At 36.0% G+C, this 107,500-nt stretch overlaps 1 protein-coding gene across 1 annotated transcript; it reads left to right on the forward strand.

Moving 5' to 3' along the window:
- Nucleotides 1-42,363: 42,363 nt before the first annotated feature.
- On the forward strand, nt 42,364-86,139 carry LOC122806333 (insulin-like growth factor I). Its single transcript, XM_044076657.1, has 4 exons — nt 42,364-42,478; nt 47,250-47,397; nt 70,161-70,336; nt 84,839-86,139. Exons 1-4 carry the CDS (start codon nt 42,407-42,409, stop codon nt 85,049-85,051), a joined length of 609 nt encoding a protein of 202 aa, XP_043932592.1. The 5' UTR covers nt 42,364-42,406; the 3' UTR covers nt 85,052-86,139.
- Nucleotides 86,140-107,500: the final 21,361 nt, after the last annotated feature.

A 107,500-nucleotide genomic window follows, 5' to 3' on the forward strand; every position in this document is an offset into this window, starting at 1 on the left:
TAGGCAACTGTGACAGTAAAGAAGGATTTAGCTCACTGAAAATAAAATATATCCTCTGAACTTGCAGGTGAAAATTGGCAGGTATAGAGAGAGAGAGAGAAGAGGATGGAAACAGATAAAGATTGATATAGGACCCGTTACTTATAAAAGACATACAGATAGGACCCGTTACTTATAGAAGACATACAGATAGGACCCGTTACTTATAAAAGACATACAGTCAAGAAATGTGGACTGAAATCCATTCCCTTTTAATGAGGGGATTTGGAAAGAAATGATGTAGCTGGCATACTGCTCTCACTTTGTACTATAGTTTTTTGGGAGGCAGGCTCAACGTGCAACATAATTATCTGTGGGATGCCCTTGTATTCATTCTCCTGAAAAAAAAGAAAGAAAGTAAGTGAGTTAACTGAAAAACAAATGTACAATCAGAATATATGCTTTAGATTTATATATATTTTACTTTGTTCTTGATTCATGCTTTAAAATGTAGTTTGTGTCAGTTTACTTCACCAGTTGCCACCCCTCTTCAAAATACATAAATATATATGAAGCAAAGTGCGCTGGCATAATACCGTGGCTATACTTCAGTTAAGCATTCATTATACTTTCTTGTTTATTTGTATTTTTCATTTCACTATTATTTTATTTAACATTTTATTTGCTAATGCAACTTATTTTTCAGTATCCTGCTCATGTATTCTACATTTTTGTTTAATAGGTCTTAGAAAACCTATACAGACAAATGTGGAATGGCTCAAATAAAAAAAAAACTGCATGATAGTAAATCATCTCAAAAAGCAATTTGAAAATGTGAAAAGTGGCAGAAAATCCATGGAATACTTTAGGATGTCAGTTTTTATTTCCCTCTGTGGTTGAGAGACATAAAAATGCTGAATCTTACCCTCAACCTTTGCATGGTTTCATTGGCTTACTTTCTGTTTATCACAAAACTCTTAGGTAGCCAAGCACATCTTTGTTATCTATATGAGTTTGATTGTAATGCCATATACAGGTCTCCACTGACTGAAAGATGCACTGATGGAATGGCTGAATTGTTGAATGATTTAATAATTGTAAAGTGATGTATATGAATGTATTATGATGTACCACAGTTGTCTGAGTCATACAAGTATGTCATCTCTGTTGTTCGGCATAGGAATGGTTTCCCCAAATGATGTAATGTCTACATAGTCTGGCATTCTTGGTTCCATGTATGGAACAGTCAAGACTCAGCATATGAAGGATATGCTGAATGTGGAGGGATATCTGTGCATGCTGGACCTTTAAATTAAGGTAAAAATACTGGGCATATAGGAGAAAGTTAAGAGCTAGGTGTAAAGGCAGAGCTGTCTCTATGCCTGCATTCAGTGGTGATGTACTCCTCATCAGCATGTCTCTGATTCTTTTACAGTGGATACATGCACTGTAATGGAAAATCTGAAACTACAAGCTGAGAAATCTATGGAATTCCTAGTTGTTGTTGTGGAAAATGTGCTATCCGAGGTATCTAGTGAAGCTGCAGTGCATGTACCAAACAGGAAGTCCATGGTGCAAGTGATCAGTCATCACTTCAGTTCCATGGGACGTATATCATCTTTGGCAGATGTAAATAGAGCAGACTGGAAACCTAAGAGCAGTACTTTTGTTCACCACATTTCTAGGGATGCTGTAAGTAATTCTGTTTTTTTATTAACAACAGAGCAGAATCTCATTGATTTATGTTCCATGCACATTTGGTTGTCATTTATGTGGTTGTCATCAACTATATTCATCTCATGAATGGAAGTTTGATGTGTGCTGTAAAGTAAGTTCTACCTCTCGTATTTGTGTTAATGATGGCCAAATCATTTAAAGTTCATAATATGACGTGTAATATTTTTTCTGTGAGTGCTGTGTGGCATGGCCATGGGTTGTACACTGTCCATTCAGTTTACACTTGGAGATTTTGAACCTGCTGCTATCAGAAGCATGTGCTATAATGTCCCAGATGTTGAAGTGAAATGTTTCTTCCACTTCTTCCAAAACGTTTGGTGAAAGATTCAAACAATGGGCCTGTTTACTCTGTATGATTCCTGCTTGGCATTTCAGTCATTATGCAAACAATTAGTGTCCTTATGTTTTTTGCCTGCAGATGAAACATGTTATACTTATGAACATATTAAGGTAAGGGTCTCACTTGTAGCTACACCTTTACTGCTCGACTTTGAAGAATACATTTACGGATGCTGGAGGAAAGTGTCCACAAGGTTGACATATGCAAGCAGCGTTATGGAGTGTTACCATCTTGAATGATTACAACCATCCACGTATGCAAAATGCTGTAGAAGGTCAGCATCCACGTTTTTGTTGTGTGATGGGAAGGCGCACTAGTGATTTGAAGAATGTTATGTGTGCCTTAGTTTAAGAACACAATGGCAAGGAGGATCCATGGGTAAGTACTCTGTCACGCATTGCTAGTAATCCTAGAAGGTTTGCTAATTATAAAAAGGAGTGTGTATTATGTTCCATTCTACAATATAAAGAATCCTACGTATTGCAGTCTGTTTGACTTGCTATTTAATTTGCTTTAGATTTGTAAGGAAGAAACAATCTTCTTTTCAGGTACCTTTTTGTTTTTCACTGCAGATTTGTCAGGGTGACATACTGCATGCACTTTATTTGGTTGTACCACTGGATTACACTATGAGTTTACATTTGGGCATTCCAATAAACATCTTGGTTTTGTTTTGCACAATAACTAGGAGGAGTTATCAACAGGGGCATTTTCCAATAAGCTGTACCTTGTAGCATGTGATTCTTTCATCTTTTATCTATGTGTGAAATATAACGTTCACTGTTTAATATTATTTATATTCTTTTATACATACACGCATACTTACACCCTTACTTTTCTGCTCATGTGGGTATAATCACCCCTTAACCATGTTCATCACCCCTTAACCATGTTCATCACCCCTTAACCATGCTCATCACCCCTTAACCATGTTCATCACCCCTTAACCATGTTCATCACCCACCATGTTCATCACCCCTTAACCATGTTCATCACCCCTTAACCATGCTCATCACCCCTTAACCATGTTCATCACCCCTTAACCATGTTCATCACCCCTTAACCATGCTCATCACCCATTAACCATGTTCATCACCCCTTAACCATGCTCATCACCGCTTAACCATGTTCATCACCCCTTAACCATGTTCATCACCCCTTAACCATGCTCATCACCCCTTAACCATGCTCATCACCCCTTAACCATGCTCATCACCCCATGCACCATTGCACAGCATTGCACACCATTATCTCTCCATTGCATTTTGTTCCCTCGTTCACTTTTGTCCCACTAGTTATTCCAACCAGATATATAAACGTACCACAGGTAATAAGGAATTTCTGGTGCCACCCCAACCCTCCCCCGTTCAAACTTTCTTTGCAGAAAGACTCAAATCCATGTTTTAATAGTGCATTTTTTGCAGTTAAAGAAGTGGTCAAATGCAGATGCCGTGATACATATGACCAATGATTAGGATTTTCTTCCTTGGCCTTTGCGTATTTTGCATTAGAATTTCATGTAAGTGTACTGTAGTATAAACAAGTGTGCAAAGCATTTTGGGACAGAAAAAACAAGATGTCCAAATCTTACTTTACTTTACTTTACTCAGACTGCATGTTTAATTGTGATTGTTTAGATACGATTAATGAGCATTTTACACAGATATGGTATGAACACAGATTTATCATTTGAACTAGATTGCTTTTTTTTTTACAGGCATTCTATTTTAATGGCATGCCATAATTCATTTATGGTGATTTTAGCCAATTCAGACTGTATGGTGCTCTTCTCATAGTATGTAGAGTGATTTGATATACTGTGCTTCATGCCATATCACTGGGACAACTGGTTTGCAAGTGCACTGACTACAACTTTGTTTTTAATTTATGTTTTTCAGTAGGAAGTGATGTTGTTTGGCAGTTAACCAGTTGTGTTTTATTTTTGATATTTTGATATTCGATCATTACTGCTTGATGAAATGTGCGTCAACCAAAGGTATGATTGATAAACTGTCATACACACATATATATGTGTGTAAATATATATACATATATATATATATATATATATATATATATATATATGTATGTATATATATATATATATATATATATATATATATATATATAGAGAGAGAGAGAGAGAGAGAATGTGTGTGTGTGCATACATATATGTATATATATATATATATATATATATATATATATATATATATATATATATGTATGTGTGTATATATGCATATAGTGAGAGAGAGCCACACATACGCATACACACACACACACACACACACACACACACACACACACACACATATATATATATATATATATATATGTATATATATATATATATATATATATATATATATATATATATATATATATATGGCTCTACTTCATATGGTCGACATTTCAGAATGTTGTAGACCATATGGCCGAGACCATATGACCAACATTCGAAATGTCGACCACTGAAAAAAAAAAAAAAAAAAAAAATCTTACCTTCACTGTTCCACTGCCCCCCCCCACACCCCAGAACTTAAATATACCAACTCCAAGATTGCATTACAGTGAAGAAGATGGAAATCTTTCCATTCCGCACTGTATGGAGATGCCAGTGCCACACAGTCGACATTTCAAATGTTGATCATATGATCTCGGCCATATGGTCTTTGACATTCTGAAATGTCGACCATGTGAAGGGGACCCATATATATATATATATATATATATATATATATATATATATATATATATATATATATATATATATAATGACTACAGGCATGTAGGCATGTAACCCTACATATATGTGTGTGTGTGTGTGTGTGCAAAATATAAATATATATATATATATATATATATATATATATATATATATATATATATATATTGGTGTCAAAATGCTCCTAAGTTCAAACAGCCGTTAAGAACTGAAGGCATCCTGCATTTATTATCAGCTACCAATGCAACACTTTCATTTATAAGATATTGCTGTTATCTTCCACTGTAAAATCAGGTTTAAAGTTGGGTATATAAAAAAAAAAGTTTCTTGAACCTTTGTAAATTGCAATAGCAAGTTATTTGTCACAAAGCGCATACAAGTACTTGTAAATACATCTATGCCAAACTTGGGTGGAAGGGAGTGACATGATTCGAAAACCTGCATTCATTTAAGAAGTTAAAGATAATAGCACTGGTTCTGAAATAAATGGATTTTTGTAGGCTGCATTTGTTTTTTTTTTTGGTCTTCAACTTTGGGTTAAGAAAGTGCATGTCTGGGGACTGCCCAGGGTATCAAATGGCCTAGCTATGGCTCTGAATGGCAGCTTCTTTTACAGTCTTTTCTACACAAAAACCTTGTATACCAACTCTATCATCACTGAAACAAAGAAATGCAAAATCTCCAAAATGTAAGCTATAAATGCCAGTATATATGCTGAAACTGCACCAGCAATAATTTCCAATGAAAAACGGCCATTAGAGAGTTATTGACAAGCATACCTCTCAACTGTCCCTGATTTTCAGGGAAGTCCCTGATTTTCACTCAAATTTTAACTCTGTCCCTCTTAATCCCTCCTAAAACTAGTGACTTTTGGAGGAAAGGTGATGATTTCCACTTAATGAATAATGACAATAATTAAGAGTTATAAACTTCTTTTACTTCAGAAAATGTGTATTAATTCATATGCTCTGATTCTGTCAATGTTTCAAGTTAATAGAACTAATATTTTAAAAGTGTCCCTGATTGTCCCTGATTTTTTCTTGACTTGTCCCTGATTCTGTTGAAATTTGTTCCCAATTGGTTGAGAGGTCTGTTGACAAGTTCGAATGTCTTCCAGTTTGCACTCAGCAAGCATTAGAAAATGCTGTTAAAGAATGACTGTGGGTGGAGCCTAGATGGCCAACTGAGAGCAGTGAATTATGAAAGCTGCATAAACTAGTATAATAATATAGGAACATTTTATTATTTTCAAGTTTAAAACATCAGAAATCTATATGTAAACTACTAAACTACATAAATATAAATTTTGGAGGGGGTATACAAAAATTTTCCCCATCAAGTAACTTGGCGATATATTGAGATACTAAATATAAACAACTCAAGGAATTCTCATCCAGATGCTGCTTTGAAAAAAGAACTGCAATTTATGATATCTACCTTACAGGAACTATCTTTGAAGATGGATGGCTTTAAAAATGACTTAGAAAACATCAAATTAAATTCTCAAAAACAGACTGCTACTCTTAAGGAACTATTACAGCAAAACCATACAAAAATAACAAATATAAAGACTTCTCTAAACAACATTGAAGGGAAACTCAAAGAGGAAGAATTCCAAAAAGAATTTCTGCTTAAACAAAATACATGGCTGCTTAACAAAATAGATGAGTTAGAAAACAGGGAAATGAGAAACAATATAAGGATCTTTGGTCTGCCTGAAAACACTGAAGGTTAAGACTTTATTTCATTCTTAACAACCTGAATTCCTAAATTTTTAGAACTGAAAGAGGGACTTTCATTTGGAATTGAAAGGGTACATAGAGCACTGAGGAAACCTGCTTCTAACTCAACAAATATTCCACTTAGATCCATAGTTATAATTTTTTTTTCATTTCTGGACAAGAAACTAATATTAAAATCTGCTTAGAGAAAATCACCCTTAAAATACAATCAAAGCCTAATAAGGTTTGACAATGATTATTCTTCCTGAATACTAGAACAAAGGAAGAAAGTCTGGCCAATAATACAACTGTTGAAACAAAACAACGTTAAAGCACAGCTGGCCTTTCCAGACAAGATAAAAATACTTTTTGCCAATGAGATGAGAACCTTTAATGACTTAGAAGAAGCTATTATACTCATCAAAAACAGCAACATAGTGTCTGTCCCAGAAGAAATGGAATGGCTGGCCCCTACTCTTAAAAGAATAAAAGAAACAAATCCTTGGACTGATGCTAGAAAGAAGAAATAAAAAACTGATTCCAGGATAGCTGTCCCAAAAAATACCTCTTACAACTACATCTCTCAAAGTGTCAACTTATATGGTACATCACTTGTCATCTGTTTTTATTAAAAAAGGAAGGTTTCTTAAAAAACTGAGAAACAGTAATGATTTATTCAGAATGTTCAGAGTCCAATAATTCTTCATAAACAAAGGTAGGTCAAGATGGGTTACTATTTACATTATATATAAGCCAAACAAAGCCACATATAATACAAACATAGAAGTTTATATTCCCCTACTTGAACTCAATGAATACTTATCTTGTTCATTTTTCATTGTTTTTACTTATAATAATTTAAGTAATTAATTAACTAATTCAACAAGGTACCATTCGTCAGAGTTCAGACTCAAATGTAACAAATTAACATCATATATAATAGCAGTAACAGTAGAGTGTTTTGAAAAAAAAATGCTGTCATGGAGACTAATGCCTTCTTCGGTTAAAGTATGATTTAGAAATGTCATGTATATCCTGGTTAAATAATAGTAGCAAGCTCTTAGTACAAATGTCATCATTATTATGTCTAAATATAGTTAATGTCAATTATGGCAGGTATCACAGCTATGAGTGCTGTTTGGTCAATCCTGATATGGTGTGAGAGGATGCAGCTGTGTCTGGCAGCTAGTACAAATGTCATTATTATTCTGTCTAAACATAGTTAATATTAATTATGGCAGGTATCATAGCTTTGAGTGCTGTTTAATTAAGCCTGACATGGTGTTTGTGGATGCAGCTGTGTCTGGCAGCTGTTGTATGTTGCCATTTTCATCTCCGGGAAGCTATGGGTTGCAGCTTATGATTGAGGTTTACTGAGGCTTGTGTATTAGGAAGAGAAATTTGGTGTTTTAGCCTGGATCCAGGAGAAGAGGATGGATAAAAATGTGATTTGGGATATTTTGGCAGAGAATTGTTTGTTTATACATCTGCTGCGTGAGAGGTGGGAAGGGTGGAAGAATGTGTTATCTCTTGTTGTGGAGGTTTGTTGGGAGTTTTTTTTTTATCTTTTTGCTCTCTATTCTTTTCCAGGCTGCTGCATCATTGAAAGGGAGGGAATTTAGGCTTGAAGTTACAGTGAAGTAAAGCTTTGCTTCAGGTGCATCACGAGCCTCTCTTATGCAGTACACAGACACACTAACAGAAACAGATGCTCCCAGGTTGCTATGCTAATAGAGACAGAGTGATGATAATGCTTAATGGCTCTGAGGAGCCTCCAAGATGATTCTTGGCAATGACGTTTTTGGTTAAAAAAAAAAAAACATATATATATATATATATATATATATATATATATATATATATATATATATATATATATAAAAGGGCTGTTTTAAACCACATGTACACATATTGATGGCCTCCCAACACTTCTCTTAGCTCATTAAGTTGATTCTTGATAAAATAATAAATAAATAATAAGCACAATTTTATATTTAAAATGTATTTTGGTCCAAACACATTAAGGACTTATGTAAGAGTGGAAGTATGAGTTATTGTGAAAGATTAAGACTACTTGGTCTTGTGCAGTACCCTTTGCAGTGGTCTGGAAGGTGAGCTTGCTTGGATGTGTTGGGCATATGGGGATAGCTGATTCTAGGGGTGTTTGGGGTTGTTGGGAAGTACTAGAGAGTCATCAGATTTCCATCATGGAAATATCTGTGGGAATGTAAGGTGTGTTGAGTGGTTCACTGGCAGAGTGGCCATTGCATGGAATAGGCTGGGAAAATGGAACAGGACAAATATTGGTTTGGATATTTTAAGAACAGCCTGGAAACATACCACATGAACTAGTGAATGGTATTCTGGCAAAACTGTATGGGCATTGTTGCCCGTGCTTCATGTACTGATATGTGTGTATGTAAGGATGGAAATATACTTATAACAACTAAGAAACTAGAAGGGTCTCATAATTTAAAGTAAATGGACTGTATAAACATGCTTGGAAGGAGCTAATAATAAGAATAAGCATTACAGCTTGTGGTCTGTCAAATAACTAAGCAACAGACAAAAAAAAAAAACATACACAATAGTTATGTAATATATGATTTTAGTAAATCTAGACATAAAATATATAATTGTCATATAAGATGAAGCAGTCTGCTGAATTTAGATATTAAAGACAGGATTTAATAACACAGGCTTGTGTATATAAAACTACGGTCTTAACTTGCTATAAATGACATACACTACATTGAACATCAAGGGGAAGCATGATGATTTTCTTATATAAGTAAATATGCATAACAAGTCATGTAATTCCTTTAACTTGAATTATGGTTTTGTAACCCATCTTGACCATACATAATATTTAAGCTGTTACCAAGGTAACTAATATTTTATACATGACATCAAACTAACAAAGTTATTCAAGAGAAACAATAGAAGCCTGAACTTGGAATGCCACAGAATGTAACAATCATATTCTGAACAAATAATATTAAATTGACAATAATCACTCAATTTAACCTTTGCTGATTATACAAAATAGAATGTTGCCATTTAAATCTAAAAACTTTCAGTATATGCCATAAAATGGCAATTTATGAATATGGAAAGGGAACTTGCAATCATTAATCACAAAAAGTGAATTTGTTGTTTTTAACATATAATTTCACTCATTTTATAATAAGAAATGACAGATATGAAAATCCTTATGTGTAGGAAATGGGGGGAAAAGGGATGCACTGATAATTAAAATGCACTAAATTTCATCAATGTTCACATAAAACAAACTTGATGCTTTAAGTAAACAACAAACAAAGTGATTACTTAAATGCTGGCAAACAATGAAATATAACTTCTGATATATCCAGTAAAATACATTGCATTATAAATATTAGGTATAAATATTATTACCATCTATTTATATTAAGTAATACATTTTGAAAGAATTCATCAATAAAGGTGAATATGTTAAATACCTGTGTGCTATAATCTTTTACTGAGGTTTTACATATATGATACATACTACTTTACTATGATTGAATTGCTTGCCATATATCTTTCATGTAAATAATTGCTTATACTATAAGTAGACATTTATATTGTATTAGAATTCTATCTACAATAGTACTATATCTGTTCAAAATAATATAAATATTGCTTATTCCTATTACAAATATTCTCCATATGATAATTCAATTTATGGAGTTCAGATGTTCTGGATTGTCAAGGTATGAGTGATAATCTGATGGACTTAGGTTTATTCATCAGATATGGAATGAGTTTCATTCCATGGCTAGTGTGAATCTTAGTTTTATTAACATTTATTAATTTCAATTTGTTATTTCACAAAAACATTTAAGTATACCTTACCAAAACATTACTTTATTGGTAAACACTCAAAGTATAACATTGATAATTTCCTTTAAAAGCTCAAATATATATTTTATAGTTATCAGAAGAAAATGTTTAGTAGTCACAATAAAACAAAAATACATAGTCTATATAACTTAAGATTGATTTAACTTTATTATCTTTAAATACTGATAGCTTAAACAATCCTAGCAAGAGATCAAATCTGCTGAAATATTTAAAACTGAACAAAGCACAAATTGTCTTCCTTCAAGAAACTCACTTCAAAACAAATGACAATTACAAATGGAATCCAAAGGAATACATGATATTGACACAATCCACTTATAAGACAAAGACAAAAGGGGTAACAATTTTATGGAAAACAAATGTGATTAACCCAGAAATCATTTATAAGTATGACGATAAAGAAGTCCTTATGGCATTAGTAATAGTTAAATATAATAACAGAATATGGACCCTAGCTAATCTATACTGATTCCCAGGCATTGGAACAGAAACTGTTAAAAATCACTTGGATTTCATTTCCAATAATTATAAAGGCAACTTAATATTAGGAGGAGATTTTAACTGTATAATTGATATTTCTGAAACTACAAATAAAAGACAGCTCCGTAAATCTGCTGTATCAAAAGCTTTAAACAAGTGGGTGGAATAATTTCATCTTGTAGATACTTTCAAATTTAAAGAAGATAAATCTTTGTTGTTTTCCCATCAAGATCACAGATTTGGTACCCATACCAGAACAGATAAAATATTTGCTGCCCATGACTTACACTCTAAAATCATGAATTTCTCAATCACTCCCTGCCTCTTTTCAGACCACAATTCATTGATACTAAAACTTCAAAATGGGTACAAACCATTAATCTTTAACCCCAGAATTCCAGCATATATAACTAAAATTAAAGAGCTCCAACCCTGGTTATTATGTAAACTACAGTTCTTCTTAGATATTAATTACACCACAGAGATAAATAAAATAATGATATTGGACTCATTAAAAGCTTACATATATGGTAAAATCCTAACTTGGTATAAAAAAAATCAGAGAATGGGATTCTGAATTATTAGATCTACAATCCAAACTTTTGTCAGTAAAAGCTGAAAAAAATCAAAATCATTTGGAGATGAAAAAGAAAGTAGAAGTATTAAACAATAAATACAATGAAATTCTAGCACATAAAACTAGTTTAGCTTTAGAAAAACTAAATATTAATACATTGGCCACTTCTGCAAAATATCTACATAATTTATCCACAAGAATCAAAATACAATCAAAAGCTAGCAATGTAAAAAGTATAAAATGTCTCGGATATAGATGACATTCTTAATGCCTATAGAAATCACTATATGGAACATTTCCAAAAAGAAAATATACACATCAATCAATTAAATCTAGATGAAAAATTTCCTAATATAAAAAATACAAGAAAAATTAAAACTAGATCTGCAAGCACCCATATCTTACAAAGAAATTACAGATACAATAAAAGAGGGTAAAATAATAAAGCTCCAGGTATAGATGGCATAATTATGGAACTATATAAACTTTTTCCTTCAAAGATACTCTCTCTCTTCCATAAAACTCTGTTAGAAATTCAGTCACAAGCTTTAATACACCCTCTTGGAGATATTCCTTAATCACGCCAATCCTAAAGGGAAACAAATCCCCAAACCTCTATACCTCATATAGACCTATATCATTATTAAATAATGACTATAAGATATTTATGACAATATTAACTAACAGAATGAAAATACCACTGTCCAAAACAATGAATAATGATCAAACTGGATTTATATATCATAGACACACACATGACACTATTAAAAGGATCATTTCTCTTATAGATTATGTTAATAAAGAAAATAAAAAAAAAACACTAACAATTGCCTTAGATATAGAGAAACCCTTTGATTCCATAAATTGGGACTATTTATTCAAAATCCTAATGCTATTTGAATTTCCTGCATCCTTTGTTCATCTCCTAAAGAATATATATATATATATATATATATATATATATATATATATATATATATATATATATATACATGCACACACATATATATATATATATATATATATATATATATATATATATATATATATATACAAATAATTTAGTGTATGTCAAGTTAGGTCCTTTTACCTCTGAATCTAGACATATAACAAAAGGCACTAAACAAGGATATTCCTTGTCACTGATTATATTTGCTCTAACTATTGAAATATTGGCAGATTCAGTTTGTAACAATATAAAAATCAATGGAATAGATGTTTATGAACAATACAATTCTAAAGTAATGCTATTTGCTGATCACATATTACTAACATTGTCTAATACAAAACAGACATTAGAAGAATTAGATATATTAATTGACAAATTTCACATGACTTCATGACTCCATTTCAATAAATCAAAATCAAAATTTTTATTTTTAAATAAAAAAGAACTGCAGACTAAGGGGGATCACATTTATTTATTTATTTTTTTATTTATTTTATTTTACATTTGTTGACCGGGCTAGTCTAACTGGATGTATGTCCATTTTCAGTAGAGGCCCGGGGAGAAAAGCACCAAGCATTAACAGTGACAAAGTTTGCAATATATAAAAATACACATAAAATCACAGTACAGAGGCAACATTGGTCAAAAGAAAAATTATACTAAACACAATAGTAAGTTTGAGCAAGACCCAATTAGGAGAGAAAACCCTTTTTATTTTATCCTCATACTATGAAGGAAAGTGTAGTGAATAGAATTAGAGGCATAGGTTAGAGGAGTAGAGAAAGGGGTGAGAGCAGGAAGGGGAAAGAGATATCAGTCTGGTTCACACATGGACAAAGCCAGTGAGTTTTAAGATGCTCTTTAAGATGTTTTTTTAAATAGAGAAGTAGAAGCAAGGCTTGATATTTCAGAAGGAAGCTGATTCCAGTTTTTACCTGCTATGTTCAAGAAAAGTGAGTCACCAGCTTTGTTCTTAGATTTAATAGAGGAAACTAGGAGCTTATTAGCAGAGCATAGTGTAGCCAGATTTTTGTATGGTGTAATCATATTAGTGAGGATAGGGGTGTTGTTGGGGTGGTATAGGATCTTTTGGGTGATAAGTAATTGTTGACAAAGTATATGGTTCTGTATTTCTAGCCATCCCAGTTGTTTGAGGTTGAGGCAGTGGTGAGTTTTAAAAGGGAGCAAGTGATGAATCTAGCTATGCTATTATAACAGGTAGAAAGTTTGGAGAGGTTGTTTTTTGATAGGTTAGTATATATAGCAGAGACATAGAAAAGGGTAGAAATAAGGTGGGTCTGGGCAATAGGTTTTCTGGCAGAAGGGGTAAGAAAGGGTTTAATTCTATAGAGGGTACCAAGTTTTTTATTAACAGATTTTATAGTGGAGTTAATGTGGTCATCATAGTTGAGGCGATTATCAATTGTTACACCTAGTAGGTGGGTTGTAGTATCTGTGGTTATGTTGTTAGCATTGTTAGAGGTTATTGAGAAGAATGGATGAGGTGATTTATGTGTTGGAGTAAAACTCAGTCATTTTGTTTTTTTTTTTGGGATTTAGGAGGAGGCAGTGTTGCATAAACCAATTTTCAAAATAATGGAAAACAGTTTGGGTGAGGGACTGGAGAGAGGTTATGTTCTTAGCTGTACAGATTAAAGTAGAGTCATCTGCATATTGAATGTAGGTGGCTTGTGGAATGTTTATGTGTAGATCATTAATAAATAAGGAAAAAAGAAGGGGACCTAAGACAGAGCCTTGAGGTACTCCAATATTTACTGGAAGTAATGTAGACAGATTGTTATCCCAAAGTACTGCTTGCTGTCTGTTTTCCAGATAAGACCTAAACCACTGTGATGCTTGTGGATCGAGTGAATTGGCTTTTAGTTTGTCTAGAAGTAAGTTATGGTTAACCATATCAAAGGCTTTTGACAGGTCAATAAATAGCGCAGAGGAAAAAGAGTTATTGTTACGATTTTTGTTTATAGAGTCAGTGAAGGATAGCAGTGCAGTCGTTGTGCTATGGAATGGCCTGAAGCCATGTTGGCAGTTTGCCAGTAGATTATTTTGTAGAGGGTGGTTAAGTAGTTGTTTGTGAATATGTTTTTACATTATCTTAGCTATTGGGGAGAGTAACGCAATAGGCTGAAAGTTAGAAAGCTCAATAGATGATCCACCTTTATTTAGAGGGATGATGTGACATACTTTCCATAGGATAGGTATTTTACCTTCTGAGATAGTTCTATTAATAAGGATAGAGATGGTATAGTCTATGGCTTTTGTAGCAATTTGTAGGTATTCAGCTGGGAGATGGTCAGCAGAAGGGGTGCAAGGTTTCAATTTTTGAAGGAGCTTAAAGATGAGAGATGTAGGTACATGTTGTATTTGAAAGGTAGGAGATGAAGTCTTAAGAGGTATTTAGTGGGGAAGCAGTAAAAAGAGGTAAACAATTGGCTAGGGTTAGAATGGCTTCTGTAAAGTAGTTATTAAAGGCATCAGGAATCTGGTTGGAGTTATTTTGGTTGAATCCTGCAGAAGCAGGAGTAGTAGAGTGGCCTGGCTGAAGACGTTTGTTTATCCCTGATCAAAATTTTTGTGGAGTTTGTTGACTGGTTTGTTGGAGGTGAAGGTAGAAGTCTTTTTTGTCTCTAAGAATATCTTTCTTGGTGGCATTTCTTAACTGTTTAAAGTGGAGGTGATCCGATGGACATTTGGTGGCTCTCCATTTAGCCCAGATTTTATTTCTGAGGAGCATCTTTTGCCTAGTTTGTTTTGTGAGCCATGGGGCAGATTTGGTTCTTATTCTAGAAGAGCGATAAGGTACATGGTAATCTAGGATTTGAAGAAATTTGGTGTTAAAGTAGGTCACTGCTTCATCAAGTTCAAGATAAGTCATTGATGACCAGTCACATGCTTGTAGTTCATTTAGGAAGCTGTCTGAATTTTTTAGAGCGGGAGGTTTTGAAATTATTAGTAGTTGGGATGTGGACTTTTTGTCTAATAATGTAAGTAAGCATATGATCACTGATATCATCAGGAAGGGTTCCTGATGTATAGGTTTCAGGGTGGCTATTAATAAGGATCCAGTCAAGCGTGGTTTTCTTACTGCTAGGTTTGTGGGTTCTAGTAGGAGTGGTTATTATTTGTGAGAATCCGAAGAGATTTATGTGATTATTCGGGTTGGGGGAACTGCAGGTGGACCAGTTGATGTTAAAGTTGCCCAGTACAATGGTCTCCTGGGGTAGTTGGGTAGAGAGGTAACTAAGTAAATTTTCAAGAGTATTGGTATTGTTACCAGGGGGGAGATAATTGCAAATTAGATAGATAGATTTGGAGTTGTTGATTTGGAGTTTGGCAGTCAGGGTTTCAGACTTTGTATCTAATGATGGGAGCACATTAAAGGGGAAATTTGGAGATTAGATTTATAGAGAATGGCTATACCTCCACCTTTTTTGGTTTTATGGACACATCTAAGGATATTATTGCCAGGAGGAGTAATTTCCTGATCCAGAGTAGATGGTTTTAGCCAAGTCTCTGTAAGGCAGAGAATATCAAATGAGTGCACTTCTAGGAGTGCATGCAGGTGGGAAATTTTATTGTTTATACTTCGAATGTTAAGGTGAGCTATCAGGAAGGAATTAGGTGGTTTAGTTAATGTAGAGGTCACAGGCAATGTTAAATTATCTAGGTAATTGGTATAGTCAGTATTGGGGCCAGGGTTTGGATGAATATCACCGTCTAGGAGGGGGTGTTGCTGGGGATATTGTAGAAATTTAACGATTTTGTAGAAATTATTAAAATTCTTTTTGGTAGTGAAGCAAGTAATATGGGTTGTTCTGTGATATTTTGGTAGTATATAGTTAGAGGTACATGTTATGTTACTGTGGCTAAGGGAGTAGATGAAAGAAGATGGTAAAGTTTGCTGGAAGTGATGGTTTTGTTCAGGAAGAGAAAGATTTTCTAAGAAGGTTAGTGAGTAAGGTATTGTAAGAGAGGCTATTGTGGTAGTTAAGATTAGTATGTTTGTGAAAATAGTTTTGTGTGTTGGGGCCATTGTAATAAGTAGAAATTAGGTAGGAGTAATTTGTGTGAGTAGGTGAAGCAGAAAAAAGGAGAGAGTGCTGAAAGAGATTGAGCAGGGTTAAATTATGCAAATAGGAAATTAGTGGAGGTTGTATAGGAGTTGATTTGGGAAGTAGTCAGTGCAGTAAATGGTGAGGAAAGGTGAGTGAGTAGCCCAAAGAGATTTAATTATTACTAATAAGGAATGATAGAGGTAGGGGAGTGGCTTAGTGATGAGCAGGATAGTGATAGGATGATAATAAGGGGGGGAGTGGTTAGTGAAGTATAAGTTTAGGACCACTGGGGGTGGTTGGGAATTGGGGGTAGGGTAGGCAAGCTGAGTGAGCCCGCAGGGCAAACGGAGCGGGAAGAGCCAAGAGAAGGAGGAGAACCTGTAAAAAACAATCAGTGGAATACTGACTATTAGAGGTAAGTTTAGGGGGAGGTAGATAAGGAGGTGATAGGTTAACTACTGGTCAGTGTAGGTATGGTAGTTAAGTGGAGTGTAGTGAATATGGAAGGTTAAAGTGGGTCTGCAATGAAATAAGTAGTGTAAAATGAGATCCTAAGTATGTCTAATGTGAGTCAATAGGAAAGATATAGAGGGGAAAAGGGTGCCATCATGTGGGCAAAAGCTATACAGCAGCAGTGGTACAAGGAAGGCAAGGAGTAGAACTGGTAGTAAAGGAGAGGAATAGTGAAGCCAAGAAGGGGGAAGGGGAGGAGGTAAAGAGAAAAGGTGTAAGGCTGCTGGCTGTCCTGCAGGGAAGGATAATAATTATATATACATTAGTTATAGTTATTTAGACAAAGTAACATTAGTATCTGGCAGATGACATACTTTCTTGCTTCCTTGAGGGGGTAAGTTCAGGAAGAGGTAAGCCTCTATTCCTTGATCGGAATACATAATAGGAAAACAAGAATCTACCTTAAAATATCTAGGAATTGAGTTATGCAAGGATAATAATGTATCGAAAACTACAATAATATCATCAATACAATTAAAATCTCTGTGGAAAAATGGAACAAAATAATATTAACATTTGAAGATAGACTGCAGTTAATAAAAATGATTTTACTGCCCAAGATCCTATATATAGCCTTGGCAATACAACTGTTACCAGAAAGGAATATACTTAATGAAATAAATTTGTGCCTCATAAATTTTTTATGGTTTCCCAAAAGAAACAGAATAGCTCTAATACATAACCATGGAAACAGGGAGGATTAAACTTGTCTGGTATAGAAACATATATAAAAGCATCAATATCTAAAACAATCTTAGACTGGATAAGTCCAAATTACTCTGCAAATTGTAATGAATTACTAATTGTAATATCAATAAATGAATTTGATTTACAAAACAAATTTCAAATAACAGATAAAAACAATTTGCTATGGTACATATGTATAAGTATGCAATATAACATAACTAAACCCACTAAAAGTCGTCTGATTAATTATTACATTGACTCATTTAGGAAAATTATTAATGCAAATATAGATTTAAAAATATGGTTTGATCTTTTAACATCATTTATAGGCACAAAGAACTTTCCACATAAAATATATAGAGAAATTATTAATTCCTGAGAACAGAAAGGATTTGTTTGTTGGCTCCAATGTATCAAAGAACTAAAAGTTTTAGATATGTAAGTAATAAAACTAACATACAAAATTCCACAACAGGACTGGCTAACTTTCCAGAGTATTCTGTCATATTTGCAAGATTTAAGTAGAATAATTAACAATTCTTCATTTAAAGAAATACCCACATTTACGAAATACATATATGAAATCATTTATAATGACGTTGACATGGGAAACAGTATTTCAAAATTTTACAGAATATTGCTAAACTATAAAACAACACCCAAAACCTTATACTGGAAATATATAACAGAAGGACACTCAATACAGTTAACTGAATATATTAAAACAACTATCTTATTATCAATAAAATATACATCCTTTACACAATACTGGAAAGTTTTTAATTGGAAATGCTTGCACAGAGCATTCTTAACCCCAGGTAGAATCAGTAAAATTAGTTCTTCCATAAAAGGAATATGTTGGAGATGTGTGCAAGTACACAATGCAGATTGGAACCACGTTTTCTTTGTGTTAAAATTAAGCCATTTTGGAATGTTATTAATAACTTTCTAAAAGCTTTATTTAATGAATCATTTTATTTAACTAAAGCTCTTGTTTTATTAAATGTGAAAGAAGGTCCTCATTTGAATAGGTCAAACATGTATCTAGTATGGACTATACTTTTTTTTTTCTCAAAAAAATGTTTATTAATTATATGAATAGCAAGACAATTAAAAGATTATACATAACAAGAAGGCATAAATGAACATATAACAATTCATCTAGTGATAACAACCTTCATGAGATTTTGATAAGTTATTTAGAAATAAAACATACACCATATGTACACTATATACAAGTTAGGCAACCTGAGAGAAAAAAAAAAATATTTAACATTAACTATTTAATATGTTTAGAACCTTTTCTAACACGACCTTTCTAATAGCTTTTTTTTTTTTGGACTTCCACCTAAGTATCTTTGAGCATCAATAAATTTAAAAGCCATTTTCTGGAAAGTAACCCATTTTAATTTAGAACGATCAATCCAATTTTGTATTGTATAAAGTTTTAGTAATGAGCAAATAAAAATGATAACATGAATATCAACTTTTGAAAGATGAATCAATGGAATATGTAGAATAGCAAATTCCCACGTCAACGTGGATTTTGATATCCCATTTTCTGCAGTCTGACTTTCAAAGATGTCCACAATCTGTGAGAAAATGACAATACCATAGAATATGAAGGAGGTCTGCTTGGGGATGAGAACAGCATGAACACGAAGGGGACTTATTTGGGTTAAATTTGTTTAATTTGATTGGGGTAAAGTAGGCATCATTATTAATCATTAATTGTGTGTATGCTAATTTTTAAAAGGGATAAATTCCTTAGTGTGTCTAATAGCCAGGACTTTCTGAGATTCTGACAATTGGGAATTATAATTCAACCAAACATTAGATAAAAGACAGTTGTGGTCCATCATTAAAGAATTAATTAATTTATATGAGTTTGAGAGCATTTTATCAGATGATGAAAGTATTTTGATAATCGTGTTAAGGTTTTTCAATTGTGAGTCTATGGGGACCAGAGATACAAATTTGTTTTAATTATTGCTCTTAGTTGTGTAAGAATTGGTGAGTAATTCCAGTTTACTTTCAATAACTTACGCCAGTCAGATAAAGGCAAGTCAAGATATTTCAAAACATCTCCTACTTTTAGATTTTTAATTAAAGGATAGTTTGTTAAGTTCAAAAGTTTATTGTCCAATAATATATTTGGGTTTAGATGAATTGGCTGAACATGGTGCGAGATCTTTTCTAGTTTACACATTTTGAGTAAGGTTTGGAAATCTCTAATCTTTTGTTTAAATACTGTAGATATATTTTTAATAAATAAACTATCCAGAGAGATAAAGGAATAGCTTCAGGATTTAAATTATTAGAAATGACATAATTATACCATAATTTTATCCATAAAGAGTGATTTGGATAAGAAGTGTTATTGAATTTAGAGATAGTAAGAAGTTTATTGGATGAGACAATCAAATAATAGAGATAAAGATTAGGTAAACCCAAACCTCCCTTGTCCTTCGAAAATGCCAATCTAGAATAGGAAATTCTAACAGATTTAGGGAACCATATGAATTTTGCCAAAGCTTTATTTACAGACTCAAAAAAATTTTGAAATTATCTGATCAGATGATGAGAATTGGTAAAGAAATTTAGGCAGAATATTCATTTTAATAATGGCCACCCTTGAAAGAAATGAAAGGTTTAGATGCTTCCATCTGTCCATATCAGACAATATAGAATTCCATAATTTATTAATATTATTTTGAAAGGAAGATTTATTATTGTGTTCTAAATTGATTCCTAAATATTTTATATTATAAGTAAACTGAAAATGATCGTCTGGAAACAAAAAAGATTTGTGTGCTAAATGATTTAAGGGAAAAATATGAGTTTTTGTAGAATTTAAAAGATAGTTGGAAACCAAAGAAAAATAATCAATAGAATTCATTATTTTTCTGTAATCAGATAATGGAGTTTGAAAGTAGATTACTAAATCATCCGCAAAAGCAGAGAAATGAATATTAGTATTAAGAATTCTAGGGATGTTGTGAAAAGTATTTTGAGTAATAAACAATAGCAAAGGTTCTAAGTAAATGTTGAAAAGAAAAGGGGACAATGGACAACCCTGTCTTGCTCCTTTAGTGATATTTATCGGAGCAGAAAATTGACCATTAATGTATAGTCTAGTAAACATATTCTTGTATAAAACTTTTAAAAAATTTATAAAGAATAAGGGGATATTAAAACATAACATAGTTTGAAATAGAAAGTTCCAACATACTCTGTCAAAGGCATTTGATGCATCTATAATCAAAGCATATATAGGGTTTGGATTTTTCTTAATGAGATGAAGTATAGTCTCTAAAGATAGAGTATTATCCCAAGCATGTCTCTGAGACATAAAACCTGATTGATCTGACGAGATAATTGAGGGTAAAATCCATTTCAATCTGTTAGCCAGAATAGATGACAGAATCTTAATATCCACGTTAATTAAAGAAATGGGTCTAAAATTTACTGGGTCAGATTTATCTTTATTATTTTTTAGAATTAGAATGGTTTTGGATGTGTTCCCATGAATATCTGAGATATCATTAACTCTTATATGATTGTAAACTTTAAATAGAAAGGGAAGAACTACCAATTTGAAAGTTTTGAAAAATTCTGGAGTAAAACCATCAGGTCCCGGAGATTTACCCAATTTAAGATTATCTGTTGAATCCGAGATTTCTTGTACCGATATAGGGGTAGAAAGTAGTTTTTGCTGATTATCATTAAGTTTAGGGAACTGCAAAGAGTCTAAAAAGAGTTTTGAGTGATTATCTTTAACAGAATTAGAAGAACCTGAATATAACTCAGTGTAAAGAGAGGTGAAAAGTTGAATAATCTCTTCATCAGTATTATATAATCTGTTATTATAAGATAAAGATGTAATATTTGGATTTCTGAAGTTAACTTTAATAATTCTCTAACAATTTAGATGGAACCTGGGCCCACTCTGAATATGAAGCAAGTAGCTTTTGTTCAGCTAAGGAGAGGTTATTTTGGTGAAGCAGAATTAAATCTTTCTGACAATCAAAAATTTGTTTTTCTAAAGTAGCATCATAGTTCAGACTAAGATGATTTTCCAACGAAGAAATTCTTGATTTTAAGAATTCCTCTTTCTTAAAGTATTGTTTTTGAAAAAGCAGCTTTACTAATAAATAAACCTCTTAATCTTGCTTTACATGCAGCCCATTGTATGTCATAAGGAATGTCTGATGATTCAAGACTATTCACCATTTCATTTAGGATTTCTGAATCTTGTTTGCAAATATCTTCATTTGACAATAAGTTATTATTTAAGGTCCACTTATTAAACATAGTTTTATTTTTGATATTGGGTTTTATGTTCAATTTTAGTGAGATTCTTGAGTGATCCGAAAAGAATCTGGTTTCTGTAGTAAAGTCCACAATATATTTTGAAATATAATCTGAAATTAGAAAGAAGTCTAATCTGGACCACGAATGATAGCACTTAGAATAATAAGTATATATATCATTCTTGTTTATATTTTTAACAGTGCGGAGGGGATCTATTAAATTATATTCTGTCATCAAATCATTTATAGCCAGAGTAGATTGAAGATTATAGGTGACAGTGGAGCGAACGATCAATTACAGGGTTTATAACTGCATTCCAGTCACCACCCACTATAATATGATGATCCTTATAGGATGCAAGAATATTGTAAATTTTTAAAATGAACAAATGCTGTGAATTACATGGGCCATATAGATTTAAAATTAATAAGGGTTTGTCCAAACCAGCAATAGAAGCGTAAATAAGCACCACCTCCCTCATCATCAAATTTCTCATCAATAATATTCCCAATGAATTTTTGTTTAATGATTATAGCTACACCTCTGGAGTTAGATGAGTCACCTGAAGCTATAATCTTTTGATCCATTTTTTAACTCTTTATTCCAATCAATATGTGAAATATGGGTCTCTTGAATAAAACAAATGTTAGCCTGTGATTTAAAGATCATATGAAATAATAGTGACTTTTTCGCTTTATCTTGAATGCCTCTAACATTCTAAGAATCTAAAATTATGTCAACAGGCATATTCTACAAGTATAATCATTATTGATGCTATAAAAGTGAACTCAAGGTGCAAATCCAACACAACATTAAAAAGAAGAAAAAATAAAAGAAAAACAGTCTTCAAGTATTCAAGCAAGTCATCAAATAACATTTGTTGAAAAAAAGAAAAAGTTTTTTAAGAACCATGAAATGTATAATAATAACCTTTATCCTAACCCTAGTGCCTACCCATCAATCCCCTGTGATAAAGGAAGAGCAGAAGAACATGAAAAACATTGTAATTATAGATAATAATAACCTCAAGTTAGAATACAAATTACTCAAAGGAAGCCTAACATAACATAAAGTCCGAGTAATACTACTAAAAATATATACAAAATTAACTAATTTCAAGACGTCCAACATGCTTAATCCCTACTTCTAATACTAATCTAAAGCTCCTATCCTTAAATTGAAATGTATAGTGATTAAATGTATTTCCTCAAGTATTTCAAGAGAAAGAGAAACAAGTAAATAATAAATAAATCACACTCTGCTTAACTAGAACACTCTATCATAAGAAGTAATACAATTAAAACTGAAAGATATGTAAGATAACATATATAAGTATAACAAAACCAACTGGTAACATTATAATATAAGTAAATAAGCATAGCATTACTGAACTAAAGATAATAGTCATGCACTATCTACTGAACCTTCTTTAGTACTTTAGTGATAATTTCATTAATCAACATGACCATTAGTATGATAAAAGCACTAATACCTGTAGAATGAGTATTTAGTTATAGTTCAAATAAAGCAAAAACAACTACCAAGCAACCATATCTCAAAATGAAAAACAATTCAGTCTGAGATGCATCTATTAACTAGATAATAATAGTACAGGAACTATTCAAAATGAAATATTATAAGCTGTAAGGTTTTAACACTAGTTAATATACATGAATAAAGTATAATTATATTATTAAATAGTAACTTAAACAGCATCATATATATTGGACTGAATGTACAACAATGTGCATACATATAATTTTAAATCTACTTTTTGAATATTTTACTAATGACTCTGTTAGGTTATGTAGCCATACTATTCTTCTAAGCTATAGATGTAACATAACAAAACAGCATGAAAAGACAAGGCTTTTAAAGTAAACATTTTGAACATCCAATTAAAACAGAAACAAGCAAGCTAAATGCAGTAAATCTAAGGGCTTAAATATATACAGGTAGATTCAGCTAATCATATTAAAGATAGTTATTTCAAACCTTTCAAATAAGTAAAGGCTTTCTTAAACATAAAATACTAATCATAAATATCACATCCAGCCTCTGCGAAGAGAGAGAGCAGAGAATAGAAAGAACATGAAACTTTCATATGAACAGGTATACTTTGTAACATTTGTCAAATTAAACACTTCAGTATAATATAAAATATTGTATGAAAAAATATTCTGAATAGGAAAATATGTTCATTTCTTTACACATCCTTTAGAATTTTAATATATAAAACTAACCTGTTCATTTGTTTCCAGAAACATTTTCACTCTGCTTTATGAAAGTAGCAGCTTGCTTTGAAGTCATGCAGACACACTGAAAGTCACTGAATATATTATGTGACATGAATCTGTTTAAATTTAAAAAGCAACCTTCATTTATGAAGAGAAAACACTTTAAATAATAGCCAGATCTATTAAAAAGTTAGTGCTATTGAATACTTGTTGAAAACAAGCAGACTTGTGTATTTAAAACTGTCCTTCTTTCCTCACAAATGATGACATCACCATCCATCTCAGAGAGACTGTAGTGTGCGCATGTTCATGCAGAGCATCAGCTGGAACTCTGAGGGGAAGATTTTCTTGCTATAATGTTGAGATGGAATGTTTTTCCCTCCAAAAATCATTTAGCTTACACAGAAGGCTGTAACTCCAAAGCTTGTAGTAAAATTAACATGTTATCTATTTACACAGCAAGCATATGTGAGAGAAAGAGAAAAAAGTAAATACAGGAATTTAAATGCTTCTATTAATCCACACAAATCTAACAAGCATATATCATGTCACTGCACACTGTCACACCAAATCCATCATGTGTAAATTACATGACAAGTACTTAAGGTAATATAATTATGTCACACCAGAATTACAAATCATGTAACACAAATACTGTCAGATTAAAGAAAAGAAAAGATCAAACCTTATTGTAGTTCTTTAACAGTAGAATATTAAGATACAGTGTCAGGAAGCTTTTAAATGTTTTAAGAAAAATGTCTTTTGCATCTTTAGGATCTGAACATACAAATCTTTTGTCATTAGCTGTGAAAGACAAGATATTAGGATATGCCATTCGAAATCTAATCCCTCTTTTTATCAAGTCAGCACAATAGGGGCTAGTTTTTGTCTATTTAATTTGATCTGTGCAGGAAGATCTTGGGAAAATGATAGTTTGTGAGACTTCCATATGAATTGTTTCTTTGTTTTAGCAGTTTCTAGGATCTGGAAAGTGTCTTGAAAGTTTAGTAACTTAGTATAAATTAACCTTGGTGTGGAAGAATCTTGCTTTGTACGCAATGCTCTGTGTGCTCTCTCTACAATTATAGATTTTGAAGAAGCTTCACAATTTAACAGTGTTTCAAAGATATTTTTAGTCACAGATAACACGTTTTTATTGTCATAAGATTCAGGTAAACCACGAATAATGATGTTATTTCTTCGACTCCTGGCTTCCAGATCCAATATTTTAGCTTGTAAATCTGAAACAGTTTTATCTCTAGATTTAAAGTCACTTTCCAATAAGTCTGTTTTAACCTCCAAAGCTAAGATTTTATTTTCAATAGTAACAATACTATCGTTTATTTGCTTTAAAGATTTACTAAAGTCTGCAAACTGTTCTGAAAAGTTTTGTATAGCACTTTGGATTGGTTTTAATGCTATTTTTAGTTCTTCTAAAAGGAAATTTGAGCCATTTAAATCTTTATTACTTACATTAAAAGTTTCTGTAGGTTGTCTGGATGATTTCAGTCTTTTGAACCTGAATCTTTTCAGGAGAGAGCATTGAAGTATATTTGGCCTTTGTAGGCTGAGTCTCCATGGAGTCAGATTTTGTAGCCATGCCCAGAAATGGAATGCAGTTAACAGGATACCAGGAACTAGGAACAGACTGGAGCAGTAGGAGTCCCAGCAGCAGAGAGACCAAGAATGTTCTGAGGTAAAATAAATCCCAGGATAATAATTCCAGAAGAAAAAATAATCCAAATGCGTAGAAAAAGATTTATAAAATCTTTTAGTATAAAAATTTGAGGAAAAAGGTTGATGTAAAGTTGTAAAAAAAAAAACCAAAAGTTAAATAGCTGTGAGGAGCTCAGAGAGTAAGGACTAGACTAGTCGGCGGCCATCTTGGAATCTGAGTATGGACTATACTTGCAATTTCAAGGAAGTGTATAACAAGAAGATGGAATACAAACATAATACCAACTTTGGAAGACTTCTACAGCCTACTGAAGACCACAGCATTATTGGAAATTAAAGTTAAAGAACTAAGAATTTATCCAAAGCCATTTATCAACAACCCTTGGGGAAAAGTCTTATCATTGATTGACACTATACAATAATTGATCAGACACTCTGATAATTGATTGGACATACTTATAATGTAACTGTATACCTTAAGATCTGTTATAATGTCAGGCTAATGTAAATAGTGTACATAGTTATTTAAGATGTTATGTATAAATACAATGGAATTAATTCAAATGTATTTGAAAAATAAAAAAAATTGAGAAAGAAAATGCTATTAAAGCATTAAATAGGCAAAGAAAAATAATGTGCACTGAAGGAAAATTATTTCAGAGACAGGGGGAGACAGCCACATGATAAGAGCATAGCTATCATCCCTAAAAGAGATGGAAAAAAGAACAAAGGGGGAAGATCTACAAAGGAGAAGATTAAATCAAAATGAGTGCACCAAGATAATGAATCAAAGGACAAGCAATGAAGTAAAACAGTCAAATGTCTACAAGGTTAGCTGAAGGCTACTACAAAACAACAGTACTCTAAAAACAATTTTATCATCTGAACTCATTGTTTTATGTTTAATTTCAATAACATTTGGACATGTTCGCCATGCCTTAGATTTATTTTGATTTTGCAGCATGTCTATGTGTAGAACAACTGTGCAATGGACATAAAAGTGAATGACAAACACTGAGACGGAATAGAATGCCAGAGGTTGCAGAGTATAAATTTAAGAAAATAAGCAAAACTAACAGAGGATTCTCTAAACATAATAGTGTTTTGTTACAAATTGTATTAGTAGTGCAGAAGAAAAGACCATGAAACAGGAAAAAAAGAAAACACATAATAAAGCTATTAATTTTCAAAAACTTCTTGAACTAGCTGTGTGTTTGCTAAACCAATTTTTAATTCAAGTAAAAAAGACTAAAAAATCAAAGTGCATTATTAATAGCAGATAAATGTCTGAATCAGCATAAGTATTTTGTGATTGCCTTTCATATGGTGTGCAACTACTCAAAATGATCTTAGGTTGTTCAACGTATAGCAAATAATGCTGCCATTCTAAAAACGTGAATGACAGAACAATGCACACACAAATACATTTGTATTTATATATACTTACATGCATATACCCATTATGTCCTGATTTAGAAAGATCTCTTCTCAGCTTAAGTGACATACTTCAGTGTAAGGCCAATATATAAACAGGCTTAGACTGAGAGCAAGTCATTCAGAATTGGGCCATTTATGTACACATTTCACACCAAATATCATGCTTAATCTTATGCCACATCTCGATATATTGCATACATCCATATTTTTATATTATTATTATTATGATTTTCCACACTGATATACCTCTCAACTGTACAGATTTTCACAGAATGTACAGACTTTTGCTTAACATTTTTGGTCCATTTTCCATAAAATTGTGGTTTTCTGGCAAATAAGTGGCAAATCATTAAAGACTGAAGTTAGAAAATGATGACAGATAATTGAGTTTCAGACTTCATACCCTTCAGAAAATTCATGCTAATGCAAAACTAGTTGTTCTATTGACTTCCTAAGTTTGTAAGAGCAATATTTAAAAAGTGTTCCTATTTTTGGGCCTTTGTCCCACTTTTATGTATGCCTTTGTCCAGATTGCTTGTTTTAATAGGTTGAGAAGTATGCACACTGTCTTTAGTGTCCCTGTAGTTATTTTGCAAAGTTGTCTGTGATTTTTTTGAGTGGCTAGGTTATTTTCATATTTCTGTCTTATTGGTTAGGTGTGTAATACTTTTGCTTGGATCTTCATCTGGAGTTTTGCAGGTAGAACATGAGGCTGAGATGGAGGGAGTTATGGTCAGTATATTGTTCTTACAATTACCTTACTATATACTGTATGTTCTAGGCAACTGGGTTTACGGTTAAGGTATGGTGATGAGATTGCTATGTAGGAGAAATTAATTATTTCTGGCATGAAGCAGCACACTACAGGGACCTTGGATGTATGCTATGGAGGGATTGTTCAGCTCATTTTTACTCTTTGTGTAGCAAGCTTGGTTATAGATTACTTTATGGGATCTAAAATGAAAGTTGATATTGGATTTGTGAGCTAAGCACAATTTGAAAAATATTTATGTCTTATATAGTATGTTCTGTTCAAGCACTGTGTGTGCTGATTTAGGAAAATATATACATATGAATGTTTTACTTAAATATACTGTAGATTTATACTATCAAACAGAACCTGCATTTCTGATTTCATAATTCTCTGACATGTTCTCTACTGCAGTATGAAGTGCAGGTGGGTAGTTCTTTGTTTTGGGTCTGGAATTTATACTAGGAATTTTGGTAATCAGTTCCTTCCAGTGTTTGTATATACATTTTTGAAACAGGAAGACAATTCGTTGTCTTTTAATATTTTTTTCAGATTTAAGAAATATTTGATTTTTCTGTTTGATATTTCCCTATATTATTTTATTTTTTTTTAATTTATTTTGTTGTCTAGGAAAAGTTAACTGAGTCCCAAAAGGCAATTATTTGAGTGGTGGCCCAGGGAAATAAACTCCACAGATAACATTCAGAAGGAACAGATAATAATTAATATTTCAAGCATTGGTTATAGTTGTTTTTGTTATTTAATATCAGTACAAAAAAGATAAATTTAATATATATGAAATTAATTAATACCAGTATGAGACAAGTACAGAAAAAATATAAATACAGCATATGAGTTTAAAGCTACATTATCTATATATTAGTCTAAGATAAGTTATAAATATAGTACTTAATGTAAAAGAAATACTAGATATTTATTTTGACAATACTGGAAGAGAAAGAGAAAATTATCATACAGTTTTTGTGAAGTACAAGTTTAGTAAGAAGAAGAAAAGGAAGTTAGAAAAGGATTACATAGGAGATAGTGTTTAGGAGAAGAAGGCAAACAAGTCAAGCAGCAGTGATACAGGTTTGGTACAGGAAGGACTGGAAGAGTTTGTGAGAAAAGCAGATAATTAGTCAAGAAATGGATTAAACAAGATGTAGTAAGAATAATTTGACTGGTATGATTATGTCATTGTAAATGAAATTTAGCAATTGGTTTAGTGGCAATTATGTTGGATCAGATGATAATTTAATTCCTGAATAAAGAGTTTAGTATTTGGATAAGTTTTAATCACTAGAGGTACAGAGTCCCATATTTTTGCTACAGAGGAGTGGTATACGGAGTGTTCTGAATAATTAACAGATTTAATTATGTGCAGAAGGCACTTATGCTGGGATCTTTGAGGCCTAGGTGGTTTGTAATATTACACAAATTATTGCAGTGTAGAGTATATTTGTGATTTATGTATTATATAATGAATAGTGTTAAGCTATGTAAGTGGTAGGTTATTTTTTATTATTGCAGACATCTATCTCTGTGCATATGTGTGTGTGTGTGTGTGTGTGTGTGTGTGTGTGTGTGTGTGTGTGTGTGTGTGTCTGTGTGTGTGTGTGTGTGTGTGTGTGTGTATATATATATATATATATATATATATACACACACACACACACACACACACACACACACACACACACACACACACACACACACACACACACACACACACACACACCAGACAGGTTTTCTTTGCTCATTTTATAAAACTGAATTTAAACATACACATATATAAAATAAGACAGATGCCATGGTGCAAGCACTAGAAGCATGCTTGCCACAGGCAGACAGGCAGACAAAAGTCAGCTGTACAGGCAATATTCCAGAAGGACAATTCAGAAGGATCAGAGGAGATTTCTTAATGATATACTGAATGTCTATACTGAGCATAGCAGGACAAAACTGGATGCATGAAAGGTAGCCATGACTTGGTAACAAGTGGAAAAATATTTGGACAGTTTCTAGTAAATTATCAATTTTATATACTACAGTACATAAATGGAATATATTCAAACATAGCATATGTATACATACAACTTCTCCCTGGTTAATAACATTCTATGCTGCAAATTCTTGTAAACATTCTACTTTTGCATATTTAATATAAATCATAAAAGTACATTTGAAAGTAGTTTGCATTTGTTGAAAATTATCCAATAAATCAGCCTGTGCTACTGTCAATTAATACATACATGCTGCCATAATAGATTTATGATACCGTCATTTAGAAATATTTATTTTAGTGGAGGCTAAAATCATGTACATAAAATGTTGCACTGTGGAGAAGAGGTTTAGTAAGTACTACCAGTTTTAATTAACTATTTTATCAAAACACTACCAAGGACATACTTAAGTATATTATGGAATAAAATGTGTAATTATTATTTTGAGTTCATATTGATACATGATACTATATCGAAAAATTGAAATAATTACAGCCTACAGTAAAATCACTAACACACACTTGCATACACACACATTATGTGTGTGTGTGTGTGTGTGTGTGTGTGTGTGTGTGTGTGTGTGTGTGTGTGTATAAACACATACATACACACACACAAGCAATCAGTTGAAACAATGTGCATATTTTTGTAGTAGACACTAATGCATTCTTTTATTTTATGCTACAATGATAATCTAAACACAGAGTGTATGTCTTATACTATACTTCTAAAGTTAAAGAAAGAAAATATGGTGATCATAACACTTTTAATTTTGTGTGTATATATTTCTGATCTAACCCATAAATATTATGAAGAAAACTACTTTCACCTATTAATGATTGGCCTTTTTTGACTAAATGCAAATTTGTCCTTCAGATAAAATAACAATATAAAATATTATTGTGGAATTTCCAGTCAAGAAAACATTTTTCTAGAGAGAAAATATTTGCAGTAATATTTTAAATACAATCTAAAAGGAAAGAAAAAAAAATACCTGTATAAAATAGTTTGGAAACGTGGTTATAACTAGCCATGACATGTAATTAAAAATTAAATGGTTAACCAAATAAAAAAAATGTATTTACTTGTTTATTCATTCAGAATCAGTATGTGTGTTGTATATCATACTCCTGTAATAATGTGATGGTGAAAAGGTATTTAAAATTTTAAATCATAATTTTATTATTATCATGATGGGATATAGTAGGATTCCTTTCACAATACATTAAAAAATTAGAAAACACTCGATCAAGTAATAAAAAATAAATTAATGTACAACAATATTTTTCCCTGAAATAATAATAAAATAAAGCAAATTAAATTTATAATTGGTGCTAGTGCTAAGCTACTGAATATCTGAAAGATAATGTGCACTTCATAAGTTAATAATACAGTCATAGATTTTAACTGTCCAGATTTCAACAGAATGGCCTGATTTTTGACTCACAGTTTTGTCCTTTTCTCCTAAAATTAGTGTTTTTCTAGCAAATCACTGAGGACTGACGCCACTAAATAAGACAAATATTTGAGTTTCAGACTTCATAGCTTTCAGAAAATGCATGTTATCACATGTTCTGTTATTCTAGCAACTTTGTGGGTTTATAAGAGCAATATTTAAAATTTGTCTGTGTTTTTCGACCATTGTCCCCCCATTATTATAGGCTTTGTTCAGAATTCTTATGATAAAAGGCTGAGAGGTATGGATACAGTATAATTGTTTTTGCTGTCAAACTTAATATGCAGTTTGGATTACAATGCTGAGATGCAAAACTGCATATTGTACATTTTAAGACTTAACTTGTTTTTAAGCAATTATGAACTTTCTATTTGCATTCTAAACTCAGATTTTGGGTAAAGAATTCTGGACAAAGTGTTAGAAAATATAAAATGGGAACCATACAGTCTGCAAGGAGAAAATAGTATTTCCTCATTTGCTTTTTATAATTTTAAAGAAAACATTTATGAAAATGTAACAGTCAGTTTTATTTTCATCATTTCTTACTGTGGTAAATCAGTACCTCCATTTTAAGTATGTAGTGCTTTAGTTTCTGAAGAACAAATACTCATATTCATTTAAGTGATATGTCTATAAGAATATAAATAAAACTCATAATGCATGTCTTGCTCTCTTTTTTGTTTGTATTACATTTTAAAGATGTCTTGCTTGGTGCCTAATGTCTTACTCTGATATGTTACTGAGCCTTGACAAATCGCCTACCACCTACAGTTGCACCTTTCTACGCAAACTCTACTAATTTGTTTGAAATGCCTAATATTTTTGGCTGACTGCATCATTTAGGTTGTTAAGAGTTACTTGTCTGAGAAGAGATAGAAAAAAGGAAAATGCAAGGTATAAATTTTAAACTAATAAATAAAGCATATTGAACATCTAAGCTGACATCTTCATTATTAACTTTAAGCCAGTTGCATGAAAAATTAAGCTTCACTATCAATACTTCAAACAGAAAGAAATCTCTGTGAATTATTTACCTTCATGACAGGAATGAATAACATTATAGAAACTTAGGAATGTATACATGCTTATGTGTTTTTAAAACAATAACAACTGTCCTCTGCAATGTACTAATAGGGGCTTCCTACATCATGTACTGACTACATTATAGTCTTAGAAAAGAAGAAGGAATCAAGTTTTACTTTTGTTTTCCACCTTCTCTTTCTTCTTTGAGCACCTGCAACCTCACAGCAGGTATATTTAGAAATTAGGGGATTCAGAACATGGTCCATATATGTAGTATAGGTGGGCTTTTCACTTACTAAAAAAATAGTGTGTTTTATAACCTTGGGAGCATGTAACTGTTTCAAAATAGTGACGTCCTGAATCTTTAGACCTTTTAGTTTAGATTTTGTGTCAACTAGCCAATACAAGAATAATCATATTAGTCCATTATATGTATCTCTAAAATTTGCAGGACAAAGATCTTTACAACCTATTGAATCCTGCTATCATGCAGCTGCTCTTATTTGTGCTACACATTTGTACACTACAGACTCCATTGCAACAACAAGTTTCCATCACACCCCTATCTTCTGTTCTTCTAGGACTAACCATGCAACACTCACTCAATGCTTGTTTAAACTGCTTCTGATGCAGGCTACACAAAATTACTTTTTTATCTGCTACATAATTGATCATCTGTTGCTAATGCTGCTTCCTTTCAAACTCCAGATCTCCCAATTAGACCGGTCTTCTTACCCCTGAATAAGAAATGCCAGATTGGGACAAAAGCTGCTACTTCATTTATCCATCCTTGAAAAAGAGGAAGAAAGTGAGGTTTCTGGTGCAGTGTTATCTACTCTTGTTACAGGAAATTTTTTTGCAGTGCCCTACTAGTTTTCTAAGGGGGACAACATGCAATATCAAGTGAGGAACATACATGCATCACATTTCTGCACATGGCATACAGGCAGGGCTGCACTACCACTCATATGCACATGTGTGTGCTTAGTGCTGTACCACTCCTTAGTTTCAACTAGTCAGGTGACACAACAGCTGCCCTGCAAGGTCGGTGAACTTGTCATCTGTTACTTAAGCTCCCCACAAATGCCTGGTCCTCCAGCACTCCTAGCCAATCCTTACTATTATTTTTTGGTAGATGCCCTGCCCTTACACCAGGGACTGGAAGACCATGCAGAATTATCACTGCTCCCGTCCTGACTTTTTGCATTATGTCTACATCCTTACAGTGATGATGTTTGCAGAAACTGTGCAAGGTATGCATACTGAGGACTTACAATGGCCTACAAAGAGATACAATTACTGTTTTTTAATACTGGTAATTATTTCTGTTATTTGTACCACTGCCTACCACTTTCAGTGCTGCTTTCTTATTTCCATTTAGGTCCTTTGATAGGAATAGATGTTTATCTTCTCAGAAAGATTATTGCTGTACTAAATTTATTTTAGACCATTTGTCTAATGCTATTCTGATATTTTGTAAACATTCTTTGTATGATTCAGTAGATTGTAAATGTTATCTGTTATTATAAAAAAGGTAAACCTTTCCTTCTGCTGTAAAAAAAAATATTGTAAGGCAGGTATTAGGACAACAAACACATATAAGAAAACATAAAGTGACATGACACCCTTAAAAGAACAAAGAATAGCTCACTGGGATTACAAAACGTGGGTTTGTAGGAATCAGCTTACATTTTGTGACATAATGAGAAATCACAGTTAAGTGACGTCATTTCAAGAGAAATGTGTAATTCCCAGACAAACATAATGATACCATACTTCATCTTAATCCAATAATATATTTAGTATCATTTTAAGTATTATATGATTTACATTCATAGTTTTATAATTTCTGTTGAACTGTGGTCAGTATGGAATAAGAAAACATATGTCTTTTTTGACCAACAAGTAGAAAATATTTTTGAACTTTATAAATTTATAGCAGAAAATGGGAATTATAATTATTTTTCAAATCCCTAACAAAATCACTGTGATGGAAAAACAGACACCACTAAGAGATGAAAAAATAATTTAATCTTATAATTGTTAAGCACTTTTGGCCTTACACAAAAGCCTTCATCAGAACAAAAAACAAAACTGAAAATCAAATATTTCAAATCCAACAAGTTTTTATTTTAAAATAATGAAATTATTTACTGAAAATGTTTAACTTCACTCCTGTTTGTAAAATATGGATCAGCCCCAGGAAAAATGTAAACTGCCCCTCTAGAATTAGTGCTGACTTGCTGACAATATCCAGGACCAAGGACACCTATCTATTAACTCATTCAAAGCTGCAGTCAGTTCCCTTCAGAGTATGTCACATCACAAGTCATTGGCTGATCTACACTGCAGTGAATTCCAAGTCAAACTAATTTAGCATCAGTGTCCAATCACAGCTCTCCATGACATGTGTACTACTATCGCCTGGCAGACAACGCCCTTTAAATTTTAGGCTTTCCTATTAGTTATCTACAAATTAATATAACAAAAAAAGGTAACAACAGCCAGGGGATAACTTCTTGGAAGAGTCAGAGAGTGAGGCAAAGAGACAGACAGAGAGTAAATGAAGGCCAGAATAATATGCGTCAAAGAAAACGGGGCGATGAGCGTGAGGTATGGACATTTTGGGGAGAGTGATAAGACAAAGCTATGTTTAAGACAACTCAAAATCCAATTTCCTATATGTGGGAAAGCACTTGAGAAGCCATTTTTACAAAGTGATACTGTCAGGTTGACAAAAAAGTGGAATTACAACACTTAAATGTTTTTAACAAGTAGATATGTGATAAGTAATAACAATAAAAACAGACAAAAATCATGAATGATTTTTATAACATGTTTGGGAGTGGTATGAGAAATGCAAATAATAGTCAGCAATCATACATATTAATGAAGTAAGAAAACTGAAGTATGTCAATTAATAGGAAGCATGATGTAACCCGCATGAGATGAGCGTCCAGAAAATAATGTGTGTTCACAACAGCTGCAACAAACACATTTGGAGAGACAACTGTTAACTTTCTGAAGTATTTATAATTCTTTTTTTAGTAGGAGTATTGATATGATGATATTAGGCATTATCATACAGCTGTCTTTATGTAAGCATTCATCTTAGTGTCTGTATGTATCAATATAGCTGTAAAATTTCAGTATCCAGTCAAAATCCATCACACAGGCACAACCACATATTTAAAAGATGAACCAGGAGCTTTGTGCTGATTAGACAAGTTGTTCAGAATTACACATCACACAAGCAGAGGCTAACGTCACCACTCTTTGTCAACATGACACATCCTGTCAGTAGTTTGCAACTTTAATCTTTAATGTGACAAAGTGAACTACAGAAAAACACTCAGGCTGATTGTTATGCACTCAACTGTTTTCATTAGCCTTTACTATACTCTGCTGAGCTAGATTGTGCTGGATTACACTATGCTGTACTGTTCGGTACATTACTATATGATCATCGGATATAGTACGCTGTACTGTTTATTGTACTATAAGGTTCTTACTGTAATGTCCTATAATATGTTTACCATACTAATTGTCCTGTGTTGTAGTACAAAGTAATATACTATATTGCACTGTGTTTTACTCCTTTATTGTAATGTGTCACACTGTGCTTTATGTTATCTTATAAAGTGTAGTGTCATGACATTAAAACATTAGCATAAATATGCTTATTGTTTAGCAGAAATTGAAGATTTATATTAATGATGTAATGCTGGCCTCAGATACGTATTTTCACAAAATAAAGTTCTGCATCCACTAGTGCCCCACCCCATTTTTCTACTATCTTATTATTCTCTGCTCTTGCTTATTTGAACATTTCATAGCCAATCAATAATACAAGCAAGGGGCAAACTGTACACATATTGTTCACTGTGGCTAGTTTCCCCAGATGTTATTCTTGAACAGTGTAGAAAATATTCATGAAATACAATAAAAAAAACTCCATCACAAATGAATGTTCAAACTTAAAATTACAACTATCTACATAATCACATCTCTGTTTGCATTTCTCATTTTACTGCTTCTAGACTAATAATATGAGAATATAAAACAGTCACGTATGCAAATCATTCATTTCATGTCCAGCAATATTGAATCCTGCAACATTTTTTAAGCACTCTGAGCTGACCCTGACATAAACATAAAAGAAGCAGGCAATGTGTGTCTCACTAATTTTTCAATCAAATCATCACAACAAATATTTTAATAAAAAAAAAGAAAAAAAAAAATACACAGCAACTCATTTTTAGGATACTTTAATAATATCTGTAATGCTAACTCTGCTCAGTGTTTATATCAAATATATCAGTTCAATCACGTTTGATAATGTGGGTTAATTCTTTGCTACCTAACTTGTATACCTTAATTTTAATCCTTCACTAAGTGTTACATAACTTATTTTTTAATTCTCTTTTGCTTTTATTTGTTTTATGTATCATGTTAAATATTTATGTTAACTTATTTTAACTAGTTTACTATTATAACTGGTGTTTTGTTAAAAGCACCTACTAAATGGTAAACCCTGACTCATAACTAGTTATGTATATCTAAAACCGATTTTCTTTTAATCAGGGGACATAGATTCTGAGCCAATGTGTAATAAGGTAGTTTGTTTCTCTGAAAGGCATATTTTTATAGAACTGATTTTGTTCCATTCTTTACAGGTTGAAGTATGCAGCACCAAAGATACATGAAACCCATGCCTTAAATAAGCAAAACATGACACAAGATCCATGGCCGTACCCAAACCTGTTAAAGTGCTGCTGAAAACAGATGACATTCCTTGCAAATCATTTAATCAATGCTTCAAAATGAAGAAAGAACAGAGAGACACTCAGCCATTCTCTGAATAAATTATTTTTAGAATGAAATGAATCCTAGATTTATTTTAGTCAGAAAATTCAAAGGAGGTGCTACACATCGAAATCAGTCACATTTCAAAATAAAGCAACCGAAAAAAATGATGTGATCTTCCAATGACAATATACAAGCAGAGCAGCCAAATAAAATTAGTAATTGTTGTGATAGTAGGAAGGAAAACTGTAACATAAATTTAATGAGAACTAGTCAATTATACAACAAGTTACACAGCTAAAATTAATGTTTTAGCATGGTTGAATGTACTGATGTTGGAGAGTTTGTTGCACAGTATATTTACCAACATTTGTCACTGCATATAGGACAGCTCACTTTTATGATCACCTGTTCTTCTACACTTTCTTTAAAACATCACAAAACAACTGTAATATAGTATCTCTTCTGATAATGTTTGAGTGCAGCTAGTATTTATTAGTTAACCTAAACAAAATGAAAAAAATGGGCTACTGTGGTTAAACATACAAAGACATTCATCTGCTTTGAAATATGATTTTCATGAACTGCGCCAAAAACTGTTTGGTATATCACCAAAATCATCAGAGAATATGAATTTAGCAGAAGTGAATCACCAGTGAGAGGGTAGATGCTTTCTTTGAACCACATCAATGAATCACTAACTTCAGGACTTTTTTTTTAATCTCATTAAGCAATACAACTTCTTACAACTTTAGAAATCATAGTCCTGAACACATAAATAGTTCTGAAAGTTACTTCAAAGCACTGTCTGACTTTTCACCAGAGCTAGCAAAATGGCTTTTCATTTTTAATTTACAAATGGCTAACAAACAGTGCAAAGTATGTCCATTTCTAAACACAATGAATTGAATTTGCTGCTGCATACTTTTTAAAATATTTCCATTTCCTATTCCAGTTTTTAACTACATGTAAAGAACTTGGAAATGTATTCAGCCACATCAGAGTATACTTTTTAATTATTTTTATATTACCTAATCATAATTATCTTGGGGTAATAGAAGAAAATATCACTGACTGTTTTAAATTATTATGTTTGCATTTGTTGTAAACTAATGAAACATTAATTAGGTGGGGTAATGGAACTCACTTTAAAGAAAAATAATAATGAATGTTAAAACAAATAAGATTTTTTTAAACCAGATTTCCGGGAAAGAATAATAAGAAATTTTAGAAAGAGTGACATTAATAAATTTGCAAACTATTGTTTAGAGGAAAGTAGTGATGAAATGTTGACTATCTGGCATATTATTCAAATGCATGCAAATTAGCCATCAAAGTTTACATCCTGAAGAAATACTTAAAAAATACACTGAAATTGGAATGGAGTCTTGATTTCCTTTTTATAGGGAAGACGTAGCTGTTCAGGAAGGAACATAAGTGAAATATATTACATTACCAGATGTGTGAAGGATTTAGGGGCTGTACAGTACAGTAGTTTACATATTAGTGGGACTTGACTGGGGTGGGACTATGAAAGGAATGCTGAGAAACCACTATGCATATGTCAATGGTTGAGCAACCCTTATATAAAGCAATAGACCTTTCATATTTCTAGATCTAAAGAGTTCATAGTGCAAAAGTTTTTTTGCAACTTCTGTGGAACCATTTATCCAGCTGTGTGGCAAATATGGGCGCTAATGCTAGGAAAAGCTTGATGCATTGTCACTAATGATGTCATATGTCGAGTATAAAGGGAAGGCTGCAAAACACACTGGTGGAAGGGAATGCTGCAAAATAAAGTGATGGATACCAAAGATCAGCAATCTGAAGGGCAGCATACCTGAGTAAAAAAATATATATATCACCTTTAACAACTGCATCTGTCGAATTAAGTATATTCAGATTCTACAGTTGTAGAAATGTTTTGTTCCAGGAGTCATGAGAGAGAGAGAGAGACTATATCTGTGAAGATGTTATTAACATTCTGCCCAAACAATAGAATGGATATTGGAAGGAAATTACCAGAATTGCGAATATGTTGAGTGGTGTAAGAAAAATTATCTCTGCAGTTATTTCTAATGCATCCTAGTTTCTTAAATAAAAAATCTATCTGATACAATTATGGAAAGAGATGAAACAAAGGTTTGTTGACCAAGTCTTTTATCAGCTTTGAGATATCTTAAAAAGAAATCCTAAAAAGACCTCCTGGAATAAATGAAAAGCTGCTGTTATTAGAATTGTCTTCTCAGGAACAATACAGAAACAACATCAAAATATTAGCATTCAAAAGCAAAACTCATCAGCTTTGCAATGCATATCAGAAAACAGAGGAAATTAACAAAATCCTATAAAGAAATGTAAAGAACTAGGGCTTCTGAGATCTTCATTTAATTTAAAAAGTCATCTCAAGAGTCTGAGAAAAAATAGAATATATTCATAGGCTAGCACTTTTATGTATATGTGGTTACATGGAAGAGTCCTTTATTTAGTTATAATTATATTCTGCTGCTGAGGTGAGACCTCAGTGTACAAAAATGCCTTTTTTCATATGAAGCAGGAATTTTATTACAGTTCTTTTATTTTGTGTTATGCAGTATGTATGCGGAGATAGTAGGGAATGAGTTTAGAAGAGATACACATACTAGTCCCCCGCAGTTTGTAAATCTAACCATTAGACTATGTTTATAGTTAAACTGATTTCCATACTGAAAATCATCAGGTGTCCTTTTGTCTTTTATACATTACAGTTCTGGGAATATGTTAGATGGAAAGTTGTGCCCAGGAACTAATGCTCTGTTATTCTACCAGAGATATTTTGGCTTATGAAACACTGAACAGAACAGTAGCTATCCGTCTTAAAATGCAAAATGTTGCAATACTGCACACTGGCACACAATACAAAATATAGCCCATTAAGCAGACCTCTCCTAGTTTACATAAAATTAATTCAAACTGAATTTTAATTGTCCAGCATCTATCAAATCTCAAGGACTCATGTTTTTACAAAGGCTAAAGCACTAAGCAGATAGCTACAGACAGATATAAAAAAGGCATAAAATTATATATTTTTGCATTTGGTTAATTCAAATGTTTTTGGAAAGTAAGAATAATTTCAAAGCCCAGAAACTTAGGTAAAATATCCTTACCAGAGGAAAAAGGGACTCTCAAATGTAGGCATCACAGAAGAGATTAAAAACATGAACTGGAACTTTTTTTAGTGTGTTTTTTTTTAATATACAGTACTAAAGATGGATGTGATTTTTCTATGTTCATTTATGTAGTTTTGAAGAAATTCACTCAATACTTTTTCTGAATCTCAAATGTTTGGAGGTGGTCAGAAACAATGACTATGAACAGTTGCATTCACCCATGTGGCTCCAAGTAAAGCTAAAAATGTCATCAGTGTATAATGTGAAAAATGTTGGGGTTTTAGTAAAACAAAAAGGCAGTACTCATGTGGTACCACCTCAGATTTGTTAGGGTAACAGTGCAAATATTACACTGTGATAGTTATTAAGTATGGGCAGTTACTGGAAAAAAAACAATGTGTAGATGAATAAAATATAACATTTTTCTTAGAGATTTTATTCAGGGAATTGATTTGTGATATAAAGGTGTAAAACAATTCTGTAATTATTATTAAGCTGAGTAGGAGTTAAAATACACTGGCGATCATTTTGTGTGTATAAAAATAATGTTGTAATTATTACGATGACTAGAAGAATTAAAACCCATTAGTATAAAAGAATACTTTACTGCAATGGGAAGTCATTAGTAAATAGGGATGACAATTTAAGACAGTGTCTCTGAAGGTGTTGCGTCAAATATTTAGTGGGAGGTAAGCAAGGTGCACACACCACTCTTTTTCACTTTCCTCGCTCATTATTTAATCACACAAGTGCCGTGAATGGGATGAAAACCAGACTACTTTTGGTCATTTGAGGATGTAATTTTCTCAACCACTAGAAGTCTCAACATTCACTTCCCCACAACCTGCCCACAAACAAACATGTGACAGTTTAGTTACTAAATGGGTACACTAGTATTTTTTCATGGCAATCACATTCTGTTTATAGATTGTCAGTGGTATGTAGTTTTGATTTAACTTGTACATAATTTGACAATGCTTTTTATAAGCAAGAATTATTATATATTTTTTTTTGTGTCTTTTGGCTTTTCCCGGTTAGGGGTCGCCACAGCAGAACTCCGGTCCACTAATGATTGGCAGTAGAGTTTTATGTGCTGGCTTGCCGGGCCTAACGCACAACCTTCAACGAAGGAACGCCCATTCACGCATGTTGCCACACAGAAGATGTTCTAACTGACAATTGAACTGGCAACGTCTAACTGTGAGGTGACAACGCTACCGCAGCACCACCACTGTGGGACATAAGTAAGAATTATATTACGAAAGGCAATTCTGACATAATACAACTAACTTTAGTGCATTGTTAGTGAATGTTAGAGCTTGTTAAAGGTTCTGAAAACCATTTCATGACCCTTCCTGCATCAGACTAATAAAATGTCAGACAAATGAGTTGTGGCAAGCTATAAAATGAGTTGCACTATTTTCCAAAATTAAGGATGTCTCACTGAATGTCAGTGATGATCATATTCTGACTTTTGAAATGCCCTGCTACCACAAAAAATAAGTATAACAATATTAATTGAGACATAATATATTTCATATTCTTTAAAATGCCATTTTAAAGTAAAACAAATGATTGCACAGAATGATTATAGCATAGGTTAAGATTTGTCTGTCCCTCATAGATCATAAATATTACACAGGTTTGATGCTAGTATGTTCAACTTTTGATTGGTTTTACAATACAGATTAGTTCATTTGTTTATTTATGTATTTCTCAAGGAAAGAAAAAAAATCTGCTTCCTGATAGTCCCATTGGGCGTGTGTTTTAAACAAGGTCCTTCCCCTTATGTTATAAGAATGGAGGAGGATTATTTTTTCTCAGCTTCATAGTTTCTTTGCCAGAAGCCTATTTGTACAGTGAGAAGAGGCAGGTTTTTCTAGGATGTGCCAGACAGAGCTACAGAAGAACCGTCCAACGTCTGCAACGTCTGCTGCCAGACAATGTGTGCTAAAGGTATCTCCCTTCATTCTGTTTATACAAAGTATTTTGAGAGGCTGGCTAAAAAGCCTTTGTCTTTTTTTCTTTTTAAATTAAGGTTGTCTCCAGTAGAAAAGAGAGCTTTATAATTCTGCTATGAGCTGTGGGCTTTGTGGGATACCACTTCCTTTGTTTATTCACAGCTACATTTTTGAGGTCTTTTTAGGATTTCTTTTTAAGATATCTCAAAGTTGGCAAATTACTTGGTCAGCAAAGATTTGTTTCATCTCTTTCCATAACTGTATCAGATGGATTTTATTCGAATCACAGATGCATTAGATAAATGCAGGGATAGTAATAGGAGTTTCCCAAGATACGTGCATGTTCTCATTTAAGCTGCTTCTTCTCTGTAATAAACTTACTGTAATGACATTGCAGACAGATCAATGACCGAATGTTAACACTATCTTTGCTGATGTTTGCATAATTCAGAAATATAACATAAAAATCTACTTATTTTCCTATTATCTCATACTGCTTAAAAGATACAAATCTTATAGTAGACTGTAAATGCATTTCTTCTTACATCTGCTAATGAATGTTAACTAATATTACTATGTTATAGTTAATCTGATACTGAGATGTGCTTATGCCTCATAATACCCATTACTATGTCAGAATACAAATATCGCTTTCAAAATTCTGTGTGTGTGTGTATGTGTGTGTGTGTGTGTGTGTGTGTGTGTGTGTGTGTGTGTGTATATATATATATATATATATATATATATATATATATATAGATATAGATATATATAGATAGATAGACAGATACATGCATACCCACACATACATATATATGCATACGTGTATCACTATTGGTTACCAAAGTGCTAAATTGTAACTAGTGAATTACTTATCTTATCAAAGTTACAAGTTTGATACCTAACACTGGATTCTGGTATCAGCTGGGGAATTTGATGAGCAAATACTTCGGGATCTCTCCTCCTAAGCTGGAATGGGAGGGGTCTCTAATGATGCACTTTTCACACAGCAGTAACCAAATGTCTTGGCAGTAGTTATGCTAAGTGAAAGGGAAGCATCATTAATGGATGTGGGTAATGTCCCTGCACATCATAATAACAAAGACTAGAAGAAGAAGAGGCAGTAGGAAGGATAAAACACAATGGAATGAGATATTATACACACCCACCAAAATGCCTATAGGTGCTGCATAGGCATCATGGGAATTTTGTCCTTGCATTTGATGGTTATACAAGAAGGTTGGGAGGCTCACTGGCACCATTATGAAAGGTAAGGACTAATATATTTTTGTGGTGAGCAAACAATCTGGTACATATAGCTGGGCAGAATTCAGACAGCAACAGGCATTCAAGAAGCAAAAATATTAATTAATTAATTTATTTATTTGACATTTGTTTACCGGAATGGTCCATCTTGGTCAGAAAGAACCCATTTTCAGCGAAGGCCAAGGGAGAAATGCTCCAGTTATAAACTCTAATGTACAAACATTATTAGCAGTGAAAGGCAGTAAGGTATAATCTTAAAAGTGTAATGACAGTCAAATAGCTTACAAGTACAATAATAGTGAAATAGAAATACAAATAATAGATACATTGTGATGATGTATGTGACTAAACATTTTTACATAATATAAGATAAACACTGAGTATTTACATGTTAGACTGTAACTTAAGCATACATAGGCTTAGGATATCCGCTATGTATATTTGTTAGGTGGGGTAGGGATAAGATGTTAAATTAGGTAGGATGCAGATAGAAAGAGGGGGTAAGGGAGATTAGCAGGAGAGAGGGGGTAGTATTAGGGCGGCAGGGGTAGAGTGGAGGAGAGATTACAGTAACGTAGGAATAGTACGAAAGAGGGAGGGAGAGAGCGAGAGAGGGAGTTAGTTAGGATGGGAGAAGAAGATTAGCCCAGTAATAAGCAACAGCTAGTGATAATCCATAGAAAGCTTTACAGTAGTGTTGTCTTAGGGTCATACTTCTCAACCTCTATATCAAGCAATTTGGAAACTCCAAACAATAATGGGGAGGACAGGAACACAGGCCCAAAATCAGGGACATAAATTACACATTGCTCTTACAAACTTAGGATGTTGCTGCAATAACAGGGGTTGTGCTAACATGCATTTTCTAAAGGATATGAAGTCTGAAACTCAAATTAATATCATTATTTAGTAACTTCACTCCTCAATGATTTGCCCACAAATTTTATAAAGAACAGACCAAAACTATGAGTCAAAAATATACAGATCCTGCAAAATTCTGGACAGTTAAGAGATATGCTTGTGATACCAGAACAGTTTGTTTGCACACATAAAGAGTTCCTAAACGTGAAATCCTCTACAGGCTGAACAAATACCACCTATCAGTGCTACACAAAACATTAATTTCTTTTAAATTGCACATATTTCATTCACATTATGGGTTTATTGTTCTCTAGGAAAAGTGTTAAATTATGCTTTTTTCTCTGATAAAACACATTGAAAAGAACCAGCTACATTCAAATACACTGTGTACAAAGTACATTGATGTAAGAGTCAGGTCAATCTATCATAGGTTTCCCAGCTATAGTATTAGAATTCGTCATGTGTGGGGCTGCAGTAACTTTACCGTGGTGTTATCTGGCTGCCCATTCATCTAGTTTGTTCAGTTAAACTTTCTGGCATTACAGTTGACCAGCATGATATATTGTTCAGCAAAGTTACTGTGGACACTGATGTGGTAGATGCATACAGTGGTGCAACATAAGATAAGCATTAGAATTATAGTTACTCATCAATAAATATTTACACTTTTATTTACTACGGTCATGAGGAAATTAATCACACTGACATCTGCTGGCAATTCTTATTTGGATGCCTATTTTTAATGGCACCCATTTATCTATGACTGTTTGGAGCAGACAAAGGGTAATACATACAGAAACATTTTTATGTTTTTATATATATATATATATATATATATATATATATGTATATGTGTGTGTATATATATATATATATATATATATATATATATATATATATATATATCTTGGTAGCGATTATTTATTTATTGATTGACGGATTTGTTTTTGTTGACCGGGAAAAGACTGACTGGGTAAAATACATTTTCAAGGGAGGCCCAAAAGGGTATCACTATTTCACAGACAACCAGCAGGTGGTGAGAAAGAGAAAGAGACAGAGGATTTTCAATAAATAAGAGACCTGTTTTCACAATATTAAAAAATTCTCTGTGGTATACCTTGCCTCTAAACTTTAGTGTTTTAAAGGACAATATCATTCCTGTTTAAATTACTGCAAATTATAATACCGCTTCTTCATAAAGCATATTTAGTTATTTATTACATTTGTTAGCAGGGTTGGAGGCTGGGCATGGACCTTTTTCAGGGGTGATCCTGTTTTACAGTGAGATTCTTTTTAACACGTAACAAATCAGAATTTAGAATACAACTAAACCATATTTCTAATTAATAGAATTAAACAATTAATGAAATGTACCCGAGAAGATTTAAAATATGTTTTGTGCTAGAATACTTTAGAGATTGCCAAAGGAAAGTGATGCAGGAGAATTTCAACAAATGTATAGCTTATGGAAGTATAAATCACATGTAAAAACATCAAGAATGACGAAAACAAAAGTAAGAAAAAGGACAGCAGGCATGATTTATTCATCTCTAGATGTGTGCCTAGGATCTGATATTTATGTCTTATTGTCTACAAGAATCTACACAGCACATGTTTACTTGAGTTTGTATGTATGTATGTATGATTGTGTGTTGGGTGTGTGTGTACACATGTGAGTGTGTGTGTGTGCCTACCTAGTTATCTGCCTATGTTTGTCTATTTGGGAGTGTCATGCAGGCGTGTTGCAGAAGGATTATAAACTTTGCATGAGGTTCCCACATGATCCTTCAACCACTTTGAAAAATAAGCATGTAGTCAATCCGAAAATAAATTCCATCAGTTTGCATACTGCTAAAGAAAGACAAAAAAAAAAAAGAGATGAGGCTGTTCTCAAAAAGAATTGACAAGTGCTAACTGCATCCAGCCATTCATTTTTTTTTTGACATTATGAATTCATTTAAATCTCTGCCTCTTCATTTTAACTTATTGCTGAAATTCTACAAATTTTGCTAGTTTGTTTTAGCTTACACCTTTCTCACTGCACCATCATGAATATTTAATCAGAAGGGGGCAGTCTGAATTTATACAATCCCGTCTGTGTCTGCCAGGGCAAAAGTCTACATATTTGTGGCTATCAGACTGTCAGTTCCAAAATATTTGCTTGCTTTAATCACACTTCCCTGCAGTACATGACTTGTAGCTCATTTTTACAAAATAAACAGAAAGAAAAAAAGGCCAGTGAAGTAACTTCAACTTAAAAAAAAAATAAGGTAAGCCTCTGAAAAGCAGACCAGCTGTGAGATGCAGTGTGAATTCATTTACTTTCACTGTAACTTCCAGCATTCATATACAGAACAATATAGTTCTATGCCATGAGTGCAAGAAACTCAGACACACCAAAAAGAATGGCAGGGTGACAGCAATAATTTTAAAATGTTTTAAGTATTCAGAGCACTTGACTCAGCCAATACCATCAAGTGCTGTCCAAAGATCTATGACTCATGCTTAAATTTAAGTTGTAACTTCAGTTTGCTGTTAATTAGAAACATACATTGTGAAAAAATGGGCACAAAGTGAAAGGCTTAATTCTAATATTTGTCTTTGTTTCCCCATCTTTGTTTTTCTTTGCTGGTATTTAGGTGCAGTCTGGAAACAGCATTGGGTTTTTGTATCCATTTCTCTGTTTCATCACACTTACGCTCAGATTTGTAGAGGCAGAGACTCTCTGTGGCTCAGAACTGGTGGACACGCTTCAGTTCGTTTGTGGAGATCGTGGTTTCTATTTTAGTAAGTCACAGTGTGCTATTATTATTATTCCTGTTTTCTTTTGAGGCAACTCTGCTTTAAGAGAGAGAGAGAATTTCTGCTGGAAACATCTATTAATTATGCTTTCTACAGGAACCCCATCCAGAAATAGATGGAATACAAACTCAGAGTTTTAATAATTTGCAGCCATCTTTCTGTTTTATTTATTAACAACATATTCTAGTTAAAGTGGAATTGCTCAGTAACTATTTCCTCTTGGAGGAAAGCATGGTCTTAATGCTGTGTTTTAAGCTATAATTACAGGCCTGGAATCCATAGGATCAATAATAATTAATTATAAGGTGTGTAGCAGACATAGTCTCACAGTTAATGACTGAAAATAAGTTTACTTGCTGTAAAAGGAACTATGTTTTACAATAAAGTTTTCATTTTTGTACTTGTGCTTAAAAACATTTTTCACTGAAGCAAACCTTTTAATCCACAAGTTTGTGTCTATCCTGTTTATTACCTCAACCTTTACTTCAGCGCTCTTGTTTGGAGTTTAAAATATCAAAGCAATCTCTTCAGCAACAAACTGCCATGGAGTTATTTATTAAAAACACAAATAAACAAGTACTGACAAATTGGAACTATATTTTTGTGCATCTCAACCACTGTAACATGTGTCAGTCACCGAATCTCTGTGTGTCTGTTTCTCCAGCCTTACTGCTCCAGACCTACAGTGTGGTTTGTGCTTTGAGGCCTCTGTGACTTTAACCTCAGTCACTGAATCACTATATGTCTGCTTTTCTTTCTAACCTTACTGCTCTAGACTCACCTAGAGTATAGTTTGAGCTTCACGGCCTCTGTAACTGACCTCAGTCATTGAATGTCTGCTTATTTCTCTAACCTTATTGCTCTAGACCTAGAGTGTGGTTTACTACTCAAATCAGATGTGGAAAAACTATCAGAATACCCCAACTACACCAGCCCTGCAGCTACTACCAAACAAGGACCAGGCAATGAATGAGCCAGCAAAGATATCAGACCCCAGATTCCTTCAGAGACATCCAAGAACTGCTCCCAGAAGTCCCCTGGAACGCATCCTTGTTGTGATTAAAGTATGGCTTTGGGTTTGCTTCTCCACATCTGTGGAATGAAATCCATCACCTCAAGCCTTCCATCAGTCCAGATTTATTTTGGAAACCATGATGTTTGTGACCAAGTCCAATACCCAGCCTCTGTGAAAGCAAGTTGGCTACATGGAGAAAATTTAATTAAATACTGGGGATATTTGATTTTATATACTTTAGGTCAAAAATTTAAACTACTGGAGATTTGTTAAGAGTCCTGCATAATTTTTTTTTTGAAGATAGCATACAAGTTTAGATCTCCTCTTCCACCTGACCATGTCTGTGTGACTTACAAGAGATGCAGTCTCCTGTTTTAATATTATACTCAAATGTGTTTAACTTGACTGTCTTTAGGCCTTTTTATCATCCCTGGGAATGGTCATGGCTCCTAAATCCAGTTTCCCTGCAGTGCATGTTGTGTGTGTCAAAGTAATGCAGCACTAGTAATAACATATGGTGGGGTCTTGTGATCTGGGTACAGTGTCTGTTGTTGCCCATTTACCCTGAAAATAGGTATGCACTGAATGACAGCCACAAAAGTATTGAGTGCAGAAGACCTTAATTACATTTTATGTTTCAATCCTTTGCTATATATATGTGTAGCCATACTGGTGCATGCATAATGGTTTACACTGTAATTTGTAAACCAGCTGATCAAACTTTGAACAAAACATCTTCCAGATTTGTATTATGTGACATTATACTTACCAATCCACTGCACCTTCCTTGTATTCTGATGAAAACAGATTTTCATAATGGCACCTTCCCCATTTTCTGCTTTAGAAGTTGCTTCCATTTATGACACAGGGTCATGATTTCTGTCAAAAATAGACAGCAATGTCCTATATCTACCCCGTTTTAGATAAATCACATGTACTTTCAACTGCCATTGAAGGATACACTTAAGGCCAAAAAACAATGGCCTAACAAGTCTAGACATTTTTCGTCTTTAAAAATATTGTTGAGCATAACTCAGAAAGCTGTTTTGTAAAAGCAGTCTAAATTATTTAAATATTTAATCAGGAAGAGGTGTCACATCAAAAGGCATATTCAGCTATGGTAAATCATGAATTAATATGTGTGACTACATTATACAAATAAAAAAACAAAATAAAAAAGAAGGGAAATAATTTATAAAATTATATAAACCATTTGCACCAATTGCTCAGTATTTAGCCCTCTTGCTTTTGATGTTAGAAGGCTGTGGGTTCTATCTCAACAGGCACTTGGATTGCCATACTATTACTGACAGATAGATGGTGCACTCCTGAAGTACCATCTTTAAGGTGAGATATCAAGCTGAATTTCCATCCACTTGCTCTGGTAGTAGTCCCAATGGGTGTTGAAAGTTTTCACTGCATATTAGTAGCATAATATGAGGCTCAAACAATCTGTAATGGGATTTAGTTCTTTTAAGTTGGCTCATTCATCATTTAAATATAATTAAATACATGTGTGCAGAGAGATAATGAAACTGAATAGCATATATAAAATCAAATACATTCACGTAACTAGAAATGTGCAGTGAAAACAAAACATCTAATAAAATGCAACCAGCAGAGCACTACAGTGCTAGATGCAGTACAGATACCTGCATCAAATTTAAACCACTGTCATCAAATATTAAAGGAAACTGTCTGATACCAAGCATTCAGCTGCTAGCATTACATGAATTTTATAAGATCTTACAAAGATGCTGGATCTTTATTTATATTTTTCTTTTGCCTCTACCTGTCTTATTGTGACATACTGTAAGTATTACGTGCTCCTAATTAACATCAAGTGATACATAATGAAAAAATCAGGAAAATTATTGTTGGTAATTTCAACCTGTCACCCCCTCTGTGCCCCAAAATCATTTCACCATGTCCATATGTCACCTACTAACCCTTACAGCTACTTAATTTTCTCTCCAGCAGTTTTTTTTTAATTTACTTTGCTTAAGTACAAATCAGAAACAAGCAATTGTGTATGTTTTCTGTTCCATGGAGATTTTCTTAAGCAGACCCTACCCTTCCTGCATGCTTTTTTTTTCTGGTTCCCCTAGAACCTTGTCTCCAATTCACACACTGCCAAGTCATACACCCCCAATAATGTTAGCAGTCCTAGCAGTATGTGCACCATAAATACCCATCCTCCCCAGAACCCAGTGTGCCCCAGGCATTACTGTTATAATACCAGGCTCAGCCAAAACTGAACACTTTTTTAAATGCATATATACAAAATTAGATCCAAAGGATTTTATCTTTAGTCTGGTTACTGTGTATCATTTGTCAAATGAAAAGGTGTACTACAGTAAACTCTCAGTTAACCGGCACACACGAGGATTGGTAGATGGCGGATAACTGTAGTTTCAGGTTGCTTGAGAGTTACTATTAAATAACAGGCCTGACTAATATTGTACCCTATACTATTTGTTTGGTTTGACTTGTTCTCAGTTTGGGGAAAGAGGGAATTTATTCCTATCTTCCTTTTTAAAAATCTAAAAATGTAAGGTATGCTTCTGTGGGGGGAAAACAGGAAGTGTGACACATGAAAATTGTACTGTATTTCTTCGATATTGTTTTGTCAGTTGCTTGAGTTCCAGTTAACTGAGAGTTTACTGTACATCAAAGTTAGTTTTCTCTCTAATTTGGTAAGTGATAACTGTTTATCAACTAACACATATAACTAGGTATCAAATGGGCTTTGTAAATTGTACTGCTTAGAGTAGAAAAGTAGTAGAGAAGGCTTGTCTTACATTGATTGTGATGTTGCTTTCACAGTGTATCAGCTGTAATTTAATAATGACTCCATCGTATTCCTAATGACTCTATGTAACTGCATATTATCATCACTTGAATGCACTTTATGCTTGGGTTGTAGCTGAAAAAGAGTCCTTGGACCAATCCACCACAGCTAGTCATCAAATTAATAAAAGAACAAAATAAGTAATAAAAACATATCCTTTGTGTTGTAAATTCTTATCTTTTGTACCCCTCTACAGCATTGTATCATAAGTACTGTTTCTGCAGCACTGTGCTGTATACTGTAATCTTTTTATATGCTTGTACAGTCTATGGCATAATAGCCTTTTCCAAAGTATATATATCAAGGCATCTTTTCACTTTATTATTTGTCCAAATTTCTGGGCACTAGTTCAGCTGATTTCATACTCGAGTATTTTCTGTGGTTTACTTTTGTACATCTTACCTTCTGCACTAGATGTGACTGAAAAGGGTTCCTTAATCCTCTTTATTTACAGGTTAAGAAATGACCCCGTAAATAAAATAAATAAATAAGATTATGTTAAATGGTTTCCTTTCTTTTGATTATCTGACATTGAACTCTATAACTTAGAGAATTTCAGTTTCTAGTCATGAATTGCTTTTTGGTGAAACGTTGAGGGTCATATCCATCCAGTCAAAAAGACAATCTCCAACAGCTTTTTTTTTTTTTTTTTTTTTTGCTATGCAGTTTGGCAAAATTCAGAGTTAATTATAGTCGTTCAGGTGGAGCAGAAAACAAAGCCCGCCACACAGACGAGTCTGGTGGGCTTGCTGTGATGTAGAAAAAAAATGTTGGTAATCATACTTTCTACTGAAGAGACATGACTATCTGTGCTTCACTGAAAAGACATTTTTGAACATAAAACCATACCTGTCTTATTGTACTAATAATTTACATGCACATATAATATAAATATACCGCAGGGTGAGTGGCTCAGCAGGCAGCATACCCGACTTTGGTGCTGTCTGATCATAATGCTGTGTGTTCTAGTCTCACCCCAGGTAATTACATCCATTTTTCCATTTGTGACACTTCATTGTAGATCAGAGGGAGCTTCACGTCTAATAAGCATATGCTGCACTTCAGATAATGTATTCAATGCAGGTCCCACCTGTCTGAGGTCAGGGCAGCACTGCTGAATGTAAAAGATCCATGGCTGCTTACTGAAAATGGTAAGTGGGAATTCCCTTGTGCCCTGACCAAATTTCCCCTACTTAAAAAGAATACCATTCCATCTCCAGACCCCCCCCCCTTTAAAAGATGCCAGAATGATACCACAATACAAGGACAAAATTATTGACTTCAACAATTGGCTAAGCTTCTGGTGCCATTCTAAAGGGATCCAGTATCTGTCTGCCTGGGATGACATGATCAACAAACCATGATGCTTTGACAGAGATGGCCTGCACGTGTCGCCCTTGGGATTCCGGATACTGGCTAAGGCTCCTGCCACCCCTATAGTGCCTTTTTTAGGCAAGGCTCAAATGACAAAGTCTCCACCGTAACAGGTACAAGCAATCAAAATCTAAGGGTAATGCTACTCAATGCTAGACATCTAAACCTCAAAATGCACTCACTCGAGGCACTCCTTAAATTGGAGAACATCGACATCTGTGCAGTGACAGAGACTTGGTTCAAGGATCCAGAGAGCACCCCTGCATTACCAGGCTATAATTCATACCACACCTTTCAACCACTTAACCTGAACCAAAACACTAAAGGCAGAGGTGTGTCCATATTCATTAAGGATATCCACACCTCCAGGCTAGTTGCTCAGCATAATGCATCCGAGATTATCCAAGTGCAACTAACTCTGGGCAAGACCACAATCCAAACTGCAGCTTGCTACAGATCCCCCTCCATGCCCCAGGATTCCCACTCCTCATTTCTTGATACACTAGAAAATATTAGGGTACAACCTAACACCCTAATAATGGGCAATTTCAACTATCCCAACATTAACTGGAAAAACTACTCATGTACCAACTCTTTTGCTCAACGTTTTCTGGAATTCATAAATTCCGACACCTTGGATCAACTTATCCACACCCCCATCAGAGGCAGCAATATCCTAGACCTGGTCATTACCAACATGTTCCACACAAGAGGTCAATTTCTTGTTGGTCAAATCCGACCACAAGCTAATCACCCTAGACATTCACATCCCACCCCCACCCGCCATTAGGGAAACCACCGTAGAAAATTTCTCCAAAGCCAACTTCATGCTTCTTAAGACAGAAGTGGCAAACTTCACGGCACCCATACAGATGGGCAATAGAGGTATGACTACTGAATCTTACACAAATGCACTTTATAGGCACTTACATGAGTGCATGGATCGTGCTATCCCTAACAGAACCAAGATGCTATCCTCCAAAAAAAGGAAGCCAATATGGTGGTCCCCTGCCATAAACAAACTCTGCAACAGAAGAAAGAAACTGCTGCAAAAAAGAGTAAAAATCCCATGATTGGAGGAACTCCCTGGTCAGCCTGAGTATGAAGCTGAGATCCCTCATAAAATCCTTCAAAGCTAGTTATGAAAACAAAACTGCCACTGTTTCTAAAGACAACCACAAAGCATTCTATAGCTATGTCATGAATCTCAATGGCAACACTCAGATCTGCTCTGAGTTACAGCACAATGGCACCAAATATACAGAACCAACTGATATTGCCAACATCCTGGCAGATAGGTTCAGTACTAACTTTAGTCCCCTCTCAACCCCTAAAGGGCCCATCTCTGTACCAGTAGAATGCAGAGTTCCTGTAATCATGGATCCACAGGTAAAAAACACACTCTCCATAGCCAAGAACACAGCATTCATGGGACCTGATAACATCCCAGGCTGCGTTCTACACAAACTACAGAATGAACTGGCACCCCACCTAAGTGCCACGTTCAATCATAGCTTCACCTCAGGCTTTGTGCCTACTGAATGGTGCACAGCGACGGTTATTCTACTCCATAAAGGGGGATCCACTATTGACCCCGGGAACTACCGCCCCATTAGCCTGATGTCCCTGGTCTGCAAGGCCATGGAACGTATCATCATGGAACTTATAAACAAAGACATTGGTAATCTCCAAACTCTGGACCCCACCCAATTTGGGTTTGTAAAAGGCAGGTCATGTCTCCTAAACCTGATAGACTTCTTTGAAGCAGTCACCAAAGCCATAGATGAGGGTAAGGTGGTTCACACAGCCTATCTAGATCTCACCAAGGCTTTCGACACAATCCCCCACTCTGGAATTATAGATAAACTCACTAAAATAGGCATAAATCCCTATGTCACAAGATGGGTTGCCAACTGGCTCAGTGACAGAACCCATACTGTGAAAGTAGCAGACTCCAAATCCGACTTCAGACCAGTGACAAGTGGAGCACTACAGTGTTCATTCCTGGGTCCTTTCCTGTTTGGTATCTACTTCTCTGAAGTACAGGCTAACCCAGAAGGTCTTTGGCTAACAAAGTTCACAGATGACTGCAAACTAGGAGCCATAATCAAAACTCTTAACAATGTGGACAGCCTACAAAAGGGCCTCACTGAGACAGATGCCTGGTGTCAAAGCCATTGCCTCAAGCTCAATGCCAAAAAGTACATTGTCACCCCATTTGGTAAACACTGTGTACCCATGAACTACCACATAGGTGGTAGTCTACTTAACACTGAAAGTGTGATAAGAGACCTTAGGACCTAGGTGGACAGTAGTCTTTCCTTTGATAATCACATCACCACAGTAGTCAGGAAATCCTTCTATGTGGCACACCTCATCACAAAAGGTTTCTCATCCAGGAAAAAAGAGATCATTGTTCCCCTCTACTCGTCAGTCATCAGACCCATTATAGAGTACAACACCCCTTTTGGTATGTACCTCACAAGACAGCTACAACAATGGGAAAGAAGACAGAAATACCTCACAAAGAGGATTACCAGCCTCAAACAGATGCCTTACGCAGACCGTCTAAAAAAACTCCAGCTTTACTCCATTGCATATCGCCTACTCAGAGGCAATTTCTGCCTAACATACAAAACTATGTCAAACCCAGAGCTGTTGGACATGCTCCACTTAAAGAAATTCCAATCCCTCCAAGCTACACGCTCTAGGGACCTAAACCTTGTCACCAAAATAAACAGAACATGCTGGAGGGACAGATTCCTATCCCAGAGAATTCCCATACTCTGGAACAAACTACGTATATATATCAAACAAAGCTCCTCATTAGCACTCTTCAAGAAAAATCTTGATGATTGGATGGGAAATAGGCAATTCACCCCAGGGATCACTTCTGTTGCTCTGCTTGACAGGGGCACAGGTAAATAATTTACTTGGGTGGCGAAAGCCAGGGTACCTTTTTGGCTAGGCCTATATAGGCCCTAGGGGTAATAGCCTAGTACCTATGAACCTATGAACTGGCCTAATGGATCTAACTTGGTCAAAAATGGGTAAGTAATAAGTACATAAAAATAAATAAAAATGCCGGAATAAGCAGTCTTCTGGTGTTCTTAATGTAGCTGATCATCACTGATAACACCTACAGCCTCCCCTTCTTTGCTGCACGCATACCATCCTGAATGTTTCTACACTGATTCACATTCTATCATTCATTCAGTAGTCTGTTTCTGAGGTCCACGACCCTTTCTGTGCAATATTATTTCCTCATGTCTAACCTGAAAGCCCTTATCTGAAAATGATGTCCATCCTACACTTGCATCCTTCCTTTTCAGCTTGTTCCTTTGCATATCCTGAAACAGTTTTGAGGACCTAAATCACACACTACTTTCTTCTTCTTTTCAATAAGGTTTACATTCCCTACTGATTAGATTGTCCTTGTATGTCCTCCTTTTCATTCCTATCACATTCTGTAGCATTATTTGGCATCATCTCTAACAGTTTTACTTCCCTTTTTTAAAATGGACACATATTCTAAACACAGCCTTAAAAGTGATGTATACAGCAGGAAAATTGCCAACCTACACTGACAGTCTGTTAGCCTGAATCATCTTGTTGTCCCTGGTTACTGCTTTAACAGTCTGCTTATACTATTTATTTCATATTTCAGTTACTAACCTAGTCTCTTTCTTTCTCATTTGTTTATAATTTACTTCCAGAAGCCTAAGCAGTGTACTTAGGTTGTTATTGTTGTCCATATGCAAAACATTGTATTTCTCATATCTGAATCTTGGCTACTGCATTTCAGTCAAAACCACCAGGTTTTAGGTCCATTTTATTATGGTTCACATATCATTCACATAACCTCTATCTTGTGAGTCACTTTGAAGAGGTTTCTCATGTTATCTATGGCCAGGGTTATGTCAAATTTCCTGAAGAGCTTATGTACCACAAGTGAGTCCTATGGGATAGCATTCCTGTGGGTCATTCCTCTGATGGTACTCACCACCACCTCATTGTTATCTTCCATGTTCTTCCTTTCATTCAGTGCTCTGTACTGATCAAACCACTTTACTGCACACCCTACAATCACTTTCGTTGAGTAGACTCCTTTACTGGAAAGAATTAAAGGTTTTACCCAAGTCCAAGTATACAACATGGACTTCATTCTACTTAACTACCTCCTGGGTCACCCAGTAATAAAACATATACATTTCACCAGGCAGAATGTTCTGGACATGAAATCATGCTAGTTGATGTTCTGAGATAATTGTCTCCCCTCCTCAAAAAAAAAATTCTATTGGTTCAAACAAGCATTATATAATTTCTAGCTTTGCTTTTTGTTCCTCTTGCTTTGTAAAGGGGTACAGTGCTGGTCCACTTCTAATTCCTAATTATCACCCTTTAGCCAAGAACTCAGCCAGTCAAAAAGAGGACCTGATTATATTCAGTTCTTTATGATACCCCTTGGGGGGTAAACATCTGGCTCATGATTTTCATCTTCCATTAGTGCTAAGAGCACATTTTGCAACCTCACTTGGTATATTACCACTTTCATCTATCAACCCCCATTATTATACTTCTTTTTTTCTTTCCAAAGACCATGTTCTTTGTCCATTATGTCACAGCACAAAATATTGGTTAGGATCATGGTGTGTTCCAGATTTCCTACCTCCTTGGCTTGGTTAGGATCATGGTGTGTTCCTGATTTCCTACCTCCTTGTCTTGGTTAGGATCATGGTGTGTTCCTGATTTCCTACCCCCTTGGCTTGGTTAGGATCACGGTGTGCTCCTGATTTCCTACCTCCTTGGCTTGGTTAGGATCACAGTGTGTTCCAGATTTCCTACCTCCTTGGCTCGGTTAGGATCACGGTGTGTTCCTGATTTCCTACCTCCTTGGCTTGGTTAGGATCACGGTGTGTTCCTGATTTCTTACCTCCTTGGCTTGGTTAGGATCATGGTGTGCTCCTGATTTCCTACCTCCTTGGCTTGGTTAGGATCACAGTGTGTTCCTGATTTCCTACCTCCTTGGCTTGGTTAGGATCACGGTGTGTTCCTGATTTCCTACCTCGATGGCTTGATTAGGATCACAGTGTGTTCCTGATTTCCTACCTCCTTGGCTTGGTTAGGTTCACAGTGTGTTCCTGATTTCCTACCTCCTTGGCTTGGTTAGGATCACGGTGTGGTCCTGATTTCCTACCTCCTTGGCTTGGTTAGGATCACGGTGTGTTCCTGATTTCCTACCTCCTTGGCTTGGTTAGGTTCACGGTGTGTTCCAGATTTCCTACCTCCTTGGCTTGGTTAGGATCACGGTGTGTTCCTGATTTCCTACCTCCTTGGCTTGGTTAGGATCAGGGTGTGTTCCTGATTTCCTACCTCCTTGGCTTGGTTAGGATCACGGTGTGTTCCTGATTTCTTACCTCCTTGGCTTGGTTAGGATCACAGTGTGTTCCTGATTTCCTACTGCCTTGGCTTGGTTAGGATCATGGTGTGTTCCTGATTTCCTACCTCCTTGGCTTGGTAAGGATCACGATGTGTTCCAGATTTCCTACCTCCTCGGCTTGGTTAGGATCACGGTGTGGTCCTGATTTCCTACCTCCTTGGCTTGGTTAGGATCACGGTGTGGTCCTGATTTCCTACCTCCTTGGCTTGGATAGGAGCATGGTGTGGTCCTGATTTCCTACCTCCTTGGCTTGGTTAGGATCACGGTGTGGTCCTGATTTCCTACCTCCTTGGCTTGGTTAGGATCACGATGTGGCCCTGATTTCTTACCTCCTTGGCTTGGCTAGGATCACGGTGTGGTCTTGATTTCCTACCTCCTTGGCTTGGCTAGGATCATGGTGTGTTATCATGGTGTGTTCCTGATTTCCTACCTCCATGGCTTGGTTAGGATCACGATGTGTTCCTGATTTCCTATCTCTTTGGTTTGGTTAGGATCATGGTGTGTTCCTGATTTCCTACCTCCTTGGCTTGGTTATGATCACTGTGTGTTCCTAATTTCCTACCTCCTTGGCTTGGTTAGGATCACGGTGTGTTCCTGATTGCCTACCTCCTTGGCTTGGTTAGGATCACGGTGTGTTCCTGATTGCCTACCTCCTTGGCTTGGTTAGGATCATGGTGTGTTATCATGGTGTGTTCCTGATTGCCTTACCTCCTTGGCTTGGTTAGGATCACAATGTGTTCCTGATTGCCTTACCTCCTTGGCTTGGTTAGGATTATGGTGTGTTCCTAATTGCCTACCTCCTTGGCTTGGTTAGGATCATGGTGTGCTCCTGATTTCCTACCTCCTTGGCTTGGTTAGGATCAGGGTGTGTTCCTGATTTCCTACCTCCTTGGCTTGGTTAGGATCAGGGTGTGTTCCTGATTTCCTACCTCCTTGGCTTGGTTAGGATTACGGTGTGTTCCTGATTTCCTACCTCCTTGGCTTGGTTAGGATCACGGTGTGTTCCTGATTTCCTACCTCCTTGGCTTGGTTAGGATCACGGTGTGTTCCTGATTTCCTACCTCCTTGGCTTGGTTAGGATCACGGTGTGTTCCTGATTTCCTACCGCCTTGGCTTGGTTAGGATCACGGTGTGTTCCTGATTTCCTACCTCCTTGGCTTGGTAAAGATCATGATGTGTTCCTGATTTCCTACCTCCTTGGCTTGGTTAGGATCATGGTGTGGTCCTGATTTCCTACCTCCTTGGCTTGGTTAGGATCACGGTTTGGTCCTGATTTCCTACCTCCTTGGCTTGGTTAGGACCACGGTGTGGTCCTGATTGCCTACCTCCTTGGTTTGGTTAGGATCATGGTGTGTTCCTGATTGCCTACCTCCTTGGCTTGGTTAGGATCATGGTGTGTTTCTGATTTCCTACCTCCTTGGCTTGTTAGGAGCATGGTCTGTTCCTGATTTCCTACCTCCTTGGCTTGGTTAGGATCACGGTGTGTTTCTGATTTCCTACCTCCTTGGCTTGGTTAGGATCATGGTGTGTTCCTGATTTCCTACCTCTTTGGCTTGGTTAGGATCACAGTGTGTTCCTGATTGCCTACCTCCTTGGCTTGGTTAGGATCATGGTGTGTTATCATGGTGTGTTCCTGATTGCCTTACCTCCTTGGCTTGGTTAGGATCACAGTGTGTTCCTGATTGCCTTACCTCCTTGGCTTGGTTAGGATCATGGTGTGTTCCTAATTGCCTACCTCCTTGGCTTGGTTAGGATCATGGTGTGTTCCTGATTTCCTACCTTCTTGGCTTGGTTAGGATCATGGTGTGTTTCTGATTTCCTACCTCCTTGGCTTGTTAGGAGTATGGTGTGTTCCTGATTTTCTACCTCCTTGGCTTGGTAGGATCACGGTGTGTTCCTGATTTCCTAACTCCTTGGCTTGGTTAGGATCACGGTGTGTTCCTGATTTCCTACCTCTTTGGCTTGGTTAGGATCATGGTGTGTTCCTGATTTCCTACTTCCTTGGCTTGGTTAGGATCACGGTGTGTTCCTGATTTCCTACCTCTTTGGCTTGGTTAGGATCACGGTGTGTTCCTGATTGCCTACCTCCTTGGCTTGGTTAGGATCACGGTGTGTTCCTGATTGCCTACCTCCTTGGCTTGGTTAGGATCATGGTGTGTTATCATGGTGTGTTCCTGATTGCCTTACCTCCTTGGCTTGGTTAGGATCACAGTGTGTTCCTGATTGCCTTACCTCCTTGGCTTGGTTAGGATCATGGTGTGTTCCTAATTGCCTACCTCCTTGACTTGGTTAGGATCATGGTGTGTTCCTGATTTCCTACCTCCTTGGCTTGGTTAGGATCACTGTGTGTTCCTGATTTCCTACCTCCTTGGCTTGGTTAGGATCACGGTGTGTTCCTGATTTCCTACCTCCTTGGCTTGGTTAGGATCATGGTGTGTTCCTGATTTCCTACCTCCTTGGCTTGGTTAGGATCACAGTGTGTTCCTGATTTCCTACCTCCTTGGCTTGGTTAGGATCACGGTGTGTTCCTGATTTCCTACCTCCTTGGCTTGGTTAGGATCATGATGTGTTCCTGATTTCCTACCTCCTTGGCTTGGTTAGGATCACGGTGTGTTCCTGATTTCCTACCTCCTTGGCTTGGTTAGGATCATGGTGTGTTCCTGATTTCCTACCTCCTTGGCTTGGTTAGGATCATGATGTGTTCCTGATTTCCTACCTCCTTGGCTTGGTTAGGATCACGGTGTGTTCCTGATTTCCTACCTCCTTGGCTTGGTTAGGATCACAGTGTGTTCCTGATTTCCTACCTCCTTGGCTTGGTTAGGATCACGGTGTGTTCCTGATTGCTTACCTCCTTGGCTTGGTTAGGATCATGGTGTGTTATCATGGTGTGTTCCTGATTGCCTTACCTCCTTGGCTTGGTTAGGATCACAGTGTGTTCCTGATTGCCTTACCTCCTTGGCTTGGTTAGGATCATGGTGTGTTCCTAATTGCCTACCTCCTTGGCTTGGTTAGGATCATGGTGTGTTCCTGATTTCCTACCTCCTTGGCTTGGTTAGGATCACAGTGTGTTCCTGATTTCCTACCTCTTTTGCTTGGTTAGGATCACGGTGTGTTCCTGATTTCCTACCTCCTTGGCTTGGTTAGGATCACGGTGTGTTCCTGATTTCCTACCTCTTTGGCTTGGTTAGGATCATGGTGTGTTCCTGATTTCCTACTTCCTTGGCTTGGTTAGGATCATGGTGTGTTCCTGATTTCCTACCTCCTTGGCTTGGTTAGGATCATGGTGTGTTCCTGATTGCCTACCTCCTTGGCTTGGTTAGGATCACGTTGTGTTCCTGATTGCTTACCTCCTTGGCTTGGTTAGGATCATGGTGTGTTATCATGGTGTGTTCCTGATTGCCTTACCTCCTTGGCTTGGTTAGGATCACAGTGTGTTCCTGATTGCCTTACCTCCTTGGCTTGGTTAGGATCATGGTGTGTTCCTAATTGCCTACCTCCTTGACTTGGTTAGGATCATGGTCTGTTCCTGATTTCCTACCTCCTTGGCTTGGTTAGGATCACGGTGTGTTCCTGATTTCCTCCCTCCTTGGCTTAGTTAGGATCACGGTGTGTTCCTGATTTCCTACCTCCTTGGCTTGGTTAGGATCACGGTGTGTTCCTGATTTCCTACCTCCTTGGCTTGGTTAGGATCATGGTGTATTCTTGATTGCCTTACCTCCTTGGCTCAATTGCTAGCTGATACATTTCTCTTCCTTCTCGCCTTCTTTGTTCCATATGCATTAAGAAGCTCTATTTCTACAGTTTATTCCCTTTGATGAGTTTGTTTATGTTTGTGATTTCCTTAGTTGTATTTCTCCTTGCCATCCCATATGCCATACCACCTCTTTTCCTATTTTTCTGGCAGGCTCTTTCAGTTATAAGTCTCTCTTACAGAACCCTTTGGCCACGTTAATCTTCTGCTTCTAGTGGGCCAACTTCTTCTCCCAAGTCCCTTCCTCATTCACTAGCAGATGCCCCTTTTAATGACTCTTACAGCATTCCGTCTCCTTGTATTCCAATGTTTTCTATTATATCTCGCCCCCATTCCTTTGCTTTGAACCAGAAACATAATACCATGGTCACTCTTTGACAGTAGTACTTGCAACTTATCTCACTTAATACTCTTTGCTACCCTTTGATTTGTAAAGAGCTGCTTTAAACATCCATTTAATTCTCTATTTGAACTATTTGTTATTTACTTTTACTCATTCCAGCCCAGTTTTCCATATATAGTCAACAGTGTATGTGCATTGTCTAATCTATTGCTAGGTGCCCACCACACACTTCTGCAACTACCTATATCCTCTATTATAGTCCCTGTGGATTGAAAGAGAAATAACCTTGAGCATACATCCTGCAAAACTTAAAGCTCTAAATCTTTGATAAACATAATACATTCCATTTAAAGGGATAAAGCCTGTGGCCCAAATTAACTGATGAGATTATGCCAACCATCCTAACTTCCAGTCTGCTATTCGACAGGGAAACCAGTCTTAATTATAAATCTAACCACATGATAATATAATTTTTAAATAACTAATCCACCATTAGTTGTTGCATCTCTGCTTTTACTTTATAGCCTGCCATTTGTTAATGAACCTCCCATGGCTCTTTCAACATCTTCTGAAATTTGTTTATAGCATATAGTCTGTATATGCTTCTTAAAGAAGGTTGTATGGCAATATTAATTATCTATATGTAGCATACTACAGAATTCTACAACTTATAGATGCTATACATATGATGCAATCCCTATGACCATTTCCTTTTCTCAGCCAATCTTTTCTTTCCCACCTTACCTCACATGCTTTCTGCATTCAGGTCTTCTTCATGCCATATAACATATTATTCTTTCTCTTGCAATGTAAATTTCAGACTTATTATTCATTTATTTGTATGCAAGTGAACTTTTTCCATATCTCACTGCCATTATAACAGTATAGAAATCACCAAGCATAGAAATCTTCAAGTTCTCAGACTTCCAGTTCCAAAACATGAAACACTGACATACACATTGTGGAACAAACAGAAAAAACATGGAACACTGCCATTCACAATGTGGAGCAAACAGACAAAACACAGAACACTACCTTTCACAATAGGGAACAAACAGAAAAAAATGGAACACTGCTATACATAATGTGAATCAAATAGAAAAAAGCATGGAATGCTGCCATTCACAATGTGGAACAAATAGAAAAAACATGGAACACTGCCATTCACAATGTGGAACAAACAGAAAAAGCACGGAACACTGCCTTTCACAATAGGAAACAAACAGAAAAAATAGAACACTGCCATTCACAACATGGGACAAATAGGAAAAAAAATAGAACACTGCCATTCACAACATGGGACAAATAGGAAAAAACATAGAACACTGCCATTCACAATGTGGAATAAACAGACAAAACCCATAACACTAACTTTCACAATGTCAAGCATACAAAGCATCTAATACTACCATTCGCAATGGGGAACAAACAGATAAAACATGAAACACTACCATTTCGCAATGTGGAACAAACAGACAACATGTGTAACACTTATGAATGACAAAAGCTGGGAACCTCACTGCATAGTTATTAATTTCTTCACCCTTAAAAAGAGTTCTTTTGATGAAGTAATATGATTCAATATTACTCAGTATAGGTTTTCACAGATTTGTTTAAACAAATTTTGATCAATGAATGGGTGTTAAAAACCTTCAATGTAGAACAATGCAAAACATAGAATTTTCAAGACTCAAAATAGCGAAAGTGCTAAACAGTGAGGTATACTTGAAAAATATGTGGCTAAGCTCATTTGCCCTTCTTCTTGTGGTTAGATAACAAGATCAGCTTTTAAGTTATGAGTCATTACTCCTGCTTCATTTGCCTCCACTTTTTAAGATGTTTCTTTCTATTTCTCATGCATGACCTTGTCTTCTACTGCAACCTAAGGACACTTAAACCTTGCTCCACATATGTTATACATTATAGCTTCCTACATTTGCAGCTAACATTTCCAAAATGCCTACAGTTTAGTCACCTTCTTTTTTTCTCACTGGACACAAATATCATTTAGATTCCCAAATTTCTTGCAAATGCTATGGTGCCCTACATAAAAAAGTTTTAACCCATTTCTGGCAGAAAAAAAAAATTACTGCAAAAAAATTTTCACTTACATAACAATATATTTGGCTATCATATGGTCTGTCGGGTCCCCTACACATCACCGAATCGCCACTTACCTGAAACACACATGTACGAGCCCTGTACATGAACAACAAAACACTGACCACTTGGAACACTGACTCGGAACTAATGGTAAGTAACTGCTTGGCCAGCATGTTGACCTTTTCCCCTTACTTCCACTGCAGTGCGACCTCGGAGTTGGAATAATTAGTTAGGGGGTATGTGTGGGGACGCACAGACATGGGGATGTGGGGGCAAAGCCCCCCACGTGGGTGTGTTGTCTTTTGTTCCAGTTTACTGTTCTTCTTTGTTGGCTAATGGCTTACTTACCGTTAATTTTGAGTCAGTGTTCCAAATGGTTGGTGTTTTGTTGCTGTCAGTGTTCTTGGTTCATTCATGTGGGTTTCGGGTAAGTGGTGATTCTGCGGTTTGTAAGGAATCCAGTCTGTCTGTTGACAAAATGGGTCTATATTAGAAAACCGAAAGAGCAAGTCAGTGAACGCTCACATGAGTGAAAATGCCGGGAATTGAAAGGGTGTTTGTGGGGTCAGGGTACAGTGAGGAGTGGGATATTTGCCCTTTCCTCACTGTAGTGTGACCTCGGAGTTGGAATATATAGGAGTTTGATTACTCACGTTTTCGCTCATGTGAGCGTTCACTGACTTGCTCTTTTGGTTATCTAACATAGATCTGACAAAACATGACACCTCTAATACTTTCAGATCTTTGCTTTTTTAAATGAATTAGTCATTAGAATTTCAATTGCATATCTTGTTAAACATATAGTAAATCATCATCTATCCAAAGAAACCACATATTTCTTTTTCTGGCATACCCCTCCCCCCAAAAAATGACAACATTGTGCTGTTTAAGTTACGATGTATAAATAAATACATACATACATACATACATGCATACATACACACATACATACATATATACATACGGGTCTACTTTCTATCACCGAACGTCCGATTCACCGACACACAAGTTACCGACCCCAAACAACCAAAAACACACAACACCAACAACTCAAAAAACCTAACACCACTACACCGACACAAAAAACGTCAACTACACATTGCACACAACAACATACCCACTAACCTTAACCTAAACCCTAACCCTAACGTCCGACACTACCGCACACTTACCCAACCCGCACCCTAACCCTAACTCACTTAACCCACCCCTAAACCTCAACACCGTCACTATCGCACACTTACCCTACCTGCACCCTAACCCTAACTCACTTAACCCACCCCTAAACCTCAACACCGTCACTATCGCACACTTACCCTACCTGCACCCTAACCCTAACTCACTTAACCCACCCTAAAACATTCAGCCCGTCACTATCGCACACTCACTCCACCCGCATTCTAACCCTGACACACTTAACCCTTCCCTACACTGCTCTACATCACTTCCACACACTTACCTTACCGGAACCCTTAGTCCGACACTATCGCACACTCACCTTTCCCACACCCTAACCTAAAATCCCTCACTATCGTACACTTACCTGTCCGCTCCCCAATCCTAAATCTTTCACTTTCGCACACTTACCGGATCGCGCTCACACGCTGCCGTTGTCGGTCTCTCAGCTGTCGGGATATCGCGTTTTCGGTAACCTACCTGTTCGGTCGTTCCATCTCAGTCTTCCGGGTGTCGGTGACATGGCGCTTCGGTTATTCGAAGTAGACCCATACATACATATATACATACACACATACATGCATACATGCATACATACATACATACATACATACACACATACATACATACATACACACATACATACATACATACATGCATACATACACACATACATACATATATACATACATATATACATACACACATACATGCATACATACATGCATACATACATACATACACACATACATACATACATACATACATACACACATACAATTACTGAGGCCTGAAGTTAAATATTTATACTGTAGTACTCTGAATTTTTCAGAGGAAGATTCTGGCAAGGCAGCCCTGTGACGTAGCCTTACCACACTTTTCCATGTGTCTGCCTCTTTATTAGTGTCTACAGGGTCTCACCACATACCTTTGGCTTTGTTCTTAGTGTCTTGGCTTTCATACTTCATGCCTTGACCTTTACTGGTACCAGCCTTTAGAGTTAATGAATAAACATTGTGTGTGCAGTCACTTCTCAGAGCACTCACAATATGCTTTTGTACCACTGTTTATCTTTTTAATGCCTCGAAAATTTCTCTTCACTAGCATTCTCTTTACCGATACATATAGAACAGAAGCAATACATTCAGCAGTGCAAATATCTGCTGTAGGCACACAAGCCAGCAAGTTGCCAGGAAAAAGTGAACTGTTTTATGAATATGCAGCATCCACACCCTCTGAAAATACAATACATTGTGACACAGTATGCTTTGGACTGCTATTAGCTACAGATTAGATTTTTAATAACTCTTCTGCAGTCATAGGACACTTTCTGACAATATAACAGCTAGTTTATTCACAATTTCTGCTTACAAATTCAAAATATTACCAGAGGTATGTTCCATCTTCCCTGACATTTAGGATGTCAAAACACCAAATGATCCTGCTACCTACAAATATTTTTTTTATAATACGGTATGGTAAAGGTTCGATACAGTGGCAAGACATGTTGACATTTGGGAGTAGATATGAGTGAAAATAGGCCCTTTTCATCTGAACTGTAGTTTGCATTATTACATGCTTAAGTCTAGCTTTAGTGACCAAGTTGTAACACTGCTGGGTTACTGTTTCTTATTGGCTATATCTGATTATTCATATGGGTTCTGGAGAGAGAGTATTAAATGTTTTCAGGTTGTTTCTAATTCAATCCAAAGTAAATAAGATAGACCTTTGAACGTATCATTGTGACAATATAGAGAAAGTTGAAAGAGCTATCTTTAAAGGGCACTATTTATTTTAACTTAAGTTTTTTTTTGTATATCATTGAACATTAATCACATTATTTGGAATTCCTGGGCAGTACTAGCTAATGGTCAGATGTGATTGGTATACTACCCTGGTAAACAAATGCCAAGAAATGTATAGTTATCCCCTTTGGGAAAAAACATGTACCCATGAATTACCACATAGGTGGCAGTACACTAAACACCGAAAGTGTGATGCGAGACTTGGGGACACCAGTGAACAGTGGTCTCACCTTCAATAACAACATTGCCACAACAGTCAGGAAATCCTTCTATGTGGCACACCTCATCACTAAGGGCTTTTCATCCAGAAAAAAAGGAGGTCATTGTCCCATTGTACTCATCCCTGATTAGACCCATTATAGAGTACAACGCCCCATTTGGTATGTACCTCACAAGACATCTGCAACAGCTGGAAAGGCCGCAGAAATACGTCACTAAAAGAATTACAGGCCTAAAGCAGATGCCCTATGCTGACCACAAAAAAACCCTCCAGCTATACTATGTTGCATATCGTCTACTCAGAGGCGATCTCTGCTTAACATACAAGGCCATGTCAAACCCTGAGCTGTTGGACATACTCCACTTAAAGAAATTCCAATCTCACAGAGCCATATGCTCCAGGGATCTAAACCTTGTCATCACATTGAACAAAACATGCTGGAGGGATAGGTTCCTGACCCAGAGACTCCCCATACTTTGGAATAGACTCCCCATACATGTCAAGCAGAGCGCCTCCTTGGCCCTCTTCGAAAGGAACCTTGACGATTGGATGGGAAATAGGAAATTCACCCCAGGGATCATGTCAGTTGCCCTGTTAGACAGGGGTCCAGGGAAGTAAATATTGCAGGAAGAAATATCCAGGGAATTGTTATGGCTAGGCTTGTATAGGCCCTAGGACTGATAGCCTAGCACCAACCTATGAACCTATGTCATCACTTTGAAGTGATTTAAACTACTGAAACAGGAAATACTGTAAATCTGATGAAGTTCCTATACACTAAGCTTGGTACGAAAGTGCTTATTTGTTTTTAACAATAAAATAGTTGTACAATCTGGTACTGCATTCGCTTTTCTTATTTTTTGAGTTTGGAACTGTTTACAATTTGTTGGTCACCAGGTTCTAGTTGCCTTCCTGGAAATGGCAGAAAAGTATTCAAGGTGAACCTTTTGCATCCTCTTTGGGCTTAAATTATTCACCAGAATTCTTAAAAATGAATTATCTATTAAATAATTGTCATGCATTTTAATGCAATATTATAAGCTTAAGATCTTATGTAGCTGATTTGTTGAATTATATTTTATTCCATTTAACTATTCATACAAGCAACATAAGCCTGACATCAATGTTCCGCTGTCTGTAATCTATGTCTACCTTAGGTGGTACATCTCATATGTTCATATCCGGAAACAGGTACACAGACTAATCGTCTTACTACTGTCTAGCTATGTTTTGTATGTTATTAAGGATTTTGCGTACTTATTTATTAATGGTTCGCTGAGTAAGTGAACTAGTCCCAACAACAGGCCATTTTCATCTATGACTTAAGCCAGCAGGCAAATGACAAAACATAAATAGTAAATACAGAGTTGCAATCACGTATACATATAGTTCAATATATAAATAATACAGACTATAGGGTACATAATGCAGTATACTAACATGGTAGAATATAGCGTACATACCAGCATAATGTACAGCATTTTATAATACGTAACCAGTATTTTCATAGCACCACAGCACAGAGATGCATTTTCAAAGTTGCAGGTCTAACAGGTTTTAAGTATCTTCATAGTACCACAGCACAGAGATGCATTTTCAAAGTTGCAGGTCTGACTGGTTTTAAGTATCTTCATAGCACCACAGCATAGGGATATATTTACAAAGTTGCACGTCTGTCAGGTTTTAAGCTGGTGTACAGTATGACTGCATAACCAGTGAAACTTTGCATTTTTTAGTGCTCATGTATACATGAAGGATTCTTTAAAGGTCTGTATGTTCTGGGTAGTTTAAGTCTCATTCTATGCTCAACTCGGAACACAGAGTTCTCAGTCACTGACTTGTTTATATGCCCATGAAGGATTGTCTGTATTTTTTTTTATTGCTCATGTTTCTGAAGATTTTTCTGAAATATTGCCACCTCAATGAGAATTGTTCATGTGTTTATAATGATTCTTGATATTCCTTTTAGTCATATCATACACTACAATGTAATGCTCACTGCTCCTGTTCAGGGTTCAGTAATGCATGTTTCTCAAGCAGTAGGGACAGTTCATTAAAAACACATTATTCAGGTGTGCTATCAAGCAACAGTTGTGTTATCACAGCTCCATTCAAACAACAAGCTTTTGTGCAGGATATACCTCCTCCAACAAGCCACATGTGGGGCCTATTCTCCCTAATACTATTATATTCAACCCCAGGATCACTGATATAAATATTCATTTGCAGTAAACCAATCACATGAAATGGTAATTTCTTTAAACTGACCAAGCAACACTGACTGACATAGCTGGCGATTAAAAAATTCACAGGCTCTTATGATACATGTAACTGTATTCATGAACACATCATCTACACTAAATTCTGATGTAAATGTACTGCTGCAGTTACTCACTGTGTTGTATTACGACATTAACTGTATTAATACATTTGCATTTGCTGTTTATTGTTGATTGCATTTACGTACATTAATTTGGGCCATTTTGGGTGGCTCCATTTCCCAAGTTAAAAACCTAAATAAGCACTGCAGCCAAGGCATGATGATTTTCATTAATAGGTAAGAAAACATTCGCAACAAAAATGGGAGAACACTAAAAATACAATTTAAATGAAAACATTACTTCATGTGAAGCTAAACCTCTTACCTTTCAGTTTTGATTCCCATATTAGGTAAGAGTTACAACTACAAATACAGAGGGAAGAGAAAATTTGTTCGGGGTGTTGTAGACCTGTGCTGTTTTCGAGGATGTGACGTACAGCTATTGGAATCCTATTGTGCCAGCCCTCAGCGGTCAAGAAGATGGGTCCTACAGTTAGAACCTACCAGCAAAAGCACCACCCAACAGGTACATCAATCTGTATATGAAGACATTATCAGCTTTCATAGACAATGTACTTCTTACTCTCTGATGCTATAATACATCATTACGAATCCCTACATACATAAGCAATGCCATGCAGTAGATAATGGCAACTATTTCTAGATGAGCTATATTCTGTAGATTAGAGCTTGACTTCCATGGTATTCACTTGCATATTGTGGGCTTTGTTACTTTCCCAAATCAAATCTTACAAGACATCTCAGAAACAACTTGAAAGTGACAACAGTCCCCAGAAATATTAATATTCACATCTACCTATCTTCAGATAATAAACCTCATTTTAAACATTTGCCATTTTTGTTTATGTAATTAACAGAGTCTTCAGAATATTGTCTTTAGTTTCCTTAATCTTAGTCTGCAGTTTTCCTCTCACGGTTATCATGTAAGCAAGCTTGGGGAAATGTTAAAACTAATACCAAATTTGTAGACTGGGGAATTTAATTCAAAGATATGTCCGTAATGCAACAATGCTGTCATAATAAGGATTGTGTGTGTGTGTGTGTGTGTGTGTGTGTGTGTGTGTGTGTGTGTGTGTGTGTGTGTGTGTGTGTGTGTAAAACAAGGTGTGAAAGGAGTGTATGGTACAGATATTACTGCATACCCAGGGGTACTAAGAGGCACAAGCTTGAAAGGCAAATGCCTTACTATCCCTTGGCACGCAGTACGCGGTAATATTGGTACCCTATATATATATTATAAATGGGAATCATTCTTTCGTAAGATTACATTTTAGATTTGGCAGTTTATGTATAACAATTATACATTTTGCAGTGTATTTTAATGTAAAATAGTTCCTGGATCTTCTGCCCATTCTAGTTAGTAGACAGCTGTTCTGGGTTATGTATATAAAATAAGGCATGAGTAAATAAATAAGTAAATAAGGTATTAGTCTTACTTTGTCTACTGTACAGGATACCTGCATACCATTGAGAGCCCCCCCCCCCTCAATACACACCTGTTTAGAAACCTTGCCTCTGTCTCTCTTTGCCATCTATAAGTTGGTCACTACAATAGTGTCAACTCTCTCTTAGTTAGCTATACTTTTTTGTTTTTCTGTTTGTGGTTTCCTTTTAACTGTTTCTATCCTACTGCAAATACCTGTGCAAACCTTGCTATAACATCTCTTCCTTCTCTATCTACACCTCCCACCTCTTCCACTTACTTGCTGACTCTCACTGTGTGCTCCTTACTGTTTCCCTCCTGGCCTGCTGATTGTTTCTTGTGGTGATTGCCATTTCCTGGCCATCCTGTTCCATTTGCCCTCGCTGCACGTGGCCTCACTTCCCACCCCTCCCACCCATCCCCCATATCATTTCCTTTACACCTAACCACCTAATCTCTTCCTCCCCTAACTCCACCCATTCCTGTCTGCTATAACATTCTAAACACCTTACCCTAACCTACTTATCACTTCATAGTTTAGCCTGCTGCAAATCTTCCTGCTTCCTACATATCTCCTACTCCCCTTACAGGTTGTTTCACTTAAATTTTACTTCAGCTGTCTAAGAGGTCCAACAACTTACTTTTCTTAGTCCCTTATCCACTCCTCACTCCTTCCCAATCGTACTTCCCCACCTTAGACCATGGCTTTTGCAACCTTCTCCATTTTCCTCTTGCCTCCATTACCTCTTCTCATTCTTACATCTACTACTACCCCATTACCCCCTGCCCATAGAGATCCCACTAATCCCCATACTAACTGCATGTCATCTCTGCAGTACTCTATTACAATCTCCTCCTCTATCTTACATCTTGTACTACTCCATTACCACCTGTCCATAGAGATCCCACTAATCCCCATACTAACTGCATGTCATCTATGCAGTACTCTATTACAATCTCCTCCTCTATCTTACATCTTGTACTACTCCATTACCACCTGTCCATAGAGATCCCACTAATCCCCATACTAACTGTTTCTCATCTCTGCAGTACTCTATTACCATACTAACTGTTTCTCATCTCTGCAGTACTCTATTACAACCTGCTCCTGTACCTTACATCTTGTACTACTCCATTACCACCTGTCCATAGAGACCCCACTAATCCCCATACTAACTGTTTCTCATCTCTGCAGTACTCTATTACAATCTCCTCCTCTGTCTTACATCTTGTACTACTCCATTACCACATGTCCATAGAGATCCTACTAATCCCTATACTATCTGTTTCTCATCTCTGCAGTACTCAATTACAATCTCCTCCTCTATCTTACATCTTGTACTACTCCATTACCACCTGTGCATATAGATCCCACTAATCCCCATACTAATTGTTTCTCATCTCTGGAGTACTCTATAACAATCCCCTCCTCTATCTTACATCTTGTACTACTCCATTACCACCTGTCCATAGAGATCCCACTAATCTCCATACTAACTGCTTCTCATCTCTGCAGTACTCGATTACAATCTCCCCCTCTATCTTACATCTTGTACTACTCCATTACCACCTGTGCATAGAGACCCCACTAATCCCCATACTAACTGCATGTCATCTCTGCAGTACTCGATTACAATCTCCCCCTCTATCTTACATCTTGTACTACTCCATTACCACCTGCCCACAGAGATCCCACTAATCCCCATACTAACTCTTTCTCAACTCTGCAGTACTCTATGACAATCTCCTCCTCTATCTTACATCTTGTACTACTCCATTACCACCTGCCCATAGAGAGCCCACTAATACCCATACTAACTGTTTCTCATCTCTGCAGTACTCTATTACAATCTCCTCCGCTATCTTTTCCATGGACATCCTTCTGCCTAAAATCAAACTTCCTCCCCCTCACTCTCTAGCATCTAAAACCAAGACTAAGTACTTGACTTACAACCCACTTAAATTCAGACTTTACCACCTGCATGTAGCCCTGCTTCTATCAGGAGACATGCATCCAAATTCTGGGCCCATCCATCACCCCACCATGCATAACTTTACCTCTCCTTACTTAATAAACTCATCCTCTCCAAACAAACATATTTTCTTTTTTTTCTATGAACACTTGTAGTATTCTAAACAAAGTTAGTGAAATCCATGCCTGGATAGCCTGCCACACCCATGATGTCATCACCCTAACTGAGACTTGGCTAAAACCCCAAACCTCTGATAAAGACATTCTCCCCCCTGGTTATAATACACTCCACATAGATTGCCAAAACAAAAAAGGGATGGTGTAGCCATCCTCTCCTCCAACCACCTCACCATTACAAGTATTACAAAACCTATCCCATCCTTTTCTCCTCCTGAACTACTTAAAGCTAACCTTAAAATCAATAACCACACTACTACCCAGCCATCTATATTCCTCCAAGAGACAACATTTCTCTGCTCTAAAATATTCTTTCATACTTTTCTCAACACAACCCCAATGAAACTTTCCTCTTTGGGGATGTCAACATTAACTGGTTAACTTTCAGTAATCCAAGCTCTAATACTCATATTAATTCATATGGCTTTAAGCAGCTAATCTCCCAACCTACTCATACAAACAACTCTCACACATCTACTACTCTTATTGACTGGGTACTTGTATCTAATACTTCTGAATATCATAACCCTGAAACCCTACCAAACACCTTGAGCAATCCCTCCCCTATAAAAGTGCTTAGGTTCACTCCCCACTTCTCAAAACCTCCTAGATTTATCACTTGTCACAAACTCTCTAACTTCCATCCAGAAACCTTTAATGTTCTCCTCTCTAAAGTCACCTGGAAATTCCTTACCGAACCCCCACTAGAAGAAGCAGTCCTAGCTTTCAACCCCACCTTCCTTAGCATCTTAGACTCACTTGCTCCCCCCTCGCAAAGTCCAAATTAAGTCCACCATATCTCCGAGGCTTTCAAAAGCCATTCATACCCTTATGATAACTAGAGACAAATTATGAAAAAAATGGTCACAAACTAAGCTCCCTGCAGACTTGCAAAAATATAAAGAACTCAGAAATCTGGCAAAAAAACACATAAACAAGCATAAAAAGGGCTTCTATAACAAACCTTCCATAGCCCTAAAATCTAATCCTAAAAAATTCTGGAACTCTATTAACCAAATATTACATCCCGGTAATCTTAGCTCCACCAATCCATGCGCAGACAACACATCTGAAGAAACTGCCACTATCTTCAATACCTATTTTATCGATTCAATATCTAAGCTACTGAACCCTAACCCAAACTCCTCTACTACTAACATCTCCAACTTTTCTGAACCAAATCCTAATACTATCCCCTCAAATACCTTCTCCCTCAAACCTGTACCTACTAGCTGCATCAAAACTCTACTCTCTAAATTAAAACCATGCTCAGCATCAGCTGACAATATTCCTTCCACTTTTCTTCTACTAGCAGCTGATTGTCTTGCTCACCCTGTATTATTCCTAATTAATCGCTCCATCTTTGAATCTAAAATCACTTCCTTCTGGAAACAATCTCACACTCTACCTATACACAAAGGAGGTAACTCCTCTGATATCTCCAACTTTAGACCTATCACTATCCTCTCCCCTCCCTCTAAAGTACTAGAAAAATGTATTCATAAACAAGTTATGCAGTATCTAATACAGGAAAATCTTCTTACACCCACTCAACATGGCTTCAGACCCAAACATAACACCACTACAGCTCTATTATCCTTCCTCAACACTTCTCTATATCCGTGGACTACCATAAACTTATTTCTTGCCTATTCTTGGATCTCTCAAAAGCTTTTGACACTATCTCACACACTCTTCGGCTGCACAAACTGCATAAACTCAACTTTTCCTCTGATACTGTTGCATGGTTCTCCATCTACCTCACTATAGATCCCAATCAGTGAGATGGTACTCTGCACTCTCCCCTCCTCTCCCTGTAAAATTGGGTGTACCTCACGGGTCTATCCTAAGGCCTTTGCTTTTTAATATCTTTACTAATCAGCTCTATACCTCCTGTCCTCAGTCATCTTTAGTGCAATACGCAGATGATTCTACAGGCATCACCACAGCCAACTCTCCCTCTAAGCTCTTCTCTGCTACTCAGGCATCTTTTAACTTAGTTGAAACATGGCTGTCCAACAACTAGCTCATCCTTAATCCTAAAAAAAACAAAGCTGTTACTCTTCCTACCTACAAAGTTCATAAATATTAAACCCTCCTTCTCCATACAGTCCCTTAATAACATTCCCATTCAGGTAGAATACAGCACTAAGCTCTTAGGTGTAACCATCGACAATCAGCTTAAATTTGACTTGCATGTTAATAACTGTATCAAAAAGACTCATTCAAAACTAGGGCTCCTTTACCGTAACAAGAAATTCCTTACCTCTGACAACAAGATTACTCTCTCTCTTACCTACATTCTACCCAGTCTAATGTACAATTCTCAAATTCTCAGAAATCTTAACTCAGCACTCCTGACCAAACTCAACTCTACCTACAACAAGGTAGCTATATTTGCTGCCCAACAAACCTACAAATCCCATCACTGTCTCTCTCTAAAACACCTAAACTGGCTTGAATTACCCCACCAGCTTCTTCTCTCTCAGCTCCAGATCATCCATTCTATCCTACACCAGCCTTCCTACTGCCCAGCACTATCCCCTCTCATCTCCCATTATTCTCCCTCCAGACCTCTCTGAAGCTCTAACCAAGACCTACTACAAATCTACAAACCCAAGTCTAAATTTGGACACAACGTGTACAGCTATCACCCCACTATTGCCTGGAATAGGCTCCCACTAGAAATCAGGACCCTTACACATCCTAAATTTAAGACAGCCACCAAAGAGCACTTTAAAAGTCACTGGTCCTGCCACTGCACTCTCCCTCCTTAACACCCCCCACTTCTCATACCTTAATCTACTTTCTGCCCTTAACTCACTCTTCTCACTAGCTCTCTCTGATCTTCCTTAACTACTTTTTCTACTGTCTTCTAAAATCTATTAAGTAAATTGCCTCAGAGAAGCATTCTATTGTAATTGTCTTGCCTTCATGCAACTACACCATGATAAAAATGGGTTTTTGTAACCACTTACCCCAAAACTATATTCATCTTAAGGACATATTTCTTTTTATACATCTTGAAATAAATTTGCTATACTCCTGATTATTGACATTGTATAACATTGTATTGCTATTTAATGCCTTGTAATAATCCTGTAACACTACTGTTTAATGCTAATTTATAATGAAAATTGTATAATATGTTGGAGCTTTTCTCCCCAGACCTCTGCTGAAAAAGGGCTTTTCAGCTCAGTCGGACAAGCCCGGTCAGCAAATGTAAAATAAAAATAAAATAAATGAGAGGATGAGTGTGGAACAGGTATTGCCACACTCCCAGAGGTGTTGTGAGACACATGCTTATGTATAATAATTATGTGTTTTATAGTATATTTTAATGTAAAATACTAATTATAATGTTATATAGGTATCAATGTTCCTAAGCAAGGTTATAACTTTAATTTTGTGGAATTCTGGTATGAAGCCCTTAGAGTATTCATTTAAATGAAAAATAAAAAACTTGCACAAGACAAAGAAAAGCGACAACTACTTTACTCTAAAATATTTAAACACAGTAGAATAAAACATTGCGTCTGTTTGTTTTTCTTGCACCAGTCTTGCTTCTAAATTTAGAACTTGGCTCTGAATTAATCCGTCGAAGTTACTTTTGTACTTGGAGCTAGTCATTTAAGGGACTGTTTTGTCAAACTGTTGTATTCTACTGCATAATCACGTTTATAAACAGATGATTACAATGAATGACACCATAGAGTCATAATTTCATAGATATATACTAGGTTAATGACCACCTTTTTAACCTTAGCCATAAATCCAAAATACACCCAGCAAGTTTGGTGCCTTATAGTTTACTTTTAGGGGCATGTGTAAACTACGTCATACATGGACAAACATTTACAGGTAGCCTCTATCCATTAAAAACATAGCTGTCAGGTCACAAGTGAATTTATGATTTCCTATCTGCTGGTCCAAGTAATGCTTCAATAGGTTCAGGAAAAAAACTGCTTTACATGGATGAGAAGTCTGTTCCAGAGAAGGGGTATTATCTGAGACACATACCTTGTTCATCTGACATGTCCTATTTGTGTTTTAAGTTAAAGTTTACATCCCTGGATCAGGTAGCTCTGATGCTATTTGTTTTGCAGATATTGTAAAGGTCCATCAGAGCATAATCCTGGGACTATGCCAGACATAGATCATGTCTCTACAGTATGTAGGAGATAGAGTATAGAGAAATGGTTTTCAGGTGATTCATGCAGGGCATGTTGTTAATGCCCTGTACTCTTTTTGTGATTAACCTTTGTGGATGTTCCAGTTGTTACATGTGCCTGGTCAGGTACATACTAAAGGAGACATTTCACTCAGTGCTGAGTCTGATGAGGGCTGCGTTCAGAGGAACAATGGCTTCCTTAGACATAAATGCCATGCCCTTGCTTATAAGTTGAGCAACATAGAATGATTTCCTTACTATCTTAGACAAATTTTGACCAAAAGCCAGTTTACTGTTTATGTATGTCTCCAAATCCCTGACTAGTGGATCTACTGTTAGGGGTGTATTAACAATGTGGCAGTTTCCTCAAGTAGCCAACTTCCCAAAGGGTACTATTACACATTTCTTGGCATTAAGTTTTAAACCATGTCTATGGCACCAGTTATGTGTCTGTATTAGCCCTTATTTGAGGATATTAGTGTCTTGGGGGATTCTATTACTGCTCCCAGTTTGCAATCATCTGAATATTTGGTCAGCCGCAGGCCTTTGATGTTAGCCTTGACTTCCAAGAAGTAGATGCCAAAAAGGAGAAGAGCAAGCACTGAGCCCTGTGGAACTCAACAAGTGAATGGACTTATTGTATAGGTGGACTCCCCTATCCTAACTTCCTGGGCCCTATTTGAGAGCCAGCTGGCAATCTAGAGTGTAACATGAGGGTTTATGCCTAATTTTGTGAGTTTGTTTACAATGCCCAAATGGGGTATTATATCAAATGCCTTAGGCAAGTAAAGTAGGCAGTATGCACCATTTTGCCATCATCCACTGGTTTGGTGACTTTCTTGAAGAACTCTACCAGAAGGAGTAGGCATGATCTTCCCTTGACAAAACTAAACTGGGTTGGATCCAATGTTTGGAGGTTTCCAATGTCAATAGCATAGGTTCATAGGTTCATAGGTTCATACTAGGCTATCTGCCCGAGGGCATTTACAAGCCTAGCCCATCGTTTTGTGGCTTAGGCCACCCCTTTAGTATGGGGAACTATACCCATTATTTTTCTGTGCCTCTGTCGAGCAGTGACACTGAGGTAATCCCTGGGGTATATCTGCGATCTCCCATCCATTGGTCAAGATTTCTCTTGAACAAGGCCAGCGAGGTGCTCTGCCTCACATGTACCGGGATTTTGTTCCACAGCATAGGGAGTCTTTGGGTGATGAATCTATCCCTCCAGCACGTCCTATTAATAGCCGTGTCAAGGTTTAAGTCTCCCGCCCTTGTGGCTCTGATGGATCTAGATTTTTTGAGGTGAAGCATATTCATCAAATCTGGGTTTGACATGGCCTTGTATGTTAGGCAAAGGTCACCTCTGAGCAAGCGTGGCGACTGAATAGAGCTGGAGTTCTTTCAGTCGGGCAGCATAGGACAGATTTTTGAGACCCTTTATCCTTTTGGTGAGGAACTTTTGTGGCCTCTCCAGCTGCTGCAAGTGTCGGGTCAGATACATTCCGAATGGGGCATTGTACTCAATCATTGGTCTGATGAGTGATGAGTAAAGGGAGACTATGACCTCCCTTGATCTAGATGAGAATCCCTTCATGATAAGGTGGGCAATGTAGAAGGTCTTCCTAACTACTTTAGCTACATGGGTGTTGAATGACAGACTACTATCAACCTGGGTCCCCAGGTCCCTGATAACTTCTTCTGTGCTCAGTGGATTGCCACCTATTTGGTAGCTAGGGTAACCTTGTTTTTCCCGAAGGGTATGACTATGCATTTTTGGCATTTAACTTTAGGCCGTGGCTCTGGCACCAGTTATCCGCTTCTGTGAGACCCTTCTGAAGGATATCTGTGTCAGATGTGTTTTCTACTATGGCCCAGTTTGCAGTCATCTGCAAACTTTGTCAGCCATAACCCTCCTGTGTTTGCTTGTACTTGGAAAAGTAGATGCCAAACAAGAGTGGGCCCAGGACTGAGCCCTGTGGGACACCACTTGTGACAGGCTTTGAGTCTGACATGGCGCCAGCAGCTCTGACCCTGTGGGTTCTGTCACTCAGCCAGTTTGCAACCCATCTTGTGATGTATGGGTTGACATTTAAGCTGATGAGTTTTTCAATGATACCCGAATGGGGTATTGTATCGAAGGCCTTAGCCAGATCGAGGTAGGCTGTATGGACTGCCTTTCCCTCATCAATGGCTTTGGTGACTGTTTCAAAAGTCAACCAAGTTTAAAAGGCATGATCTGCCTTTGACAAAGCCAAACTGGGTTGGATCCAAAGTCTGCAAATTCCTATGTCTTTATTTATGAGGTCCATTATGATCCTCTCCATGGCTTTGCAGATAAGGCTTGTCAAGCTAATGGGCGGTAATTTCCAGGGTCGGTGGAGGCACCGCCTTTGTGAAGTGGTACCACAGTTGCAGTGCGCCACTCCTGGAGTGCGTATCCAGAGGTAAGACTTTGATTAAACAGCTGTCCTAGCTGTGGGTTTAATTCCTCATTGAGTTCATGGAGCACACAGCCGGGGACACCATCAGGTCCCATGGATGCTGTGTTTTTGCTTTGGAGAGAGCAGTTCTCACTTGGGCTGGAGATGTTTGGGGGCTGCAATCGTTTGGTATAGATATCTCTCCTTTGGGGAGGGGAGAAGTTTGCACTGAACCTGTCAGCCAGTATGTTGGCAATGTCTGTAGGATCAGTAATCTTCACATCATTTTGAACTAGCTCTGAGCATATCTGGGAGTTTCCTCCCAGGTTTCTAACATAGCTAAAGAAGGCCTTATGATTGTCTTTTGAGTCTTTAGCTATTTTTCTCTCGAAATTTGCTTTGGATGATTTTATGAGAGCTCTTAGTTTTTACTTATAGTGATCAAGGGTGTCTTACCTTTTAAGGATTTTGCTCTATCTTGTAGTAGCTTCCTCCTTTTGTTGTAGAGTTTGTTTATGGCTGGGGTCCACCAGACTGGATGCTTGCCTTTGGTACAAAGAGTCTTTGTTTTGCTTGGGATTGCCTTATCCATGCAGTCCTGCAGGTGCTGGTAGAAGGCATTTGTAAGTGATTCAGCGGCTTGAGTACTGTTTTCCACGCTCGGGGCCTTAAAGGAGACCACACTAGTCTTTAGAAGTGTGAAGTCGGCTTTTGAGAAGTTCTTTACTGTGGTCTTTTTATTTCAGGTGGGGGTGGGATGAGGACCTCCAGCGAGATTAGTTTGTGGTCTGATCTCACCAGTGAGGGGTACACCTCCGGTGTTGAACATTGTGCTCCCATGTTCGTGATGATGAGATCAAGTATGTTATCTCCTCTTGTGGGGATGGTGACTAGTTGTTCCATGGCATTTGAGTTTATGAATTCCAGGAACTTTTGGGCTAGGGTGTTTGGGCTTGAGTAGTGTTCCCAGTCTATATTAGGGTAATTGAAGTCACCTAGTATGATGGTGTTTGGTGATACATTTATCCCCTCTAGTGTTTTCAGGAAGGCCATGTGAGGTTCCTGAGTTTGTGAGGGTGGCCTGTAACATGCTACAATTTGCAGAGCAGTCTTGCCTATGGTTAATTGCACCTGGATGGTCTCCGATGCATCGTGCGTTGCCACCAGTCTTGAGGTGTGGGTGTCCTTGATGAATATGGATACCCCCCCTCCTTTCTTGGTATTGTCCAGATTTTGGGGCCGGAACGCATGATATGAGGTAAAACCTGATAGCCGGGTGCTCTCAGGAGCCTTGAACCAGGTTTCTGTCACAGCACAGACATCGATGTTCTCCATACTGAGAAGGGCCTCGAGTGCGTGCATTTTGAGATTTAGACTTCTGGCATTTTCATGGCTTTACATATGAGACTAGTCAGACTAATGGGTCTGTAGTAGGCCCTTCCTTATGCAGAGGGATGACTGTTGTAATTTGCATGGCATAAAGCCTGACTGGAGGCTATGGTAAAATAGTGACTCCAGTGGTCCTGATGGGTCCTGATTCATTCTGTTTTAGGAGGCATCCTGGGATACTATCAGGGCCCATCAATGTGTTGCTCTTGGTCTTGAAGAGTGCATTTTGGACCTCTTATGTTCGATGGTATTTCTTGAGGAGTGATGGGGGTAAAAATTGGAGCTGAATTTGTTGGCCAGTAGATTTTCTGTATTTTCCAGTTCTATATAGGTGGCCTGATTTAGCTCTGTACATTGTTGTGGATGGCCTTTGATGTTACTGAAATAGCTAGAGAAAGCCTTGTGCTTGTCCATGGCCTGGAAAGCTATTTATACCTAAAAAACTGGCTTTGGTAGACCTGATCTGCCCTCTGATTTGTTTGTTTTGACTGATGAGAGTTTTTTTTTCCTGCTGGGCAGTATATTTCCTGACTTTTGCTATGACTTTTTTCCTTATGTTGTATAGCCTATTAGTGTTTAGATTCCACAAGGGGGACTTGTTTATTGAGTTTGCTCTGAGCTTTTTCTGATGGGCACAATTGTGTCTATGCATTTACTAAAATGATTGTGTAGAGTTCCTGTTAAAAATTCCACATAGCCAACTGTGCTCTCAGGGTTTGCAGGGGCTTGACATTTTGTTAGGTTGTCACTTAATAATAGGAAGTTTGCCTTAGAATAGTTTCTAAAGTTACAGAGTTAGCTGGGGTCAAGGGTTTTATTTTTATTTCAATGCAGATGGCTTTATAGCCCATGCATACCAGAGAGGACATTACACTGGGGGGATGCAGTATTCTCCCATTTAGTGAGATTCAGGTCCAGTATGTTTACTCCCCTAGCGGGTGTGTGCATTATCTGGTCCAGGGTGTTAGTGTTTGCAAAACCCATGAATCTCTGCACCTGAAGGTTTGGGGTCATGTATGATTCCCAGTTTATAGTGGCATAGTCAGAGTCACCCATGAATATGGTATTGGGTTGAGTTGAGAGTGTCTCCAGTAAGTTTAAGTATGATCATGGGTTTCCGGGGCCATAGAGGCAAACCTGTATCTAGAAAGGATATGCCATGGGACTTTGGACATGGACAGGCTCAAGCCCCTCATCCTTTTTGACCAGCCTTGAAATGACCTTGGTATTAATGTAGATTGAGACATCTCCACCTTTAGTCCCTGTCTGTGCAGTAGGTGGCCTAAATGCATGGAAAGCATTGTAGCCTTGCACGGCCATGGTGCTCTCCATGACTTTAAACCATGTTTCAGTAACTGGACAGATGTCTGCATTCTCCTGGGTGAGGAGAACTTGGAAGGAGTTGATTGTCTTGTTTAGGCTCCTGGCATTGAAAAGTAACACCTTTAGATTTCCTTGGAATGCTTTTGTTACGCTAGAAGGTTTGCCAGTTTGGCATTTCCTAAAAGAGGTCCTGTGGGAAGGATAATGTTTTAGCTAATATTTGAGAACCCAGAGGGGACAGGTACAGACTATCTTGCAAAACAACCTGGTCTGTTGACCATATCCAACCATGCTGACAAATATTGCACCTCCTTTGAATGACACTGGAAACTAAGCCAATCATTAGAGCCAATCATCTTCTGTTCATGCTGTGGTATCACCTTTGGTGAAGGTAGAATGCTGCTCAATGCTTGGCTCATACCAGCCTGGGGCACACAGTCTGAGAGCACCATGATGTCTTTCTCTTTATCTAGCATAGGGAGGAATGTCTCAGGCCATTTACAACCACATGAACTATGACACAGTCATACTGGTACCTGTAGTCCAATAACATGAGTGTGTGAGTGTGTTGGTGGTTCATGGCCCCTGATAGAAAACTGACTGACAGCTGACTATAATTTTCTCCTTATTCAGCCTGGTAAGTGGGTCATGTGTGTGTCTCACAATGGAGTCACCTATGATTATAATATTGGGTTGTATGGTGGCTTGTCTTTTGGGCTTTGAATTGACTGTAGTATGGCCGTATGCATTGCAGAGGGTTGTTTTGGTGGAGTGCTTTTGGGGCTACTGATGATATCTGTTTCAGGTCAAATGTCTAGAAGGTCTTTGTGGTTTAGGAAAAGTACTTTCACGAGCCTCAGCATATGTGGGTCTGAGTGTCTGATCCATACTGTGTGTGGTGGGTGTAGTGTGTGCATTTCTGGCAACCTCATTGGTGTTGTGTATGCTTGTATGTGAAAGTTTTGCCTCCAGGGACATTGTGCAAATACATCTGTCACATAACTCAATAACTTGTGTGAGAATAAACTGGTTGTCAATAAGCATAAGGCAATTACTGCACACACATCCACAAAGCTGGCTATGGAGGTAGCAGGAAAGTGTGCGTGTCCATGGTATCGGCCCTACTGGAGTAGTCAGTGAGTTGTTGCAGAACTGTAGTATCTAGAGAATCGATTCTTTACCATGTGGAGCACTGTTTCTGCCTGCGCAAACTCTCTTTTAATAGGTTAGGCTTAAAATAACTCACAAGGGCAGCTAGCCTAGTATTTACCTATGAACCTATACATAGGTATTTATATATATATATATATATATATATATATATATATATATATATATATATATATATATATATATATATGGGTCTACCTGAGATGGTTGACAAGCCATTTGATCGACTTTCATTTGGTCGACAATTCATTTGGTCGACAGGCAGATTTGCCCCCCTCCCTAATGTTGTGCAACCCTGGAGTTGATATATATAGTTAGCGGGGGGTGTGGGGGGCACATAAAACTGCTTGTCGACCAAATGAACTGTCGACCAAATGAAAGTCGATCATATGGCCTGTTGACCATGTGATAGGATTCCATATATATATATATATATATATATATATATATATATATATATATATATATGCGTGTGTGTGTGTGTGTGTGTGTGTGTGTGTGTGTGTGTGTGCGCGCACGCATGTATGTACACACATATATACATGCACATGTTTGGCTTAACTCTGCATCAGATGCTTTACAATGTTTCATAATTAGTGAAACTTTTTTTCTGTTGGGTTATTCAGTTTCTGGTATTTTCCACATTTTTAAAACTCTGCTACCTGTTCACTTTCCATAGAAAGAAGTATAAAAGAGTTCCTCAATCTAATAACTGCTTATGATGTGACATAGTCTCAAATTAGCTGTAAATTTACTTGGAAATGAATCCCAGCAAGGTTATTACTAAGCTGTTTTTAAATACATGCAAAAAATGTACAATCATCTAAAAAACATCAAGATTAAGAAATTGTTTATTTTACTGATTATGATGTGGGTGCTGTGTTGCATATCTTTTTTAGCTATAAACTGACAAAAATGCAGATGACAGTGGTATCATCTACTGCTTCTCTTTGTGTTTGCAGGAAGAGCATGTTAAGAAACAAGATGAAGCAAAGATCCTGTTTTCTCATTATGTTACGCATCTGTCCAGAAATAAGATTAGGAAAAATGCCAGCTCAGAAATACGATATGAACAAACAAAGTATCTTCAACAGCCTCAACGAAAAGAAAAAAAGAAAAAAACTTTCCTAAGTCTTGTCACTAAGAAAATATCTCACGCTCCTTGGAGGCACTGAAACTTGTGCTAATGCAGTGTACGTACTGTTGGAGCATTGGTACTTTGAATGTGAATTGGGCACTGTGATTATCGCCTATACATTGCAAAAGATTTGGTATGTGGACCAATGCCATGTAAATGATTGAGAGAGGCAAGCAGTGTGCCATTCCTTATTTCCTTCTGAGTTCAGAATTTTGAAACCACTGCCATGTCATTGTGAATGAAAATCCTTGAGTTACTGAAATGTGCATGTGTTTACACAATCAGGTTTAGTCAACAAAAGGTAGTTTCCTCACATATTTTGCACAGACATATTAGCACTTTCAGAACAAGGCAAATCATGTAGAAGCCAGGAGACCAAATCAAAATGGTAAATACATGAAAGCAGCACTGAGTAGTCAAAAAAAAGTTACATCACAAACAGCTGCCTAAGATCACTTCTCCAGAATGATGAATAACATGATTCCATCATCGCATGACCAAGAGGGATATTTGGTCACTAAAATAATGAAAAGTAATGATTGTGTTACATACTGTTTCATAATGCTTAAAAAATTACTCTAACTTTGCTTCAAAATAGTATTTCATTCTTACTCAGCAGTAACTTCAGTGATGTCATATTATGCTCATGAATGTTACTAGATCAGCTGGTAATATGACTTGCACATAGCTTCAACAATAGAGACAGCTGCTAGTATGATGCGACAGCACTTATGTTACACAAATACTAGTGTCCAGCAGCTTCACAAATCTCCAGAATGAGTGTAAAGTCTACAGTCTTAAAATACGGTGCTTAGCCATAAATTAGGCCAACATTATTCAGTGTCTTTGCCACAGGAACATACAAAAACTATTAATACGGACATAATTCTGAAATAAATATGGTACATTCTGGTAAGCTACAGTTCTGCAAAAGCTGTTTCTACACAACATATCCATAAAAAAAATGACATTCTTTAACAGAAACAATGGTTAAACAAGCAGCATTTTTTTGAGAAGCTGACCCCCCCACAATAGTGCTAAATATTACAACCAACTCCAAGATATCTGAATATCAGGAAAATGACTATCTTGATTGTCCTGCACTTTTGGATTTTTTTTTTTTTTGCAATGAACTGCCTTTTTAATAAATCAGTTGAGACAAATTAGTACTAGGGGAATCATAACACACTCAACTATGTAACAACTGTCTAAACAATGGAAAATCATGAAATGTCCATATTTTGTAGCTTAAATGGATATTTAGAAATAGGAGCATGCCTGGTATTATTATACATTATAATGTTCTTTCAGGGTTAAATGCAAACCATAACACTTGCTCAAAACACTAATGAACAGGTTTTATGAAATATGAGATGTGCCTGATTAAGATAGCAAACAAAGATCTACGCCGACTGATTCTGCTGTGTCTGCATGTGATACAGTTTCACTAGCCTCCTCACACATAGAATAAACATTGCAACAGTGTAGCAACAGTACTTTCAGGAGGTTAAATGCACTCAGTCAGAGACTTCTGCCTCACGAAGCACTTAATGTTGCTGTAATAGAATAGTGTATATCTCTTCATGCTTTGTTCTGTGAAGAGCAGATACAGTTAGTACATACCTAATGCTGAAACACACAGAGGTCCTTGGCAGGCAATATCCCATCCGATTTATTAATGTACAGTGTAGTTTTGTTTTACTACTTAGTGTTAATGCACCACCATTTGCAGCAATTAATCAAGTTTAACATTAATGTATGCATTTTTCAAATGTTTGAAATGTTGAAATCTAGACCTTTATTTGCATTTCCTTTGATCTGTTAGTGCAACTGTCATGAGAGGACACCACCTGGTCAGAACTTTGATACTGTGGGTCGCACTGTAGCTCAGTGAAATGCCCTTTGCCTTGTTACTTAAGGGCACTAAGTATATTCCAAACTTCCATCACTGTGTGTATTTAAAATGTTGTCCCCAAGTCTGCTTGGGTTTTTTCCTGGTTCTCTGGTATCTTCCAGCCTAGCAAAAATGTGCTGATGCCCTTAAATTGCTCCTATATTAAGATATGATATATATTCTTTCTGACCCAGGTCATGGCTGAAAATAGGTCTTTGGACAAAACCACCTACTCAGTTAACAAGTTAACAAATGATAACATTAAGAAAAAATGTAACTGATAAGACAGATACTGTGAAATACTTAGGCATTATATAGTTCATATAACACCATGACAAAATGTTATATTCCAGCAATGAATTCACATTAACATTAGAAATGTAAGCATGTCCTTTGTACCCTTACAGGTTTATAGAGATTGTGGTGACACTTGTGAGCCACAGGCATTCTGTAGTATCTGAAAGCCAGGAATGCTCAGATCACAACAATTGTCAGAAATGTGCAAGAACAGCCTGATTTGTTCAAAAATGGTCTTCTCATTTCAGCAGGAAATTGATCTCATTGGAACACAGGTCACAAATGGTAGTTTAATTTTAAATGAGCTTTTAATTAAAAAAAATGAAAATAAAATGGGAAACAAATTCATATCATTGTGCAGCATCCATCTGCCAAAGGGGCTGAATGAATAACTATTATTACTACTTAAACAGCAGGATGATGGGATGACCCACTCCTCCTGTTACAGCTGCACAGCACAAGTAAGGCACTATACTGACAAAGAAGTACCCTTTATATGTGTCAGGTCAAAGGTCAAAAAGAATAGCACTAAACTGAGCGAGAACTTAGCATATGCAATTATTAGGATTCAGCCTTATACATCACATTATATAATGCACAACTTTCAGTCTCCTGTTGAATGTATTATCAATGTTTCTGGGATATCCCAAAAAAGACCTCATGTTTTATGGAGCAAAACTTATGTTCCATAAAAGTCCTCATTATTTCTTCAATGTTGTGTCTTTCGGCTTTTCCCAGTTAGGGGTCCCACAGCGGAACTCCGGTCTGCTAATGATTGGCAGTAGATTTTTAGGTGCCGAGTTGCCAGCTCTGATGCACAACCTTCAATGATGGTATGCCCATTCACGCATGTCTCCACACAGAAGACGCTCTAGCTGAGAATCGAACAGGACAACGTCTTACTGGGAAGCGACAATGCTACCGCAGCACCACTATGATATAAAATTATTTTATACTTAACAGTCCTTTCTTCTTCTTCTTTCAGCTTTTCCCAGTTAGGGGTCACCACAGCAGATCACCTGTCTGCTCATAATTGGCAGTGGAGTTTTACGGTGTTGTGTTGCCAGCCTGGTGCCCAACCTTCTACTGAAGGCACACTCACACCTAGGGCCAATTTAGAGTATCCAATCCACCTACAGCATGTCTTTGGGAGGAAACTGGAGCACCCAGAGAAAACCCACGCAACCACGGGGAGGACATGCAGACTCTGCACTGAAGGCACCCCAGCTGAGGATCAAACTAGAGAACCTCTTGCTGTGAGGCGACAACACTAACCACTGCACCACCATGGCCGCCCTATACTTAACAGCCCTTTAAAACACTTAATTGTGAAAACATTTCTAAAAATTAAAAAAAAAATGAAAAACCTGAATCAGGATATACTACTCCAATATTGTTTCTGAATATACTTAAGACTACATTTTATTAAAGTATCAGATATTAATTTTACAGTTATAAGCATCTATTCAATATCTCTTTTAGGCCACATATGTCCAATATCTAAAAAAGGAATTGGAAAGAAAATTATTTATGTTGTTTTACATCTAACTTCACTATCACATAACCTTCCCTCAGCTGAAGTTATCAGTTCAGTTGTAACTTGCTTGTAGCTACATTTTCACCAACTAAGAGGAGATGGAAATTTATCAGAGTTGTATAAAGTAATTCTGAATATCTCAAAAATTCTAGGCATCTGTCTCAGAGAAGATATATTATGGTGAGTCAGTGATATATAGAGAAGTCTTTATAACCAGATTTAGTTACCTGGGGATATATATTGTGTTGAATGTTTATTACAGAAACTTATATAAGACAAAAACACAATCTATTTAAATGACACTTAGAAACTACATCTGAAAAGTTTGAAAATTCATGCAAAAACTCACAGAGAAATAAACAATAATCTTACATCTAGTTAGGCTCACTTGAAAGATAACTTGGTTAAATTTACTTATTACTGAAAGGCAACCAAATATGGTTAAATCTATTTGTCACTGAAAGACAAAGGGACATACCAAAATAACATATTATCATTGAATCATAGCTCTTGCAGGATAGTGTGGTGCCATCATAAGGTGTCTCACAATTCAAGTCAGAGCACATTATTTGTGCTCTGATGACATCATAATGCATTCAAAATGGCTGCACACAGTGATGTTATGGGTATTCACTTATTTCACGGTACATTACTTATAAACTTTGCTTTAAAGTTACAGCAGATTCATAGTACTATATCGTGTGACCCAAGTTGTGAATAAGAGACTTCAAAACAGCCCCATCTTGTTGGTGTGTCACACGTTTCATAACAATAGCTGCACAGTTATAGAATGCACTCTTTCAGGAAAGAGATGTGAGGCATGCATGATGTAATAGTAAACCACGTTCCTCATTTCTTTATTTTTTTTTTTACAAAATGCTAACTACATTCTGTTTTAGAATTTGTACATTAATTACTTTGGTCTAAGGCTCTGGGCAAATATGACATGATTGGTTCACATGTGAACAAATTATGAGGCTTAGCCTAAACTGTGACACAACCAAGTACAATACATTCAGACTAGAATAGGAACAAATAGCACATTTTACTGCTAAATATAAAATTCTTATTCAATGTCCCCATTGCACAGTTAAGTAGTATACAGCATGTAGATCTGCAGTGCATATTGTTTTATTCAAAAATGAATAAATCTGCATTTGCTGGCACTTTGCACATTTAAGACACACAACATTTACGAAGGGCTGGAAATAACATACTGTCTGTTATCACAAATGTGGAACTTTATAAGACAACACAAAAATTCAGTAATGATAAGCAATCATTTGCAGCACCAGAAGATTTCCAACCACAAAGAAGGTTGATTTGTGGAGCTTTACAAGACAACACAAAAATTCAGTAATGATAAGCAATCACTTGCAGCACCAGCAGATTTCCACCCACAATATAGGTTGTATCTAACAACCTTCCAAAAATAATTTTGTGGACATTCTGACAGCTGTGCTCACTGGATGTGATTGTGTCCTTTTAAACCTGTGTGTGTCTGCACCCTTTCTGGTCTATAGCATTCATACCATGGCAACAGTGAAGGATTAAGTACTTGAAAAATTATGGACGATCTGGCAAATGTGCATTTAAGTATTCAAATATCTCAGCATTTTTGCTTTAAGTGTCTGACTGTAAGATATGTAGCATGTTATTTTACACCAGTCTAATTATGTATTTAGAGATCTATCTATAGATATCTATACTGATATCTATATAGACAGATATTGTATTTGCACTAAAATTAATATTATGCAACCAATGCTACTGTATTTGTAGCTTTTCAGTTATTTAGCAAGGTATATAGGTGAAATTCTTGACAACCTATTTTGGCTTTTTAAGTTTGCAGGCAAATGTGCTTTATAAACAATTTGTGCCAATAATAAAGCTGAACCGATGCAGATGCTTAGGTGTGCTTTCAGGGTAACTTAGCATAAATCATACTGTCACTTTTCAAACTTTTAAGGTAACATAGATACACATGTAAGTATAAGGTAAATAAGTCCAGTATTTAGATTGAAGTGCTTGGTTTGAAGAAAGTCTATTTCATTTCAAGGTTTATGATTTAGCTTTTCATGATATAACATCTGGAATCCCCTTAAGTGCTATAACTGAGGGGAAGCCTTGTGAGCAAATCTTTATTAGAAGCTTCTCTTAGCAGCATATGTGGTGTCTGGGAACTTATAAATAATTAAAATATGCAAATCTGGCAAGTCTATAAAACCATTTAACATGAGCCCGGAAATTTTGATTTTTCAAAACCATTAATGCTTGCCATATAAAGTAAGAGAAGATCACCGTCTCCAGAGCATTATAGTGACATCCGGACTCTGACGTCTTGAAAAATATTTTGGTTAAAAAAATTAAATTCAACGACTTCCAGATTTAGGCTCATGGAATTTCAAATTCTGATAAACACACATTTAAGGGACCCCTGAGCAGGACAAACATAACATTAGCAAGGCATCTTATACAAGAAGACAGTTCAGGATTGTTTCATAATTAACACAATAAAACCGTATACAGAAAACATTAAACAGATGTGACAACTTGCACAGATTTATAAGTGTATTAAATGTGGATGAAAGGGTTTATATTTGTTTTAAAATATAGAAATACTACCATTGCTAGTTTTACTGGTGGAAGTAGGAAAGCATGGCAGGAATAATGTCTATGATATAAAAGCACAGAGCCAGTATTGTATTACTGTAATATATGCATCTAAACTAATAAATACCAGCAAGTAATTGAATAAACAGCTGGCTTTATTGGGCAGCATTGCAAACTTGCTGTAAACTGCAAACTTGGATGCTGTGATGGAAAGGGAGATTCTGATTAATGAGGAAAGGCACATTAATCTGAACCTAGTCTCCAGGTGCACCCTGCGACCACAAGAAATGTAAGTGACATTCTTAGACCAGGGAGTATTGCATGAAAGATTTATGGGGTTCAGTTATAGAATCCTGTGTTTCAGTTTGCAGAATTAATCAGTACAGTTCACTGCTTTTGTTAATAGGTAAATATTTTAGATACCAGTTAACTTACTTAAAAAAAAACACTTTAAAAAAATAGAAGGTGCCAGTTAAGCAGTAAGAAATGATAGCGGCATACTCAACCAGGATTATAGCCTTCCTATGTCAGCCAAGCAACAAAGTAGAGCCAAGTACTTTTACTACCAGCCAAAGGTTGAGAACCTATCACAATACTTTAAATTGCCTTCTCGTGAACCCTTTTCACTAAATGAATGCAATTAACCATTTTTGCTGAATTACTGAGAAAACAGTTAAAGTGCAAATATCACTTGTGCAATATCGAGTTAACATTTCTTTTCTCCATTTTATCATAATGGTTTAAAATATTTTATACTAAATTATTGTGTGCTGCACACTGCGCATTTATATATATGTTTATTTTCCACTGAATATTATATTCTAGTATTTTCCACCATGTTGGCTATCTTGTGTACTACCTAAAAGGTATCTATTATTATTGTTAATATACTAGAAATAAGCTGTTCCTCCTTTTATTTTAATTGGAAATTGTCTCCAAATATCAGACAAGACCATCCATTGATATTACCCAAAATGCACCATTGAGCATACATCCTTAACCACTATGGCTGTCACATGTCTGTTTGCTATTTTTGCACACTTCACAAAACTTCTTCCTTGTAGTAAGTGAATCTGTTGTGTTTTGTTTGATGGGCATGTCCACATTAGAGAGAATATTGAAAGCAAACATAGCTTACAGCAAAAGTGCTTTATCTCAAAAATGATCAACATCCCTCACTGTATACACCAATAGGTTTAACAGTCTAACTAATATTATTTTTTTTTTCTTTTTTTGCCTCTACTGTCTGTCGATCATTGCTCAGATGACAACTGGGATGATTCGAGATTTATGTTTTAGTTTAGTTAATTGTTAACTGAATAAGACTTCATAGATTAGAGTGGTTCTTTTTTCATGAGTTACCCAGAATAAATGGTCTGGTGAAGTGACTTGTAAGTGACTTACCAAAAGCCACAAAGAAAGCAAGTAGCATCTGACCACATTAATCCCAAGCATACAGAATATAGTTCAGAAGGGGCACACAGCCTTATCACACTTCTTTATACTGTCAGCAAGGTATAGACATTGTCTCTTTATGTGGTTTGACATTATGTATGATGTAAACACAAGCAACCTTTTATGGATTCTGAAACATTTTACACTGCTGAAAACACTCCACAATCCTAAGTGTAACCAGGCTGTATAATTAGTGAATCAAGATTTGCAAACACTCAGCACCAAAAAATACACTATCACTTGTTTTGATGTATACAGCTTCAGTAACACTTGCAGATCACGCAAAAGGAATCCTCCCTATAACAGAGAACCAAGTTAGAAACTATATCTAGGTGATAGATGGGTGAGGCTCGGTGCTTAACTTTACATAAACGTGTATAGCATTTAAGTTCAGTCTTGCATCTGGGAGTATATGTGGGGAGTATAAATACTGTTAGCCAGTTAAAAAGTTTGTTGTTTTACACATTAGTGGGCCATCACATCAGGTTAACTAACTACTCTGCCTAGTGTTAGGAAATAACCAAACACATATACATTACTGCCCCCCCCCCCCCCAACTCCTCAAGTCCACAATTAAAAGGAGTAATTCTCTATCATGGAGATAAACTCCTGGGGTGGGGTCAGGCAGTAACTTTGCTGATTCAGTAGTCCACAGTAGCTGTCACACAATTGCTAGAATCCAAAGAAGATTAATGTACTACTGCTAATGCAAAGAAATAATGCTGATCTGAAGAAACACTGACAGGCAAAGTACACACATATGCAGTCAGCAATATAGACTTACAGTTGATAGCTGGTCACAAATAATGACTTGTTCCAAGCCATGTTAGAAGTCTGACTTTCAGGAGTGAAACTGGTTCACTAGCTATTGAAATTCATATTACATTTTCACTGTTACCTAGATGTCCTTAGGGGCTGCATTTTTGTAAGACTTGCAAAAAATGTTCTGGTGTACAAAAGAGTAAGCCTTTTGTCACAGCCTGTGTACAGAATTATACAATGTATCAAAGGATACAGCAAACAAGTAAATGTCTTGGGAATAAGACACAGCTAGTAAGTTGCTTTTAGTTGTATGCATGCTGTTTCCAGTACTTTAACTTCTGAATATGCTCACTGTTTATTGGCAGTGATGCAAGTAGAACTTTAAAAGAAATAAGCCCGTCAGAGTATTTTCTGTAATCTTTACACTTGTGATAAGATTTTATAAATAAATGGTGGCATTATTCTACTATCTTCTTAAGAACTCAATAGTATAAAATGTGTTTTAAAACCTGACTACAATAACAGTTGCCAAACTAATACAGAAGATTAATTCTTCTTATTAACCAATATTATAATCAGAGATACTTGTCTGCTCTTATTCCAGAAAACAGTTGAACTTTACAAGGTTTTAAAACAAACAGACTTGATAAAAATTGAATAATGCTGAATTCTGGCACTCTGCACCAAAGGATATGCTGATAATTACATTTTAATGTAAATTATTTCCTGTGCAATTTTTATTTTGTATTTATCTAAATGTATTTATTATATTTTAATGACATACAGATCTAGACAAGAAGATTATGAAATAAAAGTAGGTAAAAGTGCAATTTCAAAACTTCAGGTCCTAAAATATGAAATCCATGATTTCACTTGCATTGAATCATTCACATAAATATATAACTGTTAAAGTCCCTGAATACATTTTTCAAGAGCACAAAGCAATACTGCTCCTGGGCATCAACAATGAATATAATGGCATCTGTTATTAAAATGTTACTTCTAGAATATAACAAGATTAACAGTGAGAAACACTTAATCCAAGAAATGTGAATTATGTAGCCATAGTTTTACACAATAGTTGTCAGAAATACATGCAATAAAAGCAACAGAACATAAAAATGAAGCTTAAGACCTTTCAGAATCACAGTGAGACTCAGTGTGTTATACAACCTCTTTCTTACATCTTAAACTAAAGCATTATCCATATTAATGAATACTATGCCATGTAAAATTGATCTATATTCTGTCTTGCAGTTAACAAATGACTTGGAACAATACTCTGAGCTACCCTGTTAAATATGTATGCACTATTTTATAATTTTATGCACTATGTATGAACATAAATGTAATAATGTTATTCTAAAATTAGTGCCTAATAAAATGTGAGTATTTTCTAAAATCGCAATATTCAGTTTCCTAATAAAATTATGAGAACACTCTTAGTTGTGAAGTTTGGTACGTTTTTCTTGCCTAGTGCTATATATAGTAAATCTATGGTCTCATTTAAAATGTTAGTTTTCACATTTAATGAAGATTATGTCTGTCACTTTATTGTTTATGTTACCCTGATAGCCTGATGTAGTGCATTATAACCTTTAATATAAACTACCTGTGAAGAAAATACTGGGTCAGTGTTGCTGATTCCATTTAAAATATTAGTTTCTCTGATTTGTGCAGCCATTTTATTTCATTTATATATAGTACTATATTATTTGCAAGATGACAGACATCTGCTTGGTGAATAGAAACATGGAACATGGCCTGCAGTTTTAAGAGAGCCCTATTTCTGAAAATATGCAGGATTCAATTGGCTATAAACAAGCAAATAAAACAGTGTAAGATCTACAATGAAAAATATGTGAAGAAAGGTCAAAGGATCATAGTATACATACACAGATGAGATGTAGAAAAGTAAGAGAAACATGACATAAACATTCAGTGCTTCAGAAGGGAAAAAAATAAGGAGACATACCCACAGATATCGTTAATGTTTCATAAGCCAGGTAAGGAAGCATATATTCGCAGAGAAAACTGTTGTACATATGAAGTAGACTTAATGAGGGTGCATTTGTCAGAAATTAATGACAACATTCAATAGTACATGACCAATCAAAAGCAACGGTGTAGAGCTGTGGATGCATAGCGAGAAGGAGGCTATTGGCTGTTTAGGAGTCGCAAATCAACCAGTAAGCAGACTGTCTGGTATACTGGAAAGGTTGCATTGCCTTCTCTACCAAAGCAGACCATGTTTCTAGCACTGCAGAAAAATGTAGTTCTGAAGTTTATCTATAATATCCTGGCAATATTTTTTTTGTCTTCTGAGATGTCACATTTAACACACAGTTGCAGGGGATTAGATCATGAAACTGACACCCAACTAGAAGCTGGCGGCACAGAGACAGGAAATGCTCTGCAGCTGTCTTTTCCCCTTAAGGTAGGGTAACTCATGGCTCCAATGCCAGTCTGAGTATTTGAAACAACCAAGTTCTTATCATGCCACAGAAACTGCTTTCAAACGGTTGGGAAAGAATGAGTCAAGAGCACAAAGGCAAAGGAAACAAAACCTATACATGTGGTGAGATGGTAAAAATGAAACTTGTACAAAGGCATTACAAAGTGTTAAGTATTTCTGGAGGAAACAGGCATTTAAGGAAATGAAAAGAATCTATGCTGTCATGTCTATATCATATGAAAATATTAATCTTTTACATTTACATGCATACCCACGGAAGAGGTGTATTAATGCATAACATCCATTTATTCCTCTGTCTACTGGTCTGTCTATTAAATTTGTCACTAAAATGTATGACTCATGAGAAGGGTATAGAATTAATTGCTTTATTTCAGTTGAGTAGGTAGGTTAACAGGATAGATTTTATGCAGAAGAGCAGGATGTAAGAGGAACAGTGCCAATACATTTTCAGCATAACAGCATAGTGCAGTTTGATATGTCGACTTTCTGATCATCACATTAGCTGAACTTGTTAAATCATTAGTGATTATCCAAGAGTCAACACTCTACACCTTTTACAGGTGTTCCAAGGCTAGAATGTGCCCCAAAGTGGAATGCTCCCAGGAGCTAGCAGCACCACTCTGAAAACTTACTTCATGCATGACAACCCACCATTTCTTTATAGAGAATGCTCTCGGATATTGGTGGTCTTCTCTTGAATGAAATTACAGTTAAACCAGAAAGTTAAAGAAAGCTCTGTGAAGCAGCAATTGATTTACAGTGAATTAGAATAGTAAAGATGGTGGACCACAGATGCAGTCTGAGAGATAAGTAGCAGATATTCACCAAGCTGGCGCATTAATGTCATTATGGCAGAAGAACTTAGTGGTACACTACAGACAGTTCTAATTTACATAATCAAATATGCATTCAGCATTTCTCCCTAACCATCACCTTGCACTGCATTCTTGTTACTGTATCGAAGCATTTTTATCATACTCCTCTTACTACGCTTTATACTGGTTCATACTCCTCTTACTACGCTATGCATTCATTCATACTCTTCTTACTATGCTATGCACTGGTTCATACTCCTCTTACTACGCTATACACTGGTTCATACTCCTCTTACTATGCTATGCACTGGTTTATACTCCTCTTACTATGCTATACACTGGTTCATACTCCTCTTACTACATTATGCACTGGTTCATACTCCTCTTACTACGCTATACACTGGTTCATACTCCTCTTACCACGCTATACACTGGTTCATACTCCTCTTACTATGCTTTACACTGGTTCATACTCCTCTTATAATGCTTTACACTGGTTCATACTCCTCTTACTATGCTATGCACTGGTTCATACTCCTGTTATTATGCTACGCACTGGTTCATACTCCTCTTACTACATTATGCACTGGTTCATACTCCTCTTACTATGTTATACACTGGTTCATACTCCTCTAACTACACTATACACTAGTTCATACTCCTCTTACTATGCTACGCACTGGTTCATACTCCTCTTACTATATTATGCACTGGTTCATACTCCTCTTACTATGTTATAACTGGTTCATACTCCTCTTACTACGCTATACACTGGTTATGATTCCTCCAGGTCTGACCTAATTTTCCCTTCTGATCCTACCAATGTATCAATTCACTTTTTTCTAACATTGTCTGATGCTCTACGATCACTTCCCCTCACCTTGTGACAAAGACGATTCCTAACAAATTACTGAATACTGAGAAGTAAAATACTGAAAAGAAATCCCTGAATGCATACTCTGGCTGAACTATAACATGACAAAACAGATTTAAATTTATACAAGTAGCAAACAGGTCAGATTCCTTTAAATTAAATTCAGATTGCTTAGCAACAAGCACAGACATAGATGATTAGTAACAATGGGCAGACAAATGAGTTATTTAATTCTTTCTCCTAGGGATACACTTACATTACAGGAATGCATATATAATGTGTGACATCATCATTACTTTAATAGAGTTGTTGAAACTACTGAAATAAATAATCAAGAAACTAAATTAATTAAAAACACTTTTGCATTGCAAGTGATGGATTGAAGAGGAGGCGTGTCAATGGCCATTGCTGGCTCCCCCATACTTGGGCAATTCACTACCCATGTGACACCGAGCAGGAGATCTGAGTGTTGTACCCATGGAGCATGAGGCTGGAGTACATGCACTACCAGGAGGTGCACAACACTTAGCAACCCAGGAGGGTGTGTGCATGTGTGCTTTTCTGTATGGCAGCTGGCACTCCTTCCCAAGATCAGGCAACATGTGGCATGCATGTGTGTATGTCTGTATGGGGGCTGGCACTCCTTCCCAAGATCAGGCAGCATGTGACGTGCATGTGTGCTTGTCTGTATGGGCAGCTGGCACTCCTTCCCAAGATCAGGCAGCATGTGGCGTACATGTGTACTTGTCTGCATGGAGGCTGGCACTCATTCCCAAGATCAGCCAGCATGCGATGTGCATGTGTGCTTGTCTGTATGGGGGCTGGCACTCCTTCTCAAGATCAGGCAATATGTGGCATGCATGTGTGCTTGTCTGTATGGAGACTGGCACTCCTTCCCAAGATCAGGCAGCATGTGGCATGCATGTGTGCTTGTCTGTATGGAGACTGGCACTCCTTTCCAAGATCAGGCAGCATGTGGCGTGCATGTGTACTTGTCTGCATGGAGGCTGGCGCTCATTCCCAAGATCAGGCAGCATGCGATGTGCATGTGTGCTTGTCTGTATGGGGGCTGGCACTCCTTCTCAAGATCAGGCAATATGTGGCGTGCATGTGTGCTTGTCTGTATGGAGGCTGGCACTCCTTCCCAAGATCAGGCAGCATGTGGCGTGCATGTGTGCTTGTCTGTATGGAGGGTGGCACTCCTTCCCAAGATCAGGCAGCATGTGGAACTGAAAGCAGCCACTGAGGGGGAAAGAGCATTAGACATAGGCTGCTCAACAGGGCCCACTAGCTATTCCACCACCTACCACTTGACTCTCACTGCTGAGGAAATGAGTAGCCAGACTGAACTTCTCATGCAGAAATAAACAGGTTGTAGGGCTCTCACTTAGCCCAGGAGTGGCTACCTTTCATCTCAATGGAACAGATTGGTCACCTGGTTACTGGTAATGACAATTGTGTTCAGGGTCCAGTGGAGACAGGAAGAAGGAAAGGAATGTACCCACAGAAACTACCAATGTGAACATCATCTTCAGTTTTCCAAGAGGTGAATCAGTTGTTGTGACATAAATCTTGCTACTTCAGTATTCCACAAAAACACACTGAGCAACAACAAAAGAAACTGGAATATTGAGATTTCTACCTGCTAAAACAAACAGGACAAAACAAAATGAAATGAAACATATAGCAGAAATCCTCTATAGTCTCAGATTTAGAATATTAAGGAAGCAGGAGTTTGAGGGGCACATCTACCAAAATAGATGTACAAGTGCCTTCCATTTCCAGCAAAAATGCACTTAGAAATATGTTTGTTAATTTTCTCTGATTGCATTTTTGGATTGTTGCAAGATACAAATACCATTATAAGTCAAAATGTAGGCGTTGTGTGCACTGAAATGAAGAAATTTGTCTTTTGTATAGTCATAACTCTCAACTGTACAGATTTTCACATGTCTAGATTTTTGCCTCATATTTTTGGTTAGTTTTTCATAAAACCGTGTTTTTTCTGGCAAATTAGTGGGAAATCATTAAAGATTGAAGTTAGAACATAATGACAGACATTTGAGTTGCAGACTTCATACCCTTCAGAAAATTCATGTTAATGTAAAACATGTTATGCTATCAACTTTCTAAGTTTGTAAGAGCAATGTTTAAAAAAAGTCCCTATTTTTGGGTCTTTGTCACACTTTTTTATGGCTTTGTCCAGATATCTTGCTCTAAGAGATTCAGTAAGATTCTCACTACTTGCATAAATTAATTTACCACAGTGAAATGATGAGACAATGGAATTCAGATACATAAGCTTCATTTTATAGTAAGCAGGAAGTGGAACCGAGTTCTTATTTTTGTTTGTTCTGTTCATCACCTTATTTTCCACTGTATTTCAAAACCAAATACCTGTACAAGGAATATACTTATGTACCACACTGGGAAAAGAATTACAGGAAGGTGACTACAGCAAACAGAATTCATGCAATTCATTATCAAGGAATAAAATCTAACATAAAATGTGTCCGGCATAAACAGAAAACAATGACATATGTACATGATGAATGTTTCTGTATTCAGGCCCACTGTGCTGTTTTACCTGGGATAATGTCCCACCATGGTTGTGGTAGAGCACAGGCTATAACAAAGGGATTCAAACTCCTAAAAGGGTCCATTATTTCAGTTCAAGGCATCCCTGTCATATTCTGTTGTAATTATGAATTAGGCTAGTATAGGTAGGTTAGTATAGGTTTTAATTTTAGCAGGGCTGCTCTGTTGTGCATAAGAGTTCAAAAGTTATTTCAACAGTCAGCATCTAGCACTGGTTTAAACGCAGGAGATGACTAAATACAGAAAAAAATGTACAGTTACATCTATGATGACTACAACAGTATAAATACCAAAGGTGTGTTGGGAGGAGGGGGCATGAAAACGGGCTGAGTGAAAATAGTTGTTATGATAATGACTACATAGCTGAAAGAAGGTGAGGAATGGCCCCAAAACAGTGAATAAAATGAGGAAAGTAAATTAATCCAATTAAATTATAAATTAATCCAACACAATTTCCCTAAGAAGTACATAGAGTGAACAGCAGCCTTCTAAAAATTCTTACTGGACAGGAAAAACAAAGCACCAAAACATTTGGGACCCATAACTAAGCTCTCACAAAATAGCAGCAGCTTTACCATTGGCTGAAATATAATGCAGTGTCAAAGATGACACCATATCTCTGTATGGTGTAGCACTGTTTTAAATAAGATGCAGACAGAAGCCATGCACTCTATACATGTTACACAACTAAATTTAAATTTAATCATAAAAGCAGAAACCATGGTTCTGGATTTTTGAACAGAGCAGTGACAGTTCAAATAAAACACAGTTCAATAAAAATGAGATATCTTCTTGTGGGTATTGGTCATTTCAGTACAGATACCTAGATCCCTAACTGATATTTCAAAATCCAAAATGAGGAAAGCCAATAAAATGTCAATAGGTTTTTCATCAACTAGTTCAGAAAAGTTCTGCACTGACGTTAGGAGGCATGCAATGACTTCTTTAAGAAAGACCACTATTATACTATTGTACAATTACAGGAATTATAATAAAACACAATAAATTAATTTGCAAGAACAAGCAGAGATGCCTGGCTATTTAAATGTAGTTATAGCAAATATATTTTTCAGTAATTAAACATATATAACAGGTACATAATTACCAGATTTATAAACATTAATATGGACATTTGTTTTTCAAAAATAACGAAGTATTATATTTGCTGGAAAATAAATTATTTTAAATTAAATGATTTTATATATTTTTCTGGTGGACCAGTTTGCCATTACAATGCGGTTTTTAATATACTGCTTAAAAGATTTTTGTGTCAGACTGTAATACATTTTTTTGCTTCAAAGTAAATAAAATATTCAAGAATAAAGGAATGAAAAGACAGCAGTAAAACACATTATAACATGCTTATTCATTCTATAAATGATAATATAAATATTTCCTAGCACAGACCAATAAAAAAAAAAAAAAACGCAGAAGCACAATTAAAGGATACATAATATATGGTCAAAATGTATACAATATTTCTGCACCTGTGTTTTAAAACCATGATTACATTTGTTGTTTACCTCATAATATAAAAATAGTATTGTATTTCAAACTTTTGCCTTTTTTTCTAAACTAAAAAGAAAGGGATATAATGAATACAATTCCAGTAAGCATGTTGATAAATATGTATAATGTAGTAAAGTAAATATCGGTCATTCCTTCATTAACAAAAGTCAAATGTGTATACTTAAAGCAGACTGCATGCCTACGTCATATTTTAACATTGAAACTGCTGCACAATTATTTAAATTACATATGTAAGATGAAAGTAAATAACATATAGTATATGTCGGGCTATACAATTTATATGTAGTCAAAATTAAAAGAGGAAGTGATGCCAATATTAAAAGCATATGAAAATAGTGCCACCACTACAGGAAATATACAAGAAGTAAAGAAATAGCACAAAATATAAATGGATTTATGTAATGTATATCTAGAATAATTAACAGAAGTAGTAGTAATAATGCTGCAATTATATCAGAATATCTCCACCATTGTGTCAAACAGACTGTGATTATTTTAATACTACATATTGTATTTAAATCTGTGACTGATTTCATAAAATTATATAAGCAACGAAAAGAAAAAATAGTAATTACTCAAGGGCTCCAAAACAAGAGAATGATGGCTATAGTAAAACAAACATGATTCTTTAAGTTATATTTATGAATTACAGGTTTATATGCAGCTGCTATGGCTCTTAGCTTGAGTTAGGTGATTCTTTGGATAAGGGACCTGTAAATGTGTACTGGTATAGCAAATGTAACAAAAAACTGCAGAAGGTCTACGTATCCTGTTATTAGTGATACAAAGACCCTCTAATTTAAGCAAATGCATTTTAATTAAAATGGGAAACAGTATGTTTAACTGCACAACAAACAAACTTCTGTAAAGGAAGCTTATTGTGATAATTGAATTTAGAGAATTAGTTTTCTGAAATATTTCAATTCAAAAAGATTTAGGTTATCAGGCTAACTAGGGCAGATATGCATGTTATATTTGTGCACATACTGACACATATTATGGGCAGTACAGGCAGGATTATATGACACACTCCCATACCAAAGGGTTGCAGTTTTAGTGTACATATATGGTAAACTGAAAGCAATACGATGTTTGTTTATAAACAGCATCAACCAACCCTGATGACACCTTTCTGACAAAAGGTTAATTTTAGAAAACAAGATTTTGTTTCATGAAAATATCTAGCTTCAAAAAATAACTATGTGCAACTATATAAATATCACACACACACAAACCAATGTTCTGGTTAATAATAATGTATTACTTACAGCTTTGTTTTGGACTCTAGAATAAGACAGTAAATTTGTTTAGTCTTGGGGGTAATATAGTAAATAGTCCACCTTTCATAAAAAGGCATTTTTTCTGATTTTGTTAAACGTAAGTCATTTATTACAAAGTATTACTCTCTTATTTCAAATTTACTATCACTTTAAAATATATTTGTCAATAATGATGTATTCAAAGCAGAGCACAATATGCTTGTGCTAATATATTTGGATTTGCAGCCCTAGAATTCTTCTTTTTCTTTATTTCTTATTCAGCTAGTACCAGCCCTGTTTTTTTAATCAGCATTACATGTTCTTTAGTTCAGTTTTCTTATATCCAGTTTTTTTTTCAAAAATCCCACAACTCTCATCTTAATTTTCTTAAAAAGATAAAAAATAAAGACCTGCAATTTGCCATCAGTAGCTAAATATATGTACAGTACATGTGAAAAGTAGGAATTGTCTAATCAAATTTAAAATACAACAAATGATGCTGATAACATGACTGCACCAGTAAGAAATTACACAGCAAATGTGGGATAATAATCCAGAATCAACTGAACATATCCATTTTTAACAGAAAAAGGTTTGAAGAAAAAATATTAATATCCCTGCATAATCCAGAAATATGCATTTGATTGTATTTAAAGTTAATATATTTAACTGAAAGCACAGAAAAAAAGAGCTGGCGTTGTCAATGCAATATGGACTCATACCCTCTAGCAGATTCTAAAACTTAACGTTAATCAAAATGGGAAAAATAAAAAAAAATGGCAGTATATTTAGTGTTTCATTTCAATGAACAGTAGTCACCATTACTATTTAAATTCCTGGATTTTGTTTCCTAGGACGTTTATATCCAGCATTTGCAATATTAATTATACTGCATAGTGAGGAAAAAATAAGAAACAATATATTTAAAGTATGACTTAAACATTGGAGTAGATAAAAAAGAATTCCATTAAATAACACATCAAGCTGCTTCATCAGACACACAAGAAATACAACGCCTTACTTTTAAACTAAAAACAACCAATAAAATCATTTGTTCGATTACATGGAGTAATAAGTCCAGTCCTTGTTTAAAACATATACAAAAGCAAGGTTGTTGCATTTCTTGTGTGTCTGATGAAGCAGCTGGATGTGCTGTGAAAGCACTTACCATTAAACAGAATTCTTTTTTATCTGCTGCATGTTGTGGTTTGGTTCATCCTCTTTTATTTTTGGTTTACTTTTGTTCAGTTGTTGGTTGAACCAATTATCTACACCACATTCTTGTTCTTTTGTATGACTTAAACATTCATAATGAACACAGTATTATCTGACAAAATATGTCTAAATTTAAATATCATTTAGTTTATCTGTCTGTTGGTACAGTCTGATTTCATTTATTTATAATCTCTGTGGAACACCAAACAGGGCAGGCCTGATTATAATATTTAAACCAGAGTTGGTCATTACTTAAAAAAAAAGAAACATAAAGTCTTAAAATAAAATAATTTGGGATAAAATAATTTGGTGAACACTTTTAAATCTTTGAACAGAGAGTATTTAATGGTGTATATGGCTAGGTATCATATGGTTCCTGTGCTCTCCTGCTTAGTATGTTCCTAAGTACAAGGTAGTCTAGAAAAAAAACAGTATTGAGGGATTAAGTGAAAACATATACATTCATTACTCTGTCAGTAGTGTAAATAGGATGAGTACAGAACATGCTTCCTCATCCCATACTGAAGAATTCATAGTATATAAATCTGATTGTATTTTAGGTCTGGCTCTCAGTAATAAAAATTACATGTCAAAACATGATTGAAAGAAATGCTATATTTTTATAAATGCGATGTGGCTGACACCTTGGTGCACAGGTTAAAGTGTGATAATACCAATGGAAACATTAAGATCCGAGTCTGAATACCATAACCTCAAAAAACAAACAGGGTAAATAAGCACTTCTCTGATTTGTCTCTTCCTGGATCATTGCTGAATAAAAGTGCTACTACCTTGTGGAGTTGATGCATTTGTCAAAAATGCTTCAAATATTTGGAGTGCTTAATGCTTATATTTGCTTGTATTTGTTACAAAGGCTTTATTTATTTTAATTTACCTTTGTTGACATGATAAGTGCCTTGGTCAAGTGTCCCTTTTTTAAGAATAACCCAAGCCTTGTAGGCAACAGAAAAGAAATAGTTTTATAACACTATTTTAATCAAGTAGGCTACGTGACATTATTTCAACTACAAGGTATAAACAAGCATAATGTAGTATTATTCAACATGGCGTTGTACAGAGTCAATAAGATTAAAACAAAATAGCTTATTTGTGATAAGAAATTGGTATTACATGTAGCTATACATATTCTTTAGGCATACGAGATTTATTGAAGCCCAATATGACTCTAAGTAAATGTGATCACATGGACTAATGTTGATGTGACACACCCTAGCCCCATGTAAAAATGGGGAATGGGATTGATCATGATTATTAAACCAACACGGATGATTAGGAAAGTTTGGCAAAGAAATGATGCTGTTAAATGGTGTTCACCTTGAGGAATTGAAGCAATGGCACTTATCTTCTTGCTGAAGGTTCTGTTTCAGATACTTTGTATAAGTGATAATGTCACTTAAGTTCCCTATTGTTTATGCAATGTGTTCCAAATGGTAGGGACAGTTCTGAAAAAGGCTTTTTTGCTGTTGCAAGTATATAGGAAGGTATGTATGCAGCTTAGGTTTTCATATTGTTTTTGAAGGGGATATCTGATGTCCCTGAACTTTATCTTTATTGTAACTTTATTGTAAAGGAAAGCAGTAATGATTATTAATAAGTGCAAAGGCAAGTGTGTTTAATAGAAAACATCCTCTAGTAGGCATGGATAGCCAGCTCAGTTACTGATGGTTATTCAAGTGATGCTCATTATAGGGGATTAAAGTGCTACATCTTATAATCCTACGTTCCCTCCTTTGTGTGATTCTGGTATTTTGTGGATTTGAAATAAAAAGAACATATTGTATTCTAGGAAGAAAGATATTGATAGCTATGGCTTTTCTGGCTTCAAAGGGTAATACATGGGATTATTTATAATCTGTTTTTAGTTGGAGTGGTCTCAACATGCAGGGGAAAGATGAATGTTTAGTCTAGGGCTATATTTATATATTTCTGTTGTTTTGCACTAGGGAGCTCACAGCTCAGTGGGTCAATAATTCTTAGTTGTGAGGTTTGGGTGATGCTTTTGGGTATGCCTAGGGGCATTACTGTTGATGTTTTGGTATTTAAACAGTCAATTTATAGTAGCCAGCTCTAGAAGTAAATATACTTAATTTGGTGTAGTTTGTTAACCTTTGAAGTTTCACCTGCTTTTATAAAACTATTACCATGAGAACAAAGACAACAGTTCAGGTCAGGTAAGTCAGACAAGTAAGTCATTAATAAACAGTGAAAATGGCCTAATACAGATCTCTTGGATACTCTTGTGGAAATGTTGAATGATCTATTACAGAGATAATCTAGAAACTATTATAAACTTCATTAGAGAATCTGCATTTTTAGGTACTGTATAACAATGGTATGATCAACATATTTAAATGCCCTTTTAGGTCTATGAAAACAGACCCCTAATTTACTGTTTTCTATGTGTACATTTATAGGTAGGTAGGTATGTATGTATGTTGTATATATAATTTCTAAGTGAGATGGCAACTTTCGTACTGCAGTTAATATGCTCTGAAACCAGGCTGAAATAGATAACAGAATACATCTACACAGAGGCATCATTAGCTTTTCAGATGTAAATTGTTTCCAGAAATATGAGTAATATTTTAAAATCCACTAATAAGTCATCTTATTTTTCCTTTTAGATCCTTTGAAACTGCCTATTACATTAATACCAAAAGAGAACTTCTTACCAGTATAGATAAAATAAAGAGCACAAACTTACCTGCTGCAGAAGTTACATTTATCATCATAATAGGAGATATAATAGTCGGTGCAAGCAAGTTAATCAGAAATTACTTCTCTATTTGTAAACATTACTGAAAATGCATTGTTAGCAAAATGAATGGAAGTCATCTACTGTGTCTGGCAGCTGGTGCAGAGGGTTAAGGGTGTGAGCTGTAGTTCCTGTGGAACAGGGTTTGATTCAGACAGCAAACATTTGCCTATTGTGTAACTTGAGCAAGTCACCTAACCAGACCGAGCTTGGGAACACTGAGAATTTGTGATAAGCTCCTGACTGGTCCCATAGACCTCCATATTAGTATTTACTTATGCGCCTAATAACTTTAACAACATCCTGCAGTTTGTTCATTCTTATCTGGTGATAACAATTTTCTAAAATATACATTTTAGTAAGCACACACTAAATCATGGGTGCT

Source organism: Protopterus annectens, chromosome 7.part0, assembly GCF_019279795.1.
Source record: "Protopterus annectens isolate FY-2018-M chromosome 7.part0, PAN1.0, whole genome shotgun sequence".
Taxonomy (NCBI): Eukaryota; Metazoa; Chordata; order Ceratodontiformes; family Protopteridae; genus Protopterus; species Protopterus annectens.

Excerpts from the sequence above, each read along its gene's own strand:
- LOC122806333 (XM_044076657.1), top strand. The coding sequence starts at position 42,407 with ATGTGCCAGACAGAGCTACAGAAGAACCGTCCAACGTCTGCAACGTCT. Across the intron at positions 42,479-47,249 it reads CCAGACAATGTGTGCTAAAG|GTGCAGTCTGGAAACAGCAT; the intron begins GTATCTCCCTTC and ends GCTGGTATTTAG. Across the intron at positions 70,337-84,838 it reads GCAAAAGCACCACCCAACAG|GAAGAGCATGTTAAGAAACA; the intron begins GTACATCAATCT and ends TTGTGTTTGCAG.